Source organism: Sciurus carolinensis, chromosome 2 (assembly GCF_902686445.1).
Source record: "Sciurus carolinensis chromosome 2, mSciCar1.2, whole genome shotgun sequence".
Classification (NCBI taxonomy): domain Eukaryota; kingdom Metazoa; phylum Chordata; class Mammalia; order Rodentia; family Sciuridae; genus Sciurus; species Sciurus carolinensis.
Genome location: NC_062214.1, coordinates 515,595 through 651,691, shown reverse-complemented (window position 1 = coordinate 651,691; position 136,097 = coordinate 515,595). Strand labels below are relative to the sequence as shown.

Genomic DNA, 136,097 nt, shown 5'->3' with positions numbered 1-136,097 from the left:
GGGGCTGTGCACACTACCTACACACACTCCCACATGCACCTGCACACCCAGCAACTCCCACAATACCACATTCAGCACACCACCAGCCTGCACCAGGCCCCACCTGAGCGGGGTGACCCCTTCCAGGTCCAGGATGGGCCTGGACAGCAGCAGACCCTCCTCCCAGGCTCTGATTGTGCAGCGGGGCACCAGCTGCGGTGCAAAGATGGGCCAGGGCTGTGCTCAATGCAGGGGAACAGGGATGGGTGCTGGCACCAATGGGGCACCAGCCCAGGTCTGGGGCGGGTGAAGTTAGACCCCTCCCCAGTCCAGCTACGGAGAAGCTCTGAAGGAGAGCGCGAAGTTGGGAGGGTGGCCAAGGAGAGGCCAGCCATGCCACGCCGCTTGGTTGGGTGGGGACCCAGCTGCAGAGCCCCCCAGAGTCTTCTGGACCCAGGACCATGTAGCCTCCCTCCCCGCCGGCCCTTTGTTCAGCGCAGCGGGCCGTGGGGAGGGGCCTCCCGCTAAGGGGGGCTGGGGCGCCAGCGCATCTTGTCCTGCGGGGGAGGGGCTGGTGCAACGCCACCGCCCCACCTGATCGTCCCTGACCCCGAATTTCTTCCAGACTGCTCTCCAAAAGCGCTCTCCGATCTCCACCCTTCGCTTAACCAAGGGACGCGGTGCCCAGACCCAGACCCGAGGCACACTCGAGCGGGCACGCGGACACGCACACAGGGGCCACTCCATCCACCGCAGCTCCGCGCCCGCAGTCCGCCCGCGGCCCGGCCAGGGTCCACCCGGCCCCGCCGTGCGCAGCGCCCCTGGCCACTCACACGTAGGCGTGGTAGATGAACGCCCAGCCACGGGGCCGCTCCAGCACGTTGTAGAGGAAATTCTGCAGCTTGCGGTAGAAGGCGTTGCGCTTCGGGGGCTTCCCGGCACCAGCGCCGCCCGCGCGCGGCTTGCTAAGAATGCTACCGCGCTTGGGGGCCTCGGAGCCGGCGATGAGCAGAGCGCCGTCCCGAGTGGAGTCGGGTGCGCCGGGGTCCAGCCCCACGAAGCCCACCTTGAGCTTTTTCTCCCCGCTAGGGCCGGGGTACACGCCGCCGTTGCGCGACTTCTGCACCATGGTGCTGGGCGGCGCCCCGGCCGGCCGGGCGTGGGCTCAGCGGGGGCGGCGCGCGGGGGGAGGCGCAGGCCCCAGCCCAGGCCCTCCGCCTTGGAGCCGCATGGCCGAGGCGGCGGCAGCGGCGGCAGCGGCGGCAGCGGCTCCGCGCTCCTGCCGGTCCCGGCCGCGCGCGGGGACGCTGCGGCCACCTCGCTCCGCGCGCGCCTAGATGCCCGGCCCGCGGCCGCGCCGGCTCCGCCTGCTGCCTCGCCCCGCCCCCGTTAACTCCTGCGATACCGTGCGGCAGCGCCGCGGCAGGGAGGAAAGGTAATGAGGTGCCACTCTGGGCCTCAAGGACCCTTCCTTCCCCATCAACCCGCCGCATGCGCATTGACAAGGAACCCAGACGCGCAGTCACTCTGGAGGCAAACAGGACCACCTGACCAGACCCCGGATCTCCCTGGGATCCCAAAGTGGTGCCAAGTACCTGACCCTGGTTGGACTCCTGCCAGCTAGGTTCCAGAGTGGACACCTCCGGTGGAGGAGGGTACCGGCTCTTGCCAAATTCTGATTTGATCTGATTTCTGGGCTGATTTGATCTCAACCCAGGAGATCTCCTGCTCCTGGTATCAGGGTGGATGGGGCACTTGGAACCTAACTCCTCACTTGAGTGTGCAGGGAGGGTCTGGGGAGGCTTCCTGAGAGGGAGCCTGGGTGGGACCTGGAGCAGGGCCCTGGAAAGGAGGCCCTCCAACCTTCCAGGGGCGGGAGGAGCATACAGGCCTTAGAGAATCACCCCTGGAGGGCCTGGAAGTCTCCAAGGGGCCTGGACTTTGCAGACCCAGAGGGTCCTGCTGCAGGGTAGGGAGCTGGTGGCTTGAAGCCCAAGGCAACACAGGCCAGTGGGAACACTAGTGTCCCAGTGCAGGATAAAAGAAAGCAGGCTCTGGTCACAGGCAGGAGGATGTTCCCTTGCAGGGAGGAGTGGGCAGAGGTGGCTTCCCTTTACAGGGGCAGTGGTCGTCCCAGGAGAGGGCCTTCTGGAACCTGCAGCAGGGCAGCCAAGGGGACCCATTTCTCAGACCCTGCAGGCCTTGAGCATAGTGCCAGCTTCTCACCATTCCCCACTGGAGCTTCCTCAGCACCTGGGAGGGCCTGACTCTACCAAGCCTCTTCCCACCCAGACTTTCTCATGGTCTGCCAAGAGAAAGCTCTTCTTTAGTAGCAGAAATAGGCCTTGCTTTTAAAATAGCACTAGACCCCATACCAGGTCAGTCCTTTGGTTTCCAGAGTTCATGGCTATAGAGCCTGAGTTTCTTGTTTTCTTGTTTGTTTTCAGTTAGGTTGAAAGCACATGGTGAACACAGTGCTAACTTGTCAATGATCTAGAATGTTGGGGTGGATTGCAGTTTCTGCAGGCAGGTGTGCATGCCATACACAGGATGTGCCGGGGCACATCTCTGACCCCTGCCTCCCTGCCTCCACTCCCAAGCATTAGCCATGATCACCAGCAGAAAGTGTGCTTGCCCCTCCAAGCCTATGGAGCTACCCAGGGGAGGTTAGGGGAAGAGGCCCAGCCCAGTTGGCTCAGGGCAGGAGAGGACTTTGAGGCCCAGAAGAAGCAGGTACCACCCCATCTCCCTGCACATGCTAACTGGCCTTGCCATTCGCCCCTGGGTCGCTCTCATCCTCCCTCTGCAGAAGACCTGAGGACTGTGAAAACCAAGGGAGGCTGGGCCACCTCATCCTTCTTGGGGAAGCCCTATGCTTAATCCTCCTGGGAGCAACTCTCAGGCTCAAAGTCAGAGCAAAGTGGGATCCACGGTTGGGGCTGCTTCACAGAGGAGAGAGGCATGCCAGGTGTCATTTTAGCAATGCACAGCACTGAGACGAGGGCACAGCTGAAGGCTCTCCAGGGTCCCAGGACACGGAAGGGACACCTGCTCAACTCAGCTTTAGCAGAACACACCCATGAAGTTGGGGAGACACCTACTGTGCCCCCAGTCTCATGGGGGCTGAAAGTGGGGTTCCTCCCACAGGAGGCTGGAGAGACCCTCACAGTATGCAACAGACCTTGGCCTCCACAGCCCTCTGTGTTCTTCTCCACCAGTGGTGTCTGCACCAACAGCTTTGCCATCTCAGAAGGTTCCAGGAAGTGAATCCTGGAGCAAGACTTGGAAACCTTTGCTTCTTCCATTTAGGATGTCCTTCAACACGCTGGCTCATCAATCATTTATGTCTTCAATGCTGTGCCTTACATACATACTCGGGCAATGTCCACCACCATGCCCCCAAACACGTAGCCTGGTGAACAGTGCCACAAAAGCTCCCAGTTAGGGCAAATTTCAAGCAGGCAACAGGAATTCCATTTTATTTAAAAAATAGATGGGGGACTGGGGCTGTGGCTCAGTGGTGAGCACTCACCTGGCACGTGTGAGGCACTGGGTTCCATCCTCAGCACCACATAAAAATAAATAAATAAAATGAAGTTTTCTTTTAAGGTGCTTCATCTTGGATGAAACTGGAACTTTAAAAAAAAAAAATGGGAAAACTTTCAGGCTCAAACCTTCTCTGCCAAGACTGCATCGACAGAATTCCAGAGTGGAAGAGTGGAGAAATTCTGATTCAGGACGCTCCACTCCCACTGGGAGAGAGCTCTTGCCAGCAGCTGGTGGGAGGCCCTGCAGCCAAACTGGGCGCTGTCCTTTCAGCACCTCCAATGCTGCCCAGTCTCCCAGAACCTTTCAAGCCCAACCCACGCCTCTCACCTTCTCCTCTGGGCAGTTAGCTGCGGGAGGTTCTCCTGTCCCCACCTCACTGGGCTATGCTCAGCAACCAGGAAAGGTGGACCATGGATGGTGGCTGCTGCCCTAGCGAAGGCCAGCCACCCCCAGATCCTTCCTGCATATTCCTTCCCCATCAGAAAATGCACCACTAAAAAAAAAAAAGAAAGAAAGAAAGAAAAGAAAAGAAAATGCACCACTAGAGTCTGCCACCCAGCATGGTTGTCCCCAGTTTGTGCCTGTCTTGCCCAGTGTCCCCCACAGCCTGGCACAGACAGGACCCCGTGGTGGGTTGTTATTGTGGCTGCTCATGGTGGAAGTTGAGTTGAAGCACTTCTGGATCGTCCTCCTTGGAGAGGTTGCATGGCAACCCTCCCCTCTCCTCCCGGGGCAGGTGGGGGCAGGCCTGGTACCCCCGAAACCCACTCTTCTGCTGATGCTCAGGCCGATATGTTCTGAATGTCAGAACTCTGGCCTCACAGACACGGAGCACAGAGGAAGCCAGCAGAGATGGATCCCAGCCTCCACTGCTGTCCCAGCAGCCTGGCTGCAGCACACCCAGCGGGAGGCCCTGGGGAGTTTCCGTCTGTGTGTGGTGCAGGAGGAAGTGAGTGCCTCAGCACCACCCCTGAGGAAGCCCTGGCTGTCACACCAGGTGTCTGGCCACCTGAGTCCTGTGGGCCAGCAACCCCCCCAGACAGCACCCATGGACACTGAGAAGTAGTTTCCCACTTCACCTCTGTCCCCACTCTATCTCCTCCCAGAAGAAAGGAGAGCCACAGCCCCAGACGCCAGAGGAGCTGGCAGGAGCCTGGGAGGGGGCTCACCAGCCAAGACACAAGGCCGACTCGGGAATGAGAAGGGACAGCTGGTCAGGGCTGCTGTTACTTCAGTCCTACTACCTGGGCCACGGAAGTGCCCACCTGGGCAGAGAGGCCCAGCTCCCCAAGCGTGTTGCTGTTAGGAGGAGGAAGGGCTGTGTGACCAGCTCATGGGGAGCAGGGATATGAAGAAAAGATTCAAGACATGAAGACATTGATTTTCTTAAACATCTCACGCTAATGCCTATTGACTAAAATCAATAGAAATTTAATTTATAGGGTTTTTTTTTAAAGGACCAGAGCTCTAAACAAGCTCTCCAGCCCCTGGCAGACCAGCTAATGTAGTAGCGTGAGGGAATGGACCTGTATCTCCCACCCACTGCCGATACCCGACTCCCGAGACCCTGCCGTCAGTGGCAGCCGGAGACAGTGTAGGGAATAGGGTGGCCCTGGAAACACCTGGGAGGGAGCTCCCCGGGGGTGCTGCACCACGTGGCCCCATCCTGAAACCCACTCTGTTGTTTGTCCAGATTCGCACATGGCACCCCTGTGCCCGTCCCACACCGCCAGGCAGAAGCAGCTGTGAAACTGATCCCTTTGCTACAGATAGAATACGAGGACTATGGAGGCCCGGGCACCGCGGGTGCAACCGGGTCCGTGCACAGGACCATGGCACTGTGACACTACCCGAATGCTTTCTGAACCACAGCCGCTTGCCGCCTCAGCTCTGGACCACTCCGACCCCCGCCCCAGGCTCCCACCCAGCGGGGACCCCTCTCACCAGGGGGCAAGCCTCTCATGGATGGCTCCCTCTGCCCAGAATGCTGCTGCCTCTCCTGGTCTGGGGTGGACAGCCTACCTCTTCCTTGGAGGGCCTTCCCTGGGGGCCTCCACTCCGCTCTACCAGGTGTGTGGTTTCCTAGAGGAGCCTCCCCCACAGGGGGCACCCTCGCAGTGCAGCACAGCCCACAGGACGGGCTCGGCAGTCAACCAGTGAACGCCACTTTGACCTGGGCTGAGGTCACCCAGAGCCTTGACCAGCCATGGACAATGAGTGGCCTGGCACTGGTGTAGCTCAGGGACTGCTGCATAGACCCTGGGAGGACGTGGCAACTGAAACTCAGTGCTTGGAGACAGTCTCCTGCTGGTGGAGTGGTCAGCCACTCACCCACGCACAGGCTGTGGGCACCTGTGCCCTGGCTGCCCGCCCAGGCTCACTGGAGCCCATCGCTTGGCCAGACATCCTGCAGGCCTTGGACAGAGAACCAGCCAGCCTGAGGCAGGGCCCAGGGGGCTGCCAGAGTTCCTGCCCCCAACCAGTCCTTCATCCTGGACAAGGTCACCACATGCCACAACAGGGAAATGATTCAGGTAGCCTGACCAACAGGACGGGGACACAGCAGGAGCCCCCGGCCTCGCTGGGCAGCTTCCCCCCCCCCCCCCGCCAACTCCAGCAAGCTCGCCTTCCAGGTCACAGGGTACATACAGTCTGGGGACAGACACGGGCTCGTCCAGGTCACTGTCCAGATCCTGCACTGGACTCAATGTCTGTGTCCCCCAAACTCATCTGTTGAAGTCCTGACCCAAGTGATGGTCAGGAAGTGGGGCCCTGAGGGGAGCAGCCGGTGAGGACGGAGCCTCAGGAAGGGCCTGCACCCATTCTCTCTGCTCTCTGCTACTCGAGGCCACAAGAAGGGATGGCAGGCCTGCGGGCCAGCCTCCCCAGATCCAGCCTGCCGCATCTCGCCCTGGACTTCTTCCTCGTCAGGCCCCTGACAGAACCTCACACTCCTCTTCTGAGCAGCAGATTCACCACATCCCTCCCAGATGAGCCAGGGAAGTACCAAACGTTCCAAGCCACATCCAGCTCAGAACAGCAGGATGCGGCACACAGCAAACCCCGCTCCCTGTGTCCACACACCCTCCTTCCCTTAGGTCCATGGTCTGCCTCAAACCCTCCTAGTCGCTTTTGCTGCTGACCCCCAGAGATGATGTCCACGTAGGCTGGTTGTTCAGGGTAGGCTGGTTCTACCCTAGGGACATCTGGTCATGGCTGGAAACATTTCTGGTTGTCAGGACTAGGGGGCAGGTCCTGCAGGCATCCAGTGGATAGGCCAGTGGTGCTGCTCAGTGCCCTGTGGTGCACAGGACACCCTCCCCCAAACAGAGTTACCAGCCCAGGTGTGTAAGTTAACAATGCCCCTTCTTAACATGCAAATGCTTCTTGTACACTAGCCATTCATATCTTAGCACAAAATAGCATAAATAAACAGGTTTTCTCCCAATAACTGCTGAGAACACCTAAGCCAAGGGATGGGAATTTTCATGGGAAAGGAGGTGGAGCCAGGAAAGCTAGGTGCCCAGGAAGGGCATGGGGCAGGCAGGCATCTGCCACCAGTGAAAGAAGGGCCACATGAGACCAGTCTAGAGAGCGCGGCTTCCCACACCGGAGCTCTTCACTTGATGGGGATGCTGCTCAGGCAGCCTCAGGACCGTGGAGCTCTTCCTTGTTTTCATAATGTGGAGCTTACTTCACACACGACCTTGGTGTGGCGGACTTCTCTGCACCTCAGTTCCTTCACCTGAGGAACGGATCACTGACGGAGGCGTGGGGCAGGGCTCACGCAGCACTTAGAGCAGGCCTTGCAGGAGAAGGTATTACGTAAGCCTGGAGGTAAAAATAAACTCATCCACTCCCGCTGCTTCCCAGGGCCCTCTGCCATGCACCACCTGCCTCAACCTCAAAATGCAGACTCTGGGCTTTGGGGGACACATGGAGCAAAGAGGGAGGCAAGAGGTCCTGGGCAGTCACGGTGCCGTGGGGGCACCCAGCCTCCCAGGAGGGCAGGGCCACAGGGGAAAGCCACCAAACCCAGGGTCCAGCCCTGAAGGCTTGGGTAACCCCATCCAACTTTTCCTCTGCCCTAAGAGTAAAAGGTGCACTCAGGACCAGGAGATGGAAGGAGAAATTTTACGGCCCCACCCACGTGCTGTGTGCACCACCCCCTTCTAGACCACTGAGCCCTGGAACCCAGCTGGCTGGCTTGACCCAACTTCAAAAAGCAGGTGTCAGTAAACCTCAACCAGAGCCCTGGGGGGGTCCAAGGTGGGAAAACATGTCCACCAGCTCAAAGTTGGCACAAGCCCAGCCCGAGGCTGCTTCCTGCCCAGAGCTCTCAGCGTCCCGAGAAGACTTCTGGTGTGGGCTTCCCTGATCGTCTCCAGAAGACAGCCTAGAGGGCCTGGGCTGCTCCCGGCCCCACCAGCCCTCCGCCGCCGTCCCAAGACCTCTGCCCCACTGAACCCCAGCTCCAGCTCCGACCCATATCCTGCAGGGATGCAGAGGCCTTTGGGAGCTTCTGCCCTTCTCAGTCCTCAGTACCAGTGAGCTGAGTGCAGGGGGCCAGAGGCAGCAGAGGAGCCTAAAGCCTGGCACCATGTCCACCTTCTGCACAACTACAGCGAGGAACAAAGGCTTCCTTCTTCCTTCCTCCTGCTGCTTGACTTGGGGGCAGGGGACAAGGAGAAAGTGAGCTCTCTCACTTCCTCCTGATTTCCATGCCTCGGGGCCCCCACAGTCCCACCTGGCCCTAGTGGTGATGCTGAGCTACCATGCTGGCAGGGACCACGGCCGATTCCACAGCAGGGCGGCTGGCAGTCACACACCACTTCTGGTTTCATCACTACCTTGGCCTTCTTCTTTCTCCTCCCCTTCTGACCCCCAAAGCGAGACAGCAGTAACACAGGAGCCAGTCCTGGTCCCCCACTGACCACCTCACAAGAGGACACCCAGCCGCCAGAGCCAGGAACAGCTTCGAGGCTCACGTGCTTGCCAGTGCCACCCACCACCCTGCTAGCTTCTCCTTGCATGGCTACAGGACAGGAACTGCCCCGCTCCGCCTGGGTCCGGCAACTCAGCCCCGACTTCAGCAGCCAGTGGCACAGGAGAGCGGAAGCACACAGGCACACACATGCATGCACACACACCTGTGCACAGATGCCCCGCCCTGGCTCCCAAGGGCTCTGGGACAACCCCCTGCCAAGTTCTCCCCTAGCCCCCAGTACTCTACCGACATGCCCTGCTCCACACCCGACGCCTCACACAGACAAGTCCACACCACACACACAGGGCGCGTGCTAACCCTGCATGCCCACAGTCCACTCTGAGAGCCACTATTAGGCACTCAGGAGGGGACACACCCACAACCACCTCAAGGAGAGTCATTCCTATAATCTCAGCACGTGAGAAACCCGGGTCCCAGCACTGGGGTCACAGCTGCCACAAAGCTCAGTCCCTGGAGGGGCCCCGAAGCTGTGTTTGGGCGCAGCACCATCACTCCCAGGGGCACCCGGGAGCCTGGGGAGGATGGGGAGGGCCCTCCTGCCCAGGTTCCAGGAGGCATATCCTGAGGCCCCCTGGCAACCACTCTGTTTTCGGAGGTTCCGAAGTGCAGGTGGACGGAGTTGGTCGTTGTCTCTCCACTACCCCAGCACAGGGTGGAGTCCCCCTGCCCCCCATTCCACCCTAAGCTCTGACCTCAGGTCCTGCTCTGAGGCCGCTGCCTCAGAACTGAGGCAGGGTCCCAGTGGCTGCCCCTGGGCCATTTCTGGCCTGGGGCCCCTCAGCCAACTGCCACCCTAGGGTGCTGTCTGAGCTGTGGGAACCTGCCTCACCTTGCCACCACCTTCCCAGCTGCCCACTGGGCACCCCAAACTGATGTCCAGGAGTCCATCTGACCCCTATAGGCTCCATCCCCTTCCTGCTCCCCGTTGCTGACCTAATAAGGTACCTGTCCCTTAGTCTCCACCCCAAGTTGCCTCCATCTCAGTCCCAGCTCAGGCAGCAGCAGCAGCAGCATCAGAAGGACACTCATCACTATGTGGTCACTTCATGCCAGCACCATGCCTTCCCTGTAGCAGGCAAGCACACCTCGGCCCGCTTTGCCTCTCAGACCTCCTGGTATGAGGTCAGTGTCCCCATCCCTCCAGAAGCTGCTCCTGCCTGAGTGTGGCAGTCCAGGGGCTCCCCAGAGGTGCAGAGCTGCCGTCCAGTACAGGCCAAGCACCTGCCCTCCCCAGAGCTGACAGTGAGATGGACACAAGGGAGGCCCACTAGGTACCTGAGTGGTCACTGTGCTGTGCACCTACCATAGATACCAGGAGCTCAGTCCAGGCTTCTGTCTTCTCCAGTCCCTGCCCACCCCTCCTTGGAGACCCCCTCTGACCTGGCACCAGGGCTGCAGCAAGGCCCAGAACCCTCTAGGCCCTTCCTGGGCCCACCTTCATCACCCCACCCCAAAAGGGGGCCCAGGGCTTAGAGTCCCCCCCAGAGACCCCACCCCAGCTAGGATGATCCCTCCTGAGCACTCTGCAGGAGTAATGAGGAGTGTCCCCACCTCTGTCCTCAGCCTCCTGGATCACCAGGCTTGCCCTTCCCCACCCCAGGAATGGGCCCAGCATTCCTGGTGGGGGATGATGCAGCCCCAGCCCAGACTGCTGGCCAGCAGAATGGGCATAACGGAGCAGAGGGTTGACCCTTGCTGATCTGTAGCATCTGAGTGACCAGGGTTCCCAGAGGACATGAGTTTGCAATAGCAACCAGAGACAGGACGAGGGGCCCTCACAGCCCCTCAGGGTCTGCACCCAAGGGCTCCCTTCACCTCCAGCCAGGGGCACTTCCTCACACTCATCCCACCTCAGGCCGACCACTGTTCTAACTGGGCCAAGTGTGTAAAGTGTGTGAGGACAGATTCAGGGCGCCAACAGGCTCTGCGTGGTCACGATAAGTCCCACCCACCAACAGTAGCAGTCCAAGAAAGCCCCAGGAGGGCTGGGGCCCATCGAGAAACCCCTGGTGTCCTTGGGTAGGGTCCCCCGCCCAAAATACAGGATACTCAGTCAAATCAGAATTTCAGATACACAATGAATAGTTTTTTAGTTTAAATAGGTCACAAATACTCTACTAAAAATTTACTTGGTACTAATCTGCAGTTCATCTTTGAATGAGCATCCTGTGCCCACTAACCTGGCCCCTCCCGCAGAGGTGGCCAGCACGGCCCTGGAGACCAGGCTCCCAGCTCACAATGCTGCCTGGCTTCCTGGTCATCCTCCCACTCTTCCTCCACTGGGTATTGAGGGGCTTGCCCACGAGGGCGCCCCTGGAATGACACCCCTCACCAGCCACTGGGCTGCTCCTCACTTGGGCAATTTCCACCCCTGCTCAAGATATCGTGGACCTGACTCCAGGACCTCGTGATCACAACTGTGTGTGCAACAGACGATTTTGTAGATGTGATTAGGGTGAGGATCTGGGGATGGGAGGTCAGCCTGGGTTGTCCAGGGGCATCCCAAGTGCAGTCACAGGTGCCCTTATGAGAGGTAGAGGACACACCACAGAAGAGGTCACTTGACCCCAGAGAGAGTGATTCAGCCACAACCAGGGTATGACTGGGGCCCTGGAAGCCAGAGAGGCAAGGAGCAATGGACCAGGCCTGCAGCACACCTCTGGCCTCCAGAAGCCACACCATGTGACCAGGCATTTGCACACTGGGTCCTCATAGGTGGCCTGCCTGCTGGCCCTTAGGAAACCCTCACAGTCCAGGAAAGCCTGGGGCCCTGGGGAGACACCATCCCTTGGCACTGTGAGTACAGCTAAGGAAATCTGAGCTCCTTCCCCAGCTGCTCTCCATCCACACCCATCAAGAACAGGCACCTGCCAAAGACAGCTTTCTGGGTTAGGGCTGGATGGACAAAGAGCTGTCCTGCCACTTCCCTGTTCTTGCTGACCAAAGTCAGGACACCTCTGTCCAAATGGACCAGGGACATTGGTGAGGCCTCAGAGCCCCCAGTCCACTGACAGGTCACTGTCCTCCTGGCTGCAGAGCAGTTCCTGCACTTCCAGTACCAGGGCCCAGGGGCAGCGCTGCTGGTTCCCGCCAGGGGTGCCAGGAGCAGGAGGGGGAGCTGAACAGGTTTTCCGTGAGGGGAGCCCTGGAACCTGAGAGACGGATGTGCACACGTGGGCAGGGATCCCGCTCTCATCCATCCTGAGTGAGGCCACAGCACTCAGGCCCTATGATGAGCAACCTGCGACCCCTGGGCCATCCAGGCCAGCTGATTTGCGGGTCCCCACCGGGCTGGGGCGACCTGGCATCCGCCGTGGCCAGGCACCCACGGCCGCCCTGCATAGCTCAGGACAGCTGGCCAGGTCACCGGCGGCGGGGGAGGGGCGGGCAGGAAGACCGGACGCGACCGGCGTCGGCGAGCGCAGGGCCCCAGCAGCAGGCGCACACGGCTCGGGTCGCTCCGTTTATTGGGGAACGGGCACTGAGCGCGGCGACGCTGGCGGAAGCCGGGGGCCTTTCCTCTTGAAGAACTTCCACTGGACCTTGATGGCGAGCATCCAGTCGCTGACGCAGAGCCTCTTACAAGCGGAGGTGCAGACGTGCGCCTGGCGGGGGGGCGGGGCGGCGGGCCCGCGCCGGGGGCGGGGCCGGGGGCGGGGCCGGGGCCGGGGGCGGGGCGCGGCGCCGCCGGGGAGGGCCGCGCCGCGGGCGCCCGCGCTTCACTTGCCCGCCTTCTGCGCCTTCTGCGCCGACTTGGTGACCTTGCCGGCGCCGCCGCTCTTCTTCTCCACGTTCTTGATGACGCCCACGGCCACCGTCTGTCGCATGTCGCGCACAGCGAAGCGGCCTGCGGAGAGGGGCGCGTGAGCGGCGGGGGCGCAGGCGCACTGGGCGCGCGTAGCATCCTCCGAGCAGGGGCGCAGCCTTTTAGTTATTAAACAAAAGGCCTCAGCCTGGCATCCCTGCATTGGGCAGCTGTCCCTGGGGATGGGCCAGGTCATACTGTCGGGCGGTCACTGATATGGTTGTGGGTCTCGGGCAAGTTGCCGTCATCAGGGTCACCGTCTCAGGCCTGCCCAGTGACAGGCCAGGGTCTCCCGGATAGGCTCGCGCTTAACCTCCGCAGAGAAGGCTATGATAACGCGGGAGGCCCCACCCTACCCACCCCAGCCGGGGAGCAGGGGCCACCTCCTGGCTGCACCTCCCTCAGCCACCCTGCTCACCGAGAGGTGGGTACTGTGAGAAGCTCTCCACACACATGGGCTTCCCAGGCACCATCTCCACAATGGCTGCATCGCCTGACTTCAGGGATTTGGGATTGTCCTCCAGTTTTTTGCCAGAACGACGGTCAATCTTTTCCTTCAGCTCGGCAAACTTGCAGGCGATGTGGGCCGTGTGGCAGTCAATGACCGGCGAGTAGCCAGCGCTGATCTGCCCCGGGTGGTTCAGGATGATGACCTGAGGCACAGTTGCAACCAGCATGAAGTGTGTCTTGGGCCTGGCCCCCAGGGAACACTGGGGAGGGGCTCCGTCTCAGGGCCCATCTCCCAGGTCCCAGGCCTGGGTTTCTAACCATGGAGGAAGCCCAGGCCACAGGCTTCCCACTTCCACACCTGGACCCCAGCATCCTCACTGAACAGGGGCCAGACCCTGAGGTGAACTGATAACTAGACTTTTGGAAGGGCCGCCATAACCTGGACGTCGTAGCAAAACTGGACCTGCCTACTGTGTTTCCACTACACCCCAGTGACGAGGTGATCCCGGTGACGAGGCATTCAAAGAGCATCAGGACAATGTGGAGAACCAGGCCTGACAGGGGCGTCACGGGCAACGAGTTGACAAAAGTGTCTTTCAGGACAAAAGTGGGCCTCACCGGCTGGACCTCTCAGCTACTATGGCCAACAGAGAGCACTACATGGAGTGGCAGGTGTGTGACCTGGGTGGCCTGGAGCTGAAGGAGGGGCTGTTTTCTCCTGGGTCCCAGGCCAAGTGCTGGCAGCCACTTCCCCAGGTAAGCCTTGCTGCTGCCCTGGGCAGGACCCGCCCCCACACCCCAGCAGAGCTGCTGACCTGGGAGGTGAACTGTGCAGCCTCCTGAGGGGGGTCGGACTTGCTGTCCCCGCACACGTTGCCCCGGCGGATGTCCTTGACGGACACGTTCTTCACGTTGAAGCCGACATTGTCACCAGGCAAGGCCTCGCTGAGCGCCTCGTGGTGCATCTCCACCGACTTCACCTCCGTGGTGATGTTCACGGGCGCGAAGGTCACCACCATGCCCGGCCGAAGGATGCCCGTCTCCACTCGGCCCACAGGCACCGTGCCAATGCCTGGGCCAAGAGGATGGGCTGTGAGGGGCAGCAGGACAGGAAATGGGGGGCAGGACTTGTGGGCAGAGACCCTGCAAACAAAGCTTGGGCCCAGGCGCTCGGGCCACGTGGAGGGAGCCGGGGCACAGACCCGAGGCAGACAGACACTGAGAGTCAACAGAAGCAGAGGCTGGCTGACACAGTAAGGGGACACGAGACCGAAGAAAAAGGGTCCCAAGAACTCAAGGATAAGGGAAGGGCAAAGAGAAGGAAAGGGTGGGACCCCTCAGCAGGAACACAGGACCCTCTGCCTCCTGGTGACCCCTCCGTGTGGCCCTCAGATACAGCACCAGAGCAAGGCATGAACCGACTCCTGGGACTGCTCTTGCCATGGCCCGGTGGCCCTGCCTGGCTCTGCTGTGGTGCCGCTGAGGGGCATCTATACCCCAGCATTTCCCACAGGCCTGGAGCACCACATGGCTGCTGAGACTGTCTTGTCCTCCCCAGGGCTGGGGACTCTACCCTCATCTCCCTGGGCTGGAACGGACAGAGATTCCATGGCCCGAGGCTGGGGGCTGTCCTCTGGGCTGAGGAGAGCATGGCACCCCAGGCCACCTCGGCCACCGTCTCAGGCCAGGAGGACCCACCATTCTCCCTTCTGGGCGTCTGGCTTTGTGTTTTACTGTTTTTGCAGTCCGGGGATGGAACCCAGAGCATCACAGATGCTGGGCAAGAGCCGCATCCCAGCCCTTTCCATTTCTGCTTTGAGACAGCGTCTCAGAGTTAGGCTAAGTTGCCCGGTTGGCCCGGAACTTGCTCTCCTCCTGCTCAGCCTCCTGAGAGGTGGGGACTACAGGGTGCACCACCGCTCCCAGCTCTTTACTTATGGTTTCTATTCCACTCTGTGGCCTGTGTTTCTCAATCCCACAGTGGGACTGTGTCTCCCATGAGACAGACACCCTGGGGTGAAGAGGGAGTCAGCTCTGTGCTCCCGCCTTACGCCACCAGCTCCTGACACAGCGCCAAGCACTTCCCTGCGGGGACGGAGGCCCTGGCAAATGCTGGGCAGCTGGCTGTCTGGGTGGGGTGTGGGGGTGGAGAATGGGTGGACAGTGAGTAGACAGATGGGCAGAAGGAGGGGACAGACAGTCCCCCAGAACGTGTTGTAGGAGAGAAGTGAGATGACTGGGGCTCTGGTCTCAGGAGAGGTGGGGAGATGGGGCAGAAGCGACCAGTGCCTGCTGGGGAGCAGTAGGCGTGGCACAGCAGCCTCACTCACCGCCAATCTTGTACACGTCCTGCAGCGGCAGGCGCAGGGGCTTGTCGGTGGGGCGTGTCGGGGGCAGGATGGTGTCCAGGGCCTCGAGCAGGGACACGCCGCTTGCGTTCCCCTCCTTGCGCTCCACTTTCCAGCCCTTGAACCAAGGCATCTGGGCAGGGGCAGGGAGGCACACTCAGGCCTAGCCCCAGGCCCTCCCGCCCGGCCCCAGGACTGAGGCCACTCCTGTCTGCAGCGGCAGCACCTGACTCTTGCAGCTGGACCACTCTGTGCTCCTCCAGATGCTGACCTCCTTGTCCTCACCTCCCTAAACCCTCCAGGCCACATCCCAGCCCACAGGGGCCCTGAACAGACTTCTCCTAGGAAGAGGGAGGAACATTAAGAAAAGCCCCCTTAATGGCCCAGACTCTGCGGCCATGCTCCTGACACTGAACAGGTCTCAGTCGATGCCCCACCGTCCAGGGCCCAGCTATCAGTTCCCTTGGCAGGCAAGCCCCAGAGCAGGAGGGGCCAGAATTTGGATGCTGGCCAGGCCAGGGACAGAGTCCAGACTTGGCCCCAGCCCCAGAATTTCTGCTGGTCACCATGCTGCCTCCAAGCTCAGGGGCCTCTCCAGAGGTAGGTGGCAAGCCCTCCCTATGGTGGGCCTCTTCTGGCCTCCGTGGGTCCCAGAGCACCTCAGGTCTGTGGGCAGTGAAGGACAGAACCCTGGGATGGGTCGCTAACCCATCACCAATGCCCAGGAAACCTGCCCACAGGTATAGTGCTCAGCCGGGAAGAACAGAGGTGGGGAGCAGCCCTACCCTGCCCAGCTGCATCCCTGGACCATGGGCTCTGCACTCCATGTGGCTGATCCAATACCCCCTCGCTGTCCCCCTATGGTCTAGTTCTACACTACTCTCTCAGTTTGGGTGGCTACAGAGCTGGCCAGAACCAAGTGACTGCCCTTTGGGTACAGGGATCTTCTCTGAATGGACAGAGCCTAGGAGTACAATCCCAGGTTCCAAAACTGTCTTCACTCATCACCTCTGACAAGGCTGAGGCCCTGGGCTCAGTCAAGAGCTAGGGCATGACCTTTCCTGCCAGCACAGGAATGCACACTGCCAAAAGCCCAGGGGAGGCAGGCAGGGAGGCCCTGCATCCCTGCTGACCCTGCAAGGTGTCCAGGGCCAGGACAGTGTTCTAGGGGCACATGAAAATTAATCCCCCTGTGGTGGGATCCTGGAGGCCAGGCACATGAGCCACTGCCCCAGCCAGGTTGACTTGGGGGTCCTTCCCTGGCCAGAGAAGGAACCTCAGCTGCCTCTGCCAGACTCATGGGGAGGCTGAACCAGAGAGGCAGAACCACTGGACCCTGAGGACAGGCTCTTCAGCAGGCCAAGACCTCCCCAGGAGGCTGGTGTCCACCATTCCAATGCTCAGGGAAACCAAGCTGGACTGAGGGAAGCTGGGGACTGGTCTTCTGACCTCTCTGCTCAGCCCTCATCTGCCTGCTCCTGTTGCTCTGGGCTCTGGGCAGGGCAACCAGATGGCACTCACATTGGGCGAAGGTTCCAGCATGTTGTCACCGTGCCAGCCAGAGATGGGCACAAAGGGCACCGTGGCTGGGTTGTAGCCGATCTTCTTAATGTAGGCGCTGACCTCCTTGACAATCTCGTCATATCGCTTCTCGCTGTAGGCGGGCTCCGTGGAGTCCATCTTGTTGACACCGACGATGAGCTGCTTCACGCCCAGCGTGTAGGCCAACAGTGCATGCTCCCGGGTCTGCCCGTTCTTGGAGATGCCTGCCTCAAACTCGCCCACACCTGCGGCCACAATCAGCACTGCGCAGTCCGCCTGCAGGGCAGGTGGGGACAGTGAGCCCCTGGCTCTGCCTCTGGCCCTGCCCCACCTGGAATGGGCCTGAGCAGGTCCTGCAGGAGGCACCTGGGGGGGTCTCCACATCAGGGTCAGTGGGGTCCAGGCCAAGTCAAGCAGACCCAGGTTTGGGCATGGCTCCGCCACCAGCAGCCTGTGTGTCCTGCCTGGGACAAGTCCTTCAGTCTCTGGTCCTGTCCCCCCACCTGTCTGTGTGAATACCCCAAGAATGTCTGGCTGTCCAGTCTGATCGTGTGCATTTCTGCCCACCTCTAGCTGTCCCATCCTGACCTCTACCTCTACATGTCTGTGAGGGCACACCCGTGTGTCCACATTGGAGCCCTCTGGCTGGTATCCTGCAGGCACCCACCTGGCTGAGTGCAGGGTACTGACTCAGTTCTCTGGGGGGCTCTGTGCCAAGTGGGGCGAGTGGTGACAAGGGTCAACTTCAGGTTCAGTTTCCCCCGCCCCACCCACCTGGGAGGTGCCGGTGATCATATTCTTGATGAAGTCCCGGTGGCCGGGGGCATCGATGATGGTGATGTAGTACTTAGTGGTCTCGAACTTCCAGAGCGAGATGTCAATGGTGATGCCGCGCTCCCGCTCTGCCTTCAGCTTGTCCAGCACCCAGGCGTACTTGAAGGAGCCCTTGCCCATCTGGAGGGTGGATGCACAGCTCCAGACCGGGCCCAAAACTCAGAGGTCATGGTCCCTGGCCAGGACTGCCCTGCGCCCTGGGAGCAGCCGTGAGAAGCAGGAGTTGGGCTCTTGCCCCTTGCTCCCCACTGGGCCCTGGGACTCTGGCCCCCTCTCTCTGGTGGCACCCACACCCTCGCTGCCCTGCCAGACATCTGCACAATGCCTCCCAGGGCCCTCCTCCCACCACTTCCCAAAGGGCTGCAGTCGCCAATGGCCACCAGCAGGTGGCGCAAGGGCCTGGAAGCTGCCAGCCGCAATGAACCCCCTCCTCAGCCAAGAGCCACCCTGTATCTGAAGCTGGGGGACCCACCCCTTCAAAGTCAAAGGTCAATAACACCTCTGGTTTGAAAACCCCCATATGAAAACCCCTCTGTGTGTGTGTGTGTGTGTGTGTGTGTGTGTGTGTGTGTGTATGTGTTTAAGGAAAGGAAAACAGAAAGAAATAGGAGGAGGTTGCCAGGAGAGCTTGTCCTTCCAGCTCTTTCCATGGCAAATGAACTCTCCCAGAGGGCTCTGCGGTGCCTCCCCACCCCCTCCACCTGAGCAAGGGAAGCAAGGCCTCCCCCCAGGAGCACGGCTGGCCACTATCTGCAAACACCTGTGTACTGGGGGCCAGGGTGACCCCCACAACCTGAGCCAAGGTGCAGTTGTCACCCAGCTGGGCCCAGTTCCCTGCCAGGTGATGGACAGGCCCCTGCCCTCCAGAAAGGATGCCTAGCCTGGAGGGGATCCCCTGGTCAGGACAGGCCCCAGCTGGCACCTGACCTAGGGGTCCTTTCCCATCACCAGCCCAAGCAGAGTGATGCAGCTTTGGGCCAAAATACACAGTGCACCCCACCACCACGAAGGCAGGGTTCAGCCCAGGACACTGGCTGCCGCACCCCCGCCCTGCCACAGCCCTTTATCCAGGTGCAGGTGAGTACCCTCCCAAGTTCCCCAGGGTTGCCAGGTCTTCCCAGGTCCTCACAGGCTTCCCAGGCCCTCCCAAGGCCCCAGGTCCTCCAAGGCCCCCAGCCCTGACTGCAGCCCCTGCCGTCCAGGTGCCAGGTGAGCATCCTCCCTGTTCTCCAGAACCCCCCAGGCCCTCCCAAGTGGGTTTTTCCCAGAGCTCAGGGGTAGGGGATGGCGACAGAGAGCAGGACCGCCTCGTGGCTCACAGGTCTCAGCCACAAAGAAAAGGCAACCACACGGCCCCTCCCATCCTCAGCAGGCCACTAGGACCCCCACCCCAGGGCACCACCCTGGACAAGCAGCCTACACAGCCCAGCACAATAACATGGAGCTGGCAGGCACGCTGCCCATCAGTCAGCTATTAATAGCAGCCCTGAGTCCTGCCCAGCCCTGGGACAACCGAGGGCAGCACCACCTCCAGTCCCAGCCATGGCCACGGGGGACAAGGGGACAAGGCTCAAGGGCTCTGTAGCCTGGCCCACCATGGCAGAGTCCAGAGCCCTGTCATAGACCCCTGGAGGGCAGAAACGACACTTCTCACCTGCCATGAGGCAAATCTGGCAGCTCGATACCTCCCCCACCCGCACATTCTGAGAGAGGGTGACCCTGTTCACCCCCACGCTACTGTCATCTCCCACCTGGACCCAGAGACACATGTGCCCTGATCTGAAGGAGGTAAACTGACCCAGACACCCAGGAGTCAGGGAACCAAGCTCAACTGCGGTGCAGGAGCCAGTGGGTGGGGTGGGGGAGCCCCCCCGCACTCACCTCAGCTGCCTCCTTCTCAAACTTCTCGATGGTCCTCTTGTCAATGCCCCCACATTTGTAGATGAGGTGGCCTGTGGTGGTGGACTTGCCGGAGTCCACATGGCCAATGACCACGATGTTGATGTGAGTCTTCTCCTTGCCCATTCTGCCCGACTGGGGGAGGGGCTGGCGCGATGGGGGCTCTGGCTCAGGGCGAGCGGGTGTTAAGCAGGGATTCTGTGGGGCCAGTGGTGGGGGAGACAAGGGATGGGGAGGTGCAGGGGGGAGCCGGCAGAGACAGCGTCCTGGCACAGCTTGGGAGCACACCCCTCTGCAACTCCTGCCCCGAAGCCCAGGCCAAGACCCCCCTCCCAAGTCCGGCCTGACCCAGTGGACACAGACCACGGACTCCCCTTCTCCCGACACATTAGCACAAATGGTCCAATCTGCTATACATGTCTGGGAGTCAGTGCCGGAAGCCCAGCTCCTTATGGAGGGTTAGTCCCATCTGACAGCAAGAAGCAGCAGCCTGGAGCTGGTGATGAGTCACCCTGCCTGGCTCTCCAGTGCCCTGTCCTCCCGTCCTCGATGCTGCCCGCCCCAGCCCCAGCCAGGGACACTGCACCCCACCCCCACCTGCTGCCACTGAGGAGAGATGGTCAGCACCCACACTCCCCTCCTCAGAGGGAGGGCGCCATCTTTCTCTGTCCCTGCCTGCAGGCTGGCACTGGGAGACGGAGATGTGGTGCCCAGATAGGGCCCAGAATAGCCCAGGCCTCCCCCAGACCTGGGCAGGGGCACAGGAGGGCAGGGAGGGGATCCCTGCTCTGGCCAGAGGAGGAAGGAGCCCCCTCCAAGCTCAGCCAGTGCCTCGGGGATGTCCTCAGCCCGGCAGGGACACGTGGGCCCCCCACACCCCGCACTTCCCTCTGGTCCAGGCCCTGGGTCTCAGACCCTAACGGGTCCCGAGTTCAAACGGGAACCCAGGCAGAACAGGGGGCAGAGGGGGAAAGGGCAGGAAGGCCGGCCCCCAGGTCTCGCCACCTCCCCCTCCCTGCTTGGGCGCACCGCGCGGCGCCGGTAGAGCCTCGAACCCCAAGAAGCTCGTCTCAGTCGCGTAGGGCCCCAAGGTCACGGCGGCAGGGTGGCCCCGCTGCCCTGGAGACAGGGCTCCGCGTCCGCCGCCTCGTAAACAAGTGCCGTGCGGACCCCCCGCTCGGCCGCACTCGGGGTCCACCCGTGTGGGTCCCGGTGCGGCGGGCGGGTGACCCAGCCCAGCCGCGCATCTCGCCGGCCGCGGTGCCTGCCCCTCTCGGCCCCAGCACGGTCCCCAGGGAGGGGTCCCTCTGCGGAAAGCGGGGGCGCGGGCGGGGACCCAGACCGAGCGTCCTTACCCGGAGCCGAGGTCTCAGCCAGAGGGACTGGCGGCGGCGGCGCCGGCGGTTTTATCTCTCCAGGAGGGGGTCCACCTATTGACGGTGCGGGCGCAATGCACTGCGCCCTGCAGTACGGCAATGCGGTACCGGCGGAGCGAGGGCGGGGCCGCGCGGCGCGGGAGCGGGTGCAGGGGCCGCGTCCCACGCACGCGCGGGCGGGCGCGGGCCGGCGCGGGCCGGCGCGGGCGCGAGAGGACGCGGCGAGGAAGCCCGCGGCAAAGACGCACCGGGCCGCGCGGACCGGGAGGGAAGACCAGGCGGCGCGGCGCGGAGAGCGGGGGCAGGGAGAGGGTCCAGAAAGGGAGGCGGGCACCGAGAGAGGCCCGGAGGGACGCCGGGGCGGGGCGGGGGGCGGTAGCCGAGACAGGGCTTCCAAGCGAAGAGGTGCAGGCCAAGGAGGAACAGGGACCAGGGCTGGCAGGTGGCGGAGGGGAGGCGGGATGCTGAGGCCCAGGAACTCAGGTCAGCCTCTGGATGTCTGGGCTCGCCTCCAGCCCCACAGCCCTGCTCATGATTGAGACTCGTGTCCTGAGGGGTACCCTTGATGTGGTCCTGGGTGTGCCGGCCCCCTCGGTGGGACCCCTGTGCCAGGAGCCTGAGGACATGGGCGTGGCATGGCTCCATCGACAGGCCCAGCCCAGAGCCACCTCCCTCGGAGACCCAGAGAAGAGACTTTGCCACCTGGCCCCACCCCTCCCCCATTCCCTGGACGTGCTTCCCTTTGAAGCCGCTCCGAGGGACAAGGAGGCCCCTCTCTGAGGCAGACAGCACCAGGCAGTGGGCACAGCCACCGGCGGCCTGCCCCTCCCTCCTGGCCCTGTAAGTAGGACTGAGTCCTTGGGGGTCCTGACCAGATAAGGGTAACCATGAGCTTTAAGGAGAGGAGGTGACAGCCCTTCATGTGAAGACCCCCATCCGGTCATCTCACCCAGGCATCGGCATTTCTTTCCCACCCCCGCCCCTGGGCTGCCACCCCATCCCCATCTGACTGGGGTCGTTGTCACTGCAGGGACTCATAGAGCAGGTTCACAGCAAGGGGCCTTGGGAGATCCGTGAGTGACAGCACTGTCTGTCCCCTGTGTCCCACTGGGTGTCCACTGGGTCTAGACATGGCAGGTCCATATCAGGGCCCAGTGCCTCCCACTGGGGTGATGTCGGTGAGGTGCCACAGCTGGCAGACGTCAGGAGGAAGTAAAGGTGGGCTGACCCTCCCAGCCCAGGGGGAGGGCTCTGCACTGGCCTGAGTCAGAGTGGGTCTCTCAGATGACTGGGGCACTTCCGAGCACTGCTGATATTGTCAGTTGGGAGCCAGGAAATAAAAATAAATGCCTGGCAGACAGTAAGACCTCCCTGCCCGCCCTGCCCTGCTGGTCTCTTCATTTCATGCCCCTTCCTGCCTGAAGGTTAGGCAGGCTTGGGGTTCTGCAGGCTGGCAGGGCCACACAAAAGGGTCAAAGGCCCTGGATGCTGGCCAGCACACAGGATGCTGGCTGCCCTCAGCCTCAGAGGGTCATGGCTCCAGCCTGAGCCACTGTTCCTCTACCACTGGGGAGCAGCCAGCCAGCAAGGCCCTGTGCTGGGGAGGCCTGGAATGGCCCAAGGCAACGGCATCCTCCCCAAAACACCTATGCACTGACCCCGGGGAGGGGGCCGGGTCCCTCAGGGCCTCCAGGACATGCAGCTGTACAGTCCTGCAGGGTCAACAAGCCCCCATGGGCACTGGAGATACTCAGAACATGCAGAAAGTGGGCCCACACAAGGAGACTGCAGCATCAGGCTAATGGCACTGGCGGTGCTGAGCAGCTGCTGGCCTCAGGGTAGCACTGGAAAACTCCCCCTAGCTGCTACTGCCTCCAGGTGCTGGTTCAGTGCTGGAAACCTGACCCAGGCAGTAGAGCTGGGAGCTGGCCTTTGGGAGGGGTCCACTGTGAGAAGGGCTAGTGGGAAGGGGGTCTTCCTCTGCTCTTCCTCCTGCGTCCATGAGATGACACAGCAAGAAGTCCTGATCACATCCTGCACCTTGATCTCGGGGTCCCCAGCCTCAGAGGGTGAGAAGGAAATCTCAGGAATTCTGTGACAGTCGCAGACTAAGACAAAGACAAATACTAACTGCCGAACAGTCAACAGTCCTTGGTCCTCCAGGAAGGGAGCGATGCTAAGGAACGCCATCGCAGGCTACATCCAAGCCCCGACAGCTCTCTGCAGGCAGGCCCCAGGGCTTTGTGAACCCATGAGTGGCTGGGCACAGAGAGGCCAGGTCACACTGCAAGTAGGTGCTCAGAAGGCCTGACCTGCATCAGTGTGACTTCCAAACAGAAGTCCTGTGGCTCAGACTGTGCTTCCCCTGGTCGTGCCCCAGGTCAGGTCTCGGCCCCTCAGTAGCCCTTCTTCTGTGTCTGAGTCACCAGTCACAGTGGCCCTGGGGCGCAGCCAAGAGTGGGGGTAGGCAGGCTGGAGGGCCAGGGCTACCGGGCGGCTTCTGGGGAGCAAGATGGAAGGAAAGGGGACAGGCCCTGCCCTCCCCCCAACCCCTCCGGGAGCCTGGAGCCCATCCTCAAGCTTTCAGGGAGGCACAGGCTACCCCTTCCTTGCTGGCTGTGGTTTCACGGCAGTGAAGACCCAGCTAAAATTAACCTTTATCAATCTGTCGGCCCTGGAAATAAACCTGCCTCCCATTGGCTGCTGGTGACATCACTGTCAGGTTAAGAATAGCCTGGAGTGCATAGCAAACCACCTGGTGTGTGCTGCTCACGGGCCATCGGCCATCTCCAAGCCAGCACCCTGGGAGCCACTGCCCAGCAGGTGGAGGCTGCAACCCAGACAGCTGGGCCCGAGCTGGATGGGGGGCGGGGCAAGGTGGGTCTGGCTGGATCGCCCTCTGGCTTCAGTGTGTCTGCAGATGTCTAGTCCCTAGGCACGGAGCCTGTCATCCACCAGCCTAACTGTGCAGCAGGATCCAGGACAGCCCCCAGGGACAAGGTCCTCCCCCGTGGCCAGCTTCAGGGCAGGGCACCCGGGGAATGAGTAAACCTTTGAGGCAGCAAATTAAACTATCTCCATGGCAAGAGAGGAGCTTCTGGCTCTGGGATCGTGTCTTCCCTAGTCAGAAGAACTGGGCCAGGAGGGGTCACTTACAGACCAGCCAGGGCCCCCAAACATGCTACCCCCAAAGCTCAGTATTGGGAGGGTCTGCCAGGGAAGCCCGGTGCTGCAGGGAGCCGTTGTCATGGTGAGAGGCAGGCCAACCCTGGGGAAGCTCCTCCCCCTGAGTCCTCCCTGGGAGCTCACCCGCCTCCAGGGCACTTTCTCTCCACCCCAATAGGAGGAGGAGCCCCACGGGGCTTCTGCAGAGGCAGGGGCTCTGAGATGCAGGGCCCCCATTCAGTCCATCATAAGCTGGGAGGTCAAAAAGGAGGCAGCCACTGACTGGGGAGGGGTTAGCCTCTTGGACCCAAGGAGTGGCAGCTTCTGGGGTGGAGCGGGGCGCTGTGTCCAATGCCCCCGGGGCAGAGGGAGGTTCCAGGGAGTGTCTGCAGGCCCACTGCCCCAGTCAGTCTCCTCTGGACCTGCACTCAAGGGAGGGGAGAGGGCAACAGCTGCTTCTCCTTGTGTAGCCAGGTCCATCATAGGATGCAGAAGTCCAAGTGGGTCCCCTAGGGCTTCCTTCCAGTGACCCGGGGGAGAGGCCATCATGGTACCTGCCCCAGGCCAGTCTCCTTAACTGTGTGCCTGGAGCAGGATCCAGGAGGGGTGACCCAGAAATAGCTCGGCCACTGCAGACCTCCTCACTCCTTTGCAAGAGCTGCCCTCCACTGGGCAGTTGGGATGCAGCAGGACTGATGGACCTCCAGCAGCCAGGATGAGCTGCTGAGGCAGCTGCCCAGGTGCATCCCCCTCAGCTGTGGGAAGGTCCAGAGCTCTCCTGCCCACGAAGCCTTCCCTACAACACTAAGAATGGGAGGCTGAGCCGTGGCTGGGGAAGGGACAGCGGAGGGCACAAGAGGACATTCGCCCTTCAGCACCCTGGGTGAGCACACTGGTGGGTGCACAGTGGCAGCTGCACTTGCTGAGTGAGTTTCCAGGACAGGAGTGTGCCCTCGTGCCCTGTGAGCACCACAGACCGGGAGATAGGGCCTGCCCTCAGCCCTGGTCACAGCCCACAGGTCACCATGGTCCCCACCTTGCAGTTGGCTTCCTAGGAGTGGAGCAAGCAGCATGCGTCCACTGGCTTCTTGCACAGGCTGCATTAGTGGGCTTTGCATTCCAACACAGGAGACCGGCAGGGTGCAGAGGAAAAGGAGCTTCAGCTCAGTTGTGAGGGCCCAGGTCCAGGCCTGACACCAGCCCCACGTCAAGCAGCACATCCTGGAGGACCCAGGCAGGCGCTGACCTCAGGGCAGGAAGCAAAGCCAAAGGGGCTGAGGTCCCAACTCCCGTCGTGCCTCTCTGGGGACCAGGCCTGGAACACGGGCCTGTGGGGACACACCGGGTCCCACCTTCAGGTGTTCCATAGCGTCTGCGGTGGCGCCATGTCCTGCGAGCAGTGCGGACTCGCTTTCCTGGCTGCGTATCGCCCCACCTCCAGGTCTGAGCTGCCACTGCAGACCTGCCACCGCACTCCTGTGTGGGTCACCACGCAGGGGTCTCTGCTGGCTCGTCCCCAGGGCAGACCTGGAACCACACAGTGGGTGGTTCCTTGCCTCTTGGCATCAGCCCTGCAACTGGGGCAGAATCACCAGGAGGTTCATCTTTGGGGCTGAGAGGAAGTTCACTGGTAAGCAGCCTTTCTCCATCACCCTGGGTGGCATTCCTCCTCCTGTGCAGATGGCGAGTTTTGATGGGGGTTCAGAAAGAGGCACGGTGTCTCGATGGTGCCTTTGAGACCCTGAGCAATTCAGTTGAACCAGCCTAGACTCTGATCACATGAGCGGATTAGGAAAAGATAGTGTGTTTTGTTTTGTTTTGTTTCTTTTTTTGTGATACTGGGAATTGAACCCAGGGGTTCTTTACCACTGAGATATATCCCCTGTCCTTTTTTATTTTTTATTTTGAGATAGGGTCTTGCTAAGTTGCTGAGGGTCTTGCTAACTTGCTGAGACTGGCCTTGAACTTGTGGTCCTCCTGCTTGTCTCCCAAGCTGCTGGGATTCCGGGCATGTGCCACTGCATCCATCTGGTAGGTTTTTTAAAGTCACTAACTGTCAATTGCCGGGTGGTGACAGATAAGGATTAGCCTGCAGTGGACACAGCCCAGCCCCTGGTCACACAGCCACCCTACTCCAGCCCCTGCCTCTCGGCCTACGGGGCACCGTGCTCTGCAGGATGGACTGTGGTATCCGTCAGAAGCTGTGCTCCAGAGGGGGCTGGGTGAGCAGCACAAGGCCACTTGTGGGGGTCCTCTGGGGACCCGGTCTTGTGTGCTGTGTCCACTGCCATGGGCCCTTGTGAGCTCCTGTGCAGTTATCAGTAGAGGTTGGTTCCACACCAAAAGGGAAATAATGTTCTGTTTGGAATAATTTCAAACTTGAGGACAAGGTGCAAGAATAATATCAAGACATTACCCTTCACCCAGGTGCATGAGCTGCTGGCTTCTGTCTTACTTCATCACCCTCTTCCTCTACCTGTGTGTTCTCTTTCCTCAAACATGTGAGAAGCACCTGTGTAAACCGTTGTCTTGGTCCTCAACACTTTACTCTCTCTTCAGGGCACACTCCAGTTGCCTTGGTGACTCTGCATAGCTCCATTCTCTCTGAATTCTGAATCCCATATTGGTTTCACTGACAGTCTGGATGTTTTTGTTGCTATGACAAAGTGCCTGAGGCAGGGTACCTCATAAATAAAAGAGGTTCATTCAGCTCCAAGTTTTGGATGCTGAAAAAAGTCCAAGGTCAGTCAGCCTCCTCCAGTCAGCCTCTGGTGACTCTGGCTGTGTCAGCCACATGACGTTGGGAATGCATGTGGAAGGGTGAGAACACAAGACAAACAGGAAGCCAGAGAGAGAGCGCTGTGTCTGGCAGGAGTATCCCACTGCCCAGGGAAGGGGTCAGGCTCACCCGGGGTGTGTGTGTGGCACTGGGGGTGGAACCCAGGGTCACTACTGCTGAGCTGCATCCCCGCCCTTTTTACTTTTTATTTTGAGATGGGGTCTTGCTAAGTTGCCCAGACTAGCCTTGAAATTGCGATCCTCAGCCTCCTGAGTAGCTGGGATCACGGACGTGCACCGTGGCCCCAGCCAGGCTCACGTTTTGTGACTTGTCCCATGAGAACAGCTGTGTAAGAGCAGCACTGACCCCCGCGAGCTCCTCTTCTTCACTGGCCCTGCCACACTGGAGACCCACTCCCTCCACGGGAGCGCTGGGGGACAGACCAAGCCCAAAATGACTCAGGCAGGGCAGAAGAATGACTTAGAAGTTGCCCAGCTGCGTGGCTCTGGGCCCGAGACGAAGCAGAGCATTGTGGTGGGAGGGTGTGGAGGAGGAAGACAGCTCAGGTCATAGCAGCTGGGAAGGAGAGAGCACTCTGCCCTCCAGGGACGAAACATGCACCCAGACACGCCCCCAGTGACCAGTCCTCCAGCCACACTGCCTGATCCCCACCGGGGGCCTGGTGCACTGATGGGGTGCAGGCTGCCCTACCCCGTCTCATCACTGGAACCCTCTCGCACTGCCTCACAGGTGAGCTTCGGGCGACGTCTCCTCTCTGGATCCCAGCAGCACCTTCCACCCTCGGGAGCAGAGGCTTGGGAGTCTCTTCGCAGACCTTCCCGACCGGGTTCCTGCATCTCTGCACTGACAGACCAGGGGTACTTTCTGGCAGGCGTGCTGGGGGTCAGTGCTTCTCCTTCCCCACGCACCAGAGCTGCCCGCCTGCCCGCGGTGATGCACTTCCTGTGATCCGGTTGGCTGTGCCTGTGGGCTCTCGTGGTATGGGTATGCCTTTTCCCTTCTCCATCCATCAGGGATCAGCGAGCACAGCTGGTCCCCGGGGCGGTAGCTTTGAACTCCCACAGCCATGGAGCAGGTCCTTCTGATCAGGCCTGCTGCAGGCCTGAGGGGCTCCGTGCTTGGGTTTGCAGCTCCCTAAGGACTGGCTGTGTTGAGCCTCCTTAGAGAAGACCCAGTTTTAAAGGAGTTGCTCATTCTGTCAGCATCCACCGTGGGAGCACATGACCTGCTGCCGGTGCAAGCTGTCGTCAGACGCGTGGTCCGCAAGTCTCCTCCCTGCCACACCCGCGTTCCGACCTCAGGAGCAGTGCTCACAGTACAAGCGCTGTGGCCAGTCCCTGCCGTCCTGGCCCCAGGAGGCTGAAGCAGGGGCATCCCTGGAGCCCAGAAGACTGGGACAAACCTGGGCAGCATGTGAGACCCCGCCTCTTAAAAAAAAGTAATAGCGACAATTTAAAAACAAAAACCCTGAAGATTTCAACTTTGATGGAGTCAAGTATACCCATACTTTGTAATGGATCCTGCTTTTGACCTCCAATGCCAAGTCACAAAGATGATCGCTGGGTCCACGCCTAGCAGCGTGACGTCTGCACTGTGTGTTTTAGTGTCTGCACGGCAGCCAGTCCACGTGGCGGCAGGCTTCCATCTCGTGGGCAATTCGAGGTGTACGGTTAGTCTACTCTTTTCCCCTGCAGATGCCACTCCCCGAGCACTTGTGGGCAAGGACGGGTCCCCTCTGTGACAGCACAGCACCTGTGCGGTCCCTCTGGGGCTCCACTCACCCACGCTGACTGTGGTTTCCCTCTCCAGCAGCACACTTCTGCACTGCTGCAGTTCTTGGCAATTCCTACCATTGGGGAAGAGCCACGTCTTCAGCAACCCTTACCTCCAACCATGGGTTTAAAAATCAACCAGAGATCTCACCACACTGTTAGAAGGCAATCCAACTAAAACACAAAGGCTCTGAATAAAGGCTTCTCCAAAGAAGACACGCGAGTGACCAATAAGCACCTGAAGAGATGCTGGACATCTTTAGTCCCCGGGGAAACACAGATCCAACCTCAGTGAGACACAGCCTCCCGCCACCAAGATGGCCCTAAGGGGACCCAGGCAGACAGCAAGCGCTGGCAGAGGTGTGGCAAGCCAAAGCCCTCCCACCCAGTGCAGCCCGGTGGACACACTGGGCAATTCCACAAAGAGCAGCACAGCCCAGCGATTCCTCTCCTGGGCAGAGACCCAGAAGAGCTGAAAACCAGCACCTGAACACCACCGTGAACATGGGGTGTTCACTGCAGCCAGAGGCGGAAAGTTCGGGGGGTCTGAGAGGTGAGCAGACTGGGGTGCTGCAGAATGGGGCATGGCCAGCCTGAGGGAGAAAGGGACCTCCCCCCACAGGACCCCAGGGAACCCGACCCAAGCAGCCAGGTAGGGCAGGCCTGGCCCTGTGATTCCATCGACCTGGAACGTCCAGCGGTGACTCTAGAGACTGAAGCAGAGTGGCTGCCCGGGCTGAGCAGGGCAGGCAAGAGGGCTGCCTCCAGCATGCTTCCTTTTGGGGCGATAAAATGCTTTGACGGAGGTGATGGTTGCCCCTCACGGAGAGTGAGTGCATGATGGTGAAGCTGAACTGCTCAATCCTGGAGGCTGAGACAGGAGGATCGCAAGTTCAAGGCCAGCCTCAGCAACTAAGCAAGATCCTGTCTCAAAAAATAAAACAGGGCTGTTGATATGGCTCAGTGGTAGAGTGCCCTGGGTCCATCTCCATTACCCCCACCTAAAGTGAAAAAGCACAAGTTCTTTATATTCTTATTTTTAAAAGTCATTATAGCATTCTAGTTTATTCGTCTCGCACTTAAATTTAGAATCTGCTTGTCTGTATCTTTCAGACTCCTGGTTGCAATTCTGGGTGGTCCTATCATGTCCAGAGACTAACTTGGTGAGGATCACCGTGCTTGCCTGGAGCCCACCCCCTTGTCTGCAGCCCACCGACATGTCTGTCTCTGTGCTCACGTCTCCTTGGATTTCTGTGTCCTATGGCTTACAAAGGTGTGGCACCCTGGATCTTGCTGACCTCGTGTTGATCCAGGTGGCTTTTCCCAGGCTCCGTTGGGGTCTCTGTCATCATGAAGAGGCTGGTCAGCAGTCCATTTCCAAACTCTGTGCCTTGTGTTTTCCTTGCTGTACTTGCTGTTGGTAACAGAGGCAAGCATGGACCACGTTCCCCTGCTTCTGGGAAAGGAGAACGCTGGCTGTCAATGCTCCTCTTGCTCCTGAAGATGTTCTTTGCTGTCCCTGCTTTGCCCCGAGTGTCTATCACGATGGAGGTTGAATTCCATCCAATGCTGACTCTCCATTACTTGATAGAAGAGGGTGAGTAACTGCTTATTAACTGTCATTTATGACACCTGCTGTTAGAGTCTCTGTCGAGTCATCTAGTGTTAGCATCGGTTGGCTGTTGCTTCCTGTGTGTACTGAGGTCTCCCTAGTTCTTTTATGCTGAGCGATTTTGGATTCTGTCCTGAAGTTCAGTGATTCTGGTGAACAAGCCCTCCTTGGCTTGCTGAACCCAGAGTGCTAAATTCCTGTTTCTGCAAGTTCACCATGCACTCTGGTCGTCACCCATCTTTTATTACATGATTCATTTTTTTTAATCTTTTTTATTTGTTCTAATAGTTATACATGGCAGTAGAATGTATTTATGCATTTTGATTAATCATACATAAATGGAGTGTGATTTCTCATTTTTCTGATTGTACATATTGCAGTATCACATCGGTCATGCAGTCATGCATGTGCATGAGGTTTTAACGTCTGTTTCACTCTGCTATCCTTCTTCCCCTATACCCCCGCCCTTCCCTTCACTCTGCTCTACCTAAACTAAAATAACTATTCTTCTCTAATGCCACCCCCGCTTATGTATTAGCAACGTGATTCACTCTTGATCAAGCAAGTTCATCAAAAGCCTACCACCTGGCTGATTGTGTCTTAGCCACTGAGCCCCGGGTGACGAAGATGCAGTTTCTGCCCCACAGATCTTGCTTAGCCAGCAAGTGAGCACAGTAGACTGTTTCCAGTAGTGAGAGTATACCAACCGGGATAATATCTAACTTTTGCTGAGCACCTACTGTGTGCCAGGTACTCATCTGAGCATTTGCGGGGTGCGTCCTCACGTCAAAATAGTCCTGTGACTCTGTACTCCCCACTTTACAGACAAGGAACTGAAGGGCAGAGAGGCTGCTGCTCCGGACCTCATACAAGTGCCTCCTGCATTGTGCACTCACAAAGCATTACTCACTCATCTCACCTTCTCCTGCAAAGAGAAGGTACCAGCCCTGCCAGAGTCACTAAGGACACAGCCTTCCCATCCCTGGAGGAAGAGAAGCGGCCAGCCACTGAGATCACAGTGAACACTCTGTCTTTCAGAAGTGGCTGTAGCTCTGAGGGCTCTAGCCCTGGCTGCAGGCGTGGCAGAGCTCAACCTGGGGGGAAATGCAGGTGACAGCAACAGCTCCCAGCTGCTGAGCAATCCCTGTGCCGGCAGGTGCCTCCATGGCCCCATCCCAGAGAGGCCGAGGCTCTGGAGTGGCAGGCAGCAACTGTGTTGGGCCAGCTATGCCACTTCCTCCCCAGCTCAGGCATCCCACTGATGCCACCCCACCCACGTCCAGAAACAACTGGGCTGGTCAGCCTCCAGCAGTGGGTGTGTGACAGTCCCCCATCCCACATACTTCTGTCCCCATTTCCTCATAGCTAGCGGCTCAGGCACATGTTCGTTCCTTGCTGCTGTATCTGACCCAGTGCCAGCCCACCTAGTACAGCCCTGCAGACCCTGAGTACCCAAAACACCCCCCATGCCCAGTGCTGGAGACACACGGACTTTTCCCAAGTTTGGCCTTCCCACCTGGTGTGGGTCTCCTCTACCCATGAACATGGTCACCTGAGAAGACGGCTCAGAGAGCCAGCTGCTAACAAAATCCCACTGCCCAACAGGCAGAACAGGTCCAGCCCAGGCCTATGGGCCCATGCCTGGGACAGGCCAGGGAATGTCCTCAGTAGGACGGGGCACTGGACCAGCCTCAGAAGCAATGAGAACAGTGCAGTGCCACCCTACCCTCCTGCCATGCAGCCTCTGTGGAGGGGTCCTTCTCCACCCTAACCAGCATGTGACAGGGCCACCATCCAGCACCCTGGCTTGCTCTGGGCAGGGGTCTCAGAGTCCGCACCTTCTGGGTAGCTTGTACTTCTCCATTTTAAAGAAAAAAGTGTCCTGAAGCCAGGTGAGTGCCTGCAGTGCCCGCACCAGGAAGTTCCTTGAGGCGGGAGGATGCTTGAGGCCAGACTGGGCAACCCAGCGGCCAAAAGCAGAGGCCAGGAACAGGTGGGGGGAAGGGAGGGAGGAAGAAAGAAGAAACCCTCCGTTCAGTCTCCATTGCCGAAGCTGGGCATGGTCAGTGGGGGGCCCCACCGTCTGCTCCTCCACTCAAGATCTTCCCCATGGATAGGCACACCTGGCCAGCAGAGTACAAAGCTATGGTCAGCAGTACCTCCCAGCCCTTTGCACCCCAAACTCCATCTCAGTCTCTGCCCCAAACAGAACACTCCATAGGAGGAGACCTTGCCAGGAGGTGGCCTCAGCATCTCTGCAGGGTCCCAGACCCAGACTATCACAGACCAACCCCAGGGGCACAGCTGGCCCTGCCCCCAACTCCAGAGGATGGGTCCAGGAGTTCTTCCCAGTGTCCACACCTGGCACTCCTCTGCACCCAGTGAGGGCCAGCGTCACGTAGTCTGAGGTGGCTGAGGAAGGGTCTGGCCAGCCAGAATTGCAAGGTCAGTGTGAACAGGACCCACCCTAGTCAGAGTTCGTTAGTTGGGTGGGCACGGTTCCTGCTCTTGGCACTCAGGACCTGGAGGGAAGTGCTGCCTCAGCACCAGGGCAGTGGTGCTCCAGGTGGCAAGACCAGCATGTTCAAGGTCTGGTGGCAGGAGGAACATTGGTCTGGGGGTGTGGGGAGGTTGGAACCAGGCCCTGCCTCCTGTTGGGTGCAGAGCTTCAGGGCGCAAAGCTAGCACCCTCAGCAGCTTCTAGGAGTGGGCGTGTGTGGTTCATGGCCTATCCTGGCCTGTCCTGGGGCTCCCTATCTGCTCCCCAGTAGTACGAGGCTGTCCTACCTCTGGTCTCCCTGTGTAGGCTCACACCCTCACAGCTGGAGGATGTGGGGGAGAAGGTGGGCCGGGCAGAGACTTCCAGCTCACCCTCTGCTGAGGGGCCTGAGGTCCCTTCTCCAACCTCAAGACACCTTGGTGCCCCTATCTCTCATCACGGAAAAGAGCACAGGGCTGCCCTGGGACACACCTGTCTCTAGTTTGGCACAGGATGCTATTTTTCCTTCCATCTCTGGGAACCCACTGTGCAGTTAAGGAGCACAGCCGGACGTTAACACCAGGCATTTGTGTGAGAGCAACTACCTCCAGTGGACACAAGATAAGGATTCTCTGAGGCCCTGTGCTGTCAGGTCCAGGGCAGGCTTCTCTGGGCAGCCTCTCCATCCTTGGACCCTCAAGCCACAGGAAACACCCCATGCTCCAGGACCACTTGGCCAGGTCATGGGAATCCAGAGAAGGCCAGTCTGTCAGAGACTGCACACAAGCAACTGCAAAAAGTCCTGTCCCCACAGTGTCACCCAGATGACCAATCTGCCCTATGAGTGGCACTCAGAAGCCCCGCCCCCTCTCCTACCCCCTCCAGGCTCTGGTCTCCTGGCTGTTGCCCACCACCAGCCAGCACCATGCCTCGGGGTACCTACCCCATGCTTCTCCCTCTTCTGGGAAGGGCCAGTTGCCCCACCCACCGTCCTCAGGTATCAACCTGACCTGACCATCCACTGGGAGGGATGGTCCACCCACCGCTGGGCTCCATCCACTGGGAGGCACAGAGCAGGTCCAAACAGACTGGAACAAGGAACAAAGGGGAAGGTGTAGGGTCCCAGCAGAACCTCTCTGTGTCCTCGGGGATCAAGGAGTGTCTCCAGGCCCCCCCAGGGTCCTCATCTAGCTCTGGGTCTTCTCCAAGCATTAAGGCTTCAGGCACAGGAATGGTGCCCAGGACAGAGTTGGCACACTGCCCTCCCAGCCACCACTGGAATCCCAGAATCAAAACCACTGGACAGACCCACTATGGGGTCCTCCTGAGTCCCACCCCTCCCCAGACCCTCTCAGCCTCCAGGAAGGCTCCACTGTCTGTATGGCTGCCCCTCCCGGGCAGAGAGAAGCTGGGGCTTTGGGTGCCTGCAGGAAGGACTGGGAAGGCCAAGGCTGGCTGGTTAGTCCCCAGGGTCCCAGGTACCTGAGGGAACTTCCCTAGTTTCCTCCAAACAGAGCCTATGCCTCCAGCTACTGGAGGTTGCCCCAAACAGAAAATCTCTACTCACACCCACCCAAATAAGCCTCCCCTCCACTGCGCCCTCCACTTCCTTTCTCTGCTGCCACCTGGCCCCACCTGCGACTGGATGTAGGTTGGGTCTGGGGTACCCGTCGGGTCGCAGGCTCAAGAGCAGCCATGGCAGCCCTAGAAGGGAAAAGCTGGAGGACTTCAAGTACTTCTGGGTACCACGCAGTGGGCACAGCTGGGGAGACAGAAGCGGAAGCAGGGACACGCGCGAGCAAATGCCCACTATGTCCCGAGCGAGAGAGAGGGCAGATACCAGTCCTAGTACTCGGGCAGGGCGTCCTTTAACCACTCCAGTCCCAGGCCAGGCCGGAACGAGTCCCCGGACCGCTCCAGGCAGAGGGCGCTGGAATTGGCCTCCGCAGTCCAGCTATGGCTGTCCAGCTACGGCAGGCGGGGCTGGGGCGGGGTCAACCGGGCTGGGTGGGGCCTTGGGGCGAGGCCTACCGGGATGGGTGGGGCTGGTCAGGACGGAGGTGCGGGCGGGCCTTGCTGTGGGCGGGGAGGGGCTAACAGGACGGGGCGGGGCCTGTGAGAGTCCCCGCCCCATAGCGCTCCGCGCGTGCGCACCTCGCGCGCGGGGGAGGAGCGGCCTCCCGCGGCCTCCTCTGCAGATGGGCTCCGCGGCCTAGTTCTCGGGCGCCGCCACCCGTGACCGCGCGCCGGGGGCCGCGAGGGGTCGCCGCCGAGGTACGGGCGCGTGGGTGGCGGTGGGCGCGGGTCCCGGGGCGGGCTGGGCGGCGCCGCGGGCTCTTGCGCCCGGGACGGCGGAGCACAAAGCGCCTTTGTTCGGCCGCGCGCCGGCTGGGGCTGGTTGGAGCTGCCCGGAAGCAGCCGGGCGCGGGCGGGACGACGCGGCCCAAGGAGCGCTCGTGGGCGCCGTGACCAGGGCCGCGCCCCGCGCAGGTCTCCACCAGCCCACGGCGAAGCATGGCAGCCATCCCCTCCAGCGGCTCGCTCGTGGCCACCCACGACTACTACCGGCGTAAGTAGCCCCTTGCCGACCCCCGCCCCACGGAGCCCAGCACTGCCCCGTGCTGCCGGTGAAGCCCCTGTTACTGACCCGCCTCCCCTCCCCAGGCCGCCTGGGCTCCGCGTCCAGCAACAGCTCCTGCGGAAGTGTGGAGTACCCTGGGGAGGCCATCCCCCAGCACCCGGGTGAGAGCAGGTCCAGCCCCCCAGCCAGGCGGAACGCGGGGAGGGGTCCTGTCCTGGGCGGGCTCGTCACCCACTCTGCTTCTCTTAGGTCTCCCCAAGGCCGACCCGGGTCACTGGTGGGCCAGCTTCTTCTTCGGGAAGTCCACTCTTCCGTTCATGGCCACAGTGTTGGAATCCCCAGAACAGTAAGTCCACCTTGGCGGGGTGGGAGGGCAGCAGAAACAAAGCCAGCTGCTGACACATTTACCACCTGCTCTCCTCCAGCGCGGAATCCACCCAGGCCTCCACCGGTATGGTCACCCGTCGCCTGGCTCCAGAAACCACAAGGAAGCAGCCTGTCAGCCAGCCCAGCCAGGCCAGCACTGGGCCTCCATCCTGACCTGGTGGCCCACTGATGGGGACTTCCAAGGTGCTAGGTCGAATCCTGCCCACTTCAACGGGTAGGCCAAGTGGGCTGCAGCAAGCAGAGACCAGCTGGGTTCTTCAACATGGAGATGGCAGGCACCGGGCAAGAGACCCCTCCTCTCCAAACCACAACAGGCTTTCCTGACCCCCATAACTGTGCCTTGCTCCAAGCAGAAAATAAACTCCAAACAGTGGGCAGCCCCAGTGGTGTGTCCGAGGGTTTCTGAGTCTCTCCTGGCCTCCCTGTTAGTGGCTACTCCTGTTCCAGACCTTCCTGGGGGCCTTCCTCAGGGCCCTCATAGTGAGGCCCCATCTCAGGTCTGGTGAGACCACCCAAGGGGGTGGTTGCCTTTGCTGCAGAATGGCAGGTGGTCCTGGAGCTGGACAAGGAGAATTCCAGGGCAGTCACTGTGGCCCCTGGGGGAGGCTGGGCTTCTGGCCATGTGTCTGGGAGCCCTTGGCTGGAGGAACTCGATGTCCCATAAAGGGAAGTGGAAGACCTTGACAAGGCCATCCCTCGATGCCAGGGAGGGTGGTGGCGCAGACAGGACTGAGACCGGCCCTCTCGGTTGCCTTCTGTAGGGGTGTTGTCACCCAACCCTCGCAATGCCCGGGACAGGCTGAAGACTAGGCGCCGCACGCATCGGGGGTGGACATTCCTGCCACAGGTAGCCTAGTGTACTCAGTGGACAGAAGAGTGAGGCAGAGTAACTGAAAGCCAGCAGGGGTAAAGAGGCCCCCACAGGTAGGGAGCAGAGCTGTGATGGACTCAGCAGGCCTTCCTGCCCCTTACACTGTAAGTAGCTCAGGAGTCCACGGAAGCTCAGTGGTCTGTGGTCCCTGACAGCTGAGCCTCCCTCCTGCCTTCCCCCAGGAGTCCAGCCGCCTATAGTGTGGATGCAACTTCATCCAGACTCCCAGGTCAGGCAACCAGTGCTGGACCCCGTGAGGGCTCCTTCCTTCTCTGGATGGATCCAGAAGAGGGAGGCTATTCCGAAGAGTAGCCTGACCCCCACACTGACTTCTAGCTGCGGTATCTGGTCAAGGCCCTCAGAGCTGGTGGTGGCAACTGTAGAAACCCACCACAAGTTTCACCTCTGAAAACCTGTAAAATGGACAGGTTAGCAAGAGAAAAGCATGTATGTAGAATTGTACAATACGAGTTGTACATGATATAGGATCCTGAAGAGTGAAGACCCCAAAGACTAATCTGGACATTATTGTCCTGAAATGATTACCTGAAGTACTGATATCAAACTCATTTTTTTTGGATCAAGATATCTGCATAGACTTCACTGGCTGAATGTTCCTGATCTGAAGTCCCAGGTGCTCAGGATCAAAGCTCTGAGCTCCAGCTCAGTACAGGGCAGGACGTCCACCCCATGAGGTCCTCAGGGGAGGCGGCCAGAGAGTGATGCCCTGGGTTCTGCAGCCTGCTGCCCCTGTCCTCTCAGTCTTGTGGGAGCTGTGTTTGCTGCAGAAGTCCCATGTGGGGTCTTCCTAAGAAGTGGCAAGGATCAAACAGGGCAGGGCAGGGAGTGTTGTCCAGTGGGAGTGCAGTCTGTCCGCTCTCGGAGGTGCTGGCTTCCCCCACAGCTGGCTTCTGCATGCTGATGGGGTTCAGGGAATCAGGAAGAGACTGTGATGAGAGCAGCTCAAGGCCCAGCAAGCCTAGAGATTTTCCTCCTCGGGCCTGCAGTACCTTCAGGTGGCACCTGGCAGGCCTTCTGGTCTGCTACTGGGCTGTCACCAAGGTGTTCCACACGAGTCAGGATTTTTCTCAAGTCCCTCCCACGTCACCCAGCTACAACTTCCAGAGCTTCAGGAAATTTAGTGATTTCTAGCTAAAAACTTGGAAATTGGAAATGCTGGTGTGGAGAGTGGTAGCCAGATACTGGAGAAAACTATTCAGGATGCAGCTGGATAGCAGGATCAAGAGAACACTGGGACATGATGAACAGGGTCACAAAGCTGCCTTAGGAAGCCAAGCCCTGGACCTGTCCCTGTAGCCCAGGGGTGTAGGTGTGGGTCCTCGTCCCAGTCTCCCTAATCACCTCAGTTCCTAGGCCTGCAGGAAGCAACACCCTTTCTCACCCCAAGGTCACTGCTTGCCCAAGGTCCCGTGCCAGTTCTTCCCAAGGACCATGAAGTCCATGTTACTAGTCACAGCTGGAAACAGGATGCCTTGGCAACACAAGCAGTGTCCCAGTTACGTCTGCCCCAGAGAGAACAGGTCCCACCACCGTGACTGTGTTGCCCTGCAAGCAAGGGTGCCTGCTAGTAATTTGTGGATTCTGGAAGGATCAGAAAACAATCGCCAGTGTTTACCTTTGTTCAGTATTTCCCAGGTTGCTGCAGGCAGCATCCTCAAATCAGGAAAACTGTAGTAAGGGACCAGCAATGGTAAAAAGTAAAAAATGGTCGCCAGCTCATTCTGCTCTGGGTTGGCGGGCCTGGCAGGCTGATCTTGGGGCAGCCTCAAGCCTTCAACTCCCCAGGGTTCTTCACCCCCGACCCTGTCAGAAGCCTGTACAGAGCACCTGTCAGTCTCATGCAACCTTGAAGGAGAATCGAGTTTGAACCACAGCAGATTGCAAATGCTTCCCTTCAAGAAGAGTCAATGCACACGCGAAGAAAAGCCACGACTGAGGATCTGACGCGTTTGTTACGTCCATCGTGTGGTGGACAAGGGAGTGTGGTTATTTCCGTGGCACACAACATGCTTGCGTGCCAGCAGATTTCTGCAGCACTCATCAGCATCCATGTTCACAGTCTGGAGAGGGTCAGCTGTGTCCACATTGCTTCCCATGTAGAGGGCACAGCTGAGCCTGTGTCAGGTGACCACTTCCCCACCCCTCCCTACACTGGGAATTGAACCCAGGGGTGCTCCACCACTGAGCCACTTGCCCAGCCCTTTTTATTTTTATTTTTTTATTATTATGTTGGTACCAGGAATTTAACCCAGGGGTGCTTAGCCACTGAGCCACATCTCCAGCCCTTTTTCATATTTTATTTAGAGTCTCACTGAGTTGCCTAAGGCCTTGCTAAGTTGCTGAGGCTGACCTTGAATTTGCAATCCTCCAACCTCAGCCTCCTGGGTCACTGGTGTCCAGCTGAAAGACATTCTTTTGAGAGAGTCCAGGGGCCATTCTGGAAACTCCAAAGTTAGTTCAAGGTCAAATTTAGAATTTGATTTTAGAAGTAAACATGCCAAAAGTTTTGGTAATTGATTTAATCAAATTTACAGTAATTTTTAAAGGCAAATTTAGGTCACGTAATTGTGAGTAAAACTTGGCCCTTTTGATAGTGAGAAGATGCTTTTCAGCAACAAAGACTTAGTGAAAGACAATGAAGCCCAAGAAGTTATGTTTAAACAAAGTCCTGTCTCCTCGGCTCATTACCAAAGGATAAGGTAGGGCCTTTCACAGAGCCAGTTCCAGCTGCACCCCAGTGTGTTCTTAACCCTGAAGCTGACTTTTCAAAGAGCCTTACAAATACGTCATCCCCGCCTAGTGAGCTTTGGTCACAGGAGGGGAGGGTCTGTTTCCACAGATGCTTTGTGTGTGTGAATACCCACTGTGACAGCCAGACCCTCTGCTTCAGGGCGAGCTGATGGCTCCCTTCTCCCTCGGTCGGTGCCCTCACGCCTTACAGTTTCTGTCAAAGAACAGCGTACTTTCCTCTTGTACGCTGAATGCAGGACTGCTTACCTTATTATTTCTAATGGTTTTTTAAAATACTTTCTTTTAGTTGTAGATGGACACCATACCTTTATTTTGGTTATTTTTATGTGGCACTGAGGATGGAACCCAGTGCCTCAGGAGCCAGGCACGCGCTCACCACTGAGCCACAGCCACAGCCCTCTAAGGGTTTCAATTGCACGTAAACTAATTTTACACTCAGAAACCCTAGTTTCTCGGGGAAACCAGGAAGTCACCGAGCTGTGCCACCAGCACCCTAGGAGGGCCCGGTTCTTCCTCAGCACAGCTGTGCCCGCCTGCATTCAGCTGCCCACCTCCTGAGTGAGACCCCGGCACCGAGCGTGAGCTCCAGTGCAGGCTTGCCGTGGACACAGTGTGCTGGTGTTCTGTGGGAACCACCCAGGTGTTAGGTATCTAGCTTCACTTCAGCTTAGAATCACATTTTTCTTCTTTCACTTAACCACTGAACTGAGGCAAGAGGATCACAAGTTCAAAGCCAGCCTCAGCAACTTAGCAAGATCCTGTCTCAAAATAAAAAGGACTGAGGATGTGGCTCAGTGGTTAAGCACCCCTGAGTTCAATCCTTGGTACAAAAAAAAAAAATTGGATAATTTGAGTTTGAGAATACTGATGTGAACACTCATGTATCTCTAAGATCTGGGTAGAACTCCCTGGGTTTTGTACACCAGTGTTGGGGACACCTTCTGGAGGGGAGTGCCACTCACATCTGGGGAGCCACACCCAGGCTCTCCTTTCAGAATGTCACTGACTCAAACAAACTCAGTGCGTTTTCTCCGCTTGTGTTTTTGTCAAAAACAAGGTTCCAGCCAAGTGTGGTGGCGCACGCCTGTAATCCCGGCGACTTGGAGGCTGAGACAGGAGAATCCCAAGTTCAAAGCCAGCCTCAGCAAAAAGCAAGGCACTAAGCTACTCAGACCCAGTCTCTAAATAAAATACAAAATGGGGCTGGGGATGTGGCTAAGTGGTCAGTGCCCTGAGTTTAATCCCCAGTACCAAAACAAACAAATAAACAAAACAAAACAAAACCAAGAAGTTCCAATTGCCCGGACTGGATAAAGCTCTGTGCTGCTCTTTTTGGGAAAGACTTCTCAGACTTCATCTCCAGTTTCCAAATTTCCAGATGTTCTTTTTTTTCTTATTTCAATGGTCAGGTCCCTGAAGTTTGTTTCAAGAAGACTAAGGTTTTAGAAGAGACTGCGTAGAAAGCTTTCAAAGGCAAGAGGATGCTTTTCTTGAGAAGTGCTGGTCATGTTCACCTGTGGCCAGAGGCTGTTGCCGGGAGGTTGGTGGCGGGGAGACAGCTGTGAGAGTGTTGGGCAGTGTGCAGGCTGCTTCCTGCAGCTGCTTCTGTGCTCCCTCAGGTCCCCACATGCTGTTTGCCATGTCCACCATCATGTCAGTAAGCCAAAGGACACACTTGTCCTCAGTCGAGGTCCAGGACAGCCGGGCCTGACCAGGCCGCCCCCAGGCGTCTCAGAGTGGGTTCTCGTACCTGGTGAAGCCAGCGAGTTTCTCCCACAGGGCTTGGAAGCAAGGCCTCCCTTCCGGGTCCTTGCTCCAGCAGGAGCACATCAGCCTATACACGGGAGGTGGGCACTCCAGGGGGCAGGGCATGCGGTAGCCAGCGTCCACCCTCAGGAAGGCTTCGTGGTTGGACATGCCTGTCACCAGCAGGACAAGGGGAGCTGGAGGACTGGGAGGCTGGAAACCACACCCAGCCACCGCCCACCCCTCCCGGGAAGCCTTCCTCTGCACCATTGAGTCCTGGACATGTTCCAGCATAGTCTGCCTCTAGCATCCTCCCCCTGGACAGTGACTCCAGGAAGTGGCCCCAGGTACAGGGATGGATGTTCCTGAATGCTCAACCAGTGTACAGGTGTGGTGTGCCAGGTGAGGCCACCTAGGAAGCACCTCCCATCACCCTCACCAGTCACTCGGGACCAGCCCAGTCCACCTCACCACCTGCCCAGTCAGGAACACTGTGGGGCCAGTACCTGGGTAGGGTGTCTGACCCCTGCTGAAAATCTCATGGAGGAGGATCCCGAAGGACCAGATATCGGATTTGATGGAGTAATGCCCTAGGGAGAGTGCCTCAGGGGCTGTCCACTTGTAGGGGATGCTGTGGTCATGGGAAAGGTAGATGTCCTCCTGCAATCAAACAGGGTGGGGTGGCCCATTGAGGACTTCCTGCACGGTCTCCCCCACAGCACAGACAGGCGTAGGAGCTGAAGTCTGGGTGGGCAAGGGTGTAGCCACACTCCACTGACCACCGTCTGACCCACTGATGGCCACTGCTGCTCGACCAGAGGGCTCAGACCCCAAGTACAGGAAGCTCTGACCCAAGCAAGGCCATGCTGTGTGGACCCTGCCAGTCACCGTCACAGTCTCAGTAACCCATCTTGCCCGTTTGGGTTCATAGCTCTGCACCCAGGGGAGAGGCGGTCCCATGCCCGGGCCTCCCGCTGGGAGCCCTACCTTGATGAGTCTTGCTAGCCCAAAGTCCCCCACTTTGCAGATATTGTTCTCCCCCACAAGGATGTTCCTGGCAGCCAGGTCCCGGTGAACGTAGCTCTGTGATTCCAGGTAGCACATGCCCTCTGCCACCTGGGACGCAAGGTCCACCAGCTCCGAAACCGGCAGGGCTTGCCTGTCAGAGTCTGCGGGGCACAGGAGGCCAGGGTCAGTCCTCGTCTGCAGGCTGCACAAGGCTCTGTGGGCTCCTGTTCCTCGGCCAGAGCAGAGGGCAACTGGCCTGGCCGACAGAGGAGCTGTGGGCAGCCTCTCTAAAGGCCAATGCTGGGGCAGCGTGGCTCTGCCTGCAGCTCCCTGCTGCAAAGCAGGCAGAGGAGTGTGGTCCCTCAGCACTCCAGACTCCGTCTCTGAGGAATGTTTGATTCCAAGGAAATCACTTGCTACGTGAAAATGTAGGCTGCCAGTTCTCAGACCTGAGTGTCCCGGCGCTGTGACCTTTAGATGTCTCTACCCCAGGGACACACTGCTGGATGACACCCTACCCTGCGGAAGCCCCTCCCAGCTCATTATCCAGTTGGGCCATCCCAGCATCCCATGCTTGACTCTGGCTTTTGTGTTGAAGGAAACAGGAGCTTCGTGGAGATGACCTGGGGCGGAAGGAGCGAGATGAGTGTGCCTGTGTGTGCACGTCTGCACGTGTGCATGGTGTGTCTGTCCTGCGTGCACATGTTTGTGTGTGGCATGGACTCTTGCAGACCCATGCATGATGTGTTGGCTGAGGGTGAGCCTGCGTGGACGTGTCTGTGTGTGTGTGTGCACGCACATGTACATGTGGGGGGCACGTTGGTGCATGTGCACACTGAAACACCAGAAGGTGGGACGGCAGTCCAGAAAGAGAGACAAGCTGGAAAATGCAAGCAGGTCTCTGTGCGGACCTGCCAGCTGCACCAGATGTAGTGGAATGGTCTCCGTGTATGTGGCTTTCTTGTCTGTACTCAGCTCAGGCTTTCACAAGGAGCAGGTGGTAGATTTACTGTACCTTGGGTCGTTTCTTAAACCAGAAAACAAGGATGTGTCTGAGAGCTCCCTGGGTGTCTGGCTGGAGTGCCTTGCACTCTGGTCACTTCTCACATGCTGCCCAGTGCCTCCAGCAAGCCCACGTCTCTCTCATGCAGGGAGAAGAAGGCCCAGGCCCACTCACCCCGCAGCAGCTCCAGCAGGCTCCCCTTGGGCATGAGCTCCGTGATGATGTAGACGGGGTCCCCCAGAGACGCCACAGCATACAGCGCCAGGATGTGTCTGTGCCGCAGCTTCTTCATGGCCTGGATCTCCCGCTGGAAGGTGTTCTGGTGCAGGAGATTGTCTGGGGTACACACAGTCTTGGTGGGCACATTCTCTCATGAAGGCCCCAGCAAGAGGCCAGGTCACCACACTGTTGCTCAAGAAATACTGGCTTCCACAGCCAGGCCCTGAGCACCCCAGGCCTGGGCGGCCCCATCTGCTTCACCACACCCAGCCGGCCCTGCCTGCCTGAGCCAGAGCTCAGGTCCTCATGGGTCAGGCCCTGATTCCTGAGGGGTGGGGTCCAGACCTCTGGCAGTTTCAGGTGAACCCTTTCAGATTGCCTGTCACTTATTTGAGTGACTTTCCGTTACCTTGAGAATTTAACCTTATGTTTTATAATTAATGCACTTAGGTGAAGACATAGGTGGTACTGAAAGAAGTCACCCCATCATCCACGCTGCAGGTGCCCAGCAGATGTACTGGAGCTCCCTCCCCAAGCAGGGCCAGGCCAGAAGTCCCCACTGGCAGAGCTGATGGGGACGTGTGGGCAAACATAGCCCCCAACTGGATCCACTTACCTCGGGAAATCACCTTAATGGCCACTCGAACCTGGTCTTTCCAGCGCCCTTCAAAGACCTCCCCGAAATAGCCAGCGCCCAGCTTCCGGCAGAGCGTGAACTCCTCCTTCGGTCTCTCCCAGTTGGCCCAGTGGGGCAGGGGCTCTGACTCATGCTAGAGGGACAGGCAGAAGGTACAAAGAAGGGAGGAGACACTGGCCCCACCGCTGGCTTGCATTTAGGAGTAGCCTTGGTCCATTCTCAAGCCTAGGGCATGGTCAGCTGGGGGGTCTGAGTGTCCTGCATGCAAATACCTCTCTCCTCCCTCCACCAGTGACTGTCCTCAGGCTGGTGACCAGGTTGACCCTTCTTCCCAAGCTTCCCAGAGCCAGGACCCAGCAGGAGCCCAACTGACTGCTGGTGGGTCAGGTTATGAAAGTGACCAGGAGAGGGGCATCTCCTGGTCCCAGCTGACCCCTGCTCTGCCTTGCACCTTGCCTGGCCCTGAGCAACCACACCATGGAGGTGCAGCTGGTTCTACCTTCCAGCAGGGCACGGTCAGCCGCAGGCCATGGGACAGGCTCTGGATCTTGTGGTAGTCCAGGAGCTCAGGCAGACTGGGAAAGGACACTGCCTCATTCAAGTGCAGCCGGCCAGAGCGCCGCCAGATCCTGTAGTGTCGCACGGCCTGAGCATCCCGCACTGGGGGTGGCAAGTGGAGAGAGCCATGAGCCCGTCCTGGCCCTTCATGCTCCCCACCCCACCTGCTCCAAGGGCCTGGGACCTAACAGTCACTGCTGGACAGGGTCCACCTTCCTTGGGCCCTGCTGTGTCCTGCACCTCCTGTCTCTGTCTGGAAAGTGGCTGCCCACTCTCCCAGCCCCACGGAAATCCCAGGGTCATCTGGGGCTTCTCTACTACCCACACACCCCTGCAGGGCAGGACACCTGTGGGTCAGTGCTACCCACAGTGCATGGCCATGGGCCAGCCAGCAGGAAAGGACCTCGAGAGAGCCTCCACCAGTGAGAGTCACCCTGCCTTTGGCCCCAGTGAAGGCAGGTGCAGGAGCGTGGAGCTGCCTGGGTGAGTCAAATGTCCCACACCTCGAGGTCCAAGGGCAGCCGGGCCTGCGTGGCTAGGAGGGCCTAGAGGCAAGGAGGCCTGGCAGGCAGGCGAAGGCGAGCAGAAGGCAGGGAGACTGTACCAGAGAGGACGTAGTCTGCTCCCAGCTTCCCGCTGACGCGGATCAGGAAGGCGCCAGTGGGGTTGCCCTCCGCCTGCAGCTGGTGCACAGCCTCTGAGCGGGAGATGTGGCCAAAGTACCACCTGTGGGGAGGAGGCAGCCCAAGTCTCAGCTGACCAACCCGCCCACCCAGTGTCCAAGCCCTGACCAAGCTGCCCACCCATGCTGCCTGGACCCTGCAGAGGTCTCTACTCTGCCCATTGTGGACCTTCACGGTCTCCAGTAGTTGGTTCTGGATACCAGTGACCCAGGCAGGGGAAGGGCAGGCACTTCCCACTCTGCCCTGACACCCTCTGTCTGTGATCAGACACCCCAAAAGGCCTGCAGTCCTTCTGCAGTACCAGGGCACAGATGCGGAGCCCCAGCCTTAGGGGTTCAGCTGGGGAGGGGCTGAGCTGCAGGACCCCCCAGGCAAACACTCACGTAGCACGTGAGCACACATACTCACGTGCACAACATACACTGATGCACCACACACGTGCACTACACGTGACCACATGTGTACTCGATGCACCAGGGCACACGCTGACACGCAACAGAGCTGTGTGCACTTGCACATTCATGCACACACAAGCATATACACGCACACATGCAGACACACCCTCACAGCTGTGGCTCTGCTCACAGGCATCGTCCCACAGCACGCGCTGGTTCCCAGCATGAGGGCATGGACAAGCCCTGGACTGTGGACTGTGGGGTGGGGCCCTCGGAGCTCCCAGCTGACCTCTGCCCTTCCCTGGGCCTCAGTGACTTCCTCGAGAGCCAGGGGCCCACACAGAGGACACCCCGGACACAGCCCCTTGGGGTCCACCCCTCAGTTTCCATCTCCTGTGCTAACCCTCTGCTCGCCCTGCCTCCTCTGCACACCTCTTTGTGTGCTGGGGCCTCGGGCCTCCGGGATCCTGAATCCATGTGCTGGCCACCTAGGTCCTACGGCCCTTCATGTCTACACACCCCCGCAGCTCCCTGCACTGCTTTGCATCTCCCTATGCACACTCCCAATCCTCTGCATGCAGCAGGTGCTCAGTGTGGGTGCTAGGAGAGTTGGGCTCTCAGAAACACAGGCAGCAGGCACCCCTCCTGCTGGGCCTCCATCACGCCAAGCTCAGAGCAGCCACAGAAGTCAGGGTCCTGGGGTGCCGCAGCGCTGCTGGGAGGGACACCCCACAGTGCTTGCCCCACACCCGTCCCTGGCAGGCAATGGGCGTGCCCGAGTGCCCTCCTGCTCCATTAACTAGGTCGCAAGTCTGGTTCCAGCTGTTCGGGAAGTGAGCAGACTTCACACCCAGAGCCCTGGACTCCCTCATAGACCTTGCCACTGGAGACCAGCCCCCCAAGAGCCCACCCTGGACCCTTCTGTCCTCTCCAGGTCCAACAGAGCACCACCCATGGCCAGAGAGTGGCTGTGGGTGTCCCAGGGAAACCTGGTCCGCAGGTGTCACAGAGCCACACACCCAGTCAGCTCTCCCAGGTACCAAGACAGCAGGGCCCACCCTGGGACGCAGGAAGGACAGAACTAGGTCTTCCACATCCCAGCGTCCCCAGGCCCACTCAGTGCCCCTGCCCGTCTCTGCACCAGATGGCTGCCCTGCCACAAGCCCTCAAGACCCAGGGACACTCACGGCTCAGACTCCATGGCCTTCTCCTCTGCCAGGTAGTTGCAGGGCACATAGCCTTCGGTCAGGGCCCCACCTGCAGAGTCCAGCAGGGCGGCCCACCACCATTGTGCCTCCTTCCTGGTCACACGGAAGAGGTCCCCCTGCCGGAAGCTCAGCTCCTCATCTGTCCGGGCCTCAAAATCCCAGAGGGCCACATACTTGGGGCTCAGGTGGGACTGGTCCCGGGACACCATGACAGGCGCCCTAGCAGGACAGGGCTGTGGGCTATGGACACCTGCAGCTGGGAAGGGCAGAAGGCTGTCCCTGACAAACCAGCCCCACCCTCTTCCTCGTGACCAAGCAGGCCAGCCACACCCAGCAGCCACTGGGGTGGGCCTGTTCTGGGCTCCACCCTGGAGCCCTACCAGCCTCACACGGGAGGGAGGTGGAGCAACCCCATGGCCCATGCACCTCATGCAGGTGTCAGCAGAACCAAGGACCCTTGGGGGCAAGTCTTGGGTCCCAGGGGCAGTGGGAGGAGCCATAGAAGGCTGCAGTGAGGCCATGGGTGGACTGCTGGAGGCGGCCAGCTGCCCCTTCACCATGCACTACTGCAGGGAGCTGCAGTTGTGCCTCCCTGGGCAGCCCCCACTGTCAGGGCCGCCCCGGGGCGGGAGCAAGAGGGGCCTGAGGTGGACCCACAGAGGAGGCCTCCAGAGTAGGAGGGGCCCAGGACTGAGACCTGCGGGTCAAGAGCAGTGTGCCAGGGCCTGCCGGTCTACACAGCCAGTGGGGGTGTCAGTAACTCCGCCCCACCAACTCTGCCCCACCAACTGCCCTCAGAGGGTCCGTCCTGGGGGAACCACAATGGAAAGGCCTGAAAGGTCAGGACTCAGGCAGCTGGGAAGACCAACAAGGGGTGGGGACATGAGGAGTCAAGGGACCTGGAGGGCACCCCGCTGAGCATGTCCGCGATGGTAAACCCTCAGCTGAGGAAGCAGGCTCCGCCCTTCCCGACAAGGACACACGGGGGCGCCCAAAGACCATGAGCGATGGTCTGGGAACACCTCGCTCCAGGGCCCCCTCCCGCTCTTCTGCACCCCTCCAACCTCTGCCCCTCCCACCCTGCCTGGCCCCAAGGACCCTGCCCACTTCCGGCTCACCATCTACCTCCCCATTCCTAGCAGCCTGCATGTGACCCCTCAGCCTCCTGCTGCCACCCCGCCCCCCCAGTGAAACCTATACTCTGCCCCTCCTCCCTTTTCCCAGGGGGACCCGGAACACCTTCCCTAAACTTGCAGACCCTGCTGTAGCCTCTCCAGGGTGTGCCTCCCCAGGTTTTGGAGGACAGCCATGAGGGGGGCAGGAGGGAGTGGGGAGAGGAAGTTCCTAGGTCTGTGAGGAGGAGTGACCAGGGCAATCACAGACTAAGCCACCATTTGAACTTTTTCTTTTGGCGGTGCTAAGGGTCAAGGCCAGGACCTCACCCATGCTAGGCAAGTGCTCTGAGCTACAGTCCAGCCTCTGGACTTTAATGGCACATTCCACCCGCTTCATTTGAGACTAAGAATAGGAATGTGAATTATTTGGCAGGTTCACAAACAGTCCATCCAGCCCAGCTCAGTTCTCTCCAAAATGGGGAAGGGGCAGCAGAGGCAGCTGTAGAGAATAGGTCGAGGGCACACTAGGAGGGGAAGGACTTCCAGGGGAGGCAGTCGGGTGTTGAGCTGGCCCAGGGAACCCAGGGGTACACACCTGCCTTTACCCCTGCCTGCTCCAGGGCCCTCAAGCCTTGGATATGAGCCGTGTCCAAGGGCCTCTGCGAGTCCCTGGGCAAATGTGTGGGTGATTCCAAGATACACCAGGAAGCAGGAAATCCCTAGCCCCTCCTGGGGACTAAGGGCCAACCTGCCCAGCCCATGGCTGACAGGACACCCAGGAATGTGCTCCAGCCACAGACAAACCTGCCTCTGTGGGCTGGCCACCTGCAGAGGCCCTCTATCCCTCACATGCCCTCCCCACCAAGCCAGGTACCTGCCTAGCTCCACACCCACGGCACCCCCAAGTCCCAGAAACACCAAGCCACTCCAGAGCCCAGGCCCACCTGGCTGCTGTGTGCTGGGGAAGAATCTGAGCTTGACTCAGGGCCTCACCTCTGCAGCCCCTGCCCCCTCTCCTGGAATGGAATGGTTGGGATCTGCAGGCCCAGGCAGAACTGTGACCCAGAGATCTGGAGTGGGGGCCCCCAAAAGGGCTCAGTCCAAACCCCTCTGCTGCCGCCGCCCACAGGGGCTGGTGCCCAGCCTGACCTCCAAGGCCCCTATGATCTCCCCTTCCCACCCAGCACAGCCAGGCTGATCTGGGTCCCCAGAGTGACAAGTCTTCAGGACTTTCTTCTGCACGTGCTGCCCCTTCCCTTGGCTCCCTGCCTCCCTCCAGGAGGCCCACTGTGCCAGCCCAGCAGAAACTCTGCTTTGCCTGGGGTTGGGGGTCACTTTGCACATAGGGGTTCTGTTCCCAACTCCCTGCTGTGCCAGTACATGATCAGTGACCATGAGCAAACTGGCCTCAGAGCTGAGCCTGGGCTGTGACCCTCTAGGAGACAGAACTGAAGCTATCTCTCTGTGGGGACAGGCTTCAGGGCACAGTTGCCAACCAGGGACTCCCAGGAGCAGGGGTGGTCTTGGGAGACCCTGGATGAGACCCCCAGCCTCTGTATGCACCCATGGGGTCCTCTGGTGTGGGGGTAGCCAAGGGTCAACTGCACAGCCCACCCAGCTCCTTGTCCCAAGGAGACACCCACACACAAGTGTGGCCCATCTGGGTTTTGGTTTTCCCCAGAGTGCAGGCTGTCACCTGCACTGGAATACACGGCATCCGTCCCTCACCTCTGCCCACTCTGCCTCCACCCACTGTCCATTCTGAGAATGGACCTCGAAATACAGGTCACTTGCTCCTAGAAACAGCCTCATACTGTTCACCAGCCACCAGGCAACCCAGCCTGTCCTTCCTGCATCCTGAGGTTTCCTGCCTCAAGTCCAGCCCATTGGCTCTGCTCCAGTCCAGAGAAGGGCTGTAATTGACACCTACAGACTGTCAGTTCCTGCCAATGTCCCCAGTGTTCATGCTGTGGCTGCCCATTTGGGGCATCAGGGTGCCCCGGTGGTTCTGCTCTCTCTTCCACCTTTGCTAGCGGGGTGGACCTCTATCAGCTCCAGCTCCGGGTTCTGGGCTAGGGGGTCAGTGTGCAACATGTCCATGTCCACGTCCGAGTCAATCAGAACACCTTTACTGGGTGCAGCCACATGTGCCTGCAGGGGACAGGGGACAATGCCAGCCCCTATATGCACACATGGGCCATTGAGTCTGCTTGGGAGCCCCTGCACTGGGTGCGTGAGCAAACCACAGTGGGACCTGCGGGAACCTTCCCACCCTTCCCCCTGGAGTCCAGGAGGTCCAGCACAAGGCCAGATACAGCATCTCCACCCAGTGTCTCTGGGAGGCTCCACTCTGCTTCCTCTGTCCTTCTGGAGACACTAAGCACGCAGGCTACACCAGGCAAAGGACTTTGGCCCCCTCTGCCGTCTGGGTGTGTGTGGGTGGCTGAGCTCCATCTGTGAGTGTCTGGGTCCCTACGTGTCGGCACAGGAGGCCCACACAGTGACTGGTTTGGTTTTCAGCTGTGCAGCCTTGACTTCGGGTCACCCTGCAGAGACCACTGGCCCTGGCCGCCACCCATGGCCGGAGCTCTGGTCACAAGAGGCCCAGGTGGAGGCACCTGTGCATGGTGCCCAGCTTCTCCCACAGCATGGCAAAGGTGGGCCGCTCCTCTGGGCTGTCCTTCCAGCACCTCAACATGAGTGTGTAGACCTCCACCGGGCAGGCGGCCGGGCAGGGCAGTCGGTATCCTCGGCTGATCTGCTGCAGTGTCTCCTGGTTAGACATTCCTGGGGAGGGGACAGATATGGAGGGGGGCTGCCTTGATTTAGTCTGGGGTCACTATAGAGACCTCCCCCAGCCCCAGAAGCCTACCCTCCACCAACCCCTCCAACCCTCGGAGGGCAGCCTGAGGCCCAGAGCCCTCTTGGGGTCAGCCCTCCCAGGACAGGATAAACCTCCCGCAGACTGAACTTCTCCCAGAAGAGACCTGGTCTCCTCTCAGGTGGGCACACACCTTCATAGGGACCCTGGCCATAGGTGAAGACCTCATAGAGCAGGATGCCGAAGGACCAGACATCTGACTTCTGGGTGAAGATGCGGTAGTTGGCGGCTTCAGGTGCCGTCCACTTGACAGGGATCTTGAAGCCGCTGCTTGGGGAGTAGATGTCATCCTGGGGGTGAGGGGAGGCCAGTGGTGGGGCAGGCACAGCAGTGCCCTCCTCTCCCGTGGGTTCAGGAGTCCAGAGTCCCCACTGACCTTGAGCAACCGGGCCAGGCCAAAATCAGCCACCTTGCAAGTAAGGTCATCTCCCACGAGCACGTTCCTGGCAGCCAGGTCCCGGTGGACCACACGCTGTTCCTCCAGGTAGCCCATGCCCTCAGCCACCTGGCAGGCAAAGCTCAGCAGGAGAGGCAGGCTCAGGGCCTGGCCCTCTGGGCCTGCAAGGGGAGAGGAGCTGAGGGACCAAAAGCTAGAGGGCGAGGTCTCGTGAGGGTCAGGCAGGCAGATGCCTGCACAGATCTCCTGACCCCTCTGTGCCTCAGTCTCCGCTTCTCTAAGATGGCATGAGAATGGCCCACTAAGGCCAAAATGCAAGCTATTTCTTGGTCACTGACTCAAACCCCTAAGACTTCAGGGGCAGAGGAGACTCAGAGCCTGGGATAGGGTGCCCTGGGCTGGACTGGGGCTGGACCTTATACAGAGCCTGCTAACCCATGTGGGACCCCTACTCCCTCTGGACTCCAGCCCCAGACTCAGAAACACAAGTTGCTATCCCTCAATAAAGCCCAGGCCCAGCTCAGACCCTGGCCCCCAACTATCTGCTGACCAGAGGCCCAACAAGAACTGATGTCTGCAGCTTGGGCCATATGTGTCCAGTAAAAGGCATGGTCCACCACCAAGGGCCCCAGGGAAGGCACTGCCCCACCCAATAGGAGGGTTTAGCCAGGTGGCAGGGCAGTACTCACTGGCCAGGTAGGACTGCAGGTTGCCCTTGCGCATGAGCTCCGTGACGATGTACACAGGCTCCTCGTGGGAGCACACCGCGTACAGCCGGATGAGCCGCTCGTGCCTCAGGGTCTTCAGCACCTCGATCTCCTTGGAGAGGTCAGCCATCTTCATGTTCGCTGCAGGAGAGGATGCTGCACCAGGACCACCGTGCCACCCCACTGCTGCCCCAGGCTGCAGGGCTCAGAGGGCGGGCCTCACCTGACTTGATGATCTTGACTGCCACGGGCACAGAGCCGTGCCACAGGCCTTCCCACACTTGCCCAAAGCAGCCTTCACCCAGCTTCTTCCCGAGGACAAATTCCGAGCGAGGTCGCTCCCACTCATAAAGTGCTGGGGGCCTCTGCAGGGAAGGCCACTCAGGGCCCTGCCGGCTGTTCCCCTGGCAGAGTGGGCAGAAGGGCTGGGCAGGGTGGGCTTCTGGCAGGGTCCTGCCTCCCGGTTTGTCCTGCACAAAGCCCTTGCATCAGGCCTTCGGCACCTCTGTCCCCCCACACACACTCGTCCCAGGCCTGGGCTGGATCACGGGGGAGACCGATGCTGGCCTTTGGGAAGACTGGCCCTGAGCTGTGGGAGCTAATTGCCGTGGGGACCTAAGTGGCACCTTCTCCTGAGCCGGACATCCGTCCACAGACATTCATTACTGCCCCTGACTGGGCTGTCATTATGAGACCAGAGAAACAAGATTGCTCTGCCCTTGCCCAGAGCACAGCTCTGGTGCAGTTCCGGGAGGGAGCAGCGTGAGAGGGTTAGCACCTCCTCCCACCGTTTCTGCCTTCAGGGTCTGGGACAGCTGTGGGTGCTTCTCCGGACTGGTCCCTGCCACTGCCTCCCCTGCAGAGCATGGTGGACCCCATAGGCCCCCCAGTAGGAATGTCCAGCATCCTTCCTCCAACAGCCAGAGTGCCAAGTGGAATGCATGGAGCCCACTGGGCTCTCCCTGCCCCCAGGCGGGGCAGGGCTCAGGAACTGGCTGAGTGGCTCTGAGACAGGGTCCTGGGTGGCTCCCGGAGCAGGGCCTGGTCAGGCTCACCTGGGGCACACAGGGCTGCAGCAGTGGGTTCTGGATCAGCTTCCAGTTGGCCTTGTAGTAGGTGAGCAGAGCCTCCAGGCTGGGGAAGAGCCGGCCCTCCTGCAGGTAGAGGCTGCCCCCGGGGGCTGTACTGATGCGGTAGTGGCAGACTTTGGCCTGGGCCCTGACTGAGAGACAGAGATGGACACTGGCGACTCCTCTGCAGGCAACCCCACCCCAACCTCCCCTGTGGCCTAGCTCAGATCAATCTAGGGTCCCTAGGGTGGCCAACCCTGTGTGCGGGGGGATGGGTGTGGCAGCTGCAGGGCAGAGGCAGTGTGGAGCTCTGGGGGCACAGAGTAAATGCTTAACAGATTCTTGTTGGATGAAGGAGTCCATGACTAAGTGAAGGAAGGGAGGAGGAAGGGAAGCAGGGAGGAGATGGACACACACAGGATGACCCATAGGTTCACCAGGCATGGGTGAAGGGGCTGGAACTGTCTGGGACCCCCCCACCCCAGCTCAAAGGTACCTGGCATGATGGGGGCTGAGCAGTGTCCCACTGTGGGACAGAGTCACAAGGCACTGCCTTTGTACCTGACAGCGAGTAATCTCCAAGGCTGCTCTCGCTAGGCCGAATGAGGAAGGCCCCTGGAGCGTTAGCAGGGGACAAGAGCAGTTGCTGGGCCTGGGTCCTGTTGATCTCACAGAAGTACCAGCTGCAAGCAGTGGGCATGGTCACTATGCAAGTCCAGCCCTATTGACCCCCAGCCAGGCCTCAGGCCACAGTTGTCCTGCCATCTCTCAGTGATGAGGAACAACCAATGCCCAATGCTGGAGTCCCAACTCAGGGTCTGCACCAGCCCCAGTCCCCTGCTTGACCTCGAGGGTCCTCAGAGCTGGAGAGGGGACCACTAGGGCTGGCACGGCACTGACCAGCCACCATAGGTGACCTGAATGCTGCTCCCCACAGGGAAACCGTCCACTCACCTGGCCACTAGCTCTCAGTTAGCCCTGCTACAAGTGACTTCTAGTTCCCTGCTCATCAGGTGACCACCAGTCCCTGCCACAGGTGAGCCCACCAAAGTAGAAAATTTGATGCGCCCCTGCGGGGGTTTCACAGTGAACAGGGTCCCCAGTGAGCTGCCCCAGGAGCACCCTCTGGGATGCCAGTCTGACTGGGAAGGACCGCGGGTGCCACCTGGCTGGCGTGGCCCAGGTGCCTTGGGAGGATGACTTGATGGTGGCTTGAGCCAGGTTGGGCGGGTCAGGAGACAACCAGCAGGGAATTCAAGGGGAGGTTCACAGCATCTTGTACTCTCAAGGGCCTGCCCAGGGCAGGTGGCCTGGAGTTTCTCTGTCCACAGGGTGCTTCTTCTGAGTCTCTGTGAGCACCAGGGGGCAGGGGTTCCCAGGTGTTCACTCCTCAGATTTCCAGACACAGTAGTCCACAAACTTGAGTTTAAGTACAAAGGGCCACCTTCTAAGTCACTTAAGGTCACACTGTGTGGCTCTCCTCATTCCTGGGAGCCAGTGACATCCTTGAGAGGGAGAAGAAGTAGCTCCCAGCTCCACCCCATTGGGTGTCTCTGCTGCCCAAGGTCCAGGTGGAGATTCACACCTGGCTCAATTTCTCACCCCAGCCTCCCACTTCTAGGACCTTCCAGGGACCCAACCAAGAGAAGCATGCTGCCCCTGCCCCATGGTAGCACAGCCATAGGGGACCAGTCCTGTGAGCACAAGTACAGTGAGCAAGGGCCAGCTCTGAGACCACCCAAAGAGAAGGGTCAGGAGGGATCCTGGAGGACCCACACATGACTCAGAGCAGCCCACATGAGACCAGAGGAGCCTGCACCCCCATCCCGGGGAGCCATGGCAAGAAATGGCAGGGCCAGGGCAAGGGACTGGGCTAAAGTCAGAGGGAAGGGTACAGTGCCAAGGATAAGGCTGGAACCTGCACTGGTCCCCCTGAGACTGGCTGGGCTAGCAGGCTCAGAGAAGCCCACACATTCATTTGAGAAGCCAGAGGTACAGCCCACAAGACTGGCCGGCTCTACTGAATGCTTCCTGAAGACAGCCCTTGCCTGGGGGTCCCAGCAGGGCGACAAGACTTTCTGCTGCAGGCAAAGGGCCTCTGGCATCCCTTTCCAGAACAGAAGGATATGGGGGCCAGGAGAAAGGGCATTTCCTCAACACATCCCCAGCCTTCTCCAGGAGCCTGGGCCAGGGTCTTTGCAAATGCAATTCGGACACCTGTGTGTATCCTGATCTATGGAAGACCTGCCTAGGAGTGTCTTTCTGGGGTATGGGGCCAGGTGTCTAGAGATAATGATGCTAGGAGTGTGGTAAGGCCTTTCATCTCCAGGTCCAGGCAGTCATTAGCCCTCCCCAAGACCAGCCCTGCCCCGCCAGGAGCCCTTCCCTGCCTGCCTGCCTCCAGGAGCTGTTCACAGAGTCTGTCTTCCACACCTACTGACTGTGGACCCCCTCCCATCAGAACAGGTCCTGGGACCTGTCTCCCTGGCATGGGTGAGGGCAGGAGCCCCTCAGCAGGCACCTTCCTGTGACTCCAGCTTCACCTGTCACATGAAATCTCCCAGGAGACTGTCAGCATCAGGATCCCCCAGGAGGCTGGAGGTGGCTCTGCGCAATGCTGAGACACCTGGTCTGCAGGAGCAGGGGAAGCTGCCCAGGACACATTAGGACCTGCTCCCCACCGCTTCCCCACCTGTTCTTCCCAGCATGTCCCTGATGTGAGACCTTCCAGGTCTTCTGGAGCTGAAGGAAATATCTAAACCTCCTAGGATTCCTATCTGGGCCAGAACTTGCCACATCTTGATAGTGGCAACTGCAACAGCCACAAAATCTGGGCTGAACAACTCATTTAGGGGAAAGGCAGGAATGAACCTCACCCCAGAACTTGGGTCGAATGCTTGAAGCCACTGCGCTCTATCAATCACATGGCAGGCCCTGCTTGGAGCTGGCACACCCGAATACTTAGTCCCTGCCTGTGACCCAGGAGGCTACGCAGTCCAGTGGACCCTCAGCCTGGGCTTCTCTGAGGAAGGACCCACCCAGGAAGCACCTGCCCCCCAAATCCCAGAGTGTGGTGCAAACAGCCAGGCATCCAAACTGGCCACTTGCTGATGGTGGACGGTCCTAGCCTGGGGATCCTAGGAATTCACCCATGTCCCCCTGAACAAGTCAGGGCATGTCTAGACCCAGCTTGGGGTGGTTTGGAGAATGCAGACAGTTGGTTTAATGCCCTCACAGGACCAGGGGTCCCTGCATGGCCACCTGGAACCTGAAGCCCTTCCCAGGAGCTCCTGGAGCAGGGTGAGCCCGGGAATCAGCTGGCACACATCAGAGGCCAAGCCCTGCCTTCCAAACAGTGGCCACTCAGTGAACACTGTGAACTGGGTCCCTGTGTGAGGGCAGGGTCCTGGAGTGACTGTCATGCTATGTGCCTGACCTGCTGGTCATCACCTGGTTCTGCTGCTCCTGTGCTTCCCTCTCAGCAGCGCAGTTATTCCTGTTTTACAGTGGCCAGTGCACCTGCCTGCTCATCCAGGTGCAACAGGCACCCCATGGAGGGTCAGAGAACATGCATATATTCCCACTTAAAGTCCTGTCTTATTCCACTCTCCAGACCTCTACAGGCTCTGGGTCGCAGGCCCAGGTACTCACGGTCGGTCTGAGCGCGTCTCAGGGGTAGCTTTGGCAACGTAGTTGATGGGCACCAGACCGGTGCTGGGCGGGCCCGAGAGCCTGCGGGCGAAGATATAGTCGCCTTCCTCCTTGAGGGCGTAGAGCCTGTCCCCGCGGCTGACACTCAGCTCCTCCTCGCGCCGCGCGGTGAAGTCGTAGAGCGCGTGGAAGAGCTGCGCTTGGGGCGCAGAGAGCGACTCAGGGTTCTGCGAAGGGCTTGGGCGCTGGGCCTGTGGCAGCGGTGTCGGAGCCCCGGGGCCCGGGGGTGCTGTCCTCCGACTCACCCGCTGCCAGATCTTGTCCCAGAACGACAGGAAGGCCAGCCGCTTCCTGAGAAAGGGCTCTGCGCCCCCGGGGGGCGTCGGGCTCGGCTGACGCTGGAGGTGCATGGGGCAGCCCTAGGGTCGGCACACCCTGTCGAGGGCTCCCCAGCAGAGGAGGCTGAGTGCCACAGCCATCCGAGGTCGAAGGAGAAACTGGAAGGGCCGGTGGGACGGCTGGTCGGGCTTCCTGCGCGGCGTCCCTAGCTGGCACCAGGTATGGGGTGACAGACGACACCGACCCGCAGGGTCACTCCAGAGGGCCTTTATACAAGGAACACAGTACTCGACTGCTTCCCGTGTTGGAGTAAAGACGGGTGGGGCGAAGGGCAGCACCCGCCGCCCCTCTGGAGAACCGCTGTGAGGTCCGGTTGTGCGGAGAGCTGCTGGGCGGGGCTGCGGCAGAGGCCGGCGCCAGGAGATCCGAGGTGGGCGGGGTCTCGGTAGGGGCTGGTCCCTGTCTCCCTCCGCAGGCCCAGGCGGGAGGGGGCGGCTCTGCCCTGCCAGGCCCTGCAAGTGCGACAAGAGAAAGGTTGGAGCTCCAGCCCTGCTGCCCTCCGAGCGTGGAGGTCCCTGGAGGGACCAACAGCTGCTCATCACCAGTGTGCTGATGTGAGGGGCAGCTTCCTGGGGGTCAGGCTGAGGTTGGTTGCAGGAGCTCTGAGTTCCACGTCCAGAGGGCCCAACTACAAAGATCTTTGTGGTTGGAGTGTGCTCCCCCTTCCCAGAGGTGGAACCTCACTGCCCCCAGGGTGTAGCACCCTTCAGGCCCAGGAAAACTGTCCACCAGTGTCAGCTTACTGCCCACCCAGGGTCAGACAAGACTAAAAGCAAACTGGGCCATCTCTGCCACAGAGCACCACATAGCAATAAGACAGAGCAACTGTCAGTGCACAGGACACACAGCCTCAGAAGTCAATCCCACAGTCTGCGTACTGTGGCTCAGTGCAGGACCTCATGTGTGCTAGGCAAGCACTCTGTTACTGAGTGACACCCCAGTCCCTATACAGCATTCTTAATATGACATAATCACAGCTAGTGGTTGCAGGGGCTAAGGAGGGGTGGGTAGGACACCATAAGGGGTTCCCTTGGGGGTGGACCTCCCTGTGTCTGTCACTATCAGTGTTCCAGTGTGATCCTATGTTGCAGCTTTCCAAGAGGTCTCATTCTGTGGGCACTGGGTACATGGTACATGGGATTTGTTATTCCCTGCAAACCACACATCTCAATCCACATATCTCAATTGAAAAGCTGATTAAAAGTTAGCTGGGAAGACTGGGGATATAGCTCAGTTGGGAGAGTGCTTGCCTTGCAAGCACAAGGCCTTGGGTTCAATCCCCAGCACACCAAAAAAAAAAAAAAAAAAAAAAAAAAAAAACTTAGATGGGGAAATCAGGAATAGCAAAAAGGGGTTGGGGGCTCGGGCTGGGGCTCAGTGGCAGAGCTGATCTAGCACATGTGAGGCACTGGGTTTGATCCTCAGCACCACACGATAAATAAAATTAAGTTATTATGTCCATCTACAACTAAAAATATTTTTTAAAGGGGGTGCAAGGAGAGGGCAGAGGCTAGGACATGCCCGGCCCCAAAAGAGGAGGAGCTTCTGTCTCCACATTCCTCCTCTAGGGGAGGGCTCAGCTGGGGGTAGAGTCTTCCTCCTGCTGATTTTTCACCCCCTTCCCCTTCCCAGGGGCCAATCACCACCAATCTTCAGGCAGTGCCCCTTTCTCCAAATAATTCAGCTCTCCTCCCTTGACTCCCTAAATCCACAATGACACCTGCTCCAATTTCTTGAGTTAGTGTCCTGGCAAGGGCAGAATCAGTACATACCACCCCTGTCCCAACAGCTCCTGGGCTTCCACCCTTAGGCTGGGAGGGTGCAGCAATCCAAAGGACAGAAAAACCACCTCCAGAGGGCAGGGTCAGCTGGAGCTGGGGGGCTCTGGGCACAGAACAGGCTGGGAGGAGTTGGGGACAAAGTCTCATCCCCGAAGGGGTTGCCCTATGGGGGCAGCAAGGCTGGGAAGGGCATCTTTGGATGTCTGAGACCATTGCCAGGAAACCCCCAGGCTGGCTTCACACAGTAGGGGAATGGGTGGTGATCCCACAGGTCCTGAGGCCAGACTGGGGGTAAAGATGGCATGGGGACCTGAGAACTTCCCTAGAGCTGAGGAGACCCCATTTATCCAGACCAAACCTTGTCTAAGCCTGGGCAAACCTTGTGGAGAGGGAGCCTGCATGGGAGAAGTGGCCACCCCTGGCCCTGCTGACCGCTGGCTAGGGTGATCCCATCCACCAGTTTCTGGTCACGTCTCCCCAGTTCCTAGGAGACCCCCAGGGCAGGCTAGGCCTGGGACTTCCTGCAGGTGCCCCGTACCAAAAAGGCTGCGCAGGTGCCAGTGCTGAGCCCCTGAGGGCAGCGGGCAGGGCCTCAGGCTCCGCGTTCGCGGAATGCGCCAAGCCTGACTTTCCTTGCGCACGGGGCGGGGCCGAGGACCGCTTCCCTCTTCCCTCGGTCTGGTCCGCTTGGCGCTGAACACCTTCGCCCACGGCATCTGCACTCAACCCTCACATCGCAGGCACCCAGGCACCCGGCCACCCGGGGTGTCACAATGGCCTGCAGTCCCCATGGCAACCCGCTGGCGGGCGGGGCCTGAGGGCGTGGAGCGCTTTGACAGTCGGCAGCAGGGCTCCACTCAGCCCGGAAGCCAGGCGCAGGCTGGGGAAGCAGCCGCACTTGGAGAGGAGGGCTGGGGGCTCTGGGAAACCAGGGGTAGGTAAAGGGATTCAGGGTGGGGCATGGGGACTGGGAAGGAGGGTAGTGCTGAAGGGAGGGGATGCCTGGGGTGCCCGTAGTCTATCTAGGGGAAGTGACCTGTGGCCAGGGACATAATGGGGTCAGAATGGTGGGGAAGGGTCCGTCTGAGGACGCCCCTTCCTGAAGTTCCTGGCCAGCCCTATGCAGCCTTCCAACTGGAAGGCTGCTTTGCACAAAGGTGGTGAAGTATGCTGGCCTCCACCAGAGCAGGACTCAGCTAGGACTCCTGGGGTCCGTCTCAGCTTGCACTTCACCCCAGAAACCCTCCCTACTGTTCCCAGGGGTCTGTTCTGGCCCTCTTGCTCCAGGAAGAGCAAGGTTGGCCTTTAGGGACTGAGGCTAACTTGGGTCACACCCTGATCACAGACTTGTATAGCTTTGGGTCAGTCGCAGAATCCCTCAGTTCACTCACAGGTAACCCATTCACCCCCAGAGGGCTGTGACATCAGAGATGCCATCTGAAGCTACTGGCCCAGCTCAGGGGGTGCTGGGAGCTGAGGTCACCAGGGATATCGGCCCCTTCTCCAGGGAACTCTGGTTGCAGGGCCAGCCTGTGGTAGCACCCAGCCATGGGTTATACCAGCCCCACCAACACAGAGTTGGAACCTGAGTCTGGGAAGAGCAGAGGACAGACTCTGGGGTTGATTCAAATCATGGAAGCAGCCAGGCACATTGCCTGTAGTTCCAACTACTGGGGAGGCTGAGACAGGAGAATCCTTTAAGCCCAGGAGTTCAAGACCAACCTGGGCAACATAGTGAGATCCCCATCTCAAAATAAATAAATAAATAATTATTTAAAAGACCTGGAAGGAGACTAAGCTACCAAGATTTTTAGCCTCAGGTGTCCCATCTGTGAAACAGGGTGACAGGACCTCCTCTCTTGTGGGGCTTTTCCTGTGCCACCAGCCTCAGTACACGGGAATGCTCAGCACTAGGACTAACACAGTACTACTCCTCGGAGCTCTGTCCTCATTGAGATCTGCCCCTCTGCTCTGCAACCTCAGGGAAAACCAGTAGGTGAGGATGCACCACAAATGCCCTGAGAGAGATTCGTGGACTTCTGAGGGTCATTGAGTCCTCTCCACAACCCTAGGGCACTATCCCTGTGTCAGATGAGGAGCTGAGCTCATACCAGACCCACAGCTGGTCAGTGGCAGGGGTTTCCACCAGGGCCATTCTGACCCCAGAGCCTACTCTCTTAACCCTGCCCTGTCTCTTCACTTCAAAGGACAAGTGCCCCCTTGGTAGAGGTTTTCTGCCCCCAACCTCCACTTCCATCTGTCCAGCCCTTGAGGCAGTCTTTTCTCAGAAAGCTGTGCCATAGGGGAGGGCAGAAGCCCAGTGCTGGGCAGAGGGCAGAAGTCCAGTGCTGGGCAGAGGGCAGAGGGCCTGGGTGGGTGGCTGAGCCAGCCTGACTGTTGCAGCTCATGCCAGCCCTTACCCCCAGCTCCCAGACCATGAACTTCAAGGTCACAGGCCTGGGCCTGGACAAGATGAGGCTGGACAGTCCACAGTCCTTCCTGGACACGGAGGAGGTGGAAGAGGGGGAGGATCAGCAGCTGCTGGAGCCAGAGGCTTGGAGGACCTACATGGAACACCGCAATGTGCTTCGTGAGTTCCTGACCTCAGACCTGAGCCCCCACCTGCTCAAGCGCCACCATGCCCGCATGCAGTTGCTTAAGAAGTGCTCCTACTACATCGAGGTCCTCCCCAAGCACCTGGCCCTGGGTGACCAGAACCCCCTGGTGCTGCCCAACACCATGTTCCAGCTCATTGACCCCTGGAAGTTCCAGCGCATGAAGAAGGTGGGCACAGCACAGACCAAGATCCAGCTGCTGCTCCTCGGAGACCTGCTGGAGCGGCTGGACCGTGGCCGCGCAGAGCTGGACGGCCTGCTGGAGTCTCCAGACCCGCGGCCCTTCCTGGCCGGCTGGGGGCTTGTGGAGCAGCGGCTGGCAGACTTGTCGGCTGTCATGGACAGCTTCCTGGCCATGATGGTGCCAGGGCGCCTGCACATCAAGCACCGCCTGGTGTCTGACATTGGGGCCACCAAGATTCCACACATCCGGCTCATGCTGAGCACCAAGATGCCAGTCATGTTCGACCGAAAGGAATCAGTGGCCCATCAGGACTGGGTCAGCCTGCGCTGGTTTGTTACTGTCCAGCCAGTCGTGCCAGAGCAGTTTGAGCTGCGCTTCAAGCTGCTGGAGCCGCGGACACAGCAGGAATGCACGCAGTGTGGCATCATCCCTGTGGCCACCTGCACCTTTGATGTCCACAACCTGTTACCCAACCGTGCCTACAAGTTCACCATCAAGAGGGCAGAGAGCTACACACTGGTGTATGAACCATGGCGGGACAGCCTCACCCTGCAGACCATGCCAGGGCCCCCAGGAGGGCCTGCCCCCAGTCGGCTGGGCAAGCCCAGCTCGCCCCTGACCACACCTTCCGAGAGATGATTTTCTAATATTTATCCACTAATAAAGAGGAGTATACACAGAGAATTAAACAAGCCGGCTTAGGTTTTAAGGCAGCAGCAGCCATGAGTGTTTTCCTGATGGCCCAGCACCCCACAAGTCCCAGGACCCCCCCCTTAGCTCCTGCTGTCTTTCCAGGGGAGCCCCAGACTGGACCTCCAGGACAGATGGCCCCTGGAGCAAGAAGTGCCAGCCCCTGGCACCTGGCTGCCATCCCCACCACCACACCAGGCTCTGCTTTCTCACCTGCCTGCCAGGCTGGGGCTGTTTGAGAGGTGACACCCTGGGGTCCTGTCTGCACACCACTGGGGGTGGTCACAGCCCTGGTGCTAGTGTTACCAGCTTCCTTGGAGCCAGGGTGACCGAGACCAAGAGGACATTTTATTTTTAAAATAAAAGATAAATGTCTTACATTCTCCCCAAGAAAAGCTGAAGTTCGTCGACAACCCCATCCCAACATGGATGAGGGACCTGGCAAGAGACCCTGACCAGGAGCCTCCCCAAAATGCTAGCCAGTGCCATAGCTCCTGTGGGGTGGCCATCCCTCAGCCCATCAACCTTCCTTGCCAGCTGCTGGTGGTCTATCCTTATGCAGGTGACCAGACTCCTTATGTTACCTGAGGAGCCTCAATGGTCAGTGTCCTCCAACCTGGTCATGTGATCCTGGTGCAGCCAGAAGATGGTCCCAAACACATCCCACTTGACTCAGGAGATATGGATGCAAGCGTGGTCACCTCCAAAACCACAGGGTGCACCTTGCACCCAGATGAGGCAGGGGAGGACTGGCAGGGAAGGAGCCCAGAGCCACACCAGCCCAGATATGTCCAGCTTCCCACCCACCACACTCATGTGCTCACCACACACGTGCTCACAGGTCTGACAGGGGCAGGGTGGTCAAGGACAGGGACCCCTTTTGCCATGGGCAATGGGGTGGTTTGCTGCAAAGGATAGGAAGTCCCCAGCTGGGTCAGAAGGGCCTCAGCACCCCAGATCCCTTCCCAGGCCTCTCCCATGGTTCCAGTGAGCTGAGCCCTCCAGGCCTGTCACTCTGTGGCATTGTGTGGCTTTGGGGACTTGCCTCTGGACATCCCAGGGTCCAGGGTCAGCACACAGCTGCTCCTGTGCTTGGTGTGGTGTAAGGACTAGTGTTTGTGCTGCATCACACCACTGGAGAGGGGAGGCCTGAAATGGGGGCTGGCCAAGGGAAGTGTCCATGGGTCCAGTGGCCTGACATGCCCACTGGGGGGCTGCCCAGGTCCTGGCACCTCTGGTCCCCCACCCTGGCCCAGCCTTGTGCCCTCAGCAGGTCCAGAGGCAGCAGCCCAGAAGTGGAGCCACCCTGAGTGGGTCCTGCCCCAGGGCACACCTGCCTGGGGTGCTCCCTCCGCCAGGCTGGCTGCAGCTCCATGGGGCTTCCTGCCTTTGCACCTGGCAGGAGCTGAGCCCTTTTCTCTCTCCAACATCATCAACTTACCCATGTTGCTTGGCACTGATCCAGCCCTGGTTTCCCCTGGCCTTCAAGACCCCTTCCTCTGGGAAGCCCCAACTCATGGCTGGTGAGGTCCCATTGTCCTTGCCTGGGGGCACCTGCCAAGTATCTCTCAGGAGATACTCCAAAACACTGCAACACTATTCTTATTTTTTTGTACTAGGGGTTGAACCCAGAGGCACTTAACCATTGAGCCACATCCTCAGCCCTTCTTATGTTTTAGTTTGATCAGGGTCTTGCTAAGTTGCTGAGGGCCTCACTAAGTTACAGACTGGCCTCAAACTTGTGCTCCTCCTGCCTCAGCCTCCTGAGTTGCTGGGATTACAGACCTGACTGTGGCATCCAGCTTCTGCAATTCTTTTATAACAGCCCTAGAAATGTTCTCTAAACAGCACCTCCCACCGTACCCCCCTCCAGGGACACACAGGCCCTGGGGACCTATTTTCCCTAGTCTGTCTCTGCCATATCCCACCCATCTGATCTCTGTGCTGCCAAGGGAAAGCAGTGTATAATGAGCATGGGGGGGCCAGGGAGACCCAGCCACAAGCAGGATGGTGACACAGCCCAAGTCCCAAGTCGGCCTGGGGGTGCCCCTGACCTGAGGAACAACTTCAGACAGGCAGGGTGCTATGGAGGCCACAGCTGCAGGGACCTGGCCCCTGGCTCCATGGGCTACCTTTGGGCCCACCCAGTCTGGGGACTGAGTGTGCAACTGGCCACATAGCTCTGGACACAGCTCCCCAGCAGGGGCCCATCCTTGCCAAGCGCCCCCACCGCACTGCTATCCCTACACAGACAACCCTCAGGCAGTACAGCTGGTACCCTTGGCCATAAAGCTGGGCATTGCCATCCCTCTCCACATGCTCCCAGGTCCAGTATCTGTCCACAGTGAGCCCGTGGTGGCCTCCACAGCCACCTCCTAAGGAAGATGAAGGGCAATGCTTTTTTGCCCCTGCCTGACTTCAGAGCACCCAGAAGTGAGAAAGACTTTCAGAGTGGTCTTTGTAATAACATCAATATTTAATCATATGGGGTGGAATCTGAGAAAAGATTAAAAATTGGAATACAGAAACTTGATTTGTAGAAGACCAGTTTCAGACAGGCACTCCTCCTGCAGAAGGCTCTGCAGAGGCCAAGGGAGGCCATGCCTCTGGCTGGACAGCTTACTCTTGCTGGCAGAACCTCAAGACTCAGGAGACACGGGGTGCACCGGGTGTCCGGGTGGGCGGCAGCAAGGTTGAGCAGGCAGACTGCGCCCACACACCCTACAGAGAAGGTGCTCCCAGGCAGGTTGTCCTGGGGGCCCTGGACCTGGGCAAATATGGCTTGGGGTAAGCACAGCCCAGAGGGTCTGGGGCAGCTTGCTCCTGGCCCCGGCCCACCTGCCCATAGGAGTGTTGCGTGCCAGTCTGACATGCACGTCTGGCTTGACTGCCCTCCCCTGACAGGCAGATGTGTGCAGGATAGCGGCAGTGAGGGCACAGAAAGAGCCTCCCTCCAAGGGGGGTCCCTGCCCTGCATGAGGTCCCGGCAGAAGACGCTGGCTTTGATTCATTCAAAACTAGAAAATAAGGCAATGCCATGCCAGTGCAATCACAGATGGGTCTGAAGGTCAAAAAGCAGCCTCCAAGAAGGTCTCCTTCCTGCCTGAGACTTCCCAGTAACAGTGGGGGTGTCTCCTGTGATCCAGGAGCCTAGCCACAGCTGCCAGCTGCCAAGAGGCTTTCCTCCACCAAACATCCCATCCCAGAAAAGCAGCACAGCCGAGAGTGAACGGGCCCACTCTGGCCCCACTCGCTCCTTCCAAGTTCAGGTACAAATGGGAAGATCACCCCTGGCTGCTTCCCATCCCAAGGAGAGGTCAACACCCAGCTGCTGCCAGCAACCTGGACCGGCCCAGCAGCTGGAGTGGCAGGTTGACACAGCCACCTGCCCTGGGCCCCAGCCACAGCGGAAGAGGGCGCGGGGTGTGCCTCCACCAACCTCCCAGGCTGGGCAGAGAGGGACTCTTCAGAAAGACACTACTGCCTCCTCTGGACCTGCACCTGGCTGGCAGGCACGAGGCTCTGTTCGGCTGCACAGAAGTCCAGAAGACGGCGCCAGAGAGGGCAGCAGCGCAGCAGGACATGGTCTCCTGTGGGCAGAGGAGAACGGCTACAGTCCATCTGAGTGGCCCACAGGGAGCAGTCCCCCAGCGCCCCCCAGGTCCCCACACCCTCACCAATCAGGCAGAGCCCCTCCTGGGCCCGGGTGATGGCCACGTTCACTTGGTTGGGGTCCACCACGAAGCCCAGAAACTTTTTGAGCCAGCTCTTGGTCGGTCGCTGGTCCATGTCACTCTCGGGGCACGTGCGGACAGTGCTCACCAGCACATAGCGCCACTCACTCCCTGGGGTGGGAGGTGAGCTTGTAACAGCTCCCCACACCCACTGCACCCTGACCCCCAGGTGTGGGTTCCCCCAAATCCAACCTCACCCTGGCTCTTGGTGATGGAGGACACGGTCACTCCAGTGATGCCCTCCCGCTCAAGGCCCTTGCTGATGGCTGCAACCTGTGCATTGTAAGGTGTGAGGACGGCAATGTCCTGGGAGTCCACTGTTCGGGTCAGCTGTCTGGTGATCCGAACCTGAGGGGAGATGGAGGTGGGTGGAGCTGAACTGGGCACAGGAGCCTCCCTCGTTCCCTCGGCCACTCTTCTTCCCTGAAGGCCTCTCTGACCCCTCCTCCTCCTTGTCTAGGAAGTCCTTCCTGACTCCAGCTCTTCCCCCTTTTCCAAGAAGTCCTCCTTGACACCTCCTCCTCCTTGTCTAGGAAGTCCTTCCTGACTCCAACTCTTCCCCCTTTTCCAAGAAGTCCTCCTTGACCCCTCCTCCTCCTTGTCTAGGAAGTCCTTCCTGACTCCAACTCTTCCCCCTTTTCCAAGAAGTCCTCCTTGACACCTCCTCCTCCTTGTCTAGGAAGTCCTTCCTGACTCCAACTCTTCCCCCTTTTCCAAGAAGTCCTCCTTGACACCTCCTCCTCCTCCCCCTCCAGTAAGTCCTTCTTGACCCCAACTCCTTCTCCACGAAATCCTCCCTCATTCTTCCTCCTCCTCCAGGAAGCCCTCCCAGACCTGACCCATGGGGGCACCAGGGAGGGACTCTGACACTTACCACCTCGGCCACCTCTTCTAGGTTGGCCTTGGAGTTCTCACTCCCTTCATCTGTGGACACCAGCAGGCTCTGCTCCTGGCCCTGCACGTGGCCAAAAATGACAGAGCAGCTCTCCTTGTTCACATGACCCAGGACACTGGCTGGTCTCTTCAGGCCCTGCCAGGTCTTCAGCTTCCTCCCATAGAACTCCATGGAGGGGAAGGTACAGATGTCCTCGTGCATGCGGTACTGTGTGTCCAGGAGGGATGTGTCCCTGTGATACCGCTCAAAGAGAGACCGGTCCATCCCCAGGTTTTGCAGTTGCTTGTCCTTGACCACAGGTCGCAGCTGCTTGTGGTCCCCGAGCAGGACCACCTGGAGGCACAAGGGGCATGGTCTGACCTGGTCCAGAGATGCCCCAGCCTATCGGCCATCCCAGATCCTGCTCAGTGCTCTCCTTCCCACCTCGGCCTCCAGCCCAGGGCACTAGCTCCCCGCTGACCGTCTCTACCTTCTCAGCTTTGGAGAAGCGAACCAAGGGGATGAGGGTTTCGGGCTCAGTGGCCATGCCCGCCTCATCCACGAGGATCTGTCGGATGTCCAGCTTTTGGAGGCTGGCTGAGGCTGCGCAGGAGCACGTGCACAGGATGACGGAGTGCCGGTCTAGCTCGAACTTCCGCGCCTTCCCCAGGATGCTCCTGTACCTGTGTGGGACGTGGCCTGTCATCCTGATACCCCGGCAGGTGGCTTGCCTCCCAGCCCACCACTTACAAGGTGAGGTCCTCCCTAGAAAAGACTTCCTCTCTCTGCAGCCGGGTGTCAAACGCCCTGACCTCTGGTGCATACGGGTTGGAGGCCTGTCGGATCCGGTGGTGCAGAGTGATGCTCCTGCAGGGCAGAGCCTCAATGAACCCCAGTCCAAAGTAGGGTCATCCAGACAGCTCAGGCCCAGCCTCCACCCAAGCACAGAGGGACAGACAGGTCACACCTGAGGGTCTGGTCAGGCCTCCCCTCCTGGGGGGTCTTGCTGAGCCGGCCCCTGCTGCCCACACCTGGTATTGGGAACTCGGTGGCCTCAGACTGCTCGCTGTACACTCGCAGGGGTCGTAGCTCTGCCTGCCTGCTCAGGAGCAGTCCTGGGGGAAGGTGGGGTATGAGCTCAGGCTGTCCCTCCAGTGCAGGCAGCCCCTGGCCACCCCATGCACCATCCCCAGCACACCTGCCATTACGTCCACTGACTTGTTGGAAGGGCCACAGTACAAGATGTGTGGGCCACCCGGCTGCCCCGCTCTACCAGGGTGGCTTCTGGTGGACTCTTGCTCCTGGTGTGATTGGCATAGCCAGAATATGATGTGGAGGCCCACCACGGTCTTCCCTGTACCTTTGATCAGAGCACAGGGTGAGCAGAGCCCACCCTGCTTCCCAGGACCCCTGTGGACCATGGCCCCGCCTGCCCAGGGTCGCCCATGCTCCCCGGCATGTGGGCCCACCTGGTGGGCCCTGGATGACTGTGAAGGGCTTCTCCAGAGCCTTCCTGATGGCCTCATTCTGGCTAGGATTCAACGTGTGGTGACCTCCAGGGATGTCATAGGCCCTTTGCTCTAGGAGCCTGTTGGCAGCCACTGGGAGTTGGGGACCAGGCCTCCCTGGGCACCCATGCAGGGTAGGGAGGGAGCAGGAGGGTGAGCTGTGGTGGGGCTGGGGTATGGGCTGGCCCAAGGCAATGCTGACCACCACGGGGGATGCCTTCTTCAGCCCACGCACAGCTTCCTCCTTGCGGCTGGGAGTGAAGAGTAACACAGGAAAGTGAGGAACCCCACCCAGGAGGAGACCTTACCCACCTTCACACCTTGCCCTGGCACTCACAGGTCAGGAAGCTGCTTAGGCAGCACCTCCACAGTGAATTGGGTACCAGGCCTCAGCACCTCTTCTGGAACCTTCTCCGTGGCCATGTGGTGGATGAAGAAGTGTACCCGCCTAAGGGCCTCCTGCCGGTCTTCCTGACCCTCCTGGTCCAAGTCCTCAGTCAGCCCATGGGCCACCCAGGCATACCCATGAGGGTCGATGCTCAGGAGGGGCCCGAGGCTGCTGGCCCTCACAGGAGGGGCCTGCAGCCCCTCCAGCCGGATGCAGAGGTAGCAGTGGCTAAAGTTGACATGGATGCACTTCTCCCAGAGGAAGGCAGTGTCCAGGAGGAAGGTGCCTTGCAGTTGCCCCTGGGGCGTGCGCTCCTCATCCCAGGAGATTTGCACATGCTGCAGCGTGATGGAGCTGTTCTCTGCGATAGCATTAGTGGCCGACTCCAGGCTGCAGAGTGGCTCCCACACGTGGGAGTACTCCTCCTCGTCCTGGTACCAGTCGCGAGAGGCCTGCAGTGCATGCCCTGAGAAGCAGTTGCCAGGCCGCACCACGTGCTCCAGGCAGAGGCTAAAGCCAGGCACCACAGTCCATAGCTGCAGGGTTGGTGCCAGGAAGCCACGCTGCAGGCTGGTGCTGAGCTGGACCTGCAGGGTGTCCCCGCTGCCCAGCTCCCGGACTACCTCCACAAAGTGGCCACAGGGGCTCTGGCGTACCTGCACTGGCTCCCGCCCTGGGGACTCCTTCCTGCCCTGCTCCTGGATGAGGGCAGCTGCTTCTGGCCAGCGCCGCTCCTCCACCAGCCCCAGTAGCCGCTTCCACAGGGCTGCACCCACCGCCACGGTGTCTGGGTCCTTCAGGGTGCCGGGCAGTGGGGAGGGCGGCCGGGACTTCTGCACCGAGTAGATGCGGCGGCGCCATAGCAGCTGCAGGCCCGGCCGGCTCTCCAGGCGGCGGGGATGGTCAGCCAACTGCAGGGAGCTGTAGTGGACAGGACAGGGATCGGGCAGTGACTCTCGGTTGGCTGGGAAAAGGAGCTTGAAGCAGCGGGTGCTCATCTCCACGTCGACCACAAAGCCCAGCTTATTTTGGGGCAGGGCCTTGAGTTGGGTGGCCAGGTGCAGGATTCGGGCTCGCCGCTGATAGCTCTGGGCACATGCATGCTGGCGGCCAAAGTCCTGGCAGAGCTCATCAATGTCCCTGGTAGAGTATTCAGGGCCCCCATGGCCCAGTGCCAGCAGCAGCAGCCTTTGCACCACCAAGTCCAGGTACCTGCGGATGGGCGATGTGGCCCACGTGTACCAGTCCACTTGCAGCGAGTAGTGGCTGGCCAGCTGCTGCTCACCCTCGCTGGAGCGTCCAAACACTGAGCGATCCAGGGTCTTTCGGAAGGCAAGGACCACAGGAGCCAGGGAGGGGTGCATGTCGTCTGCAGCAATGAGGTCCACCATCCGGCTGTAGTCCTGGGCACAGGCAGCAAGCTGGACGTGCTTCCAGAGGGAGTCCAGGACATGCAGCTGCGTGCCTGGGGTGCTGTGGCTGTGCAGGTGGTGTTGAAGGTGCAGTGAAAGGGCCACCAACTCTGCGTACCGCTCACACACAGCTTGGAGCTGGTGGCTGCTGGGTGTGGGCTGCCACCTCAGGGGCGTGACTGTCCTTGTGTGCTCACTCTGCACCAGGAACTGAGCCGCCAGTCTGTTAAACTGGATCATGTACTCTTTGACCATGATGTGAGCTGCACGGAAGCCCAGCTCACTGTCCTCCGCCGGGGGTTCGTAGTCACAGGCCGTCTGCAGGCGGTGCCGACGCAGCACCCTGGAGAAGTAGCAGGCGGCTACGACACAGGCCTCCATGGAACCCAGGTCGGTCGGCAGCTGCAGGCCAGCACCTGGGTGTCCCTTGATCATTGCTTCAGCCTCCTCATAGGACAGCTGGCGGTCAGAGCAGATCACAGAGGGGGCAAAGCGCAGGCTCTGGAGCTGGCCGCTGCCCTTCTCCATGGTGAGGAAGAGGGAGACAGCCAGGCAGTCCCGGCCTGGCAGGAGGCTGAGCACATCCTGGCAGACTCTGGCTGGCAGCATGAGCACGGGTTCCCTGTTCGGAGCATAGAAGGCAATGCCCTGCCGACGGGCCTCCATGTCCAGCGGCCCATCCCTGGGCACGAGGCTGGCCACGTCAGTGATGTGCACAGCTACCTCACACATGGGGCCCAGGTCCCGGACACTGAGGGCATCATCTAGGTGACAGGCACCCTGGGGGTCCACAGTGAAGGTCAGGAGGCTGCGACAGTCTTCTCGGTCACCAGCACCTGAGCCGAGCTCCACCTGGAATCTCTGCAACACCCTGGAGATGGAGACTGGGTTGGGCGCAGGGGTCCTGAGGCCATGTTCCAGGTCCAGGATGCGGAGGCCCTTCTCCCAGGTGGTGGCTTCGGGCAACACCTCCAGGATTATGCCCAATGGGTAGTAGAAACGCTCACGCCACAGGACGATGCGGACCCAGAAGAGCTGGGTGTGCCGGGCCTCGGCTGAGAGGGTCCTGTGCCCCACACGCTGCACCCGGCCCTGGAAGAGGCGGTGAATGGGGATGTGCAGTGGGTCCTTCAGTTCAGCCACAAAGATTTTGGTCACAGAGCTGTCCACAGGGATCATGATGCGGGGGTCCCACTTGTCCATCTGGCACACAAAGGCCAGCTCACGTTTCCTCCTCTTTAGCACCCCCACCACGCAGCCCTGTGGCCGTCCTGCCATGCTCCTGTCACCAGCCACCCAGTCCAGGACCTGCACCAGCACCTCGTCCCCTGTGAAGGCCATCCCGCAGTTCAGGCGGCCCCTGATCTGGATGGGGTCAGAGGCCACATCGCCTAGTGGGATGGCCGACGCCCGCTCAAAGGTCTCCTTCAGGAAGGTGCAGCGGTGGTACAGCTTGGGCTCTGAGTGCAGCAGCTTCCACAGAGTGGCTGAGGGCAGGCTGGTGTACTGATGGGCCTGCTGTGGGGACTCGGGTCTGGCTACGGTGCTCAGCAGCCCATCCTCCCCCACGGTCACTGTCACCTGCCGGCTCTCATCCAGGAGCTCCTGCAGGATGGCGTCCTCGGCGTCGAGCTCCCCATGGGAGGGCCAGAGGTCGGACTCCCAGTCCTCAGTGTCTGCAGGCACACTGCCTTCCAGGGTGGCCCCTGCCGCTGCCTCCCCAGGGGCCACGTCCCCTGCCTCTGCCTTCACTGTGACCTTGCTCCCCTCAGTCATGGGCTCAGATAGGACCCTTGCCACAGCCACGTGCTCTGAGGCTGGGCCTCCAGCTGCCTCTTCTGCAACAGTGTCCCTGGCCACTGCTGCTCCAGCTACCTCTGCTCTGGGGGCCACAGGGGTCCAGCTTCGCCTCTGGGCCACACTCTGCTCGATCTGCTCCAATGACAGGCTCTCAGGGCAGACGCTACGGTGCTCCACACACTCGCGGATGAAGCTCCTCCAGAGCTTGCTGCAGGCTCCAAAGGAACAGAGGGCCACTGCATCACCCACGGCGACCAGCTGTGACTGGGCGCGGGTCATGATGGTGTTCAGCACACGGGCCTCGGTGAAGAACTCTGAGGTTGGTGCCCCGGGACTGAGCAGACTGAGGCAGTTGTGCACGGTGCTCAGTACCACCACCCGGAACTCCCGCCCTGCAGGGAGACACGTTGGGGGTAGGGCTGCTAGGCAGGACAGTGGATAGACCTCTGTCCTCAGCTGCACCCCCCACTGGAGCAAGACTGAGGAGCTGGCCAGAAATTGCCTCATGGTCAGGTGCCCCTTGTCCGTGCCACTGACCACCCACCTGGCAGGGTCTCAAAGCTGCCCACAGACACCTCGCCCAGGCTCCTCCTCCTCAGCTCCTGCCTCAGGGCACTGACCTAGAGGCAACACAGGCCAGCGCGTGAGGGGTCTGTGCCCTACAAGGGGGGCCTCCAGAGGCCCAGGCACCCTCAGTTGCCAAGCAGCACCCATCCTGGAACTCAGAGTCCTTGCAGGTGGTGAGCTGCCACGGCAGCCAGCAGCCAGGCTTACCTGGGCACCCTGGGAGACAGCACAGATGTGTCTCTGCTCCCGGCCTCCCCAGCAGCGCGGCCAGGTGTTGTAGACCTCCTGCACTTTCTCCACCACCTGAGCTACCTCTGCTGCGTTGACCCAGGATGTCATGGACAGGTCCCGCTCAGGGCTACCTGCCACGTGGCAGAACGTGAGCGGGTAGTGCTGGGGGTGGCGAGGGACCTTGCCGCTGGCCTGGATGGGGTTGCCCTTGGCCATGTAGAAGTGACGTGAGACAAAGCTGACGATGGCCGCGGTGCAGCGGTAGTTCTCGTGGAGAATGAGGCGGCTCTGCCGGGCAACCCTGTGGGCCTCCTGCTGGTAGTGCAGGAAGAGGCGGTAGAGCAGAGTGTGCCTAGCTGCCTTGGGCCTGGGCACGCTGCAGAGCCTGGGCGTGACCTGCATGTGGTCCCCCGCCAGCACCACACGGGTACGCGGCAAGGCATAGGCCAGCGGGGTGAGGGCCTCACACTCCAGCATCTGGGCAGCCTCGTCGATGAGGATGTGGGAGAAGAAGCCGGCCGGCACCTGCAGCTCCCGGGCCTGGGAGGTGGTGGTGACCACCAGATGGTGGTGCGCCAGCTCTTCCCTGGTGGGCGGGCGGAAGGCCTGTCCGTCCTCTGTCAGGCAGCAGTACCGCAGCGTAGTTGGGTCCGTCTGGCTGGGCGGGCGGTCTGTGTACATCACCCGGAGCGGAGCTGCCTCAGGGTGGCCACCTTTGACGTGGGCATGGAAGTACTCCCGGACGTAGATGTCTGCAGCACTGGGAGGCACAAGGCGTGTGGCTGCTCACACTGTGGCTAAGACGCCCCGTGTACCTTGAGGAGGTGGAGAGGGCCCTGCCAGGCATGCTAGCACCCAGAGGCCAAAGACACACGACGAGAACGCGCAAGGTCAGAGTCCAGAGGAGAGGACTCAGGAGTAGAAGCTTCTGGGTCAGGGAGGGCTCGGAGGAGAGGGGTTGTTTAGGGCAAGGCAGGGAGGAAGGTGAAGGAGCTGGCCATGGCCCACAGCAGCCCAGGGTGACCAGAGGCTGACCTGACCCTGGGCATAGCTGGGCTCTGTCAGCAGTGGGCAGCAAGAACTGGCACCCCAACTCTCAGGGGCAGAGTCCAAGGGTCAAAAGGTCAGGGAAGGGCTGTCAGACCCTTGCAGGTGAGATACACATGGCCCCACCAGCCCCTCAGGCATGCCAAGACCTGGCAATCTCCACACCAAGCCCGGAAGATTTCCCGGGGCATGTGGCCCTGTCCTGTGCATCCTCCCTCCCCATGCTGGGCTGAGGAGGACCCGGCACCTGCCAGTGCATGGTGTTAGGGAACCAAGAAAACCAGATCAACCAAAGGGGAACATCCCTGTTGTGAATTCTGTTTCTACAGAAAACAATCAAGGCTGGTGAAGCAGCCACCGCCCCCCCTCCCCCTCTGAGGTCCAAGGTCTCTGGGAGGCGCCCCAGCCCCTTACCCAGCAATAGACCCATGACCCCAGGGCACCTGGCCCTCAGGAGGGTCCCCACAGAGGGCTGGGCTCACCTGTTGGTATGTGTGCAGATGAGTACTTTGGTATGGGGCTGCCGAGCCACCTCCAGAGAGGCCATGGCCAGGGTGTAGGTTTTGCCAGTGCCAAAGGGACCATAGATGAGCAGCGGGGGGACAGGCCTCATGCCCCTGGGGCTCCTGCCTGCAATGAGCCCCACAGCCATCTTCTGTTTGCGGTTGCCACGCAGTGAGGACGGAACGGGCCAGGGATGAGGCATGGTACAGTTGGGCAGGTCGGGCACCACTAGGTGCTCCTCGGGCAGCTTATCCACTGCTTGGTGCCAGAGGCGGAAGGGCATCGGATTGACCTGGAACTGCACTTCTAAGAGGGGGCTGGCCTCGGGCTGCAGTCCCAGGGCCACACAGCAGTGTGCTGGCAGCAGCAGCCACAGAGCCTGCTCTGAGCTGGCCCGTGTCTCCAGCCACACCTCATACACTGTGTCGTTAGGTGGAGGCACAGGGGCCACGAGAGCTGTGCTCACTGCCCGGCCTAGCAGGAAGCCCTGGTCCGTATCCGGCATCAGAGAGGAGGGGACAGGGACCTCGGCGTAGAGGGTTCCCTGCGGTGCGAAGAGCATGCCCAATGCCGGTGTCTGCAGAGCTGCCTTCAGGGACACCTTGACCCGCATGGTCAGCCTGGGGGGAGCACCTAGTGGTCAGATCCCAGGCTACACTGCACAATCAGATTCCCGGCTACCCGCCTGCCCGCTGCTGGCCTCACCTGGCCACCAGCCGCTGCTGAGCAGCCTCCTCCTCGTAGAGGAAATTGTGCATCTGCTGTCGATAGTTGGTGGGAGAGATGGGGGCCAAGGCCAGGCTGCTGCGACTGAACTCCAGGGCCAGGGCGGGCACCTTGTACTTGGCCATCAGGGCTGCCTGCTCAGCTGTGCGCTGCACACAAGGAACCACGTGGCGGTTGCCCGTGTGCCAGTGGTCCAGCTCCTCAGGGCAGGTAGGTGCTGGCCACCTGCAGCGTCCTAGGCAATGCGCTTGGCCCAGGTGCAGGCCCAGCTTCCGAAGCAGAACCGGCCGGCGGCCAAAGTCAAAGACCACCCACTGCTCAAAGGTACCAAAGCAGGCGGTCTGCACATGCACCTCCACCCGGAATTCAGTTGGGGCGTCAGGCACACAGAAGCGCTGTCCCTGTGCATAGAGCTGGCCCCGTGGGAGGCAAGGGGCCACCAATGAGAAGTCTGCTCCGGGCTCCTGCTTGAGAAGGGCCACATGGAGCAGGGGGTCCTGGGAGAAGAGACTGGACGTGAGGTGGGCCCCCAGGACCCCCAGGCCCTGTCCCAACCCTCTGGGCGTCATCCCAGAGTCTCCTGCCCTCCTGAGAGGCAGTTCCAGCCACTTTCTGGGTGTGGGACCCGTGCCTGCTCAACCTCCCTGGTCTGCTCTGCATGATGGGGGTCACGGGACATGCCTTAAGCCCTGTGGATGTGAGCATAGGCAGGATCAGCAGCCCGGGCGGCCTGGGCCCACTCTCTCTCTGGCACCAGACACTGCTAACCCGTACACTCTGTAGAGGGACCCTCAGTGTGGGGGGCTCTTGAGATAGGTCTACAGGAAGAAAACTGAGGCAGAGAACTAAGGAACCTGCCCAGGTCCAGATCCCAGGTTTCTGACATCTAACCACCTCTGGCACTCGCGCCCCTGGGGTGCACTCCACCCAGTACTGGGCTGGTCCACAAGACCTGAGGCCTCGGAGCTGTCCTAGCCCTCACCTCAGAGCAGACAGTGAATATCCAGCTGTGCCGGGTCTTCTTCTCCTGGGCCTGATGCACCAGGGGCTGGTGGCAGATGATAGACACTCCAGGGATAGTCTCAGCCAGCTGTAGGGGAGGCCTGGCCTTTAGCAGACCAGCAGGGACCCTCCCCCTCCCTCCTGGCACAGCCCCCACTTACCACCAGGAGCTCACTGCTGCTGTGCTTGTACTCGGCCAGTAGCCGCGCCCGGTAGGGCACCAGCCCATCCTGCCAGGCTGCCTGCTCCCGCAGCCGCGTGGCCTGTGCCCTCTGGACCCACTCCTGTAGTTCCTGGGCCGAGTGTGCCTTGGTGCAGATGTCCCCATACTCACAGAGGTCAGGTCTGGGGTACATGAAGGTGCAGCCACAGGGTGAGCTAAAAGGCTAGGTCCCCTGTGCCAACCGTAGCCTGTATGGGAAGCAGGATGGATCGCAGGCCAGGGGCATTCAAGGACCTCACCTGCAATCTACTCCCAGACAAGACCTGTCAAGCAGCTCCCAGCAAGGGACTTTCTTTACCCAGGTCCTCAGAGACCAGGTGGTGTTGGCCCACCAGGAGAGGATGAGGCAGGTGCAGAGCCCCCAGGACCATGAGTCTTGAATTTCCTGGTGCTGGCTGAGGGGGGGTGGTCCCCAACCCTAGGCTCCCACCCAAGTGTCCTTACCTTGGGCACAGCTCAAACGTAGAGAGCCCTATGGGTGGGCTGCGGTACTCCCAGGGCACAGTCTGGTCCAAGGCCACCAGCTGTGCATGCTCCAGGGAGGAGCAGTGATTCTCAAAGGTTTCCTGAGAGCAGCAGGTGACCAGGCAGGTGTGGCAGTACAGCTGGACCCCGGGGGCCTGGTCCTGGGGAGCTGCACACTGCACCTCCCCAGGGACAGAGTGTGTGAGCAGGTCCCCCCGCTGAAGCCCATCCAGCCGCTCGGCCTTCCACACGGCCATCTCCACAGCGCTGTGTGCATACTGGCAGCGGGCAGCGCCGTGGTGGCATGGCTCCCCACGCCCCACGAACATGCAGTAGTTCAGCAGATGGCGATTCTGGGGCTGTGGCCGCACCTCCACAAACTGCTGCTTGCGGCCCTCGGTGCTGACATGGGTCAGGATCGAGGGGCAGGTTCCGTGCGAGGGGCACTGCCCCTGGGGGTCCACTGGGCTGAGGTGTGGGGGGCGGCGCCTGAAGCAGTGGGCACAGAGCAGTTGGAAGTGGCCTCCGAACTCTGCATGGATGATGTTGGCCGCCCCAGGTGACCCGCCCTGGGCCCTCCTGCCCCCCAAGGCAGCCTTCAGCCACAGACGGGGCAGGTTGTGCTTGCGTTCAAAGGTCCAGACCAGTGCCTCCTCCTGGCTACGGGCGAAGGTGCACTGGTTCCGGTGGCGCCGGCAGCCCAGCCCCGGGCTGTAGTAGCGACAGACTTCGTAGCGCAAAGGCCTGGGGAAGACAGGTCTGCGGCCCACCCTGCGCCAGACCTTGCTCTTGTCAGGGCACTTGCAGCGAGCCAGCAGAATCTCCCGTGGGCAGTCATGCTCCACCTTCCGCAGGACGAACATGCTCTCGTTGAGGCGCTGGGCACAGCGAGGGCAACCCAGATAGAGGTCCACTTGGGCATAGAGCTTGGCCAGAGATGGCCCCTTGGTGCCCAGAGGGCTGGCAGGCAACAGACCACGCTCCTGGGATGCCATGTCTGAAGCTGACCAAGCTCTTCAGGGCAGCATTCAAGACTCCCTGGCCCACTAGGACAGGAGGCTCAGGTCAGGCAGAGGTTCAGAGGGTCATCCACACACTCCCCAAGCCAAGGGAGAAGAATCCTGACTAACCCAACACATGGAGAGAATGGTTGGCAGTGGCCTTGACCAGTGGGGAGCTAAGGCCACTGGACTGACCCTCCAAATCCCTCCCACCTAAAGGGTCTCCAGCTTGCTCAGGAGAAGCAGAAGTGGCAGCTGGTGAGAGGCAGGAGAGCCCTGGAGGGTGCCTCCTGGCCACGTGGCACCCCTGGGCCCCATGAGATCTGTCTTCCAGGCTACCGTCCAAGAGTCCACAGTGGCTCTGAGGGTGACTGCACCCCTGGACTTGGCAGGGTGGACCCAGGATGGGGAGGGCACAGTCCTGCAGAGGTCCAGCCCTCCCCAGGTTCCTGCAGGGAGGCCAGGAGCTGGGGCTACCCATGGCCCAGAGTTCTAGCTGGGGGCCACCCCAGTTCTCTGCAGACTCTGCTGGCCAGGAGACTTTGGGGGAACATAAAGATGATGTTTTTAAAAGAAAATGACTGTGATGGCCACCCAGGGTCTGAGAAACCCCTCACCCAAGTGGAAACTTCTGAGTGCAACTGAGCCAACACCCCCAAATCAGGGGTGGGATCCAGCAGAAGATGCAAGAGGAGCCTGGTTGTGCTGCTGTGGGTGGGGTCTGGGCGGGGTGGGGGCCTTCCAGGCAGCTGGCCCACTCCCCTGATCCACAGGCGGCCCTCCTCTCCCCAGCCAGGCCCTCCCACCTCCAGCTACCACCAGAGGTTCACCCTGCACTCACCAGCACCAACCTCCAGCAGGGATCACTTTCGTTTCTGCCCCTGGGCGACTCAAACCTCAGACGCCTGATCACGGAAATTACCTCACTGACCCCCCGCCCCGCCCCCGCCCCGCCCTTGAGTGACACCTCCCCTCCCAGCCTTGGTGGAGCTCCCTGGACTGCGGGTGAGAGCAAGGAGTCCTGGGGTACCGGAGTCAGCCCTGCTGGGGATTCACATCAGCCCTTCTCACACCCCCAGCCTCACACAGATTTCTGGGTGGCCTTGGGTGCTGAGGGAGTTTCAACCCCGGCTAGATGGCTAACAGTGCCATGCCCATTTGGGGGTCAAAGGATACTGCTAGTGGAGGTGAGGAGCCCTTTCCTGCAGACCCCAGAGCCTGCACAAGTGCACTCTGGCTAGGTGGAGACCCAGGGAGTAGTACTGGGGAGGGAGAATGGGCTGAGAGTTCTGCACAAGGGAGGGATCCTTTCCTAAAAGGAACCATCCTTCACTGGAGGCTCTAGTGCCTGCATCCAACCCTCTAAAACAAATGAGTATGTCCAGACTATGCCAGGAAGCTAGATTATACAACTTCTCTTGAGCTGTGCCTGACCTCCTGGCCTCGTGGAGAACGGCCACCATCAGCTGAGCACAGCAGTCACCCCAAAGACTGCACAGCCAGCTGATCCCCAGCTGTGCCAGGAAACTGGGGCCCAGGATCCTGACCTCGCTCCCTGCAAAGCTGACCTGAGCAACCAGGGAGCCTGGGGCAGAACTGACTGGGAGTCATAAGACTCCCGGCTTCTTCCCTGCTCTCTCAGACCACACATGTTGGGAGACACCCCAGGACCACTCCTCCCCAGAGGGGAGTCATGTCAGGAAGAAAGGCTCCTGCCAACCTCCAGCCCTAGATGAGCCCTAGCCAACAGCCTGGCTACAGCCTCAGTAGACGCCAGGCCAGAAGCACATCTTGTCCCTCCCTGCAGCAAGATCATAAATGTCTATTGCGGTCTTAAGCACTAGCTGTTGGGTGGCTTGTTACATGGCAGTTGATAGCTGCTGCAGCATTGTGGTCCCTCAAACAATAAGGCACATTCATGTCCAAAAGCCAGTATCCTACTGGGTTGAGTGGCAGCAGAAGCTCTCTGGCTGGGCATGTGCCAACAACCAGGAGCCTCTGAACACAGACATATCAGGCAAGAGGATGAGAAAGAGACTCCAGAACAGGAGCAGCAAGAGACGAAGTTGGAGAAATGTGCAGGAAGACCTGCAGGTACTCCCGGAGACTCCATGGAATGCTGTTGGAGTCAGCAGGAGGACTCCATTCTTGCACAGGGAGATGTAACCCTATAGGAAGACTCCAATTCTTCCTAAATTTGTCTGAATGTAATGCAATTTCAATGAAGTGCTAAGAGGAAATGGGGCATGGTAGACGGGCTGGATGTAAGATTCATTTGGGAAAACATAAACAAGAACAGGCAGGAAAATCAATAGAAAGAAGAGTCAGAGGACACTGCAAACCAGTGAAGGAAGAGCATGGAGCACAACTGCACCAGCAGGTCTCAGGGCACCACGGAGAGCCCCGAAGCCAACCCTTGGCACACCAGTGTCACCTGTGAAGAGTGGCAGCACTTCAGACCATGGGGAAAGACGCTTGTTCAAGCCTAGGTAACACCTGATCACATTCTGAAACAAAAATGGCAGGGGGAAGATCTTGCTACAAATCGCGGCAGGTGCGAGATTTAAACAGAAAACACAGTCACCACAGGGCCCTGAAAGAAACCAGGCAGAACCTGTTTGCCAGTCAGTAGCCTGGTGTGGGACTGGCCTTCCTAAGCAGAGCCCACCCCTACGCCAGCATGTTGGGCCCGCTCCTCCCTACTCAGGGCTCAGGGACTCTGTGCTTGAAGCAGACCATGAGGGACGCCATGCAACATTCCTTTCCTTCTCAGAGAACCAGTTGTTAAACATCTACCAGCACACTGCTGATAAGTTCAACCACACAGAAATGAAACAACTGTGGTTCATGTCACGGGTAAGTATGGTATGTATTTTAAAGATCCTATAAATTCAGAAAAATATCCAATCTAAGAGAAAAGCAGGCAAAGTATGTGATCCAATATTGCACACACACAAAGGAACTACAAGCCAGCCACAGTGGTGCACGCCTGTAATCCCAACAGTTTGGGAGACTGAGGCAGAAGAACTGTGAGTTCAAAGCCAGCCTCAGCAACTTAGCCAGGCCTTAAGCAACTTAGCAAGACCCTGTCTCTAATAAAATATAAAAAAGGGTTGAAGATGTGACTCGATGGTTAAATGCCCCTGGTTTCAATCCCTGGTACCAAAAAATGAAGGTGGGGGGTGCTGGGAGTGTAGCTCAGTGATGGAGCACCTGCCTAGCTCCTGGCCAGCCCATGTGAGGCCCTGGGCTTAACCCCCAGGATGGCAAAAAAATCAAATTAAAAAGAAACAAAGCGTGTTCCCATCCCCCTCAACTTCACCTCCTGAATCATTTGCTCCTCAGAGTCAAAAGGTGCCTAGCCTGGCTTTGCCCTCTGCCAGTGCTGGGGAGACTCAGCTCAGGTCCCCAGTGGTCTGGGGGCAGGGCCCAGCTTTCCTGAGGGTGGCTCTTCCTCTCAGTAGCTGGCTGTGACCCACTAAAGCAGCACCCAACACCTGCCCCCCAGGACCTCCTGCTCTGGCAGAGGTCCTTCAGGAGTGATGAGGTGACGAGTGTGGTGGCTGGGTGTGGCAGGTCCAGACCTTGCCAGCACCCAGGGATCCTAGCTCAGTCGGGGAAAGACACAGAGCCCCTCCTCCTGGGCTCAGACAGGCATTGCCCAGGAAGGGCCTGGGCCCAAGGTGCTCCCAGCTGCCCCTTGCCCTGCCCCTCAGTGTCTCTGCAGGCCTCCAACCCAACCGCATTCTGCCCAGACTGAATGCTGCCTGCATGCCTCCCATCAGTCCTGAATGGAGGCTGGGGTTGCCCTTCCCAGCCAGTCCCCACCCACAGTGTCCAGCCTGGACTGCCCCACCCCCACCAGACTCATGACTAGATCCAACCCCTCCTAAGGTCGCCTCAGCGGTGTCCCCAAGGGCCCATGCCCTGGGTGGCATCTTACATTGTCATTCTGAGTGCCCTCCTCCGTGGCCAACTCTCCAGAGGGGCCACACTCAGGACAAGGAAGAAGGGTGGGAAGAAGTGTCCCACCACATCAGCCTATGGCTGCAAGCCAAATGGGGCTGGGGGTGGCCACTCTGAAGTCCTGGGCCACTTGGTCCTGCAGAGCCTGCCCCCCTCCTGCTCTGAGGGGTGACACGCCCAGAGGAGGAAGTCAGGTGGGTGACACAGCTTACCCTCCCTTCCCCCACAGCCTCCCTGTGTGCTGCTCCTCCCTGGACATCTAGACGTGGCTTGCTCCTGGTGCCCAGAGGGTCAAGTCCATACTCCTGGCCTCTGGCCCCAGCCCTCACTGTGACACCTGCCTGTCACCTTCCAGGGTGTCTGCTCCACTGCCAGGCCCAGTGCATACCAGGCGCCTCCAGGGCCTGTGGCTGTGACTTGGGGTGAGCCAGTGTGCAGAGGACAGGAAGAACTGTGTGGCTACTCGTGGCCAGTGCGGGCTGCAGAGCTGATCCCAAGCTCATGGGAGCGGACAAAGCAGAGCTGCCAGTGTCTTGTGCATAGGAGCCAGCCCGGATGCACATGTGCAGCCAGCATCTTCTCAAGGGCCCAAGCAGAAGGGTGTCTTCAACAAACAGTGCTGGAACCACCGAGCCAAAGCTCCAGGAGGAGCCTGGCCAGCCTGCACCCTGCTCAAGGGTCAGCTGGGCAGCCAGCGGGAGGGGCAGACCCAGAGCTACTCACAGCCTGGGGAGGTGGCCCCATCTCTGAAGGACATGGAAAGCACTGAGAAAAATTGGTAAATTGTCGCAATCAATATCAGAACTTTGGCACTTCAAAAGGCATCAGCGATAAAAATGAAAAGGTAAGCTACAAACGGAGAAAATACAGGAGAAATAAACATACCTAAGGAATCGAGAGCAGGTTTTGGTTTTTTGTTTTGCTTTGTTCTGTTTCTTTGGGTGCTAGGGACAGAACCCAGGGCCTTGCTATGCTAGACATGCTCTGCCACTGAGCTAAACCCCTGGCCTGAGATTGTTTCCAATTTTTTAATTCAAAAATTAAAGCACAGTTTCTAAAAATTAACAAAATATTTGAGACACACTTCACATGAGAAAATATACAAATGATCAAAAGATCAAAAAGACACTCCACATGAAGTCCTTTGGAGACAGAAGCCGGAGCTCCTGAGGCGAGGCGTGGGCCTGGGTGAAGTGGGACTCTCTGGGTACAGTAGATGGTGCAGGCAGCTCAGAAACCAGCTTGGAAGTTTCTGACAAAGTCAAATGATGGGCTGGGGAGATAGCTCAGTCGGTAGAGTACTTGCCTTGCAAGCACAAGGCCCTGGATTCGATCCCCAGCACCACAAAAAAAAAAAAAAAAAAAGTCAAATGATCACTGACCTCATGACCCAGCAACTGCACTCTTACCACATCTGCCCAAGGAGATGAAAACACACCTGCACTTTCTCTTTCCTTTTCTTTTTTCGTAGTGCTGGGGATTGAACCCAGGAGTGCTCTGCCACTGAGCTACCCCCCAGCCCTTTTTACTTTTTGAGACAGATTCTTGCTAAGTCACCAGTCTGGCTTGGAAGTTTCACTCCTGCCTCAGCCTCCTTAGTAGCTGGGATGCAGGCCTGGCCACCACGCCCAACAACATACACACATTTTCCATACATGGTTGCACTATGCAAAGCTAAGGAGCAGCTGTGAACCAGGTCATGGTGGTGGAGGGGGAGTGGCTGAAAAGGCAGAGGAGGGAACGCCCTACCTTGGTGGAGGCCACAGTTCCCTGTCCATCGCTGAGCCTCAGCCACAGTCCACTGGAGTGCTGTGTTTCACTCAACATGCATTTTGCCCCAGCACAATTTGTGCATGCACACAGGTGTGTGCGGCTGCTCCCCCGGATGCCAAGAAGGAACACCACCCGGAGTGCAGCAGGCCAGCCGCAGGGGCACCCTGGAAGTGGGTGTGGTCCTGCGGCTGTTTTGAGCCCAAGATGCCACCCACCCCATCCCTACTGGGGTCAGGAACTGGAGCCAGGTGGAGCTAACAGGGCCTGGGGCAGCCCACCTGCCTGCCAAGCAAGATGTCCACCCAGGTCAGAGGCAGCAATCAACCTGCACATACCCACTATGTATGAACAGAAGCCGCACACAGAACCAACCTGGACTCCCAGAACAGGTGGAACTGCCCCATGACAACTCATCTACACAGAGAGGGTCTGCCCCATCCCACGGAGCAGTCCCTCACACGGGTCTCCCCTGCCAGGACCAGCCCTCACATACCAAACAATAAGCAGGAACTGGGCTCAGAAGGAAAGGTGATCAAGACAGCAAGTTCCAGTCAGTGTGACTGTGACAAGTGACCCAAAACTTAGACATAAAACAACCCTCTAGGATGCCCACAAGAGCAACAGGCACAGACTCAGATGTTAGCTGGTCTTATGACACCTGGATCCTCAGGCAGAAGAGGTGGATTCTGCAGCTGGAGGTAACTAGGGCTCCTTGAGCACCTATCTCCATTTCTACAAGATCACCCAACATAGCAGCTGAGGGCCAAAATGGTGGGGAGGGGAGAAAAGATGGGCAGAAACTCCACCTTCTTCTCCCAGTCCACCTGACTGCTGTTACATTCTAGTCCTCAAAAGTGAGTGGCCAGACCAGGTGTGCTGGTGCACACCTGTAATCCCAACACCTCTGGAAGCTGAGGCCAGAGGTTCACAAGTTCAAAGCCAGCCTCAGAAACTTAGCGAGGCCCTATGCAACTTAGTTAAGACCCTGTATCAAAATCAAAATAAAAGGGACTAGTGATGTGGCTCAGTGCAACCTGGGTTTAATACCCAGTACCAAAAAAAAAAAAGTGAGTCACCAGGCTGGCCCTAAACCAAGGGGAGAGGAATTAGACCCTCAAGTTTTGTGGGCGGAATGCCACAGACTTTGTGAACATTTTATTTATTCATTTGTCTGTTTATTAAATAGGCATGTGCCACTACACCTGGCAAATTTTGTGAAAATTTTAAAGCTATCACATGAAAGAAGAGCATCAAGAGTCATCAGCCCTATAGAAAGAAAGGAAGGAAAGAGAAGGCAGAGTCAACCTGGAAGAAAACATAGGTCAAGAAAATTCCTGGGCTAGAGGTGCAGCTCCGTGGTAGAGTGCTGGCCCAACAGGCGTGCAGCGCTGGGTTTACCCCAGCAGGAGTACGCTCACAAGAAAGAAAATTCTGCACACATACTTCAGCCATTGGAATTACCTGATGAGAGACATGCATCCAAATAAACCAGTAATTGCAAGTAAAAGTCTAAACATCACAAGATGGATTTAAAAAGAAAAGGCAGGTACAGTGATGTATGCCTATAATCCCAGGGACTCAGGAAGCTGAGGCAGGAGGATTCCCAAATTCGAAGCCAGCCTGGACAATTTTTTGAGACCCTGTCTCAAAATTAAATAGAAAAAAAATTTATAACAGGGCTGGGGATGTAGTTCAGTGGTAAAGTGCTGGGTTTTGATCCCCAGGACCACAAAACAAAGAAAAAAAGAAAAGAATACAGTACTTGTGACTTATCAGAGATAAAACAAAAGACAAAGGCATAATGTGGTTACAAATAAAAGAAGAAAAAAACATGAAAGGCATCTACCAACCAAAAACGAATAAATAAATGCCAGCATAGCAATATTAACATCAAACTAGAATTTAGGGCAGAAACAAATAACACAAGATAAATCAGACAAAGAAGAGATGCTGCTTAATGAAAGAGGAAATACACCAAAAAAGAATGTTTTTCACTTTTTGGACTAGGATTTGCAATGAAAGTTTCCTGAACCAGGTACAGTGACACCCACCTGTCACCCAGTGACTCAGGAGACTGAGGGCAGGAGGATCCTAAGGTCTAGACCAGCCTGGGCAATTTAGCAAGACCCTATCTCACAATTAAAAGAATTTTTTTTTTCTTAAAAAAAAAAAGTGGGGGGGGGCTGGGGTTGTGACTCAGTGGTAGAGCACTTGCCTAGCATCTGTGAGGCACTGGGTTCGATTCTCAGCACCACACATAGATAGATGAATAAAATAAAGGTCCATCAACAACTAAAAAATATATTAAAAAAAAGTTTCCCAAAGTACCATCTTTACTGCATGTAATACACTCTGAAACTCTATTCCACTTTTTTGTGTGTACAGAACCATGAGCCACCATCTCCTGACCAGTTGCTCAACCCACTAAATGTGTTTACACTTACTTGGAAACTCAAGCAAGCAGCTGCACTGATCACTGATAGCTAGAATCCTAACTTTTATTTTGGTACCAAGGATTGAACCCAGGGGCACTTAACCACTGAGCCACACTCCCAGCACACCCCCCTGCCCCCAGCCACCATTTTTTTTTTTTTTAATTTTGAGATAGGGTCTTGCTAAGTTGCTTAGGACCTCACAAAGTTGCCCAGGCTGGTTCTGAACTTGGGATCCTCCTGCCTCAGTCTCCTGAGCTGCTGGGATTATAGGTGTGCACCACTGTGCCTGGCTAGTATACTAACTTTTAAATGTATAAAGCACTCATGTTGAACTATAGATTCAAGGCAATCCCAGTAAACAAAGTGACCATAAGGCTTACAGAGAGACAAAAGACCTGGAACAAAGTCGGAGGACAAAAGCTACCCAACTTTGAATCTTAATATAAAGCTCTAGTGATCAAAACAGTGTGGCAAAAGAATGTCTTGAACCAGTACAAGTAGAACAGGGACTCCAGGAGCAGAGCCACATAATACAGTCAACGGATCTTTGACAAAGGAGTAAAAAGAAATGCAATGGGAAAAAAAGATTCCTTTTTAGCAGAGTGCTGGACAAGTGGCCATGCACATGCAAAAATCATGATGATGAGGACGTAGGCAGAGACCTCACTTTTCACAAGGTAACTCAGGATGGATCAAGAGCTACACGTGTAAGATGCAAAACTGGAAAGCTCCAAGAAGAGGGTTGGGATTAGCTCAGTGGCAGAGCTTGCCTAGCAAATGCAAGAACATAAGTTTGATTACCAGTATCGCACAAAAAAGGGGGGGACTTTATTTTTCCCTGTGAAAGATGTTGTTAAGAGGATGAGAAGACAAGCCACAGCTGGAAGAAAATGGAAAGAAAATGCTTGCAAAAGACATAGCTGATGAAGTACTAATATCCAAAACACATGAATTAAAAAAAAAAAAAAAAAAAAAAAAGATCTCCTAAAACTCAACAATAAAAGCAGGAGGATCATTTGATCACGAGTCTGAAGTCAGCCTGGCAGTGCAGGGAGACCCCATCTCAAGATTAAACATCTGGCTGAAGTCATCGCTCAATGGTAGGGCATGTGCCTAGCACGTGTGAGGCACTGGGTTTGATCACCACATAAATAAAATAAAGGTATTGTGTCCATCTTCTTTTTAAAAAAGTTTAAAAACAAAACCAAAAAACCTGCAAAATGAAAATCAGCAATAAGAAAACGAACATGGCTAGAGATGACAGGCCCTTCCAGAGGTGTGCACAGCAGCACACACAGGCCTCCGCAGGGTCCCTGGGGCTGCAGAGCAGAGCTGAGCGGGAGCCCACCGCACCCCTGACACGCCATCCAAGTCCCCCTGCCCCGCAGCAAGGCACCATCACCCACAAGCCCCATTCCTGCGAGTGCCACCGGGTGGCCTCTGCCTCCGGTGGGGGTGCACCATGGCACAGCCTCTCTGGAAGGCAGGTGGCCTCAACCTGCAATCCAACAGCACTTTCCTTGGCATTTACTCCAACGAGTTGAAGATCATGGCCACACGAAAGCCTGCACACGGTTGGTTACACCAGCTTTATTCAGCAGCCAAAACCTGGTGACAGCCTAGGAGTCCTTTGGGAGAGCACGGACAAGTAGACTGTGGTCCAACCAGGCAGTGGACCCTCCCTCAGTGCCTTCTATGGCTCTGGTGCGCCTGTGGGGCAGGTAGCTCCCCACTCCTGGTTCTCGACGCCTGCGTCCTCAACCTCAGGTGGCCTGTGCTGGAGGGGCCTCAGGGGATGTCCATGTGGTAGGAACAAGTAGAGAGCCAACACTTCTCATGCGTTCACATCCCGCAGCTGTGTACCCCAAGTGTCAGGAGTAACAGGTACCACAGGGTGCTGCTGACGAGGGTACAGCCCTCTCCAGAGAAAAGGAGACAGGGGAGGGGAGTCCTGGCAGGGTCAGCACTTGAGTGACAGGGAGAGACCACAGCATGGAGAATGGGCAGTAGCGAGTGTGAAGGCTGGAGCAGGGAGAGATCATTTCAGCCCCCAAGGGAGGCAGAGCAGGGTGCATCTCTAAGGGGCAGTGGCGGGGAGGTGGCCTGAGCTGGGCAGCTAGTGCTCCTCAGAGCAGGCAACAGTGAGGAATGGACTCAGGGTAGGAAATAAAGCAGTGGCTCTGTCTTGGATCCACTGAATTGGAGGTGCCTGGAGACACTCTGGGGAGGGGGGACACCAAGGCCATAGCATATTCATGGGCTTTTGTATTTTTGGTACTGGAGATTGAACTGAGGAACACCTTAACGCTGGGCTGCATCCCCAGTCCTTTTTATTTACTTTTTATGTATTTATCTTTTTTGCAGTGCTGGAAGTGAACCCAAGGTCTTGTGCACACGGGCATATGCTCTACCACTGAGCTCTGGCCCTGACCCCAGCCTCCTTTTTATTTTTTATTTTGAAGCAGGGTTTAAGTTGCTAGTGCTGGATCCTCCTGCCTCACCCTCCCGAGTTGCTGGGATCAGACGTGTGCCCCTGTGCCCAGGAGCTTGTTAGTGCTTTTTTATGGCACATGTGTGAATGCAGAGAAGCTCTAGGTCAGGAAAACAGGTCTTCAGAGTGGGGCCCTGCCACCAGCAATGCCCCACCAGGTCTGTGCCCACTTTCAAAGCATGTCTTCTGCCTCCTGCAGTCACCCTCTTGAGAGTGGGTTTGGCAGCATTTGCCTTTCCACCCAGGGGTGTGCGAGGTTCACCTGTGCAGTCCCAGAACATGGTGCCTGGGAGCAGAGGGTGCTGGGGAAGGGGCCAGGAGGAAGTGGTTGGCTTGAATGCCCTCTGGAGGAGGCCCTGAGCAAGGCAGGGCTTCTCCAGTGGGACCCCCGCCCCCTGTTCAGCACAGCCCTGCTGCTCACAAGCTGCCCTCTGTGGAAGTCTGAGGCAGCAGCAAACACTGGCACAGAGACAGCCCTGGTCCAGGTCAGACCTGCAGAAAACCCACCCCATTCCACAGGAAAGGAGACACCAAATGGCACCTGGTGTTATTATGAAAACGCTTGACTTGGGAACCCCACTGCCCCACCACACCTGGAAAGGACTCAGCAGGTGTCCGTGAGGAGCCTGGGATAGGCTGGCCCTGTCCATGGTGAGGGTGGGGCCATTTTCGCAAACCAGTTCCCTCCACAGCCTGCCATCCCCAGGGACAGACACAGAATTTACGAAAAAGGTTTTTATTTTAAGTCAAAGTACCAAGCAGATGCTTGCAAAACATAGAAAGTGAAACCCAAACCGCGCCCTTCCCCAGGTGCCTCCGGCACTCACTGAGCTGACACTCTCTGCAAAAATCAGATCCAGTCCCACTTCCTCAGAAAACTAAACTGAAGGCAGCCACCAGACACCTAGTTGTACGCGGCCAGCGGCTCTTCCTTCCCGCCCTGGCCAGCCCTGAGGAGCAAGAGGGGCAGGGGAAGCCCAGCAACTCCCAGCAGCCAGCAGGCTCTGCAGGAGGCAGCTGGAGCCCGCCAGTGGGGGTGAGCATGCCCTCCATCGCCAGCAAGGTGGGTTCCCCTGTGGTAGGGGCTGGCAGAAGATGTCTGAGGGCAGTTTGGGGCACCAAGAGAAAGAGGGATGGGAATTAATTCCGAAGTTGGTGTGGGGCTTGTGTATGGCTCTGAAGGTTAACTTGATCTTCCAGGGCCTCTGGATGGAGAGGCAGGGGCTGACCAGCAATGCCATGTTGCACATGGCCTGAGCTGCTGGGCCTTGCCCACACCCACCACCCTCCTGATGCCCACAAGGTCATGCTGCCCCATGTCACAGGACTCAAAACGCGAATAAAAATGAATTTTAAAAAAGGAGTATGTACACAAACAAGTAAACGTCTCGCTGAAACCAGCTGATTCCTAACAGCAAATGAGGATGTAACAGAAAGAAAACAAGAAACAGAACCTCAGTAGCTTGACATGGGTAAGGGACCCTGGTCACAACAAGGGTGTGGAGGTGGAGTCTGGGCACTTAGGAGGGATGGATGGACAGACAGAGGGACAGCCAGTTCCTTTCAAAGCAGCAAAAAGGGACAGCAGCTTTGTCCCCCTGTGGGGCTCTTATCTGACAGTGGGGCTCTTGTTTGACAACCACCAGGAAGGTCTGCAGACAGCTGGCCCCACAGATCACCCCACCTCCCAAAATGTCTGGCTCCAGGGGCTCTGGCCTGGAAGATAGCCCCTGCCTGGTCTTCCTGAGATCCCAAACCTGACCTGCAAACCGACTACAGACAGCCCTTCATGGAATATCTCAGGCCCTGTGTCCCCTAGCTGACCTGCCCTATGCCCTGGGGGGGCTCAACAACTGACTGCATGCAGGGGTCATCTCAGCCCCCACAAGTCTGAAGGAACACCCCCACACAAATGCCCCAAAGAGCCTCACCTTGGGGAAGGGCACTGCCCAAGATCTCCAGCACCTGGCCAGGTGCATACACAAGTGCTCCAGGCCCATTCCAAAGCCGCCTCGGGAAGCCTAGGCACTCAGCATTGTTTTGGTTGAAAATGCAACAAATTTGATTCTTCCTGGAAGCCTACTAAGCAATACACTTAAAAACACCTGCAGCACATGAGCGATGGCTCTTGACCCTGCCTGGTGTGCCTGGGTGCCCTATCTGAGCACCTGGGGTGGGGGCAGGTGCTGCCCCAGGCCTGCACCTTGGCCCCCAGGGTGCACATTCCCACACAGGCAGAGGAGCGGGGTGTGGCCACACTAACCCTACAGAAAACTGTGGGAAGAAACCAAATCCATAGGATCCATGGGTTTCCACACTTGGGTACTGTTCCCAAGACATGTGTTAGTAATGTCACCAGGACTCAGTGACTCGGCTGGCTCTGGCGCCACCAGCACCTTCAGGGTCTCAGGCACCTGCCGCCCCGGCTCTGCTGCCTGCACCCAGCTGTACCCAGGCCGCCTCCTGGCCATCGAGCCCCTGGCTCCCGCTCAAGGCCCAGTGTGTAAACAGTGTCAACAAGCAACAGGTGGAAAGTCTACTTCCCAAGAGAAAAGGGGAGGGTTTGGACGTGAAGACCCCCTCCCAGATCTGGCATCGGTCCTCCCATTCGCCTAGCAAAGCCTCCCTTGGTTCAGCCCACTAGACCTGCCTGTGCACAGCCAGCCCCATGGCCTCTGCCTGCAGCGGCCTGAGACGAGGCAGCCAGCTCCATCCGCCCTGAGGGGCCTTGCCCTCCCAGGACACACCCTGCAAGAGGCCTGGGTTCCCGGCTACTTCTGCTCATGGTCCTCGGCCACAGCGGCCACCTCGATGGTGGCTGTGTGCTCCTCAGGTCCAGGGGCTGCGGCAGTGGGCACTGTCACAATTGTGCTGCCTGCAGGTGACGCCTGAGCCACATTCTGCAGGGTAGGGCCCAGGCTGGGTAGGGTGAGCAGTTGCAGTGGACTGACCACCTTCAGCACAGTGCTGCCATCTTGCATGGCTGCTGTGCTCAGGACTGTGAGACTGGATGCGTCCGGGTGGATCTCGACTGTGCTGGGGAAGCTGGAGCCTGAGGAGGCCAGGACCGTGTAGCCCCCAAGCAGCGGCGAGGCTGGCGAGCTGGCTGGCGGAGCCTGAGGGGAGCCCTTGCCCAGGACAGCCGAGGGCAGCGTGGACACCACTTTACCAAGGGGCACGCTAGCCAGCTGGGGCACAGGCACACCCGGGCCAAGGGCAATCTGTGCAGACTGAGTGAGCACCTGTGAGGCCACGGCAGCTGGTCCAGATGTGGCGCGTGCAAGCCGCGGCCGCTTGGCCGGGGGTGGCAGGGGCACGGGTGTGAGCGTCATGAGCACGTTGCTGAGGTGCTGGGACTTGTGCTTCAGCTCCCGGGCACGGCGCCGGTGCTCATCACACTGCTGCTCCAGGGCTGCAGGGACACACGTGTCACCACAGGGTGGCCCAGAAGCCACCAGCACCAGACACCCAGGGCCAACTGCCTAAGGCCAGGCCAGCAGGGGGGACAACTAGGGCCACCGCTTCCAGGTGGAAGCCATGTGCCAAGCAGTCGCTGCAGGCAAAGCTGCTCTTGGGGCCAAGCAAGCTTATTCACACGCATGTGCAGTGCACACGCCAAGGACCACACCAGCGGAAGCTGGGAGCAGACGCACAGAGCATGTCTGCTGGTGGCAAGGTGGCCCTCCCTCTCCTCTTCACTTTTCTTAAATAGCCACTTGGCCTCCCAAGGAGGAAGGTGGGCACTGTCACCTCTGCCTCTAGCCTGGCCATCTGCATGATACCTGTGTTCCTCGCTGGCCAGGCCCAGAGCAGAAGCTCACACGCACAGCTCTGACAGAGAAGCCCAGAGGTAGGCCACGGTGCCCGAGCGCCCTGTTGCTGGTGTACCTGCCAGGTCCCGGGCGTACTGCTCCCGAGAGCGGTCCATTTGGCACTTGTGGCTGGCCAGCACCTTCTTCACCAGGTCCAGCATGCCAAAGTTCTGTACGATGTTGTTGAGGAGGACAGCATCTGAAAGGAGAGTGCAAGCACTCAGTGAGCACCAGGCCCCATCCAGAGGCCAGCTCCTCAGCCTGCACCAGCAGGAGAGGCTCCACAGGCATCTGGGACACCGCTGTGGGCCTCCCACACCCCCTTAGCACAGCAGGTCCTGTGTCCTGCATCTAGGCCAGGCCTCCATCCCAGCCATACGGCAGGCCCTGGGGGAACCCACAAGGGGGCGGCTCAAGCCCCCTCACCTCGGAGCTGCAGGGGAGGGTCCTGCACCCGCTGCTGCAGGCCTTTCATGGTTTCCTCCAGCTCCTGCTGGAACTCTTGAATGACTTCGTCCAGAAGGCCAGCATCCTTCAGGCCTCTCCAGAAGGCAAACGTGTCATCTGTGGGGAGGAAGAGGTCGGGTGGGCAGGAAGAGCACTGCTACAGAGGACGGCCACGAGGACACTGCCCAAGGAGGTCAGAGCACATTACAGCCCATGTCTAACAGGCCAGTGGCTAAGCTCTGTCTCAGAGCCCCCAGGACAGCAGTGGCCAGAGTATGGACCACAGCTTCCCCCACGGCCCACGTGCACCTGTGAAAGTCCACAGGGTCATACCTCCAATGGCCGTGGTCCAGTCGCTGGGGTCCTCACAGGTCTCGATGGTGATGGTGGCAGGAGAGCCATTCACTGCGAGTAGAGTAGAGCCATGGTGAGTGTGACGGGGGCTCCCACACCTCAGGCCCTGCCATGCCTCCCGGGCTGTCTGCCACGGTTACACACACACACACACACAGGACAGAGAACAGGAAACAGTCCTCCTCCCACCACTGTGTGACTCAATGCTGGCTTGTCAAGATCCTGCCCAGCTGGCCCCACAGATGGGTGTGGACCAGTCACCCTGGCTTTCTCTTTGCCCCTTATCTAGCTTTAATTATGCCACTATGATCTCAGCCTGTATCAGATTTCTATTTTTCTGAATCAAGAAAGACAAGCCATCCCGAGGCCATTTCCAGTAGCTACAAACTCCAGCTGTCTGTAGTTTGTACTTGGCGCCCTGGAGTTTCTGACAGGCTTCATGCACAGGCCTGGCTAAGAAGCAGACCCAGAAACAGATGGATGTTTTGGTAACTTTCCAGGCTCATACCAGCCCTGCCCTCATCAACAGTGTGCTGGAATCAAGTGAGGCGTGAGCTGACACTTGTCACAGCCTGGGCAGGTATGCCACCTTTCCCTGACTACACAAAGCTAAGCCAAAGGTTCTCAGAGATCAGGCTCAAGAAGCCCAGATGAACCCTGCCTCTGACTGTGCCTTTCCTGGGTGGAGCAGACACGAGTAAAGGGGTGCCCACCTATCCTGGCTGGTCATCCATAGCTTACTTTAATAAGGTAGGGCAGAGGGTCTGGGCCAAGCCCTGGGTCAGCCATTAGGATACTGACTGCCCAGCTTCCCACACTGCCATGCTCCCACCTGTCCCAGAGGGACTCTGCCTGGACTGTCAACATCTGGCCTGGGGCTGTGGTTCAGGAAGGGGCTAAGCACAAGATACCCTCAAAATGTTGCAAACTGTAGCCACTAACCAAGGAAAGGCTGGCAATAGCCAGCCCCCTGACCACAGGGGGCAGCGTCCCTGGGCTGCTCAGGACTCAGTCCATCTACCACGCAGGACACAGGGAAGGATGTGGGGCAGAACAAGGAGGTCTCAGGCCACCGCGGGCCCAATTCCCCTCCACTAAAGCCCCTCCACCAGCCTGTCTGGGTGCATGATGGGACGAACCCACCACACACTCCAGCACACTCCGCCCAACGCCATGGAATGACTATTAGGGACAGCAAGTGACAGTGCTGCAAAGAGAGTACTGCCAGACACTGCTGTGACACATGGGGGCTCAGGACCCAACCATGGTACAGTCTTGGTTTAAGAAGACTTTCTCAAGCCAGGCACTGTGGCCATGCCTATCATCCCAGCAACTTGGGAGGCTGAGGCAGGAGAATCACAAAGTTTGAGGCCAGTGTCAACAACTTAGTGAGACCCTGTCTAAAAATAAAATAAAGGGCTGGGGATGCAGCTCAGTGGTACAGCATTTACCTAGCATGCAGAACACCCTGGATTCAATCCCTAGTATCACATACACACAAAAATAAAAGAATGAATGAATGAAAAGAAAAAGAAGTCCAAAGATAAAATAAGAAGGGAAAGGGCTGGGGATAGGGATGTAGCTGAGAGGCCCTGGGTTCAATCCCCAAGCACTCCCCCTACCAAAAAAAAAAAGAAAGAACAATTTCTCCTTCAAGAAGCCGAGGGAATCCCAGGAACGCCTGATCCCTATGGTCCTGAGCTGCAGAAACCCACATGGAAGAACATTTCAGATTGTCACCAGTGTCCAAGTTGCCAGGAGAGGTATGAGAGCCACATGCTGCTCTGCAAGCCATAAGCACTGAGGGGCACTGTCCCAAGTGCGGGAAGGGCTGGGAGAGGAAGGCCAGGACACGGGCAGCCAGAGGGGGACTGGCCTGTGAGACCCTCCACCTACCATCTGCTGTGGCAGGTGTGAGTGGGAGGTACTCTGCGGCCGTGGGGCTGCTCAGGGACACGCGAGCCCCCGAGAGGTCAATCTTGGTGCTTCGGCAAGTGTTGGAGCAGACCTTGTCATGCTGGTAGAAGTCCAGCTCCCCTGAGTCCATTATCTTCCTGCGGAGAAGACCAAGAACCTAGGTGAGACCCAGTCCAATATGCTTCATCCCCCACTCTGACTTGGGCCATGCAGCTGCACCGGCAGGGTCCCTTGAGGTGGGAGGGGACCGCACCCTCCCCTGCACACAAAGTTCCAATGGGAACAAGCTGCGGATGGCACTGCCACCTCAGGTCATCCATACAGGGCTCAGTACACAGAAAGGAGACAAATGCACTGGCTGGGGGGCATCTGGAGGTGCCCGTCCACGCTGCTTCTGCAGACCCAGGGGAAGTGGCTTAGCCCACTGCAACACCTGTGGCCAGTTCTGAGTCAGAGATGTGGGAGCCACTTTCAGGAGAGGCCTGAAAGAAGGCAGACAGGAAAGAAGGTCAGCAACTGCAAGAGCAGACTCGCAGCCACGTGCACATCCAGGGATCTGCATTCCCAGGCCTAAAGCCTAGTCTGTTATTTCTCAGTCAGCCTTCCATGCCTGTGAACAAAAGCCAGCAGCTCCCACCTTGCTGAACATTCCCCTAGCCTCAGGTGTATGCACAGTTCACCAGCACAACACAACAACCCACCGGCCATGTTCTAGAAAACCAGAGGCCACTAGGTGGGACTGGCTGAGAGCTGTGGGGAAGGACCTGGGGCTGATCACTCCTGAAGCCAAATTCTGACTCTGACACAGAGAAGGGCACCTGCTCAGGAGGCAAGGTGGACACTGGCTGTGGCACCTCACTGCAGTGCCCATACCTCTAGGCACACAGACCAGGTGTGGCTCTCAGGTTACAAAGAATGCCGGCCAGCATGGTTTACCAGCTATCTGTGTAGTCCACAGGAGACTGCAGCAGAGGTAAGACCAAAAGGGAGAGGAGAAGGGAGGGAGGAGGGAGGAAAAGGGAGACGCTGGGGAACAAGCTGACCGATCCTGTTATGTGCATGAATAAACATGGCATCAGGAATCCTACCACTGTGTATGATTTTAATGCACCTAGATTTTTTAAAAAATAAGGACAAAAAGAAAAAAGGTTGACATAAGACACTATGCTGAGATAGACCTGGGTGCCTAACTGAGGCACAGACACCAGGTTAGCAATTAACATTTGAACAGTGACAGTCATCAATGCCTCCAAGTAAAGAACCAGTGGAAATTAAAATGAGATTTGGAAAAAAAAAAAAAAAAAAACCCTAAAAAGTCTGACAGTATCCCTGCTGGGTGGACCCACACCCTGCAAGGTGTAAGCAGAGGTCCCCACAGGGGAGAGAGCTGTAAGCACCCCACATCCAACACACAGCTTTTCAAAGGGCAAAGCAAGGGCTCTCTGCCCCGCACCTGCAGGCGCACACCTGAGCATGATGCCGTTCATCCGGATGGCTCTCTTCCAGTCCTTCAGGGTGGACTTCCCCGCCAAGTGCACGAATTCCTTGGGGCTGATCACATGCTCGTCATACTGCAGAGAGCACAGCAGTCAGGGTCAGCTCAGCCTAGACTCTGGTCTGGGGGGCTACAGCCCGCTCTGCTCTGCTCTGCTGCCAGAGCTTGTGCCAGGGCTAATGGTGGGGAGGAGAGCCCTGTGAGGCTCTGAAGCCCTAGCCTTGCCACGCAGTGCCCCCACGGTCAGGGGCTAGGGTAGGCCCAGCCCTGCACTCACACTTGGCATGCTGCTGCCCACAAGTGCACTGTGTGCCTGGGAATGGGGAGGGCTGAGCTGACCAAATGCAAAAAGCCTGTGGCACGCTCTTCCTCCAGATGGTCTCAGCAAACCTTGTAACATACACGTTACATCATAAAAGGTAATATTAATAAAAAATCACAAGCACGTAGACTAAGCTGTGAATGACCCCTGCTACCCTGCCAGGATACAGAGCAGAAAACAGCACCCTGTCCTGCATGAGGCTCACACATAACCACTTCAAAGTCAGAGGACCATCGCCCTGCTGAGAAGGTAAAATATCCTATTCAATCCTATTAAGTAAGCAATTATTAGAACCAAAGAATGAAAATAAAACTTTGTTTCCTTAGAAAATCAGCAGGCTAGGGATGGAGGAGCTGCTAGGTCCTGGGGCTGCCTCACCCTGGCATTCCACCCGAGCAGGGTGCCTGGGCACGCAGAGCTGGTGGAGATGGTGCTCCACACTCCATGAGCTCTGCACTCCTCTCGTTACTCCAGGCTGCAGTTGAGAGGTCACCTCTATGAAGCCCAACAGGGCGGAGCCAGAAAGTCCCCTCTGGCCACACCATGCTACCCTGAATCCTCAGAGGCAAGCACAGCCTCTGCCAGTCTGGACCGGCCACCAGCCTCCTCCTGCACAAGGCTGTGCTAGACAGTGCCCACCTGGCCTGCTTCTGCTCCAGGCTTGGGTCCACCAACCTCCTGGGCTCTAGATGGTCCCTTTCCCTTCTTGCCCTCCTTTGGGATGACTGCTCCCTCTGGGTTCCAGGTTCTTCTCTGCAGTCCTGTCTTCTCCTGTGGCTCTTGACACAGAATATGCTATGCCTTGGCTGTCAGAACCCAGGGCTTCCTGGGCACCGCTGTGTGGCCAGTGCTTATCTTTAGACCCTCCCAGGATACCAGTACACATGCTGGTTGGCCCTATGGGATGTGCCTTCGTGTCTCTCACACTTCCATCTGGGATCTCTTTCCTCTGTCTGAAACACATTCAGAATGTCCTTCAGTGAGGATCTGTTGGTGGCAACTCGGTTACACCTGAAAGCATATTTCACCCTAATTCCAGAGATGACTTTGCCATGGGCACTTGCTCTCCCTTGGCACAGGGAGCACCCAGCCCTGCCACCTCTGGCTCCTGCTCCACTGCTTCTGGGATCTTCTTTCAGGGCAAAGGTCTTGAGGGTCTTCTCTATTCCTGTGGTTCTCTCATTTCACCATGAAGTAATATTATGCTGTGGCACATTTCTTTCTTTTTCTTTTGATATAATTTCAAACTTACAAATAACTGCAAGAAAGTCCAAGGAGTTCTGTTGTCCTCACAGCAGGCTCTCTGCTACCTGGCTGGCCCTCTGTGCATCCCTTGCCCAGGTGTGTGCATGGATGTGCATCATCTTCTGGGCCTCTGAGGCTGGACCCCAGACCACCTGCATGTGCTCCCTAGAATAAAGTGCTTTGGTACAGCCGGAGGGTGGCTCTCAAGGGTACCACCCCGTGGTCCGCAGTCCACGTTCAGACCTATGACTGCCCCAGCAGCAGCCTTTTCCACTGCACTTCTCTAATGGTCACTCCACCCAAGACTGACATTGTGGCCACAGCTTCTCTGCAGGCTTCTCACAATGGCATAGCTCTCTAGCCTTTCTTGGTCTTTCTGAGCCTTCTTATCACCAAGCATGCAGATTGGGCCCCTTGATTTGTATCTGGATCTTTTCAGGAGCAGTCAAAGAATTCCTGCCCATCCATCTTTTTTTTTTTTTTTTTTTTTTTTTTTTTTTTTTTTGCGGTACTGGGGATCGAACTCAGGGCCTTGTGCTTACGAGGTAAGCACTCTACCACAGCTGAGCTATCTCCCCAGCCCCTGCCCATCCATCTTGATGGGGGTGAGGCAGACATCCCTCACCTGGATGTGGTGGTGTCTGGCAGGCTTCCCCACTGCAGCTACTGCCCTCCGCCTTTGCCTGTGGTCCACGAGGATGGACTGAGCACTCAGCATTCCCAGCTGCCACTCCTTCATGTCTGTGAGCTGGCATTCTAACAGGAGCACTTCACTCCACCCCACACACTTACTGCGTGTGAGAAAATGACATGAAACACACTGCAGTAAACAGGGACTCATAGATTTCTGCCCTACTTCAGTTATCTGCTTTTGATTTTGTTTTGCAGCACTGGGGATTGAACCCAGGGGTGTTCTGCTCTACCACCTAGCTGCATCCCCGGCAATTTTTCCTTTTTACTTAGAGACAGGGTCTTGCTAAGTCTCCCAGGCTGGTCTTACACTCCTCCTGCTCAGCTTCCCAAGTTGCTGGGTTACAGGCATGGTCACAACACCCAGCTCCTACTGGAGTGAGAGTATCTGACTACAATTTTTTGCTGTGCTGGGGATTAAACCCAGTGTATGTGAGGCAAATGCTCTACTACTGAGCTGCACTCCAGTTCACTGTTACTTATCTGTGTGTTAAATTGTCCCGGGTGGAGACAGTGAGATCTTTTCATCCAGCATGACTTTATGAGGTCTCCTGAACTGTGGACTCACACCCTCCCATAGCCATGAGGCACTCACACCTTCTTTGCAAACAGATGTGTTGGACTTTCTCCTGCTTCTGTTCTCCACCTTCTTTCTTCGGTGGAGCATACTCTAGCTGAATTCTTTGGTTTTGTCTTCCAGTTCATCAGTCATCTCTTTAGCTATGTCTAATCTGCTCTGACACAAATCAACCAAGTGTTTAATTCTATTCTTCACTTCTATTTGTGCTTCCATCAAATCTGTTTATGCTTTACTGTGTTCAGACTTCTCTTTTATTTCTTGAAATAAATTAAACAACTATTTTATGTTCTGTGTCTTAAAATTCTAACTCCTAGGGCTACAGGTGTAGCTCAGTCTACCATATCCCATATGAGGCCCTAGATTTGATCCCAACATCGCAGAACAAGCAAAACAAAACAAAACCCTGCAGTTGAAGCCTCTTTGGGTCTGACCCTTGCTGGGGCCTCTGGTAGGCACTTGCTAGGGTGCTCATTTCTTGTGTCCAGTGTTTTTGCTTATTTTACTGTGAGCTGCTCCTTTTCTTAGCACTTTGTGGAAATTACTTAAAGCCTGAGACAAGGATGCATTTCTGCAAAGAAGGCTTTTCATCTACCTCTATCAGATCCTGGGGACTGTCAGTCAGAAAACACTGGGCCACACAGGCCACGTGTGAATGCTTGAAGGCCACCCTTTTCTCCTGGTGCCCCACGTGGAGGTGGCACCTCCTTGTTGGGAGCAGGGTAAGGCTGGAAGGATATGCTCAGCAGGACCCTTTGGCGGACAGCTCTAGAGGGATCAATCCCCCACACACCCGTGGTGGTGGGGGACCACCTGGCCTTCTTACCCAGCCTGCAAGGTTGACATAGCCCACCTCAGGGAAGGCTCTCCAACAAAAGCTGGACTCTACCCTAACTCAGGCCTGGTCCTGACAACTTCTGCCTTTCAGTCAGTGTAAAGACACATCTTAAAGCTGCTTTTTAAAAATATCTTTGATTTTTTGTTCCGTTTTTATGTGTGTATGTGTACACCAGGGATTAAACCCAGGGGCACTTAACCACTGAGCCAGATCCCCAGTCTTTTTAATATTTTATTTAGAGACAGGGTCTTGCTGGGTTGCTGAGTTTGGCCGTGAACTCACGATCCTCCTGCCTCAGCCTCTGGAGCTGCTGGGATCACAGGTGTGGACCCCTGTGTCTGGATGGCGTGTTTGTTTTTTTTTTTAAAGGGTCTCACTATGTTACCTAGACTTGACTCCAACTCCTGTGCTCAAGTGATCCTCCTGCCTCAGCCATCCCAGAAGCTGGTACTACAGGTGTGTGTCCCATGACTGGCTCTGCTTTGTGAAAATCTTGATGGATATTTAACTATTTTCAATGTAAGGGACATTTGGGAAGGGGATGGACAAGCATGCTGCCAGAGGAGAATGCCTTTCCCATCATCTTTCCCTGCTACTGAATGAGTCCCCTTAAAGCACACACCTCAAACAAAGCCACTTCCAACTCGGAGGCCACAGTCTCCACCATAGGACCACACACTGCACACAGTGCTGCCTTCCACTGGACTCCCTACAATAGCAGGAACTACTTTTGATGGAGATGCTCCCCACTGTGCCCACAGCTACAACGCTGTCCTTGAGGCTGGCTGGTAGCCTCTTCCTCCTCCTTCCAGGCACAGGACCCTGAACAGGGGTCCAGCAGCTGTCTACGGTGGCCCTCACCTGAACACATTTCACATTGATGCCGGGGCACACGAACTTCCTCCAAATCAGGTTGGCTCTGCTGTCTCCACAGGTGATGGGGTACACAATCTCGGCTTCCAAGCTCTCCCCCTCTTCAGCCATCTTCACTTCTCACAGGCACATGGACAGGGAAGGGCAGAAACACAAAATCAGTTGTGACCTCTCCAAAGCACTTCCTGCAATTCAGAAAGCACTGGTTTTTGGTTGTCAACCTAGAAACCCACTAAATCCAGAAAGACCCAGGTTAGCCAAGAGGGCAGGGTCTTCCTCAGTCCCCGTCAGCGCTCCAGAGTGATCTACAGAGCAGATCAAACTACAGCAGTGTTCAGAAACCCCAGTAACTGCAGGTGGACTCAAGAGTCACCTACAGGGACGAATCAAGTTTTAGTTGGAACCCTACTAGGGAATCCAGGTCTTAGAAATCAAGGGCCTTTAATCTGGTAACACCAAGTCCCAGGGGTTCTAAAAGAGCATCTACTGCCACTCTCTGCCAGTCCCAGCAACAGGCACAGAGAATCCCCAAGGAGAGTGTTGTGAGACACAGTGACCCTTCCTACTCTCCCACCAGCCACAGCAGGAGAAGGGAGCATTACACAAATCTCATCCCACCCGGAGGATCCTAGGGCCCCGCCCAGCCCAACAAGGGCCTTGGGAGCCCTGACAACTGCCCGTCTCAGTTGCTGGCTGTCATGCCCTGTGTCTGCAAAAGAGGCAGAAGGCTGGCTCCTCGCCTGGCACTGCTCCCCACCTGATGCTGCTCCCTACCTAACACGGCCTCCTTGAGCTGTGAGGAGGCTGTGAAGGCTGCGGCGGCTGCAGCAGCTGCATTCTCCGTGTCCACATTGTCTTCTGCCAGGTCACCCCTGGTGAGCAGTGAGAGAGAGCAAGAGAGAGAGAAGGGACCATCAGAGCCCGGAGCACAGCTTCCTCCAGAGATCATTGCTGCAAGGTCTGGGCCAGTGTGCTAAGGGGGGCTGCCTGCTGCCCCCACAAGGACACACACCTAGTGTGTGGACACATGCGTCTAGTGTCCAGAATAGCCCTGGCAAGTGAGGTCAGCCTAATGGATTTATGGAAGCAACAAATGCTCAAGCAGGAATTCTAAACCTCCATTTCTTTCTTTACTAAAGTTTTTATTTCCATTATAATGACTCCATGCAGTTATACAAATCATCAGAAAATAGAATTTCTTATATTTCCTATATAGTGCTGTGCTGGGAATTGAATTAGGGCCTCTACCAAAAAGCCACTCCCCAGTCAACAAAACATAACATTTTTGAAAGACAAAAAAAAAATTACCACGGTCTACTTTCATCCGATACCAAAATAAATTATGAATGAATCAAAAGTAAAGGTAAGCTGGGCACGCTGGCACACACCTAGAGGCTGAGGCAGGAGAACTGCAAGTTCAAAGCCAACCTTAGCAACTTAGAAAAGTCCTATACAACTTAGCGAGACCCTGTCTCTAAATTAAAAAATTAAAAGGGCTGGGGATGTGGCTCAGTGGTTGAGCAGCCCTAGGTTCAACCCCCAGTACCAAAAAAAAAAAAAAAGAGAGAAAGAGAGAGAAAGACAGGAAACTTGAAAGGAATGCCCACAACATAAGGAAGACAAATGGCTGATTGAGAAAGACAGAGAGAGAGAACTTGAAAGGAATGCCCACAACATAAGACAAATGGCTGTCTCCCTACCACAGAGGCCATAGTCAGTCCCACAGCCTGGCAGAAGTTGGAGGCCTCGACCAGAACCTTGGAGAACTTGTGAAAAGACTTGCCATGACTCCTGAGAAGTGCAAGTAAGGACTACAGGAGGTGCTTCCTTCACCCAGATAGTCCTGGGATCAAGAGCGGCCAACAGGTACACTGAGAAGGTTGAGGGGAGGCAGGCAGGACAGCACCACTGGCAAAGCCTGCCAGGGCATGGCGCAGCCCTGGCCCAGCACACCCAAGGCCCCCAGGACCCCCAGCACTGCAGAGGAAAACCTGTGAGGGTTGAGGTGCCTGCAGCCGAAGAGCACATGCCCCTGGACCCAGCTCCCCCACCTCTGGAATCGGTCCACGCACTCACCACAAGGTGGCCACAAACAGTCTCTCTGCAGAAGGGCCTGGACCAGGAAGCCACCCCTGGTTTCTGGAGCCTTGGGCGGGGATGTGGAGAGGCTAGGTGAAACCTGAGCAAGTTGGGGGTTTATTTTCACCACAAATCAAGTCAGAAATGGGAGTTGATTAAAATGCAAACTTGAAGCTGGCCTTTAGGGCATGTTAAGAATGACTACAGCTGGAGATGTAGCCCAGGGGTAGAGCACTTGCCTAGCATGTGCGAAGCCCTGGGTTCCAGCCCCAGCACCACATACTCACACAAAAAAGAATGACTTCCATATGAAGAATAACATTAACTGGAAACACCCAAACTCCAAAGAGCCTGCAGGAACTCTGAAAAGGAAGTCGTCCTCCTGAGATAGGGCTATGCGAGGCACAGGACATGACAGAGTAGGAATGCGTGCTACCCGCAGCACAGTGTTCCTCTGAGGAAGTTAGGAGCAGGGGGGAAAGGAGGACGCTTCTCTAAGGGTACTGGGGTCACTAGGAAACACATCCTGGGCCTCAAGCATTAGCTGGAGATGGAGAGGAAACCACGTTTGGTGCCAATGGAGGCAGAAGTGCATCCACAGACAGGATGGGGCCCTGCACAGGACAGCCCGCAGGACTCCTCCGCAGCCCCTGGGAGGGCATTCTGGTTCGCCCTTCACTTGAAAAATGTCCACTAGGGTCCATGTGCCCACTCCGAGCTCAACACGCAGGGCAGCACCCTTGTCTGCAGCAGGGATGCTCACAGCAGATTGATGGGCAGGCCTGCCAGGCTCCACAGGAGGAGACCACCTAAGTTCTCCCTGAACACCTGCCAGGGAAGAGAGTAGTGCCCACAATGCAGCCAACTAGCTCTGTCCCATCTTCTTACACACACACACACACACACACACACACACACACACACGGGCAGATCCAGATGGGTGCCACACATGTCTACCATCCCCAGGACTCAGGAGGCTGAGGCAGGAGGGTGCATGTTCCCGGGGAGCCTTGGCAATTCAGCAAGACCCTGTCTCAAAATAAAATGCAACGAGGGTCGGGGGTGGCTCAGTGGTAGATCACCCTGTATTCAATCCCTAGTTACTGCAAAAGCCAAAAAAAAAAAAAAAAAAAAGCAAACCTCAAATTTCCCACTAATAGAAAATAGGTAAGTCCCCACTAAAAAAAGAAAAGAGCTTCAGGTCAACCTGCCTCAGAGGCCATGTGGTGCCTCCCCAGAAGATGTATGCAGAGGACCCCTCCTCTCCTAGAGAAAGGACCAACAATCAGCAGCACACAGCACCCTGGCACCAGAGGACCACAGCCTGGGAAATGGCCTCTGACCTTCAAGGCTCCTCCATCTCCATCACGAGGGGTGTTTCCTGCTCCTCAACCCACCTAACTCGGAACAAACGCTGACCAGCTTTGAACAATGGGACGTAAGGGGCTTTGCAGCTCCCACTCCCGATACTGGAACCTTCCCACATGAGGACACTTCAGGCAGGTGTTCCAGAGAAGCCACTCAAGACACCAGCAGCCAGGCCTACGCCAACTCGCCAAGACATAAGAAATGACAGATGTTGCTTTAAGCCACTAAATTTTGCTTCTTTCTTTGGTAATACTGGCAATTGAGCCCAGGGTCTCAGACATGCTACATAAATAATGAGCTATACCCCACAGCCCATTTTATTTTTTATTTTGAGACAGAAGCTCACTAAATTGCCAGGCTGGCCTTGAGGATGTGGTCCTCCTCCCTTGGCCTCCTGAGCAGCTAGGATCACAGGTATGCCACCATGCCTGGCCAAGCCACTAAGTTTTGTGGCGGTTTGCTATGCAGGAAAAGTGTCTGATGCAGGGATGTGCAGGGTGGATGCTGCAGTCTTGTGGGTGGCACAGAACTGTCAACAGAGGCTGGAAGGGGCAGAGGCAGTTTGGCCGAGGCTGCTGTGAAACAGAACCTATGCCAAGGTGACTTAGAAGGTGGAGCACACGCCTGAAAACGTGTGGCTCTCATGGAGCACACCTCCAGGCAGTGGAGAAAGTGCTTCCAGGTTTCAGTGCTGTCAGATGACCATTCAAGCTATTTCATATCTCCCATTTCTCACTTGACAACAACTGTCAAAGTAAATGGCATCCGAAAAAAACCCACCACAGCAGGGCTGAGGTCCTTGGTTCAGGGACTTTCAAGGCCATGTGTGGCCAAAAGCTCTGCCCCCAAAGGCAGAGAGGCCCTTCTCGAAGATTTCACCATGTGGCTTTTTAGCAGGACTGTCCACCTGGTGCCTGGCCTGCCTGACCCTGCATACTGAGTGTGTGGAGAGGGAGCAACTACAGTTTCAGTTCAAGGGTCTCTGGATTCAGAGGTGTTTCAACTGCACCCAGACCTGAGGTGGCCTGCAAGGCTATGGCCAGGTGCCACAGCTGGACAAGACCCTGCTGGGTCTTGGGAATGTGCCAGAGGATGGGGGCAGACTGCAGAAGCAGCCACAGCATCCTGCAACTCTCCCATCCAGAGGCAGTCTTAGTCCACCCTGAACCTGGGCACAGCTGTGTGACATGCTCAGCAATGGGACAGGCACACAGGACACTGAGATCACCTAGGAAAGAAGTCGGGTCACCAGCTGGAGAATAAGAGACTGGCAGGCAGAGGTAAGTGGTCACTATAGCCAACAGGACCTCAGCCTATCAACCAGAGAGGTGACTGAGGCCCAAGGACCACCACAGCTTACCACAGGGCAGTCAGGCAGCCAGACCACAGAAGCAGCGGTCAGTTGGTCCAACTGCAAGAATCTGTATCTGTGTCTTAAGGCACCGAGTTTCAAGTGTTTCCTTACACAGCCAAAGTGACCAGCACAATAATAAACAGGGTAAGGAGAGCTGACCGAACATCTCTTCTCACTGCTCAGTCTTAAACAGATTCAGCATAAGTTCTAAGAGTGTGCAGACTCAGCACCCAGGAAAGGGACCTGCACTTGGTGTGACACAGCAAAGCTGGTCCACAGCAGCCACCTACTCTAATGATGACAGGAAACAAAGGGAACAAACATGACACCTGAATTCTGAGGGCCGGTGTCAGCTGAAGCACATGTTCAGGACAGGCCCAGGGGTCAGCCACTATCACCAGCAGCAAGATACCTACAGGGGTCAGCTCTAAGACCACAACTGTGTAAGAAGATAACAGCCCAAGAAGAAAAGCCTACAGATAATGATATTGAAGGGTCCCTGACGTGGGCTGCATTGCATCACCCCCAGCAGCGAGAAACTTTCCAAGTAGAGCTGGCTCTCCCTGGAGGGTCCTTCCCCAGGAGCCTGGGTGGGAAGTGCTGAAGCTGGGAGTGTGGCAATGGGCTCCCCACGGTGCCAGGAGGAAGCCACACAGGCTTCCCTGACCCAGTGTCACTTCTGCCACTCTCCTACTTAAGCCACCCCAATCTAAGGGGACATGTCCACTTCACATGTACAGCACACCTCTAAGCTATGTGCCAAGGCGCTGACAAAAATCAAAGGAGAACCTCATGGGATCTTCATGGGAAGATCCTCCCAGAAGCCTGCATTTTCAGACAGGGTCTTGGCCACATCCACAGAACAGGGAGGATCATACACCCAGAACGCCCGGGTCCTGGGGCCAATTGTGGTCCACCACAGCATCAACCTCCACTCTGCCCCAGGAGGGAGATGGATGCACTGGGCCCAGTGCTGGAGCACCAAGCAGAGGACAGCGGCCTGAGGCCAGCCCCAACCACACAGCTGCCAGCAAGACACTCATGCGAGCAGCAGACACAGCAACAGGGAGGGGTCTAGGGCCTCCCTCTCAGAGGTTCTGTCAGGCTGTGGATTAGCTCAGTGGTGAAGAGCTTGCCTGGCACACACCAGACACTGGGTTCACTCCTCAGCACCACGAAAACAACCTGCAGAAGAGTGAGGAGCTAAAAGCACATCCACGGTCTGTGGGAGACCCAGGCAGTAGGACACACGTCTGAGCTGGGCAAGACCAGCCTCGGCCCAGGACCCAGGTCCTCTGGTGGGAAGAGCAAAGGCTGGTGGCCCTCTCAGGCTGACCAACGCACTTGCCTCACCCTCAGCCAGATGGGAGCCGTCTGCCCCTCCTAACAACCCTGCCTGTGGGTGGCAAAAGGAAACCAGCACTCACTCATATGCCAACGCTCCTCCATTCAGACCTCCAATCCAAGAAGTGGGAAAGCACTCAGGCTCATGAGGAATGTCAAAATGGACACTGGCTCCTCACCTTCATCTCTTAAAAAACAGTCCCCAGCCATCCCCACTGTTCCATTTATCAAGAGAAATGCCAGGTGACAGACACAGACACAGTCAAGGAGCCGCTGTGCCACCTGGGCTTGTGCTGACCCTCACATTTAATGTGGTTCTTTCTGCAGCCAGTGCTTAAGACAGGCTGGGTCTAGGCTGAGAACCACCACATGCAAAGAAACCTCCAGGCAGCCCCACCACGCCCCCTCCACCCTCAGCAGGTCCAGGGCCAGCCTTACCCGTGAGGGGCCAGGTTTGTGGTCACCAGCACCGTCTTCACCTCCTCCACTCCACTGCCGTCAGCTGCAGTGTCCGGGGTTGTCACAACCACCACCTCCTCCATGTGGACACTCACGTCTGGGGTCGCCATGGCTCTGGGAGGAGGACACGGGGCCACAGTGTCACTCTCCCAGGTTCCCAATCCTAGACAAGGCAGGACACAGGTGGCAGGGAGGTCTCCAGGTCTGCTCAAAAGAACACCCAGTAAACAGCCTCTCTGCTTCTCCAAAGACCCTCCTCTAAGCTCCCAGCTGCTCCTCTCTGACAAGCAGCAGCAGCAGCAGCGCAGGAGCCTCTGCAGGGTCTGAGCATGGGCACAACCCACCACCTTTCCCCTGTAGGAGCCACGCTCCCCCACAGGGCAGGGAGGGAGACCACAAGTCCAGGTGTGAATTCTCTAAAGCAGAGTATCCAGCTGCTACTCTCCCTCCTACTCTGGCTGATCTCAAGGCACTTGACAAGTCCTCTCTCTGGCTGTGAAAAGGGAAACCCATACAGGAAAGAAAGAGGGATGCCCTGATTTTCATTATTACTACCATGACTATCTTTTGCCTTTGCCAACCTTGCCCTCAGACAAACCAAACCCCTACCTGAACCCTGAAATGGTAGCAGAGGCCCTGCAAGCACCAAAACACCCAGGAAGGGGAACTCCCCCACAAGGGGATGGTGGTCCTCAAAGTGAGGGGGCCCACACTGTCCTGCTCTCCATCAGGCCCAGAGTAACAAGATGTGGCTGCATACACAACAGTCCTGAGTTTCTAGCAGAGGACAAAGATAGGGTCCTGAAGTCAGAGTGGGGCATGGTCCACAGGAGGGAAGTGAGACAGTGGGGGAAGACCTGGGTAATTCCAAGATGGTCTACATGTGGCACTCACCCTACATGGCAAACTAAATGCTCTGAGAACTGACCTACAGAGTAGACTACTGCTCAGCCTCGGACCAGTCCTAAGATGGAGCACGCAGACTCTGAAAGTTGACTGACCTAAGCATGGCCACAGAAGGCCTGCAAACATGCATCCCAGATTACAAGTGCAGCTCCTGCTGCAGCAAGAGCATCTGCACCCTTGGGGAGAAGGGGTCACAGGCTGGACCTCACGGCAGAACACCCAACTGTCCAGGGTATTAGAACAGAAGCTGACAATACCAAGTGCTGCGAGGACCTAGGCAATTGAAATTCTCATGGACTGCTGGATGGGTTGCTAACTAATACAGTCACACTGGAAAAGTCTGGTAATTTCTTATGAAGTTAAATGTACTCTTAACATATAACCCAGCAAACCCACTCCTAAATACTTACCTAGAGAAATAAAAACTTACATCTACTTGAAAACGTGTACACAATTCCTTGTAATAGCATTATTCATAACTGTCAAAAGCTGAAAACAACCTACATGTCCTTCAGGAGGTGAGAAGATCACAAAATAGAACATGGCACCAGGCAGAAGGAGCAAATAAACTATGGATTTGTCAACAACCTGGATAAATCAACCTGGGTGGGAAAGGTAATCCCAAAGGAGGCACCACAGGAGTAAACCCCAGGACTCCTAAGAGGACAGGGAATGCAAATGCAGGGGCAGGTGCAGCCCAAAGCAAGGAGCCCCAGGGAGGTTTCCAGGGTCTGTACTACAGTCATAGGGCAGCTTCATGAGTCCACATGTGAAACAATTCATGCAAGTGTACACAAAAAACAAGACGCTTATTTTACCACTTTAAAATCTGCTTAAAACCTAAACCGGCAAAAGATACTTGCTGTTATGGTTGGGCGCCAGGTGTCTCTCAAAAGCAATGTGAGACAATGCAAGAAGGTACAAAGGAGAAATGAGTGGGCTGTGAGAGCCTCAACCCAATTAGTGAACTAATCTTATGATAGAGATTAACAGTAACTGAAGTGGTGGGGTATGGCTGGAGGAGATGGGAATTGGGGCATGATATATTTCTATCTGACAAGTCCTGATCACCATGTATGTTGCTTTCCTCTGCCACACTTTTCTGCCATGATGTTCTGCCTCATCTATAGCCCCAAGGAACTGAGCTGGCCTTCTATGGACTAAGACCTCTGAAACTGTTAGCCCCCAAATAAACTTTTCCTCCTCTTTAGTTGTGCTGGTTAGATCCTTTAGTCACAGCAGTGAAAAAGCTGACTAAACAGAAGTTGGTACCAAGAAGTGGAATTGTTGCTGTGACTAACTTGACGATGTGGTTCAGAAACTTTCTGAGCTTTTTGAATTGATGGGAGGAATTTCAAGATGTTTCGCAGTGCAAAACAGAAATGCTTTAGGTTGTTGTAAGTGGAGCTTAATGGCCAATTCTGGTGGGAGCTCAGAAGACCAGAATGCCAATAGGATTGTGGACAGTGAAGACAGGGCTCAAGGAGGTTCAGAAATGGAGGATTCCATTGGAACTTGGAGTACAGACCATTGCATTGTTTGCATTTTGCCTGTGTCCTGAGATTTTGGGTGAAGCTGATTTTAAAAGTGATGAACTTCTTAATCTGGCAGAAGAAATTTCTAGGCAGCATAGCATTCAGTCAATGGCACAGATATTGCTGGTGGCTTTTAGCCAAATTTTTTGTGATAATCAGGAGCAGAAAGCAGACCAGAAAGATTTGGAAAAAGTGGACTTGAAAGACAGGAATAAAAAAAACGGGCTAAGGAAGTTGCAGTTGTTAAAGACATTACCACCACTACAGAAATGCTAAATATTTTGCCCAGCAACATTAAGAACGATGACTTGAGGGCATCTCAGGAGCTGGGAAGACTACGCCCATCTCAAGCTCAAGGGAGTAAAGGTGAAAATCCTCTTGAGAAGAGACCAGTAGGGCACCCTTCTTGCACAAAGGGGCCTAGGAAGTTTTTTTCAACATGCTTAGCCACCCAGGAACTCATAGAATGCTGCAGCGAGGGTCCCTGTGGGCTTGACTATTGCTTGAGATGGCAGCAGATCTTGGCATCAACCATGTGGTGCTGGTTCTGCAGGGATGCAGGACGCTGAAGTTAGGGGTTGGTGGAGGCTTCTACCAAGATTTCAAAGGAAGGTCTTGGAAGTCAGGCAAAATGCAGCAGGGTCAGAGTCCCTGTGGGCACTCCCTGAGAAGGTACGGTGCAGATATTTGAGGAGGAAGCAGAAGCTGCAATGGAGATCCCCAAGATTAAGAAAATGCTGGGCTGGGGAGATAGCTCAGTTGGTAGAGTGCTTGCCTTGCAAGCACAAGGCCCTGGGTTCGATCCCCAGCACCGTCAAAAAAAAAAAAAAAAAAAAAAGAAATGCCAGTAACATGGGACATCACCCTAGGAAAGCTGCAGGAAATGAGCAGAGAAAAGCCAACAGAAAGGCCACTTGGGCTCTGCATCCAAGGTCCCAGGGGCAGAGTTACACAAGACTTTTGGAGAGGACATCATGTCATGTGCTCCAGATGCCGAACACAGAACTACAGGACTTGTTCGTCCAGCTGGATTTTCTTGCTTTGGTCCTACCTTTCTTTCTATGCCCCTAATTTTGTGAATGGAAATGTTTACTCTGTACCATTATATATTAGATACTTATAAATTGCTTGTCATTTTATAGGAGCTCACAATGTGAGACTGCCTGGAACCTCAGAGAAGACTTTGGACTTGAACTTTAGGTAATCTTGGAACTGTTGAGACTAAGGGGACACTTGGAAATGGACAAAATGTATTTTGCACTGTGAGATGCACTGCAATGTTACAGTCTGCATGTGAGCTGTCCCTCAAAAGCTCTTGTGTGATACAATGCAAGAAGGTACAGAAGAGAAATGATTGGGTTATAAGAGTCTTAACCCAATCAGTGAATTAATCCCATGATAGGGATTAACTGAGTGGTAACTGAAGTGGTGGGTGTGGCTGGAGGGAATTGTGGTGTGGCTTTGGGGTAATATACTTCTACCTGGTGAGTGGAGTCTCTCTGCTTCCTGATCACTGTGAGCTGCTTTCCTCTGCCACACTCTTTCCCCATGATATTCAGCCTCACCAGGAGCCCTGAGGAATGGTGCTGGACTTGTATGGACTGAGACCTCTGAAACCATGAGCCCTTAAATAACCTTTCCTCCTTTACAATTGTTCTGGTTGGGTCCTTAAATCACAACAGCAAAAAAGATGACTAAAACACTTATACCCTTGCGTATATGGTCAATTGATTTCCAGCAAGGCTGCCAAAACCATTCAATAGGAAATGGGGATAGTCTTATCAAACTACGCTGTGGACAACTATTTATCCACATGCAAAAGAATAAAGTTGAATTCACACCATATATTACATACAAAAACTAGCTCAAAATGATCAAACCTACGAATTAAACCTTAAACAATTAGAGGAAAACACAGGGGAACACCTTCATGATCTGGGGATGAAAAGCTCAGACAACCAAAGAATGAACAGGGTGGGTGCAGCTCAGTGCTGGAGTGCTTGCCTAGCATGTGGCGTGTGGCAGGCCCTGGGTCCTGGGTTCATCCCTGCCCCACCCCCATGCAAAGTTAAACACAGAGGAACTACAGGATATGCAATGGAAAGCAGGGACTTTGTTCAGATACTTGTATACATGTCCATAACACACCCCTCACAACAGCCAAAAGCAGAAACGAGCAAACACACAATGAAGAAACAGAAAATGGCACATAATGAATAGACTGCTACTCAGTCTCAAAACAATGAAATTCTGACATCTGCTACTACACAGGTAAATTCTGAAAACATTATGCCAAGTAAAGGAAGCCAGATACAAAAGGACGAATCTGAGCCAGAGCACTTAACCTAGCATGCACAAGGCCCTGGGTCCAATCCACAGTACAGGGGTGGGGGGACGGGGGAGGCCCTTGGGTCTAAGTACAAGACAAAACTGCTCATATGCAATTGGCCAGTATATCCTATTCCAAGATCCAGCTTTCTTCTGGACAAATCAAAATCATTTTCCTTTCACAAAATACCATCGAAGCAGACAGAGGTGCAGTGGCGCACCTATAATCCCAGCTACTTGGAAGGCGGGAGGACGACGAGTTTGAGCCCAGTCTGGGTAACACAGTAAACCCCTTCACAAAAAACAAGCCAGGCACAATGGTGCACACCTGTGATCCCAGCTGCTCAGAAGGCTGAGGCAGGAGCATCACAAGTTGGAGGCCAGTCTGGGTAACTTAGTGAGACCCTTCCTCGAAATAAAGAAAAAAAAAGGGATGGATGTAGACCAAAGTTAGGGCACCCCTGGGTTCAATCCCTGGTATCAAAAACAAAAAAGCAAAACCAAAAAACCTCAAACAAAAAGAAATGCCAACATGGATAGCAGAGGTCATGACCACCAGCCCACAGACGAAATTCCTTGATCCTGTTTTGAAACGTTTTAATTAGTTCAAAACATCTGGCGGTTCCAGCTTCTTCAAAAGCATCAGCAGTGAGCTCTGGAAGCATCCAGCATCAGGTGGACAGGCACTGGCCAGCTGCTCACACGCAAAGGCAGCCCTGTGCCACTGACTGCCACCTCCTTTCACAGCCCAGGCACCGCGGTTATTCCAACGCTGGGTCTGCATTTGGTTTCACAAGTGCTCATCTCAGGCACACAAATCCCTCGGGGATGTCTTCCCAGTGCCCTTAAAACGCTGCCTGTGAAAAGACATTCTGAACCGCGAGTCTGTTCACCTTGTTACACGTCGTCTTTATTTAACCCAGCTCCTTTTACCTGAGTGGAACCAACACAAAACGTGGTGTTTGAAGTTAGCAACCGTTGACTAACCCTAACCAGGCCGTGACCAATGGTGACTGACTGTGGGCCACACGGATTCAGTTCTCACCACTGGGTCTCTATGGATGAGGGGGGACTCCAGGCAGGCTTGTCCCCAGGGTGGGCTCCCAGGGCCAGATCCCCAGGGTGGGCTCTAGCGACCGGGTCCCCAGGGTTGGGTCCCAGGGTGGGCTCCAGCGGCCGGGTCCCCAGGGCGGGCTCCCAGGGTCGGGTCCCAGGGTGGGCTCCAGCGGCCGGGTCCCCAGGGCGGGCTCCCAGGGTCGGGTCCCAGGGTGGGCTCCAGCGGCCAGGTCCCAGGGTGGGCTCCAGTGGCCGGGTCCCCAGGGTGGGCTCCCAGGGCCGGGTCCCCAGGGCGGGCTCCCAGGGTCGGGTCCCAGGGTGGGCTCCAGCGGCCAGGTCCCCAGGGTCGGGTCCCAGGGTGGGCTCCAGCGGCCAGGTCCCCAGGGTCGGGTCCCAGGGTGGGCTCCAGCGGCCGTGTCCCCAGGGTCGGGTCCCAGGGTGGGCTCCAGCGGCCAGGTCCCCAGGGTGGGCTCCCAGGGCCGGGTCCCCAGGGTGGGCTCCCAGGGTCGGGTCCCAGGGTGGGCTCAAGCGGCCGGGTCCCCAGGATGGGCTCCAGCGGCCGGGTCCCCAGGATGGGCTCCCAGGGTCGGGTCCCCAGGGTGGGCTCCAGCGGCCGGGTCCCAGGATGGGCTCCCAGGGCCAGGTCCCAGGATGGGCTCCTGGTGGCAGGGATCCTGGTGGCCAGGTCCCCAGGGTGGGCTCCCGGGCACACAGCCCCACCGCGGCGTCCCCGGCCGCGCAGTCCAGGCGACCCATCTGCGGCCACGGACTCCGCCCCGCCAGGGGTCTGGCCCGACTCGCGGGCGAGCGCGGTCCCGCCGGGCCGCTCACGTGGCTCCCCCGGGGACCCCGTTCCTGTCAGTGCCGGCCCCACCGTGGGCCGCGCGAGGTTCCTGGGGGGCCTCGGCGGCCTCGCGGGTGGGGCCCCTGCGTGCTCCGGCGCCCACGGGCCCCGCGCCCACGGGCCCCGCGCCCACGGAGCCGGCTCCCGCCCGGCCCCGCACCTAGCCGCCCTCGCCCGCCCGCGGCGGCAAGATGGAGGCCGGAAGCGCCGCCGCTTCGCGCGCCCGCCCGCCCGGCGCCCGCGCCCGCCCGCCTGACGCCGCCGCGCCGACGCCGCCGCCGCCCTCGCGCGCCCGCCGCCCCTCCCCCGCTCCCCTCCCCCCGCCGTAACGTCCTGACGCTCCGCAGGGACCCCTGACTGGACGGCGGCGCGTGAGTGGCGCGAGAGGCCTCGCCGCGGGGGGGCGCGGGAGCGCCGGCGCCGCTTACCTGGGGCCCCGCCGGCCTGCTCCGACGCCCGGCGGCGGCGGCGACGGCGGCGGGAACTGCGGCAGCGGCGGCGGTCGGGGGCTTCGCTCCTTGTTGGGGATTCGGCGGCGGCGGCGGCGGCGGCGGCGGCGGCGGTTCGGGCGCGCGCTTCCTAGTGACGCAGGCGGCGGGGCCGCGCACGCACTGCCCGGGCGGGCTTGGTGACTTTTTTGGCGCCCGCCGCGGAGGCGGGTGGCGCTGTAAGATAAGCCCCGGAGGGCTCCGGCGCGCGTGCGCATGCGGCCTCCTTGCGGGTTGCGGGGATCCTAGGGCCGCCGCCTGGCGCTCTGAGGACGTCGGGTGGCCCCGGTGGCGCCGTACGCGTGGCGGACGCGCGGAGGGGAAGGCGGTTTACGGACCGACGGCGGCAGCGGGAGTGCCCGCCGTGTGACGGGGACGGGGCAGCCCCTGCGCGGATCTGCCTTCGGCGCAGCGGGGGGACCTGGGCCCGCGGCCTGGGGACCTGGGCGGCGGGGAGCGCGTCGGCTCTCCGCCGCAGTCGGACCTGCGCGTCTCCGCGTTTTGCATGGTAGAAGTACACTTGAAGAGGGCTGTGGCTGCAGCCTCGGCGTCTGCCGCGTGCACGAGGCGCGCTCTCCGCGCGGCAGGCAGGGGAGCCGCGAGCGCCTCGGCGGGCCGGTGAGACGCCGCGGGGGAGCAGCTGCAGTGGTGCAGCGCGTGGGAGGGTAAGCGTCACTCAGCACCTGCTGGGTTCCTTCCACCGGGCGCAGGCGCCTCGGCCCCGGAGAGCGGCTGAAGCTCGCTCTGGCGGGATGAGGCCGGTGGCGCCTCCTTGCCCCTGTGCTGCCTGTGCACCGGGCTCTCCGGTCCGGGAGTGGGACAGAGGCTGCAGGGTCCCCGAGCTGAAGTGAGAACAGGAAGCAGACGCCTGCGTGGGGCAGCGCGCCCACCTTCCATCCATGGGACGTTTCCAGCAAGCTTCATTGAAGGGACATCATAAGGAGAAAAGTGGTGCTTTCGTTCTGATTTCAGTAACGTCTTTGTACTCAAGCCAGTGAAGCAAAGTCTTTTAAAAATTAAACTGTTGAGCTTTTGTCGGTGCAGTTATTTCGTGTATTATCCGGTAGTATTGCTGTGCGTGTCGTTGTGGAAGTAAAGTGCCAGTGAGATTAAAGGGGAGTGCTGGAAGTTGTCCTGGGGACAAGATCAGGCCTGCAGGGACAGACAGGTGGTGTTACAGCTGGTGACTTCATGCGGTGCTGGCACCCGCTGCTGGGCAGGCTGTGGAGCTGGGCCAGAGTGGGCACTGGTTCCCTGTCCTGTTTATCCACCCTCCTGCCCACCTCAACTTCCAAGTGGGCCTCAAAGGGAAGTAGGGCCAGACCCCTGTAGAGCGAGGGTGTTAGGCTCTTCTCACCGATCAGCCTGACCTGGAGCTGGACTTCTGTTCCTTACAGGCAAAGGGGACTAAGCGTGCCCCTGGGATGGATTCATCTCCTCAGCAGTACTGCTGACTGAGTGCTCCTGCCCCAGAGTTCACATGTTGAGTTCTAACCCAAGATGATAGCCATAGGAAGTGGGGTCTTTGGGACCCCTGAGAGGCCTTCTGCCCCTTCCCAGACAGGAGGACACAACACTGAGCCAACAGTCAGATTTCTCCAGATACCTGATTTGCCAGGGCTTGGGGCTTCAAGTTTCCCTTGTTTATAAGCCACCCATATGGATATTTCTGCTGCTGCAGCCTAAGCAAACTAAACCAGTGTTGAGTGAGTACCCCCGCACCCCCAAATAGGAACTTGCTCATAAAAAGAGGGGCCTTGTTGGAACAGGAACTAGCCAGCAGGCTCGCTGGCTGAAGTCATAGCTTGGACCGTGTGAGCCCCAGTAGGTGCTGACTGCTGAATTATGCCCACAGAATGGCACTGCCAGCCTGCCATGTGGGTGTGTTACCAGATAAGTGGGGAAATAGGACAGTTCTTCCAATGGTTCCAGTTCTCCAATTAATGAAAGTAGCATGTGTGAGGTACTGGGTTCCATCCATAGTACTGGGGAAAAAAACAAAGTCAATAAATGTAGAAGGAAGCAGTCACCTTTATTTGTGACTGGTAAAAATTCACTGATAGTTGTTAAAATAAGTAGTGAAAGTTTGAGGTGAAATAGGGTTTGCGTGATCTCTGAGTATCTTCCCCAAAGTACTCGTTTTGCTAACTTTCTATTGCTCCAACAGATTGTCTCAAATTTAGTGGTTTAGTTGGGCACAGTGACACACATCTGTGATCCCAGCTGCTTGGGAGGCTGAGGCAGGAGGATCACAGGCTTAAAGCCAGCTTTTTTGAGAGTGATGCAGTTCTGGGTGCAGTGGGGCACTGTGCAGCCTGGTTCTGCTCCTGACTCACCACTGTTCCCTCTTGCCAAGGAACAAGTCAGTCAGAAAGCCATACCTCAGCCGTGGTATTTAGTGACACCAGAGACACCCGTGGAACCAGAGGTGGCGATTCATCGAATTAGAATCAACTTAACCAGCGACAATGAAATTGCTTGAGTATGTGTGCTGACTTGATCAGGGGCTCAAAGGGAAGGAGTCTCAAAGTGAAAGAACCTGTTCGCATGCCTACCAAGACTATGAGAATCATTTCAAGAAAAACCTTGTGAAGGTTCCAAGGCAGGGGATCGTTTCCAGATGAGGATGCACGAGCCACACATTGGCTTGCACACAAGCCTTTCTGACATTGTTAAGCAGCTTACTTCCATCAGTACTGAGCCAGGAGTGGAGGTGGAAGTCACAATTGCAGATGCCTAAGTCAGCTATTTTAATTAATTAGATTATCAGTTATTAAAAACAAAACAAAAACTTAAGGCCAGCCTGGGCAACTTGGTGACACCCTGTCTCAAAGATGATTTTTGAAAAGTGCTGGGGGGTGGGGGGTGGCTCCATGGTAGAGTATTCCCGAGTTCACTCTCCAAACAAAAATAAAGAGGGCTCAAAAATATGAATTTATTGTTTTTCCTTTGTAGGTGAGAAATGAAGCCTAACCCCAGGTTTGCTGGGCTGAAATCCAGGTGCTGGCAAAGACTAGTGCCTCCTGGGGGATCCAGAGGGGAATCCTCTCCTGCCTTTTGCACACCTCTCTCCCTCTTCCACTTTCAAGGACCCTCAGGATGGCTTTGGGCGTGTTGGGATAATGCAGGAAGCACCTCTTACAGTCTGTAGACTGGCAACCTCCATTCAGTCTGCTGCCTTCCATTCGCTGACTATACACACTGCCGATTCCATGGATGAGGACATGGGCGTCTTGGGGACCATCATTCTGCCTTCCACAAGATTTATTAGCTACCAAGGGAAAGTTAGTAATTTTAAAGTGGAGAAACTAGGTCAGATCACCACCAAAGAGACCTGATCCCAGGTGATGCACTGAAAGACACACCTCATTTCTCTGGTTCTCTATCAGAAATGCACAACCCAGTTCAGTAGTGAGAAACTGAGGAACAGTCAGCAGAATAGCTGATGGGTACTCCTCAAAGCATGAGGTGGTAAAAGACGAGAAAATGAACTGCCACGGGTTGAGGCTGTGACATGAAATATATGAGATCCTGGTGACATTACTGGGAAGCATTGACACTGGTTTTGGTTGGGTTCATAGTGCACCAGTGGCAACTTTCTGATGCCCACAAGGAAAACGTCAACACAGAAGATGCCACTCTCTCATGGGGGCCATCATACCTGTCACGAGGTTTATTAGCTTTCAGCACAATGGTGCACACCTATCCCAGCACTTTGGAGGCTAAGGCAGGAGGATCACTTCAACCCATAAGTTTGAGACCTGCCTGGGCAACTTGAAAAGACCTTAACTTAAAAAGAAAAAATGTTAAAACATTTTTTTTTGTGGGGAATTTTGGTGATGGGATTGAACCCTTGGCCTTGGCTAAGCATTCAGTCTACCACTGGCTTCATCTCCAGCCTCTAAAAAATAATGAGCACCTAAGCCAGGCACTGGGGGTTCAGGTGGATAAGACGATAGAAACCACTCCAGCGGGGGGCCTGGGGCTGTGCAGGGCGAGTGGGGGCTGGGTGGGTCGCTCGTGGAGAGGCCCCTCCCTGCCCGGCTGTGCCCTCTGCATGATCAGGGTCAGGTTGCACCAGCGGCTCAGGTCATCCTGTCTCCACCCTCCTCCCCATACTCCCCGCTAAGGGAAGGGCTGTACATCTTAAAATCTGTTCATCTTTTTATCCTCATGCCTTGGAGATGTGCGGAAGTAGGAGAATGGCTCCAGACTGTACAGCTGGCCCACTGACCACTGTGCACACAGATCCTGGGCACTGGTCTGGTTGCAGTACTGGGAATTGAACCCAGGGCCACTGAGCTATGTTCCTCAACATGAAATATATGTATATATATTATATATATATATATATATATATATATATATATTTTTTTTTTTTTTTTTTTTTTTTTTTTTTTTTGGAGACAGTTTTGGTAAACTGCCCAGGCTGGCCTCAAACTTGGGATCCTCTTGCTTCAGCCTCCCAAGTTGCGGGGATCACAGTCATGGCCACACCTGGCAAGACTGAGTGTTAGAGTCCATTGCCATTCTCTGGTTTTGTTGAATACACGAGTGAATGTTTGAAAATTCCTAATTCTACGCGAACAGTCCCACTGTGGGATGGCTGGACTTAGGTCCACACGCTAGGGAAAGCTGCCTTCAGGAGGAGCAGCACTGCTGGGGGCCTGGGGCCTGGGGCCTGGGGCGTGCAACAGGCTGTTCACTGGCTGTACACCAGCTCCCCTGTAGTTCAAATCGTGAGCTCTCCACTGGTCGGGACAGGTGGTATGGTACCTGGGCTGCTGCTGGTCGGCTCCCAGCCAGCCACCGGATCTGGGGACAAAGACCCTACTCGGCAGTGTGTCTTGTCACTGTTGTCTGTGTTAAATTACAAGAGATGTTCAACACTTTATTAAACAAAGTAGGCTTTGTGTTTGTGGTTTTGCCCGACTATGGACCAATGCAGGCATCCTGGGCAGTAGCTCAGGGGTATTAAAACGTATGCATTTTCAGTGTATTCCACTTGCGATGGGTTTATGGCATGTGATTCCATCCTAAGTTGAGGTGCACCTGCACCTACAGCTGTTAGTGGTTGGATGGTGTCCCTCCAAAAGATGTGCTGAGCACCTGACACCAGTACCTCAGAATGGGACCTTGTTTGGGTCAGTCTGCATATGCAATTAGTTAGATCATTAGGGTGGCCCCTGCTCCAGAGCCTGGTGTCCTGAGGAAGACAGGGTGGAACAAAGGCTGGAGTAATTCATCTGCAAGCCAAGGGATGCCAGGGTTGACCATCCACCTGGAGCTGGAGAGACAGGGAGACCCTTCTACAGGTTTCGGAATGAGTGCAGTCTGTGCCCGCCTGAGCTGGGAGAGATGTGGCTTTTTTATCTTACGCCAGTTCATGTGATGCTTGTTCCAGTCACCACAGAACACTAACGAAACTGCTGGACAGCCAAAGGAGGAACACCTGCGGTCCGCTACCTCTTCCCACCTGATGTTTGCACAGCTACACCTTCGATTGCCAGACAAGGCACAGGGCTGGGGGAGGCCAGTGGATCAGACTCTGTTGCCACCTGCTCTGCTGGACAGCCCTGTGTGTAGGAACTCACTGCAGCTGCAGGCCCCCTGCAAGCACCAGCCAGGTCCAGAGCACAGACTCACCATCTTAGTCTGTTTTGAGCTGCTGGCAAAATAAAACTAAGCTGGGTAATTTATAAAAAGAACAGATATTTGTTTCTCAGTTCTGGAGGTTGGGAAGTCCAAGATGAAGGTACTATCTCTCTGCTTTTAAGATGGAGCCTTAAAAACCACTTCCTCCAGAGGTGAAAACATTGTGCCCTCGCTTACCAGAAGACAGGAGACCCCTTCCTGTGAACCCTTATGGGGCCATTATCCCACACTTGGAGTGAGCCCTCTTGTCCAAATCCTTCCCAAAGCCCACCTCCCCACCCTGCTGCCCCAATCAGTTTCCAGCACCAAGCTCAGGTATCAGAGGCAAGTAATTGCTCCCAACAGAGCATCTGAGGTAGCCTCCAACTCTCCTCCCTCCCAAGTACTATGAGCAACTCCCCAAGGGACAGACTTCCCCAGTGAGGAGCGTGGACATCCTCCATGCTCCCTGTGGGGGAACCAGTGCCTGCTGTGAGGACACTCCATGGGCTGCCAGCCATGAGACCTCTGTAACCTGTGGACAAACATGGTTTCAGGAAAGACCCTGAGCTATAGGCACCTAGCTCCCGTTCTCCTGGCTGGGACGATGTTTGTGTTCCTAGCCAATACCTGGGCTAATTTGTTACACAGCAATAGGTGAAACAGCTAGGACCTGTTTTCTAGGAGGGGTCCCACTTTGGCAGCACTTTTCTTTAAAGAAAAGTGTGGTCAGGGGGAGATCCAAGAAGGCAGACTAGAGGGAGACTGTGTTCCTTGACGCTCCATAACTCAGGTTTCAAGCAGAGGATATCTGTTTCTTGGTGAGGCAGTTTTTGCTGCTTATCGATCCTCTGCTGTTTACCCCATTTGTCTACTGTGACCACCTGCAGTCTGCCAGCATATCCACTACTTTTTGAGTGCAGATTGCTCACTGTCTGGCACCTACCATCTGCCATTTGCCTGCCTCTTGCCTGTTTATCACCTGCCTTTCACCTACCCATCACCCACTACCCGAGGTTCACCTGCCGATCGTCTGACAGCAACCAGCAGACCAACCACAGACTGCCAGTGGATCGCCAGCTGCCTGCTGTTGCCTGGAAGTTCACTGTCACAGTACCTGCAGGTTTGGTTACACGTGGTTGCTGCCATTTTGAGAAAACAGCCAGGACCCGTAGAACCCCTGGCCAGACTGACTGAACCCCGTCTCCAGGACCCCTCAGCCCAACTTACCACTCTCTGCTTCCAGGGCCCTCAGACCAACTGCTCCCCACCTCCAGGATCCTTCAACCAGACTGACCACACCCCACCTCCAGGACCTCCAACTGACCACACCCACACCCCCCGAGCTGTAGCTCCCCATTTGCCAACACATTTGGAAGCCAGAGCAGCCATCTTGGATAATCCTGGAAGCCGTATCTCCCATCTTTAGGTGGGGCAAATCCCATCCTGAGACACCTCCTGGAGACTTGAAGCTCATTGTCAGGTACCTCTCATGCATCAGGCTACTGAAGGCTTGGAGGTTTGAATACTATATTCAAAGTGTACCATATTCATAGTGTAGACTTTTTTTTCTCCTTATTGAAAAATTTAAAGTTTTTATTTCTTTAGTTTTTTGGCTCTCTTTTCCTTTTGTTTACCTGTTCCCTCAGAGTCTCTTTCTCCTTTTTTTTTTTTTTTTTTTTTTTTTTTTTTTTTTTTTTGCGGTGCTGGGGATTGAACCCAGGGCCTTGTGCTTGTGAGGCAAGCACTCTACCAACTGAGCTATCTCCCCAGCCCTCTTTCTCCCTTTTTGCATGCTAACAACCAACTTCTTTTGATTACACTTTCATGCTTTCTATGATCTAGAGCTTCTATATACTCTTTTCTTATCCCACTAACAGCTACATCCTACAGCCATCCCCACCCTCTTTGTCCTGCATTAGGAACTGCAGACCTTATTGCAAATCTATTTGTTATACTGTAGATGATAATTGAACTCATTCTGTTTATTATGACAATATTGTTAATGCCTTCATAGGGGCTGTTTGGTTTAGGGCTGCATATTGTCTATACTGGGCACTGCTAATATTGTTCTCCCCCTTAAAGAAAAGGTTTTGGAAACTTATAGGGTCACTATAAGCCTATAAGGGGGAAACTGCAATACCCCAGATCTGCACTGCTAGAGGGGAAGATACATGAACAACATGAAAAGGCAAGGGAATAAAATGATCCAAACAAACCTGGATTCTATATTAAGAAAATCCAGTGACAGCATGATAGAAGAAATATCAGAAAAGGAGTTCAGAATATACATAATTAAAATGATTTGTGAAGCAAAGGATTAGATAAGAGAGCAAATGCAGGCAATAAGCAGTTGAAAGAGTAACTACAATAAGCAAAAGATCATTTCAATAAAGAGAGATTCTCAAAAAGAAAAATCAAACAGAAATTCTTGAAATGAAGGAAACAATAAACCAATAAAAAACTCAATGGAAAGCATCACCAACAGACTAGATCACGTGGAAGCAGAACCTCAGACAACGAAGACAAAATATTTAATCTTGAAAACAAAGTTGCCCAGACAGAGAAGATGGTAAGAAATCATGAACCTCCAAGAACTATGGGACATCATGAAAAGACCGAATTTAATAATTATCAGGATTGAGGAAGGCACAGAGATACAAACCAAAGGAATGAACAACCTATTCAATGAAATAATATCAGAAAATTTCCCAAACCTGAAGAATGAAATGGAAAATCAAATACAAGAGGCTTACAGAACACCAAATGCACAAAATCACAACAGATCCACACCAAGGCACATTATAATGAAAATGCCTAACATTCAAAATAAAGATAGGATTTTGAAGGCTGTGAGAGAAAAGCATCAGATTACATATAGGGGAAGATCAATACAGGTAGCAGTAGACTTCTCAACCCAGACTCTAAAAGCTAGAAGGGCCTGGAACAACATATTTCAAGCTCTGAAAGAACATGGTTGCCAACCAAGAATCCTATACCCAGCAAAACTAACCTTCAGATTTGAAGATGAAATAAAAACTTTCCATGATAAACAAAAGTTAAAAGAATTTACAAATAGAAAGCCTGCGCTGCAGAATATTCTCAACAAAATATTCCAGGAGGAGGAAATGAGAAACAACAATGTAGGTCAGCAAAGGGAGGATTTACCTTAAAGGAAAAGCCAATCAAAGGAGAAAGCGGGGCTGGGGAGATAGCTCAGTTGGTAGAGTGCTTGCCTTGCAAGCACAAGGCCCTGGGTTCGATTCCCAGCACCGCAAAAAAAAAAAAAAAAAAAGGAGAAAGCAAGTCAAGTTAAAAACCAAAAATAAGTACAAATGACTGGGAATACAAATCATATCTCAATAATAACCCTGAACGTTAATGGCCTAAACTCATCAATCAAAAGACATAGACTGGCAGATTGGATTAAAAAGAAAGACTCAACAATATGCTGCCTGCAAGAGACTCATCTCATGAAAAAGACATCCACAGACTAAAGGTGAAAGGATGGGAAAAAACCTACCACGCGCATGGACTCAGTAAAAAAGCAGGGGTTTCCATCCTTATGTCAGATAAAGTAGACTTCAAGCCAAAGTTAGTCAGAAGGGATAAAGAAGGACATTTCATACTGCTTAAGGGAACCATAAATCAGGAAGACATAACGATAGTAAATATTTATGCCCCAAACAACGGTGCATCCCTGTACATCAAATAAATCCTTCTCAATTTCAGGAATCACATAGACCACAACACAATAATTCTGGGTGACTTTAACACACCACTGTCATCACTGGATAGATCTTCCAAACAAAAACTAAAAAAAGAAACCATAGAACTCAATAACACAATCAAAAACTTAGACTTAACCAACATATATAGAATATTCCATCCATCAACAAGCGAATTCACTTTCTTCTCAGCGGCACATGGAACCTTCTCAAAAATAGACCATGTTATGCCACAAAGCAGCCCTTAGGAAATGCAAAAAAATAGAAATACTACCTTGTGTTCTATCAGATCATAATGGACTGAGAGTAGAAATCAATGACAAAATAAAAAACATAAATTACTCCAACACCTGGAGACTAAATAATATGCTATTGAATGAAGTATGGATAACAGAAAACATCAGGGAGGAGATAAAAAATTCTTAGAGATAAATGAGAATGATGATATCAAAATCTCTGGGACACTATGAAAGCAGCACTAAGAGGAAAATTCATTGCATGGAGCACATTCAAGAAAAGAATAAAAAGTCAACAACTAAATGACCTAACATTACAGCTCAAAGCCCTAGAAAAAGAACAGAATAACACCAAAAGTAGTAGAAGACAGGAAATAATTAAAATCAGAGCTGAAATCAATGAAATTGAAACAAAAGAAACAATTCAAAAACTTGACAAAACAGAAAGTTGGTTCTTTGAAAAAGTAAACAAAATAGATAAACCCTTAGCCACACTAACAAAGAGAAGGAGAGAGAAAACTCAAATTACTAAAATTCATGATGAAAAAGGAAATATCATGACAGACACCAGTGAAATACATAACATGATGAGAAGCTACTTTGAAAATCTATATTCCAACAAAATAGAAAATACTAAAGACATCAATAAATTTCTAGAGACATATGATCCTCCCAAACTGAACCAGGAGGTTGTACACAATTTAAACAGATCAATATCAAGCAATGAAATAGAAGCCATCGAAAGCCTGCCAATCAAGAAAAGCCCAGGACCAGACGGATTCTCAGCCGAATTCTACAAGACCTTCAAAGAACTCATTCCAATACTTCTCAAAGTATTCCAGGAAATAGAAAAGGAGAGAACCCTAACAAACTCATTCTATGAAGCTAATATCAATCTCATACCCAAACCAGACAAAGACACATCAAGAAAAGAAAATTTTAGACCAATATCCTTGATGAATATAGATGCAAAAATCCTTAACAAAATCCTGGCAAACCGCATCCAAAAACATATTAAGAACATGGTGCACCATGATCAAGTGGCGTTCATCCCAGGAATGCAAGGTTGTTTCAACATCCGTAAATCAATAAACATAATCCATCATGTCTATAGACTTAAGAATCATATGGTTATTTCAATTGATGCAGAAAAAGTGTTTGACAAAATACAACACCCCTTCCTGCTCAAAACACTAGAAAAAATAGGGATAGTAGGAACATACCTCAACATTGTAAAGGCTACCTATACTAAGCCCACAGCCATTCTAAATGGAGAAAAACTGAAAGCATTCCTTTTAAAAACTGGAACAAGACAGGGATGCCCTCTTTTACCACTTCTATTCAACATCGTTCTTGAAATACAAGCCAGAGCTAGTATTAGACAGACTAAAGAAATTAAAGGGATAGGAATAGGAAAAGAGGAACTCCAGCTGTCACTATTTACTGATGACATGATTCTCTACTTAGAGGATCCAAAAAACTCCACCAGAAAACTTCTAGACCTCATAAATAAATTCAGCAAAATAGCAGGATATAAAATCAACATGCATGAATCTAAAGCATTTTTATACATAAGTGATGAAACATCAGAAAGGAAAATGAGGAAAACAACTCCATTCACAATAGCCTCAAAAAAAAAATAAATAAAATACTTGGGAATCAATCTAATCAAAAAGGTGAAAGATCTCTACAATGAAAACTACAAAACATTAAAGAAAGAAATTGAAGAAGACCTTAGAAGATGGAAAGATCTCCCATGTTCTTGGATAGGCATAATTAATATTATCAAAATGGCCATACTTCCAAAGGTGCTATACAGATTTAATGCAATTTCAATTAAAGTCCCTATGACATTTCTCATAGAAACATAAAAAGCAATCATGAAATTCATCTGGAAGAACAAAAGACCCAGAATAGCGAAAGCAATCCTGGGCAGGAAGAGTGATGCAGGAGGTATCTCAATACCAGTCCTTAAACTCTACTATAGAGCAATAGTAACAAAAAGAGCATGGTATTGGCAGCAAATTAGAAAGGTAGATCAATGGTACAGGATAGAACACATGGAGACATACCCACATAAGTAGTTATAGTGGACAAGGGTGCCAAAAACTTACAATGGAGAAAAGATAGCCTCTTCAACAAACTGGCAAAACTGGAAATCCATATGCTGTAAAATGAAATTAAACCCCTATCTCTCACCCTATGTAAAACTCAACTCAAAATGGATCAAGGATCTGGAAATTAGACCTGAGACCCTTTACCAAATAGAGGAAAAAGTAGGCCTGAGTCTCCATCACGTTGGCTTAGGATCAGACTTCCTTCACAAGACCCCCATAGCACAAGAAATAAAAGCAAGAAACAATAGATGGGATAGATTCAAACTAAAAAGTTTTTTCTCAGCACAGGAAACAATAATGTGAAAAGAGAGCCTACAGAGTGGGAGAAAATCTTTTCCACACACGCTTCAGACAGAGCACTCATCTCCAAAGTTTATAAAGAACTTAAAAATTTTTACACCCAAAATACAAAGAACCCAATCAATAAATGGGCTAAGGAAATGGGTAAACACGTCACAGAAGAAGATATACAGGTGATCAACAAGTATATGAAAAAGTACTCATCATCCCTAGTAATTAGAGAAATGCAAATTAAAACCACCCTAAGATTTCATCTAACTCCAATTAGAATGGCTATTATCAAGAACACAAGCATAGTAAGTGTTGGCATGGATGTGGGGGAAAAGGCACACTCATACATTGCTGGTGGAGTTGCAAATTGGTTCAGCCACTCTGAAAAGCAGTGTGGAGATTCCTCAGAAAGCTTGGAATGGACCCACCATTTGACCCAGCTATCCCACTCCTCAGTTTATACCCGAAGGACTTGAAATCAGCATATACAGTGATGCAGCCACATCAATGTTCATAGCAGTTCAATTCACAATAGCTAGATTGTGGAACCAACCGTGATGCCCTTCAATTGACGAATGGATAAAGAAACTGGTATATATATATGATGGAATATTACTCAGCCATAAAGAAGAATAAAATTATGGCATTTGCTGGTAAATGGATGAAGTTGGAAAATATCATGCTAAGTGAAATAGGCCAAGCCCAAAAAACCGAAGGCCAAATGTTTCTCTGATAAGCGGATGATGATATATAATGATGGGTGGGGGCTGGGGGGGAGAGAAGAATGAAGGAACTTTGGATGGTGTAGAGGAAAATGTGATGGGACGGGGTGGAGGACAGCACGAATGGTGTGAATCTACCTTGTGCACAACCATAGAAATGAAAAGTTGTGCCCCATTTGTGTGCAATGAATCAAAACGTGTCTGTAAAATAAAAAAGATTTTAATAAAATTAAAAATAAAAAAGGAAAGTGTGGTCCGTCTGCCTCATTGGAATTTACACATGGTGACTACCACAAATACTCTGTTCCTCAGTGCCTTGCTAGGCCCTTGCCAAGAATCAAGGAATACCGGCTGGACATCGTGGCACACACGTGGCAGGAGGATCACAAGAGTGAGGCCAGCCTGACTTAGCAAGACCCTGTCTCAAAATAGCACTGTTTGTGTCCAGTGTGTCAACATGCATTCTCCTGTCATGTGTAACTGATTAGAACAGATTAGAAAATAAGAAATTTCAAGGGGCTGGGGTTGTGTCTCAGTGGTAGGGCATGTGCCTACCATGTATGGGGCACTGGGTTAAATCCTCAGCACCCCATAAATAAATAAAATAAAGGAATTGTGTCCATCTCCAACTAGGAAAAATAATTTTAAAGGGAAAAAAATAAACGAAAATAACAAGGGCTGGGATGCAGTTCAGTGGTAAAGCACCCCCGGGTTCAATCCCCATTACCAAAAAAAAAAAAAAAAGGGAAACTATAAAAAGAAGAAAAAAGCAGCTCTGGCCTGCAGTCAGCCTGACCTGCAGGTGCCAAGGCTTGAGCGCTTACTGCTCTGGAAATCTGAGAACCCAGATAGACACAGGAAGGTGGAACTCGTGCCGTGTAAAGATGCTCTCGCGGAGCTTTCTTCTCTCCCCTGCCACTTGTGGTACTGGGGATTGAACCCAGGGCACTCACCCCGTGACCCATTTTATGTTTTATTCAGAGACGGTCTTGCCCAGTTGCTTAGAGCTTTACTAAGTTGCTGGGGCTGGCTTTGAATTTGCAGTCTTCCTGCCTCAGCCTCCCGAGCTGCTGGGATGACCGGAGTCTGCCACCAGGCCCGGCTCCCCTGACACTGCTCTCCTGCATATTACTGATGTTTCCATTGCTTCCCCACCAGCGTCCTGGGTCTGACTGACCCCTTCTCCCTTGGACTGCCCTGAATCTCTCTGGTCATGGGAAGCAGATGCCTTTACAAGGAACGTGGGGCTGATCATGAGCAGCATGGACATCCATTATCAAACATGTCTTCCCTAGCATAGGGGTCTCCACTGGGCACTGCTAGTGGCTTTTTGGGTCCTGGGGACAGGCACATCCACACAGTAAGTCAAGATGTCTCCTTAGTCTCTTTGTTGCTCTGGGACCCTGTCCTGGGTCCAGGCTGTCGCTGTGAACCCCATGGGGAATAGCAGCAAGTCCGTAGAGGTCGGCCATGCCCGGGGAATCTGGCAGCTCCCTGGCCTCAGGAAAACCCCTGACTCAGCCCTCAGACCCTGCTCTCTGCAGCAGCTGGCCAGCAGGAAGTCCAGAGAGGGAGCTGGGCTCTTGTGCTGAGTACAGGCTCGCTTCTAAAAGACCTGCTGTCGATCTGGAGTTAAACAGCCAGTACTCACGGAGCCCAGCGGTCCCCAGCAGATGCAGGGTGGGATGCATAGAGGGTGTTGGCTGCATTCGTGTTAAGCTCACACTCAGGTGAGATGGGTGTGTGTTGCGTTAGGTTTTGATTACAGAGAACTATTACTCGCAAGAGGAGATCCAGCCTTAACTCCCTTTCCACGTCCCCTTCTGAGTCCACAAAAGCCACACATGGATGCCACTGGGTTCCAACCCTCGCTTGTCACTCCCCCTGGAGGGCTTTTGAAGACAGGGGTGCCCTCTAGCTGGGCACTGGAAGACCACCTGCTGTCCTCCAAGGGTCTTCTGTCTGATATAAGCCAAGGCTTCTGGAGACTGCAACCTGGCTCCTGGGGTCCTGGCTCTGTCCCTGTCCTCATACTTCACACCAAGCAGGTAAGCAGGATCCTGCCCCACACTTGGCTGCTGGGCGAGGTTGCCATGGAGAAGAGGGGGATGTAGCTGTGGCATATAGGCAGGTGACCATGCCCAAACATCAGCACTGGGGCACCAGAGGCTGCTTAAGACAAAGGGACCCAACCTAGGAGGTTGTTGGCAGAAAAGGCCTAGAGCCAGGCTTCCAACCCTCTTGTGAGGAATCTTGAGGATGGATGGGGCACGGGGGCTGGCTTGGGAACACTGACCCCACCCTTCCAACATCTGAATCTGCAGAGAGCCGTCCTGGAGCCTCCGCTCCCACCTCCTGGCACCCGCACCCACCCCTTGGAAAGGGCTCCCTGAGGACCTATGGCTACCACTCTGCTCACACCTGGGCACACCTCTCTGGAGGGGAACCTGAAAGTCCAATGGCCAGGAGTATCACTGGACCAGAACAGAGAGCAGGGAAAGATGCCAAACTCCAAAGGGCTGTAAGTACTAGATTCTCTCATGGCAGCTGTAAAGCCGGGAGGGGTAGGGGCAGTGGTTTGGGATCTTTGGCAGGCACGAACTTCTGAGTGGGTGGGGACAGCACCCACACTGCCCACAACTCTCTAGATCACAGCAGTCCCATGGGTACTTAGAGGAGAATGCTGACCGCAACCCCACAGTAGACTCAGGTCATACCTACCCACCCCAGACTTCTGTGCCATGACCACAGACTGACTCACCTCGAGTGCCCACACCCTGTACCACCACATGAAGGAGTGCTAGAGAGCCCTGGCCCCAGTCCAGGCAGCTCTGCAGAGCAGAGCACACTGGCTCCAGGGCTAGCTAAGTGACAGGGAGGGGGCTCCACCTGCCCAGCCCAACTTTTTCTTCCTCTGATATCTGCTCCCTGTGGAACCCTCCCCCGTGAGAGGACAGACAGATGTTCTTGCCTTGCCTACTGGGAGAGAGGAGCTGGCTCAAGGACATGCCTGCATGTGACCGGACAACCCAACACAAGGACCCACGCACTCGTGACACTGCCATTAGATTTATTAAGGTTGCCACCATATCCACTACAAGGGCCACCGAGAAGGGACCCAGCCACACCTGGCCCTGTGTCTGAACTGGGGGACCATGTCTCACACCCCGGTGGTTCCTCTAGGGAGAGCCAATGGTCAGATGCGCCACCAGGACTGGACAACTCGGAGTGCAGAGTGCGGAAAAAGAAGCAAGAAGCTGAGGGTGCGAGGGGAGGGGATGTCGCAGGAATAAAGGTTGCATCTAGGCAGAGTTGAACAAAACAAAACACGCGTTCTCATCGCCGCCGTGTCCAGTGCCCCTAGCCCGACATCTCCTCCCGCTGCTCCTTGTTCCTGCGCACCTCGGCCGCATGCAGCTCCTGCAAAGACAAGCGGTTCCCTGAAAGTACGGCCTGAGGGGAGCTGGCCCCAGGGCCCTGGCGCAGGGAACTTCAGGTACTTCCCAAGCAGGACCGTGTGTTCCGGGGAGACAAAAGCGAAGGCGGCGCAGCGCGCGGCGCGGAGGCGCCGGACGGAAGGCCCGCTCGCCCGCCCCGCCCCGGGCCCCGCCCCTGGCCCCGCCCCGGGCCCACCTTCTCGCGCAGCCTCTCCCGCAGCGCCGCCAGGTGCGCCTCGCGGATCTCCTTGCTGAGCTCCATCTTGTAGTTGAGTTTCTCCTCCGCCAGGCGGCTGAAGTTGTTGTTCTCCTCCAGCGCTTTGTGCAGCACCTCGCGCTCGTGCTCACGCCGCTCCGCCAGCTGCTTCAGCACCTGCGCCTCCTGCGTCTGCGCGGGGCCGGGCGCGTGAGCGGCGACCTCGGCCCCGCCGCGCCCCGGCCCACCGCCCTAGCGCCTGGCGGCCAGCCCAGCCCCGAGTGTCTCGTCTGCCCCCGGGCCTGCGGGTGATGGACCCCGGGCGCCGTCCTGGGGACGGTCTGACCACCTCCAGGCCTGGGTCGGGCAGGGAGAAGGGGGTCACGCTTCTTCCGCAGAGCGCAGACTCTGTCCCTCCTCTGCTACCCAATGACTGTCCCTGCCCCGCACATCGTCCTGCTGTTCTGGCTCTACCCTATCCTGTTGTCCACGGACACATCCTAAGAGCTGGACCTGCACTGTCCCGCCCTGCTTGCCTGGGACCTCCCAGGCTTTGGCACTGAAAGTTAGCTTGTCGGGGACCCCTCAGTCCCAAAGGAGCTGAAGTGGCTCGCCCTTACGCTGTCCTTGGCCTCAAAGCTGCCCCTCTCCTCGCTGGACTGGGAGCATCTGTGCAAGCACGCCCTGTCCTGTGGCTGGTCCCTCCCAGGCCACACTGCCTAGCCTTCCCACCCGGGAAGACCCACCTCTCTCTGACCCGTGGGGTGGGGCCCCCTTGGCGGACTCCAGGCTCCCAAGGATAATTAGTCTGTTTCTGCCTTCTGACTGACTGCAGAGGCCTTCATCCCTGCACCAGTCAGTTGGTTGACCAGTGGAGTCTGCTGAGCCTGGTCAGCAGTGTCTAGGATAGCCACTTCCCACTGGACAGCCAGTGGACTTGAGCTCTGGGGTTGCATTCCCAAACCAAGTCCTTCTCTTATGTTTCAGTTTCAAAGGGCCTGGAGTGAGGGGAAGGGGTGGGGAGGGGACCTGGAGCCCACACCCACTTCTCTCAGTGCCCCACTTAGCTCCGTTGCCTGTTCCAACTGAGGATTCTTAGAAGTGAGGCCCATCCTTCACACTCCCCTGCCTCAGATAAGGGCCCCTCCAGGAGGTACCTGAACCCCAAGCCATGACCAAGGGTTTCCCACCCCATGTGTAGCTGGTGCCATCTTGGCATCCCTACTCCCCATCTCATTCTGATCTCTCAGGAGGAGGTCCAAGGAATCATGAGTCCTCCATGACCCCAGGTCTATGCCCTGACCAGGCAGGGGGCTTGAGCAGCCTGGGTCTACAGGAGTTGCTTGCCTTCCTCCGCTCCTCAGCTGCCTCCAGTCGCTTCTGCAGCTCCTCCAGAGAGGCATCCTTCCTCTTGGGAGGAGAGGAGAGCACAGGGCTCTCTGGGGACAGGTCAGAAGGGGACTTGAGGATGACCTCGAAGCTCTGGCCAGAGGCCCGCTTATCCAGCTGCTTCACCTCCATGTCTGTAGGGTAAGACCAGACAGGGCATCAAGAGGGCTGGCAGAGGATGGGGCAGGGTGAGGGCCTGTGTGCAGCAGCGTGCCAGCCAGGGCTGAGGGAGGGGGAGATGCTCATGCAGGACTCCCAGGCCTGGGTCCTCCTCCCAGGACCACCCTGTGCAGAAGCCAGCCATGCCCGGTACTCAGAGAGGCCAGGGGAGGCGGAGAGGCAAGGTGGGCAGGCCCTGGCCCACTCACCTCCATACTGGTAGATGGTGTTGGGGTGAGGCTGTGAGTAGAAGCAGGAGCAGATGAGGGACAGCACGGACAGCTCCTTCATCTTCTCCTTGTAGGCTGTGGGCATGAGGCCTTGTGAGCAGGTGCCATCACTGCCCCACCCCTGGGGCTGCTGATTGGGGTCCCATTTTTCCCTCCCCATCACCACCTCTGTCATGTCTCCCTGTGAGACAGAGCTGTTCATCATGCTGTGTACCCACGTCCCCGACCTGCATCCCTCCTCTCAGCTCCTCGGGCTCCAAGCTTTGACTCTGGTGGTGTCTCCCTGCACTGTTCTCTCTGTGCTTCTCTCTCAGTCTCTGCCCTCCCCCAGTCCTTTTCTCTCCTGGTGTTTCTGTCTCGCTCTTCTGCATTGCTCTTGGTCTTGGCCTTGTTCTTTCTGTATGTCTCTCCCTGCCTGCTGTGGTCTGAATGTCTGTGTCCTCCCAACATTCACATGCTGAAATCCTAACCCGGTGTGCTGGTGTTGAGAGTGGGGTCTTTGGGAGATGACGAGGTCATAGGGTGAAGCCCTCCCCGGTGGGGTTAGTGCCTAGAGAACAGTGGGGTCTTTGGGAGATGACGAGGTCATAGGGTGAAGCCCTCCCCGGTGGGGTTAGTGCCTAGAGAACAGTGGGGTCTTTGGGAGATGACGAGGTCATAGGGTGAAGCCCTCCCCAGTGGGATTAGTGCCCTAGAGAACAGGGCCCAGGAAGCCCCGCCAGCCATTCTGGCGTGAAGGTCACTCTGAGGACACATCTATGAGCTAGGAGCCAACCTCAGCAGACACCAAATCTGCAGGTACCTTGCCCTTGAACTCCCAGCCTCCTGGACTGTGAAGAAGCCATGCAGTTAAAGTGTTTCGTTATGACCACCTGAACCGACCAGGATACAGCGTGGTCTTTGTTCACCCTTTCTTTCTGATTCTGTCACTGTGTCTTTCTATCACCCAGGTGCATCCATCCCATTCCCTTTCTGAGCAGCTCTGTGATTATTTGTTGCCGTGCATCTTTCTGCCCCTGATACTGCCCCTCCCTGACTCATTCCTGTTTCTCTCCCTCTCTCTCAGGCAGACAAAACCAACCCCCCCTTTTGTTGTACTGGGAATTGAACCCAGGGACACTTTGACACTGGGCTACATCCCCAGCCCCTTTTAATTTTATATGTTGAAGCAGGGCCTTGCTAAGTTGCCTCAAACTTGTGATCCTCCTGTCTCAGCCTCCCAAATAGCTAAGATCACAGGAGTAAGCCACCAAACCCAGCCTAACCCCACTCTCGTGACTGGGACCAGTCAGATGTGAGCAGCTTCTCTCTCCCACTCTCTTCTTCCTTCTTTTTTAGACAGATTCTCACCATGTTGCCCAGGCTGGCCTTGAACTCCTGAGCTCAAGGGACCCCTCTTGCCTCACCTTTTGCAGTAGCTGGGACTACAGGTGTGTGCAACGCTGCCTAAACTAGAAACTCTCTGAGCTATAAGCTTGGGTGAAGCTCTCAGATTCTCCCATGTCTCTCCTGTTCACCCTGAGATAAATCCAGGTCCTCACCAGATACATATTCACTGTCCACCCCGGTAGGCTTGGACAAGGACAAGGAGGAGCTGTCCACTTAGCACTACAGCCCACCTTCTTGCCTTTCCAAATCAAGTGCCATCAACTAGTATCCCTGCCATCTGACCAGAAGAGAAAGTGAGCTAGTCAGGGCAGAGTGACCCTGACTCCTCTAGGGGGAAGGGAAAGACATCCCCTCTTATAATGAAGCGATCCAGCTGTTCCAGGTCTGTTCACCTTGCTTGAACTCCAGTTTGGGCCCACTGTCTCAGTAATGCTCAACAATTCTGCAAGCCTGGTATAGCCACCCAGCCCCACACAGCACCAGGACCCAGCTTGCTGGGCTGACTTGAGAGTGTTCCTCAGAGTGCAGTCCTGGGGTCTGTACTCTTGCTTCCTCTCCAGTCTGGGAGGCTCTGAGGCCCATGCCTCACCCTCCCTGGCTGGAGAGACCTTCTCAGAAGAGGGGATCCAGCTTCCATACATGGCTATCGGTTAGCACCCCTCAAAGGGACAGACAAGAACTTCACAACACTTGGTTGGGTGAGAAACTTTTTTTTTTTTTTTCCTGTACTGGGAATTGAACCTGGGGCTTCTCACATGCTAGGCAAAGGCTCTGCCACTAAGATAAATCCCCAACCCTTTTTAAAAAATCTTATTTTGAGTAGGGTCTCACTAAGTTGCCCAATCTAGCCTTGAATTTGTGATCCTCCTGCTTCAGTCTTAGTGGACGAGAAGCTTTCTGATCAAGTTTCAAACATGATAATGTTTTTTAAATGAGCTGACATGCCATTGGGAGGACTGTGAGTGTGGAAATAGGACATGGCAGGCAGATGGACCTGAGGTTCAGAGCTAGAGATTCTTGAAGTGCATGCTTCCCTGGACTGGGCAACAAGTCTTGAGAGGTCAAGTAACATGGTGAGGCTTCACGGCTCAGAGTTGCCTAAGGAGCTAAGCACAAGGCAGAGTCTACAAAAGCCCGAGTAGCATGGTGGCTGGAAGATGCCAAGAGATGCCAAGCCTTCCAAAGTAAGGCTCAGACCTGTGACCAGGCCTCAGGGCAGATTCCGGCAGCTTGCTAGCCATGGGGAGATCAGAGTTGCCCTCAGGTGTCCGTGAAGAGTACCATTCTGCAGTTAGCTGTCCCAGTATCTCTGCAGGGCAGGGGTGGATGAAGCCCAGATGGACACATTGGTCCCCTCCGCTACTGGGCCTGATGGGTAGAGACAGGGCGGGGCACTGGGTAGGCGGAGTTCCTGCCTGGGGCCAAGCGAGCGCGTGGGAGAAAACCCAGCTAGAGAGTTGACCACAGGGATCGGACACCAGGAGTGAAGAGCAGGAGTGAGGTTCTTGGGGAGAGGAAGTAGGGGCCTGCTGTTCAGTCATCGCAGGCACCAAGATGAAAGGACGCAGCAGGTCTGGGGCAGTTGGACAGGGCAGCGGGTCTGGTGTGTGCGTGTGCGTGTGTGTGCGTGTGTGTGCGTGCAGTCCGAGGGTCACCCCTCATTCAATATCCGTTTGACTTCTGCCCCTCCGCCAGAGCTCCGCACTTGTGGCTGGCCGGGGTGGGGCCTGCCTTCAGGGCTCTGGGTCCGCAGCGCACCAGGCGGAGGTGGGGAGGGAGAGGCAGACCCGCCCCCCAAGCCCCCGCCAATCCTGGCAAGATGGGGAGATGGCAGCAGCCCTTCCCCCAACCATCCGAAACCCATGGCGCAAAGGGTGGTGGCTTTTCTGGCCAGAGCACGTTGCCCCGGCGTCGC

At 56.5% G+C, this 136,097-nt stretch overlaps 9 protein-coding genes across 36 annotated transcripts in view; 2 read left to right on the top strand and 7 right to left on the bottom strand.

Moving 5' to 3' along the window:
- Kcnq2 (potassium voltage-gated channel subfamily Q member 2) overlaps positions 1-1,301 on the bottom strand; it is a 51,330-nt gene extending 50,029 nt beyond the window's left edge. For all 14 annotated transcript variants that reach the window (XR_007107007.1, XR_007107006.1, XR_007107008.1 and 11 more), the window contains exon 1: positions 813-1,301. Coding sequence is in view for 11 of the 14 variants with exons in the window: in XM_047539030.1 (XP_047394986.1) it covers positions 813-1,108 (296 nt within the window). In the remaining 3 variants the exon portion in view is untranslated. The remainder of the gene's footprint in view (positions 1-812) is intronic.
- A 10,685-nt stretch (positions 1,302-11,986) lies between these two features.
- Positions 11,987-20,922, bottom strand: Eef1a2 (eukaryotic translation elongation factor 1 alpha 2). 2 transcript variants are annotated; one of them, XM_047539664.1, is made up of 8 exons: positions 20,770-20,922; positions 19,397-19,612; positions 17,456-17,635; positions 16,661-16,957; positions 15,122-15,272; positions 13,607-13,863; positions 12,760-12,994; positions 11,987-12,383 (listed from the first exon to the last, which is right to left on the bottom strand). In XM_047539664.1, exons 2-8 carry the CDS (start codon positions 19,538-19,540, stop codon positions 12,256-12,258), a joined length of 1,392 nt encoding a protein of 463 aa, XP_047395620.1. In that variant the 5' UTR covers positions 19,541-19,612; positions 20,770-20,922; the 3' UTR covers positions 11,987-12,255. The 2 variants fall into 2 exon arrangements, with proteins under 2 accessions (XP_047395620.1, XP_047395619.1); XM_047539663.1 differs by lacking the exon at positions 20,770-20,922 and having other exon boundaries at positions 19,397-19,896.
- Positions 20,923-34,738: 13,816 nt separating this feature from the next.
- On the top strand, positions 34,739-35,969 carry Ppdpf (pancreatic progenitor cell differentiation and proliferation factor). Of its 2 annotated transcripts, XM_047540706.1 has the most exons (5): positions 34,739-34,892; positions 35,109-35,187; positions 35,283-35,360; positions 35,449-35,545; positions 35,625-35,969. In XM_047540706.1, the coding sequence occupies exons 2-5, from the start codon at positions 35,133-35,135 to the stop codon at positions 35,737-35,739; spliced, it is 345 nt and encodes a 114-aa protein (XP_047396662.1). In that variant the 5' UTR covers positions 34,739-34,892; positions 35,109-35,132; the 3' UTR covers positions 35,740-35,969. The 2 variants fall into 2 exon arrangements, with proteins under 2 accessions (XP_047396662.1, XP_047396661.1); XM_047540705.1 differs by having other exon boundaries at positions 34,776-35,187.
- Positions 35,970-38,753: 2,784 nt separating this feature from the next.
- Positions 38,754-46,949, bottom strand: Ptk6 (protein tyrosine kinase 6). The gene is made up of 8 exons (XM_047540550.1): positions 46,666-46,949; positions 45,005-45,126; positions 44,342-44,502; positions 43,822-43,975; positions 43,161-43,322; positions 41,963-42,144; positions 41,482-41,635; positions 38,754-41,148 (listed from the first exon to the last, which is right to left on the bottom strand). Exons 1-8 carry the CDS (start codon positions 46,893-46,895, stop codon positions 40,961-40,963), a joined length of 1,353 nt encoding a protein of 450 aa, XP_047396506.1. The 5' UTR covers positions 46,896-46,949; the 3' UTR covers positions 38,754-40,960.
- A 2,937-nt stretch (positions 46,950-49,886) lies between these two features.
- On the bottom strand, positions 49,887-56,922 carry Srms (src-related kinase lacking C-terminal regulatory tyrosine and N-terminal myristylation sites). Of its 4 annotated transcripts, XM_047540988.1 has the most exons (9): positions 56,813-56,922; positions 56,508-56,701; positions 53,418-53,539; positions 52,842-53,008; positions 52,010-52,256; positions 51,769-51,942; positions 51,059-51,240; positions 50,816-50,972; positions 49,887-50,588 (listed from the first exon to the last, which is right to left on the bottom strand). In XM_047540988.1, the coding sequence occupies exons 1-9, from the start codon at positions 56,915-56,917 to the stop codon at positions 50,395-50,397; spliced, it is 1,542 nt and encodes a 513-aa protein (XP_047396944.1). In that variant the 5' UTR covers positions 56,918-56,922; the 3' UTR covers positions 49,887-50,394. The 4 variants fall into 4 exon arrangements, with proteins under 4 accessions (XP_047396944.1, XP_047396941.1, XP_047396943.1 ...); XM_047540985.1 differs by having other exon boundaries at positions 56,508-56,922; XM_047540987.1 differs by having other exon boundaries at positions 52,010-52,190; positions 56,508-56,922.
- Positions 56,923-57,223: 301 nt separating this feature from the next.
- On the bottom strand, positions 57,224-78,542 carry Helz2 (helicase with zinc finger 2). 3 transcript variants are annotated; one of them, XM_047540983.1, is made up of 19 exons: positions 78,500-78,542; positions 76,637-77,703; positions 76,131-76,314; positions 75,950-76,057; positions 74,947-75,464; positions 74,220-74,861; positions 72,667-73,450; positions 72,437-72,512; positions 68,630-72,284; positions 68,254-68,543; positions 67,983-68,144; positions 67,752-67,899; positions 67,535-67,651; positions 67,275-67,467; positions 66,785-67,138; positions 66,108-66,258; positions 65,854-66,021; positions 65,616-65,766; positions 57,224-57,358 (listed from the first exon to the last, which is right to left on the bottom strand). In XM_047540983.1, the coding sequence occupies exons 2-18, from the start codon at positions 77,650-77,652 to the stop codon at positions 65,654-65,656; spliced, it is 8,679 nt and encodes a 2,892-aa protein (XP_047396939.1). In that variant the 5' UTR covers positions 77,653-77,703; positions 78,500-78,542; the 3' UTR covers positions 57,224-57,358; positions 65,616-65,653. The 3 variants fall into 3 exon arrangements, with proteins under 3 accessions (XP_047396939.1, XP_047396938.1, XP_047396940.1); XM_047540982.1 differs by lacking the exon at positions 57,224-57,358 and having other exon boundaries at positions 64,645-65,766; XM_047540984.1 differs by lacking the exon at positions 57,224-57,358 and having other exon boundaries at positions 64,645-65,766; positions 74,947-75,116.
- Fndc11 (fibronectin type III domain containing 11) lies at positions 61,124-62,125 on the top strand. Its single transcript, XM_047540989.1, has one exon. The coding sequence runs from the start codon at positions 61,124-61,126 to the stop codon at positions 62,123-62,125; it is 1,002 nt and encodes a 333-aa protein (XP_047396945.1).
- A 10,507-nt stretch (positions 78,543-89,049) lies between the features above and the next one.
- Gmeb2 (glucocorticoid modulatory element binding protein 2) lies at positions 89,050-114,752 on the bottom strand. Of its 8 annotated transcripts, none has more exons than XM_047539711.1 (10): positions 114,595-114,752; positions 107,477-107,611; positions 101,668-101,765; positions 100,882-101,009; positions 96,321-96,424; positions 94,833-94,990; positions 92,916-92,987; positions 92,562-92,699; positions 92,212-92,334; positions 89,050-91,735 (listed from the first exon to the last, which is right to left on the bottom strand). In XM_047539711.1, the coding sequence occupies exons 2-10, from the start codon at positions 107,605-107,607 to the stop codon at positions 91,095-91,097; spliced, it is 1,593 nt and encodes a 530-aa protein (XP_047395667.1). In that variant the 5' UTR covers positions 107,608-107,611; positions 114,595-114,752; the 3' UTR covers positions 89,050-91,094. The 8 variants fall into 8 exon arrangements, with proteins under 8 accessions (XP_047395667.1, XP_047395671.1, XP_047395672.1 ...); XM_047539715.1 differs by having other exon boundaries at positions 107,477-107,660; positions 114,595-114,717; XM_047539716.1 differs by lacking the exon at positions 114,595-114,752 and adding an exon at positions 113,312-113,443.
- A 15,679-nt stretch (positions 114,753-130,431) lies between these two features.
- Positions 130,432-136,097, bottom strand: part of Stmn3 (stathmin 3) — a 6,397-nt gene continuing 731 nt past the window's right edge. Inside the window, exons 2-5 of the mRNA XM_047535112.1 lie at positions 132,773-132,868; positions 132,363-132,538; positions 131,016-131,207; positions 130,432-130,802 (exon numbers count right to left, since the gene is read on the bottom strand). Coding sequence (XP_047391068.1) covers positions 130,743-130,802; positions 131,016-131,207; positions 132,363-132,538; positions 132,773-132,868 — 524 coding nt within the window. The 3' untranslated portion in view covers positions 130,432-130,742. The remainder of the gene's footprint in view (positions 130,803-131,015; positions 131,208-132,362; positions 132,539-132,772; positions 132,869-136,097) is intronic.

Coding starts and splice junctions, on each gene's coding strand:
- Eef1a2 (XM_047539664.1), bottom strand. CDS start 19,540: ATGGGCAAGGAGAAGACTCACATCAACATCGTGGTCATTGGCCATGTG. Junction 17,636..19,396: donor TTGAGAAGGAGGCAGCTGAG/GTGAGTGCGGGG, acceptor TCCACCCTCCAG/ATGGGCAAGGGCTCCTTCAA. Junction 12,384..12,759: donor CTCACAGTACCCACCTCTCG/GTGAGCAGGGTG, acceptor CCCTCTCCGCAG/GCCGCTTCGCTGTGCGCGAC.
- Ppdpf (XM_047540706.1), top strand. CDS start 35,133: ATGGCAGCCATCCCCTCCAGCGGCTCGCTCGTGGCCACCCACGACTAC. Junction 35,188..35,282: donor CACCCACGACTACTACCGGC/GTAAGTAGCCCC, acceptor TCCCCTCCCCAG/GCCGCCTGGGCTCCGCGTCC. Junction 35,361..35,448: donor GGCCATCCCCCAGCACCCGG/GTGAGAGCAGGT, acceptor TGCTTCTCTTAG/GTCTCCCCAAGGCCGACCCG.
- Ptk6 (XM_047540550.1), bottom strand. CDS start 46,895: ATGGTGTCCCGGGACCAGTCCCACCTGAGCCCCAAGTATGTGGCCCTC. Junction 44,503..45,004: donor AGCAGACTACGTCCTCTCTG/GTACAGTCTCCC, acceptor TGCCACCCCCAG/TGCGGGATGCTCAGGCCGTG. Junction 43,323..43,821: donor CATTAAGGTGATTTCCCGAG/GTAAGTGGATCC, acceptor TGTGTACCCCAG/ACAATCTCCTGCACCAGAAC.
- Srms (XM_047540985.1), bottom strand. CDS start 56,917: ATGCACCTCCAGCGTCAGCCGAGCCCGACGCCCCCCGGGGGCGCAGAG. Junction 53,009..53,417: donor TGGAGATTACTCGCTGTCAG/GTACAAAGGCAG, acceptor TCTGTCTCTCAG/TCAGGGCCCAGGCCAAAGTC. Junction 50,589..50,815: donor TGGCCAGGGTCCCTATGAAG/GTGTGTGCCCAC, acceptor TCCCCTCCCCAG/GAATGTCTAACCAGGAGACA.
- Fndc11 (XM_047540989.1), top strand. CDS start 61,124: ATGAACTTCAAGGTCACAGGCCTGGGCCTGGACAAGATGAGGCTGGAC.
- Helz2 (XM_047540983.1), bottom strand. CDS start 77,652: ATGGCATCCCAGGAGCGTGGTCTGTTGCCTGCCAGCCCTCTGGGCACC. Junction 68,544..68,629: donor CCTAAGCAGCTTCCTGACCT/GTGAGTGCCAGG, acceptor CTTCACTCCCAG/CCGCAAGGAGGAAGCTGTGC. Junction 67,468..67,534: donor TCTAGGGAGGACCTCACCTT/GTAAGTGGTGGG, acceptor CGTCCCACACAG/GTACAGGAGCATCCTGGGGA.
- Gmeb2 (XM_047539711.1), bottom strand. CDS start 107,607: ATGGCGACCCCAGACGTGAGTGTCCACATGGAGGAGGTGGTGGTTGTG. Junction 94,991..96,320: donor ATGAACGGCATCATGCTCAG/GTGTGCGCCTGC, acceptor TCTTCTCCGCAG/GAAGATAATGGACTCAGGGG. Junction 92,700..92,915: donor CTGGACCACGGCCATTGGAG/GTATGACCCTGT, acceptor TCCTCCCCACAG/ATGACACGTTTGCCTTCTGG.